This window comes from Rattus norvegicus, chromosome 4, assembly GCF_021556685.1.
Source record: "Rattus norvegicus strain SHRSP/BbbUtx chromosome 4, alternate assembly SHRSP_T2T, whole genome shotgun sequence".
Lineage (NCBI taxonomy): Eukaryota > Metazoa > Chordata > Mammalia > Rodentia > Muridae > Rattus > Rattus norvegicus.
Window position 1 is genome coordinate 106,032,439 of NC_141537.1, and position 144,179 is coordinate 106,176,617.

At 44.8% G+C, this 144,179-nt stretch overlaps 2 protein-coding genes, 1 long non-coding RNA gene and 2 pseudogenes across 5 annotated transcripts; 1 reads left to right on the forward strand and 4 right to left on the reverse strand.

Annotated features, from left to right (window-relative positions):
• Positions 1 to 13,802: 13,802 nt before the first annotated feature.
• On the reverse strand, positions 13,803 to 74,153 carry Kcmf1 (potassium channel modulatory factor 1). 2 transcript variants are annotated; one of them, XM_087659237.1, is made up of 7 exons: positions 73,409 to 73,725; positions 37,176 to 37,343; positions 34,057 to 34,196; positions 23,651 to 23,752; positions 21,289 to 21,463; positions 19,968 to 20,250; positions 13,803 to 14,423 (listed from the first exon to the last, which is right to left on the reverse strand). In XM_087659237.1, exons 2-7 carry the CDS (start codon positions 37,204 to 37,206, stop codon positions 14,162 to 14,164), a joined length of 993 nt encoding a protein of 330 aa, XP_087515363.1. In that variant the 5' UTR covers positions 37,207 to 37,343; positions 73,409 to 73,725; the 3' UTR covers positions 13,803 to 14,161. The 2 variants fall into 2 exon arrangements, with proteins under 2 accessions (XP_087515363.1, NP_001121664.1); NM_001128192.1 differs by lacking the exon at positions 73,409 to 73,725 and adding an exon at positions 74,042 to 74,153 and having other exon boundaries at positions 13,810 to 14,423.
• Positions 19,597 to 19,719, reverse strand: LOC120102632 (small nucleolar RNA SNORA36 family; annotated as a pseudogene).
• LOC120102170 (thymosin beta-10-like) lies at positions 86,549 to 87,016 on the forward strand (annotated as a pseudogene).
• Positions 125,480 to 131,433, reverse strand: LOC147994914 (uncharacterized). Its single transcript, XR_015686693.1, has 5 exons — positions 131,371 to 131,433; positions 130,608 to 130,754; positions 128,588 to 128,855; positions 128,075 to 128,146; positions 125,480 to 127,270 (listed from the first exon to the last, which is right to left on the reverse strand). It is a non-coding gene; the product is annotated as an uncharacterized LOC147994914 (long non-coding RNA).
• Positions 131,434 to 133,732: 2,299 nt separating this feature from the next.
• Tmsb10 (thymosin, beta 10) lies at positions 133,733 to 134,793 on the reverse strand. 2 transcript variants are annotated; one of them, NM_021261.3, is made up of 3 exons: positions 134,730 to 134,793; positions 134,306 to 134,417; positions 133,733 to 134,029 (listed from the first exon to the last, which is right to left on the reverse strand). In NM_021261.3, exons 2-3 carry the CDS (start codon positions 134,403 to 134,405, stop codon positions 133,995 to 133,997), a joined length of 135 nt encoding a protein of 44 aa, NP_067084.1. In that variant the 5' UTR covers positions 134,406 to 134,417; positions 134,730 to 134,793; the 3' UTR covers positions 133,733 to 133,994. The 2 variants fall into 2 exon arrangements, with proteins under 2 accessions (NP_067084.1, XP_087515199.1); XM_087659073.1 differs by having other exon boundaries at positions 133,738 to 134,029; positions 134,306 to 134,449; positions 134,730 to 134,792.
• Positions 134,794 to 144,179: the final 9,386 nt, after the last annotated feature.

Genomic DNA, 144,179 nt, shown 5'->3' on the forward strand with positions numbered 1-144,179 from the left:
TCCTTTTACCTTAGCTCTCCATCTTCAGTGCTGGCACGACAGGTGTGTCTCCATGACAAGTGTGCTAGGACAGGTGTGCTAGGAGGACAGTGTGCTGGGAGGACAGGTGTGCTGGGAGGACAGGTGTGCTGGGAGGACAGGTGTGCTGGGAGGACAGGTGTGCTGGGATAACAGGTGTGCCAGGATGACAGGTGTGCCAGGATGACAGGTGTTCTGGGATAGCAGGTATGTGCACTGTTCCCATTTTCTGAAAAGATTTTTGTTGTAGTTGAGTTTTTTCTCCAGTTTCTTGTTTGTTTACTTACTTATTTTGACAAGATCTCGATATATATAACCTGTTATAGAACTCACTACATAGACCAGGCTGGCCTTGACTTAGAGATCTGCCTGCCTGTCTCCCAAGTGCTGGAATTAAAGATGTGTGCCACCATGTTCTGCCTAAAAAGATTTTTTTAATTGGTCAGCACGTCTTGTTTTGAAAGATAAGTCCTTGGTTAAGAAATTGACCAGAAAGATTATGAAGCCACAGGAGGCTGGGGGCTCTGACAGGCCTGACAGTGGCAGCCAGTGTTTTCCTAAGTTGGAATCCCAGGCCTCCCTATTCCTCTTCATGGAGACCTGCGTGTGTGATGTATGTGGATATGTGTGCACAGGTATGTGGGGGCCAGAAGAGGACATCAGGTGTCCTGTTCTACTGCTCTGCCTTATTCCCCTGAGACAGGGTCTGTCACTGAACCTGGAGACAGACTGGCAGCCAGAAAGCCATAACAATCCCCTATCTTTGCCCCTCACAGCCCTGAGGCTACACACAACAGTGTGTAGCTTTTTACGTGGGTTCTAAGGATTTGAAGTCAGGTCCTCTGTGGGTCAGCCCTATTTTCCTCTCCAGGAAGAAGGACAGCTTGAACTACCACTAGAAAGCGACTTCAGGGCGGGGCAGACAGCTCACTGGTTAAAACTGAACACTGCTCTTGCTTAGGACCCCAGTGTGGTCCCCAGAACTAACTCAGTTTGCTCCCAGCCTCCTGTAACCACAGTCCCAGGTAACTGCTGCCCTCTTCTGGCAGCCACAGACACTACACTCATGTGCATCCACATTTGCACAGGAGTAAAAGATAAATAGAGGCTGAGGGGAAGGGAGGAGAAGGAGCATTTGTTTGCTTGCTCGTTTGTGGCACTGGAGTTTAAACCCAGGGCATCTCACACACTAGGCAAGCATGTTCCCTTTGAGCTAAGTCCCTACCTAGGAGGGTTTGTTGTTTCTTTTTTCTTCTTGGAGCTGAAGACCGAACCCAGGGCCTTGCGCTTCCTAGGCAAGCGCTCTACCACTGAGCTAAATCCCCAACCCCCGGTCTGTTGCTTCTTAAAACTCTCTCTTCCCATTGCCTGCAGTCTCAAGCCTAGGACAAATGGCTGAGGTGACTACTAAGCATAACAAAGTGGACCAGGCTGTCAGGTTCTCCCAGCATCCCTCAGTCCCTACCTGGTACAGGATGGAGCAGGCTTTGAGTTCATATATGCTCAAGCTACACCCAGTGTGTCACACAATTTCCTTCTGCTGCCTGTGGAAATGTAGGACTCTGGGCCCCTCCAGCACCATGTCTGCCTGCATGCTGTTAAGTTTCCTGCCACGATGATAATGGACAGAACCTCTGAACCGGTAAGCCAGCCCCAGTTAAATGTTTTGTTTTATAAGAGTTCCCTAAGTCATGGTGTCTCTTCATAGCAACGAAACTCTAACTAAGACATTATCCTTCCAGAATTTTCCTCAAGAGCTTCTTACATGCTAGAGGAAACATTTTACCAAGTGAGCGGCATCCCCACCACTGCCTCCAACTTTGCATTAAAAAAATGTACTGTTTATTTATACTTTTGTAATTTTAGTTTTATTTTGTGTGCATGGGTGTCTTGTCTATTTGCATGCCTGTCCACCATATGCATACTTGCTGCCTGATGAGGCCAGAAGAAGGCATCAGACCCTTAGAATGGAGTTACAAGCCTCGAATTGAACCTGGGCCCTTTTTGAGAGCAGCCAGTTGCTTGTAACCACTAAGCTATCTCTCCAGCCCTATTACTTGCTTATTTTGATATTTTTTGGAGACAGGTTCTCTCTACACAGCCCTAGCTATCCTGGAACTCACTGTGTAGACTGGACTGGCCTCCTGTCTTTAATTAGCAATGTCACCTAAGAGTTTATGTGCAGTCAATACTCTTCTGCATGCTTTGTAACCTTCGTATTCTCCCTGTCTAACACAAGTGCCCATGTAAACAGTCATGGGTCCTTTTGAGGGAACGGCTGGAAGGGATAAGTGCCATGTTCAGTTGTCGCTTGCTGCAGAGGTCCTTTCTCCTGGAGTTCCAGCGTCCACCCTGATTTCTCTGGATAGTTCCATTGGAGTAGAACTATTGTTTGCTGTTTTTTATCAAGTACCATAAACCACTCCAATCTCCTTCCGATGGTCCGGTAAGCTGTAACTTGCTCTGCATAGCCATCACTGCAGCGTCCCTAGAGGGTGAGAAAGCCAGGTCAGAGAGAAAGCAGGAGCGCACCACAAGCCAGTAAATGACAGTGGTGGCGTCGAAGCCAGGCAGTCTCCTGCAGAAACCCAATTGCCCCTTATCCAGGGAGCTCTGTTAAGGGGACCCACCTACTTCCAGGTTGCTTCCAAAGCCTGAGGGCAAAGATAAGGGCTTGCTTCTGTCTTACATTGATCCACTGCCCCCATGTGGCCACATCTTGAACTTCATCCCTGTTTGATCCCAAACTATGACACCTCCCTCCCCGCTTCCTCACCTTAGCAGGAAACAGCTCTGTGTGCCTCAGGCAGCAACCAGGGACAGACTCTTAATCTTCCTGGACCTTAGCTGCATTCATCTGAGGTTAATCCAAAGTATGAAGTAAAACAATATATCCAAATTCTGGTCAGAGTTGTAGTGCTTAATTTCTTCTTGTCTAAAATGCGGTGGCCTCCGTGGTTCTCATACCTCAGCGGCAGGAACACCAGGCCACTCCCTTTAGACAGCGGGAGAGTAGCTTGGTGTTCTCTGGGCTCCAGTCCTCTTTACCTCAGATGGTTGTGAGCCATCGTCTGGGTGTTGAGCATTGAACTTGAGACCTCTGTAAGAGCAGTCAGTTCTCTTAACCACTGAGCCATCTCTCCAGCCCCTTGGATCTGCTTTGAATGGAAGGGCTTAAGTTACTGAGAGAGACTGAGGAGGGCTTATTAGGTAAGGTATACATCGTAGAAGTAGGAGGACTTGTGTTCGATCCTACCAGTCACATAAAAAGCCTGGTACAGGACCAGGTACATGCTTTTAAGCCCAGCACTCAGGAGGTAGAAGCATCTGGATCTCTGAATGTCAGCTTGGTCTACATAGAGAGACCCTGTCTAGACAAATCAGGGAGCTGCAGGTTCAGTGAGAGATTCTGCTTCTATGGGTGATAGAGCAGGATAAACTGTGTGGACCTCTGTTCCCCATTTGCATGTGCATGTGAACACACACATGCACATACACAGATACATAAATGTGCACACACATTTTCGTGAACATGAATACATAAATATACAAACTTTCTGAGAGGTCAGAAGGTCTGGTTCATTTTTTTTCCTGTCCTCTGATTTAAAGATTCTTCAGGAAGAAACGTCTCCACTAAGCAAGGTGTTGTCCCTCTTAAAGCTAGAAGTACTTCACGGTAAAGGTTCTAAAATGGAGATTTTCTCTCAAGCCTCCCTCCTTGAGGATGGTTGGGGCCATCCACATGTGAGGCTGCCAGGTGCCTTTACTCCTTACTCCTCCTCAGTGATGCACCCAGCTGAGATTTGCAAGACACAGCTGAGGGGCCTCTTCAGTCCCAGAAGGCAGCCTGGGCCGGGACTTGTTCCTGGGGTCTGCTGCTTCTCCGATGCGGCCCAGCAGCCTTAGAATAGACCACTCATTGGTATGAAATCCCTTCCTAATGGCTGACCCCCAGCATCACAGAACAAGACTGGAAGCCTGGCCTTGACTGCACATCCGTGCCATTGCTGAAGCCAGGCCTGGCCATAAACACATCCAGAAACATCTCTGGAACTATTCGTCCTTGTCCCCAGAAATGAGCCAGCATGTGCATCCTGAGGGGAAAAGAGACACTTGGCAAGTTAAGGTGGTAGAAGGACTAGGTGAGGTGCCATAACTCACACCCATTCCAGGAGTGTAGCCCAGGCTAGCTTCAAACTCTTTATGTAGCTGGGGATTATCTTGAACATCTTATTCTCCTGTCTCTGTGCTGGGATTATAATCACCCCTCTTGTTTTGTGTGATCCCAGTGATAGAGTCCAGGGCTCTGTAAGCACCAAGCAGGCATCCTACTGAGAGAGCTGATTTGTGGCCCCATGCTGGCAAGTTTGAGGGCGACTCTCCAATAATAAAACATCACTAGTTTCCTCTCTAGCCCTGTGAAGACAGCTGGTGCTGGTCCTGCACCAACGTTTCTAGCTCCCCAGTGGCTGCTTTGCCTGCCCTTCCAGAAGTTTACCCAAGGATGCTGTCCATCTGCTCTGAAGGAGACTTCTGAGGCCTTTGACCCTGAGTCTATTGTAGTAAAGATAAGCTGGACATTTTGAAGAGGCCAGGAAGAACACCAGTTCGCTTTCTGGAACTGCCTCTGCTTCTCCAGTTTCCACGCAAGGCCTTACCTTTGACCTCCTGGGAACCTGGGGTCTGGGTTACTTGTTGTTATATGTGTTAGGCCTTCCTAAGTCAACAGTGTGGTGGCTATCAGAGCCATGGGGACACCAAATGGTATGCACAATGGAATTCCCTGTTGTGCCACCTCTCAACTGTTGCCGAGTGGTGTCACAGACCCGTGTGGCTTTGTAGGGCTGGGGAGGTGAAGGGGAGATGGCCTCACAGCAGGTTCCCACAGGATGGAGAGGCAGCTGAGAAGCATCTCAGGGCACAATGTTCCTGGGCTTGTTTTTCCGCAGGGAATGGGGTCAGTCTATCGAAACTCACCAGATCAAACCACGACCGCATTCTGCTCATGGAACATTTGGAGTTGCCCCACACAGGCCAGAGGTGGTTCCTAAATTTAAGGGTGTCGTGTGTAAAATACGGCTTTTCAGAACATATATGGGGGGCTGGGACTGGGTCTCAGTTGGTAGAGTGCTTGCCTGACTTACACAAAGCTCAGGGCTCCACCCTTAGCATTAGACATGGGGGTGCATGCTTGGATCCCATCTTGGAAGGTAGATATAGAAAATCAGGAACTATGCACCTCCTGGTAGAAAACTGAAACACCTTGAAACGTGAACTGAACTGCAGCCACTCATATTTGACTCCAGAATAAACGACCATTTATTCCTTTGAGGTAAGGGTGTGTGTGTGTGTGTGTGTGTGTGTGTGTGTGTGTGTGTGTGTGTTTACACCATTATTCCATGACACCTGTCCAGTGGAGTTCCACCCTGAGCACCGTCTGTTGCTCCTTGTCACAGGATTTATATCCATACTGTGAATTTCATAAGTACTTCACTGAGTACCTTGAATTCTACCTGAAATAGCTGTAATTATGCTGACAGCGCCCCCTTAGAACAGTACACCAGGCTGTGGAAAGCAATTGTTTGCTATACTCTTCTAGGAAATTTCGGATTAGTGGAGTTATCACTCAGCCTGGGCCAGCTCTGTCTGAGGCTGAGGGCAACAAGACAGCTGAAAAGAAAGCCTGAGCCAAGATTGCTGCGGGCAAGCGCTGTGCTGAGTCTGTGAGGTGGGATTTGGGCCAATCAAGTGGGCTTGGTTGGTCCTTACAGAATCACAAACGTGGAAAATGCTGCTTCCAGAACCCAGAGCAGACGCTGCTCAGGCCCTGCCTTCTGCAGCTGTGCCTCCCTCGTCCTAGGTTCTGTGCCCAGGCCCCAGACTCAGACAATAAGTTATCAGAAGGATACACCGTGCGATGGATACTCATGAGTGACACGGGCCCTTCTTCTCCACTTCCCCATATGTTCAAGGTCACACATTCCTTCCTCAAAATGCAAGACCCTCCTGTTTCCCTGCCACCTGAGAATCAGAGACAACTTGACTACAAGCTTGTGCTACGGACCACTCACCAAGCACATGGCATGGGACCTTCCCTCTTTCTGAAACCTATAAGGGACCCCCCCTTTACCACATGAGCTTCCACAATGCTGCTGTCTGCTACGGCATCAACAACTTGCCTAGTAAATCTCTCATCCAAAAGGACAATCACGGTGGACATTAAACCTGAGACCTTTCAAATATTTCACCAAAAATAAGTATAAATTGTTCTTAAAAAGTTACAACCCAGACTGGAGAGACGGCTCAGGGCTTAAGAGCACTGATTGCTCTTCCAGAGGTCCTGAGTTAAATTTCCAGCAATCACATGGTGGCTCACAATCATCTGTAATGGGATCCAATGCCCTTTTTGGTGTGTCTTAAGACAGTGACAGTGTACCCATATCTGTATAAAAATAAATCTTTAAAAAAAAAAGTTACAACCCAGATGGCAGACAGGGTAAAGGTGCTTGCCACCAACTCTAGTGACTGGGGTTAGCACAATAACAGACCACATAGGAATGGGCAGCCTCTGGGAGAGCCTCAGGGAACCCTTGGCCAGTTTGGTAGGCTATATGAGATGAAGGATGAGAAAAGGATCAAGGAACCCTGTGTGAATGAACCTGGTACAGTGTGCATAGGTTTGGAATTGCTATGGTATAGTCAGTTGCCAGGCTGGCTTTGAAGTTTGAGAGATCCTCCTGCCTCAGTCAACATCCTGAGCAGCTGTGGTTACAGGCATGTTCCACTATGTCTGACTATTCCAGGGTTCCCACTGTAACAGAAGTGAGTGGTGTCCTAGGAGCCTGGGCCCTGCCCGGGCAACTGCTGACAATTCATCATTCAATTAGTGTGTGTGTGTCTGTGTGTGTGTGTGCTCGCGGGTGCTTTAAAGATGAGTGTGGCAATATAGCCTATCATCCTGCATTCAGTAGACTGAGGCAGGATTGTTCAAGGCCAGCCTAGGTACTAAGATTTTGTTTTAAAAACAAAATCACAATAAAGACTGCAATGGGGCCGTTGTTAATGAGGTTCTCAAATTGCCATCCTGAGGGCTCTCAGAACAAAATCAAGTGCTTCCGGCACCAGCCAGAGGCTTACACCGCAGAGGTAAGAATCCACGCATTCTCCCTCACTTACCAGGGATAGGCACGCAGCTGCTTCCCGGTCCAGACCCTTCCCACTTTAGGAAGACTGCAGAAACTTACCTCCTTCCGGAAGAGTTCTGAACGGGCTTGAAGAAGCTTTCCCACACTACCAGTCATGTCAGCACATGTAACAGGCCGTGATGGATGGGCTTGGATAGAGTGCATGCCTCGCATGTTTTTAAAAAGTTTTGAGGGCTGGAGAGATGGCTCAGTGGTTAAGAGCACCGACTGCTCTTCCAGAGGTCCTCAGTTCAATTCCCAGCAACCACATGGTGGCTCACAACCATCTGTAAAGAGGTCTGATGCCCTCTTCTGGTGTATCTGAAGACAGCTACAGTGTACTTACATATAATAAATGAATAAATCTTTAAAAAAAAAAGTTTTGAGGGGCTGGGGATTTAGCTCAGTGGTAGAGCGCTTACCTAGGAAGCGCAAGGCCTTGGGTTCGGTCCCCAGCTCCGAAAAAAAGAACCAAAAAAAAAAAAAAAGTTTTGAGTTCTACCCCCAGCGCCATATAAACCTGTCACTTTGGTGCACTCCTGCTATCCAAGCACTTAGGAGGTAGGGGAAAGAGGATCAGGAACTCCAGGAAATCCTTGGGCCACACAGCAAGTTCAAGGCCAGCCTAGGAGACAAGATGGTCTCAAAAGAAAACCCCAAATGCACGATGAACACATCACTTGTGGCAGCTTCGTTTTACTGCAATATGGTTCCAGTTTTTCATTGAGGTCAGGTTGCAAACACTTGAATCTGGCAGATCTAAAGCTGCTCTTAGAAGGTTACATCAGTGGCGTGACCTGCCAGAGGCCACAGGCATGGGGACCTCTGAACATTCCCCAGTTGTAAAGGTGGCATCATTAGAAACTCCAGGTAGGCTGGAAGGACGGCATAGCTGGGAACACTAGCTGCTCGTCCAGTAGACATGGGTCTGGTTCCTAGCGTCCACATGGAGGTTTACTAGCATCTGTAATTCCAGTTCCAGGCAACCGGAAACCTCCTGCAGGCACCAGGAATACATGTGGTCCGGTCAAACATGCAGAAAAACCTACTCACATTCCTGAAAATAAACCGATAGACCAAACCACGTGCGGTGGTGCACACCTGTAATCCCAGCACTTGAGAAGGATGAGACAGTTCGAAGCTAGCCTGGGCTACACAGTCAGGCTGTTAAAAAAAATTCTTAAGAGGATGCCTTAATGTTCCAGGCTATAAACTAAAGCCCTGTACCTACAGGGAGCTCCAAACTATGTGAGGGATGGAGAGGTGGCTTAGTGATTAGGAGTGCTTGTTATTGTTGAGGACCTGGATTCAGTTCCCAGCACCCATGTGGTGGTTAAAAACCCTCCTTCACTAGTTCTCAGGGATCTAATGCCCTCTTCTAACCTACAAGTGTTCTTGGAAAGCATGTGGTGCATGCAAAAACATGTAAGTAAAACACACACACACACACACACACACACACACACACACACACACACACACACACACACACACACTGAAAGCAATTATATATGAATTTTAGTAGGGATAGGAAGGAAAAGGGCCCTACATCCTGCTTCACCCTGGAGCCTTGCTAGAGTCCCTCACCACCTGGGTAAAGAATTCCAGAACAATTAGCACTTACTGTGACGGGCGGCACACGGTGCTAACACTGTTTTCATGCGTGTTACCATGGCAGTGTAAAGCCCATATGAAGCCTATAGCCCTTTCCTTCCCTTCCCACTGTGAACCTGTGATTTCCTAGGAATGGCACAAGAAGTTAATTTGTAGTAAGACACGTCTTAAGTTTCTTGGGACTTTCATGACTCCTGGTGTTCTGTCTATAATCCTAGCAAAGGTGTCTCTAGAGCCACTGCAATATATAAAAATCAAAGTGGGGGTTGGGGATTTAGCTCAGTGGTAGAGCACTTGCCTAGCAAGTGCAAGGCCCTGGGTTCGGTCTCCAGCTCCAAAAAAAAGAAAAAGAAAAAAAAAAATCAAAGTGGATTCTTTAGTAACCCTGGAGATGTCACTTAAGGGCTACCAATGTCACATGGCTGTTTTGTAGACACTCGTGTGTGACAATGCTTGAAGCTGTTGGGCAGCTCACACCTACACCTGCACGTGCCTTGCTCTTTCCTTGCGACCTATGAAGTCTTGTGCTTAAATCTGTTAAACTCTAATAAACCCCAACTTTGCTTCACACTGGTTTGTCCTGACACTGTTTTCTGTGTTGTCAAGAATCTTGACTTCAACCAGGCTGAAGGCTTCACTGGAGTGGCTTCTGAAAGAACTCCGTAGGCTGCTGTAGACAGTACATAGAATTCTATCTCTAGCCCACACCCGCTGCCTAGGACATGAATGAGAGTGGGAATGGTTAAGGGTGGCTTTCATTCTCAGGGGAGTCATGTCATTGTCTGCTAAAGATTCTGGAGTTTAGGTTCCTGGTGACCAGGACTATCTCTTAGAAGTGAAAAACCACCACCCAGATGTGAGGCAAGCAACCCTGGATTGTGTATGACTAAGCATGAATTTCCACCACACAGAGCAACTGCCCACCATCTGCATAGCCAGGAACCACTGAGACACAAAATTAGAATCAAAGGATCCTTCCAACCAAATTGTGGTTGCTATAAAGTTTCTAAGTTAAGAAAGCAAACCAAGCCACTATCCATCCACTTGGATAGTTGAGGTTCAGAGGCTGTTCTGGGAGGCAGATCACTAAAATCCTCTCATCATTGAACACAGGTTCTGATTGGCCTGGACATACCAGGCTGGCTGCAAATGTTGCTGCGGTGAATCTAGGTTCTCCCACGTACTGGTTAGCCAGTGACCGACACCTCAGCTGGAGTATCACGAAGCTGTTTGCAGCAGGGTTCTTTAAAAGAGCAACTTCTGAGATGTGTGCTGACTAACAGGATGGGCCTGTTAGTTTCATGACAAAGAAAGGGACTTTGTCAGCATGTCTGCTGCCAATGAACACAGAAATTAGATGTTTACACTACTCTAAAAGCAATATACAAAAGAAAAGCCACCGAAGGAGGGTTCTGGACCACGGTGACTTAATGGGGTGATGTTAAATGCTAGTTTCCTACTGCGACATGTAACTCGAAAGCCCTCTGAGTAGAGGCTGTTTCCAAGATGGTTGACATATCTCCATTTCCCCCATCTCCAATCTTGAAGTTGAGCTCCGAAGAGCAGTTACAACCATTACTTTCTGTAAGCATTAATGATTTTGGCAAGTAAGGTACACTATATGCTGGGACCTCAGCAATTGTGTGGCTGAGGCAGGACATCAAGGTCAGCGGATGGACTTAGGGAGGGCTTGTCTCAGAACCTAAGACAAGGTGGATGGACTTGACGGCTCAAGGAGGACTGTTGAAGTTGAAACCAAACTGCATATGGAATAAGTGCATGTGACCCCGAAACTACTGTGCTTACAAGCTCAAACACCACACACACACACACACACACACACACACACACACACACACACACCCCTACCTAATAGGCTGCATTAGTTGACATTGCTATTGGGCCTTCCCTACTAAATGGGTTTGTTTTGGAACTGTTGTGGCTGATCATCTCCATCCTGCCAGGGATACCTTAACACACACCTGAGTTGCAGAGCTGGGACACCTGCATTAGAGGCCAGTCACAGGTGACATCTTGACAGTGAGCCCTTCAGTTGCAGGAATTCCAAGGTTTCGATCTCTAGCCACTCCTCTTTCTCCCATTTCATTCTCTTTATCCACTCATCCTCGTCTACTTCCTTATGGCCTTAAGCAGCATGGGAAAGACATGGGCTCTGCTGTCAGAGGCCCAGCCTTCTGGGAAATAAAGGTAGGCCGCATCCAGCGAACTCTTCAAAGTCTTGTTTGAAGATGAGGCCACAGATCAGCAGACACAAGCAGCTTGGTGGACATGTGAAAACCCGCTGGTTACTACTGGAAATACTGTACTACCAACAACTGTTGGGAGGGCTGAGAAGACACAAACTATCCCAAACTATATCTGGAGGGCAAAAGAATCCACTTCTTTAGCCAAGAGTGGTGGCTCACAATTCATAATTCAGTACTCAGCAGACAGAGACAGGCAGAACAAACAAGAACAAAGACCCCATCACTTTGTAGCCGTGTGGAACTGTAATCCTCGAACTCGGGAAGATGGGATTAGCTCAAAGTCCTTCACTGCTTAGTGAGCTGGCGGACAGTCTGGCTCCATTTTAACCTTCTCTCTAAACAAAATGGTACCCACCTGGCCCTAGAAAACCACAGCTAATTAAAAACCTACTAGCACCGGCCGACTGTTTTGTTTAGTAAGTCTAGGTTCTAATTTATCTTGCTATGATTGTCCTTTACTTTTAGAGTTGAATGGTAAGAAAGACAAAGACCTACAAGTACAAGAAGGGTCAACTATTTCCTTTATGCGCCAAGCGGTCATTCCCTGCTAAGGTCACAGTATCTCAGGGTGAATCTGGAGTCTTAGTGAAGTGCACACTACACCCTGGGAACCACCCAAAGGCACAAGGACACCACACACACACTCTTGATGCCTATGTATTTTTGGTTTCTTCAAATCATGAAATTAAGCTCCTACCAGAATACCTTGAGCAGACTTAATTCCTTCTGAACAGGAAGTAAGGACAAGAGCTGTAGAAGGATCATATTTATATCATGGACACTCCAAAGTCAGAATCCAGTTCTTTCCTGCAGACTCAGTGTAACTTATTTAAAGTACTTCTAATAATGTGATGTTGATTCAGAAACTAAAGAAAAAGGACACAAGAACTTGAAGGGCTTAATATATATTTTATATTGATAATCTGTGTCTTTCTACCCTAAAATAATACATTATTATAGGTTACATACAGGATGAGGTGAGGTATTTGTAAAATATCTGATAAAAATAATTAATATACAATTTTCTACATGAGATGGAATCTTACCAACACTAGGCCTTCTGAAATGTTAACTTCATTTTCTAAGTTAAACTGCCCTGAAGAGACTTACAGCTGTTCCCTAGAACCATGCTGAAAATGGAGGATCTTACGTTTCCCAGAAAAGGGAAAGTACATAATTGGCAGTTTTTCTTCCTCACATCCAAAGTTTTACATCCCCACAAAACCAGTATCTTTATGTTTAGCACAAAAAGCAAAAAATACTGTGTTAGAGAATGTAAAAAATTCTCTGAGTAATGGTCAGGTTAATTCAACACCAAAGAAATTCGAGTGGCCAACAATCTTGAAAATGCTTTATTGAAATGTGTGAGTTATGTGCAGATGTGTCTGAAATGATCACAGCTGGAAAATGGACTTCTGAAACTTCTCAACAACCAATTAAAAAAAGAAAACCCCACTGGCCTTGACCTCTGGAGCCCGGCGAGGGCCGTTCCTTTAGAAGATTTCCATCAAAGACTAAAGAAAACAGCTACTGTATATCTGGAAGCTGGTGGAGTCTCAAGTTTCCGAGGAGAAGCGACAGTTTTTTAGACATGGAGGGTGACTTCTCTTTTTGGTAGATTTAGATGACCATGGACTTCACAGTTCTTGAGGACACCTGGGGGTGTTCAAGTCTGTATGCTTGTCATGAAGAAACAGAGGGAAGGACAAGATGGCGGGAGAGAGGAGAGCCAACAGAGAATGGCTCACAGGGAAGAGGACTGGAGCCAGACACGATTAGATTAAGTCTCACAGAAATTTATCAGAAGCTGCGAATCTTTTTTTAAAAGTCCTAAATTACATTCCAAAACCTGCTCCATGCTCCAGTCCCACTGCCCCTTCCTGGAGCTCGTGTGAAACTGGAAGCAGATAGGAAGCACCCATCCTCCACACCACGACCCAAGGCGAGCTACTGTTTTTTTTAAACACACAGGATTAATAACATAGGCATATAGGTGGCATGATTCAATTAAAAGACTTTACTTTTTATGCCAGAAAAAAAACCAATAAATAAAAGGAGCTAAGATTAGCATTAAGATTTGGGTGATGAGATCTGGGAAGGCGAATGCAAACCCTCATGGCTCCCCTGACACTAATCTGTCTCAGCAAACCACAGATACATAAACAGCACAAAGTATGATTGAGAACGAGAGATCTTCAAAAGCAAGACAACGTAATTCAGGTTAACCTCGCTGAACAGTGAGTGAATGAAATCCATCTATACCTGAACGAACATGCTTAACAATCAAAAAGATTTAAACCACCACAAAAAGTAAACACTTCCAACCAACACAAACAGGATTTGTCTAGAGGGCACACAGTCGCCCTGCAGAGACCCTGTCTTCACTGGTGTGTTTTCTAGTGACGAGTCAGAGACAGGCTGGACTCTGGTTAACAGGCGACAGGACAGTCATACAGTGGAGAGCCATACCTGGCTAGGACCCCCAGGTTCCACTGCAGAGCTGGCTCTGTGCGGAGGCACAGCTATGAGGGTGAGTCAGGCAGACACTATTGGGAAGCCACTCGCCCAGTAACCGTTGAATAACGTTGGGAAAGCTTTGGGCTTTGTATTTTATTTTTATTTTTCAATTTTATTTTTGAAAGTTTTACTCCTTGTATTTAATTTTTAAATAACAAGGCCACTGAAACTCATGCACGCTGCAAAAAACCTCATGCAGTAGTTAGGTAAACCATCCAAGCAGTTTTTATTCATTAATATTCATAAATACACACAGCAGCTTCATTAGAGATTTCAATTTCCTCTTCAGTTTGAATGTGGAGTATTAGGAGAGCCTTTTGCATGTCAAGGTACAGGAAGCAGAGATCACCCTGCACTGCTACCTACATTTACCTGCTAGAAGTAAAAATTAGTTAAGTGGAAATGATTATCATATATATTTCTCTCTTCCTTTTGAATGTACACAATGTAACAAGAGTGACAGACCTGAAATTACAATCACCACACAAACCCAGGATAGCTGTTGTCCACTTTCATTGGCAAATACAGCACAGAGGACATTGTCTGCGAGTGGGGAGGTCATCAAAGAGGAGGTGGTGGAGGCTCATTTCCTTTATTACTCTCTTTTAAATTTAGGTTTTCTAAAGCGACATCTAAAGGCATAATATCTACACAGCCCATAGCACCAAAATCTGCCATCTCCCCCCGTTCATCCTCGTCTGAGGACGAGCTCTCTTCACGCACCAACGTAGACAGAAGGAGCTCCTGGACAAACAGGCTGCGGTCTGCACGCTCGCTTTCCATGGACTGGCGCTCTGCTTCAGACATTTTGGGATCATTCAACCTGCACAGGTAAGAAAGGAAAGACCTTCTTAGTAACAAGTCCATCAGGAACAAACAGTGAGGCGAGCTCTACAGCCTGTGTGGGATGCTTTGTTTGGCGACCGACACCTTAGTTCAGATAAATCCCCACACCGTGTGCAGACCAGAGTTCAGCAGATGCAGTGAGAAGAAAAAACCCAAACAGGCAAACACGGAAACTAAGCCATGTAGACCGTCTAGACTAGCTTTGGAGAAAACCCTGGTGGAAATTCCTCTGAAAAAACCAAAACACAAAACAAAGCAAGCAAGAGACTGCTGATGGATGGATGCTTGGGAAGAAGAATTCCCCAAGCAGGATTTCCGTGCCGGCGGTCAGTCACGGTGGTCCTGCTCGTGGCTCACTCCAGCGCTAAGAGTGCGGCTCCAGCACTGAGTCCTAAGCACTGAGGACTTTTCACTTTCCATTTTACTCTCTGAAATAAAGCTATGCACAAAAACTCAAGGAAGCACATGCCAGGCCATTTTCTTTTATTCTTCCCCACTTTTTTGGCCAGGGTCTTGTTGGGTGGCCTGCAATTTGATATGTAGATCAGGAAACCTGACCTAGAACTCTTAGCGATCCATCCGTCTACCTCTGACTTTCCAGCATCGCCATGCCTAGCTTGCTTTCTTGTTTTAAATGTGTGTGTGCCACAGTAATGTATACAGTCGGTCAAGTTTGTGGGGCTGTTTCTTTTCTTCCTCCTTCATGTGGGTCCTGGGGGTTGACATCAGACTGCTGGGTTGATTATGTCACCTCATCAGCTCACCAAGTTCCCAGAGGATGGCAATGAAGCCAAGGTTCGTCCCTAGGGAACATGGACGGATGTTAAAAGTTGAAAACTGAGCCAGGTGTGGTGGTGTGAGCATGCCTTTAAGCCCAGAACCCGGAAGCCAGGAGGTCGACTCACTGCTGGTCATTACTTACTATTATTCTATTGTTACCAACGTGCTAAAATGGCTCAGGTCTTTCCACTAAAGAACAAACCCCAAACTACGGGAGCTTGTGCTCAGCGTCAGCACTGATTTTATTTCTCTATTTGTAGTGGTGAGAAAAGCAAGCAGCTGCAGCACTGGGTCAGGAAAGTGCAGGGGCACTCTTCCCAAGAACACGGGCAAGCTTAACACAGACCTCCGGGCAGCTCACTCACTGCCCCCTGCGCCTGCTGTCTGGCTAGGGCACCCCAGAGCGCAGGCGAAACACGGGCTGTGACTAACAACAGGCTTGACTCTGTTCTGCGCGCATCATTCTGGCCCCAGCAGCTGGGGTTTGCCGTTTTAAAGGAAGAGGAAACTCAGGCAGAGCTCAGCTAACTTGCTCAAAGTCTCAGTTAAGAACCACCATAGTGATGAGCTCTGCGGCCTTGATAAGGTAAGAGCTAACTACAGAACTCAAAGGGGGCCAAAGCATGTGGGCAGTTAGTTCATCAAACGCCACTATGGCTGCACTGAGATGGCCTGTCCCACCCATGGTTAAGAGCATTTTAAGAACGTGTCATGAGAACACTAAGTGACTGGAGGCTGAGTCATAGGTACATATTCCCAACAATCACGAAGTTCTCAGCTCTGGAAAAGGCCTTTGGTCAATGCTGGGAGAGGGACCTAGAAGTCAACTCAGATACAGGGTGGATAGAAGACTAATCACCGTGTCAGATGAACGTGTCAGAGACACTCAAGAAGGGGTCTTCGCTCCTGGGAGGCACTAGAATTCAATACTGCTCTAACTTTAAGGGAACTAGCTAAGAGAGTGTCTAATGCTTGAGGGGAAGATGAATGTGGCGCTAGGGCTCAATATTTTGGCAAGTCAGTTTTGGTAGAGACCCAAAGAGAGCTGCTAAGCTAAAGATCTTCAAACTAGCTGTCTATTACCAAAAGACAGAACTCTGACTTAACACTTAACATGTCAACTATCTTTGACCTCCCTGGACATAACTATGTCCTTACAGTCAGCTCCGGGATAAGATGAACACGTCACAAAGAGTACTCCTGCACAGCAGAAAGTGCCCCCTCCCCTCCCCCGCTGACACGGCAGTTGCTTGTTCCAAGTTTATAATGTATGCTAGTATAGTTGAAGTTCCAAGGAGCCCCAAACAAGTAAGCTTGATACCGGTCTTTAACTACTCTGTGACCTAGGATTCTCATCTTCCCACCTCCACGTGGAGAATTACAAGGATTTCAGGCATATTTTACCATGCCCCATTGCTGAAAGCTGAGGCAGGAGGATGAGTTCGAGGCCAGCCTAGTTACATATGAGGCTTTGGAAGGGAAAGGTATGAGAAGAAGGAATGTGGACCACAGGCCATCACGCATCTACTCCACAGCTGCAGGAGACAGCCGTCCTTCCAGGACAGCGTGCGTGCGATCACGGACAGCACCAAGAGATAGCACATACTATGCGCTGGTAATTTTTAAAAAATCTTTTTTTACATACACAGGAAATGAAATATCATATTAACTTTACCAAGTAGTTTGGGATTTAAAAAGATATACAACACAAACAAAAATATACAGTAATGTCTTTTCGACTTTTTAAAAAATTACATGTACGTAGTTACATGCACACGAGTACAGGTGTCTATGGTGGCCATATGAGAAAACTGGGTACCACGGAACTGGATTCACGGGCACTTTTAAGTCTCCTGATAAAGTTGCTGGAAATCACACTCTGGTTCTCTGCAAGATCAGCAGATGTTCTTAACCACTGAACCATCTCTCCAGCTCCTTGACAACTCCCTTTGTAGACCAGGCTGGCCTTAAACTCAGAGATCTACTTGCTTTTGCCTCCTGAGTACTGGGATTAAAGGTGTGGGCCACCATGCCAGCTCTTTTTGACCTTTTCCTGATGCACAATCTTGCAGTACATGCCATAGGGTGGCCCTGAACTCTGGCTTCAGCTGTCCTTTGTTCCCAGAAATAATGACTGAGAATTATATATATATGCCTATAAAATAAACGCCTAGGCCATAGGCTTTGGCTCATTCTCCAACGAGCTCATACCTTATATAGCCCGTTTGTTCTAGTCTGTGTCACACAGTTGTTTACCTCTCCTCAGTTCCATGCATCTTCAGAATATGGGGTGACTCTCCTACTCTTAACTCTTCCCAGAATCCTCTCTCTCTGCCAGATGTCAGCTAATAAGCCATCAGTTTTATTGACTGCTGATTCTTCCACACGGTACTTAAGGGATTTTCTCTACATTCAGCCTCCTGAATGCTGGGATTAAAAACATGAAACTCCTTGCCTGGCTGGAAAGATGTCTTTTTCCTGGCAAGATATTCCACCCATAGTGCAGCCAACTTTCAGGAAGACATACACTGGCTCGTGGTTTCAGGTGAGTGCTCAGATTCCAAAAGGCACTGCTGCTGCTCAGTCTCGGTAGAAGGTGATGACCGCATCAGGCAGAGCCTTCTGCAGCTTACACTGAACCACTCTGCCTGGTGGCACTCACTCGCCTCATGAAGGCTACTGCAAAGATAAACCACTCTGTGCAAAATGCCTCCTTAAATTCACAATAAATGACAATGATCGGTATTTTTGATAATCTTCTTTCATACACTGGCAGGATTCCTGGGTAGGATACTGATGATAAAACTAAAGATAGGAAATGACTTTTCTAAGGGGAAAGGGGTTCTTGTTTGAGTGTTTTCATTCTATGCCTACCTAAGCACTCCACTATGCACTCTACTTCTGTCTATGCACCTGTACTACTGCACTGTGGGATTTAAGTGCAAGAAGAAAGGAGGAGGAATTACAGTTTCTTGTACAGTCCCAAAGAATCATCAGGGATGATTCTTTATGTAGGCAAGGATGATCCTGAACTCCTGATCTTCCTCCCTTCTTCAAGTGTTGGGATTACAGGGAAGCACCATGGCTGGCATTTAATGCTGGAGACTCATCCCAGGGCTCTGTGCATGCTAGGCAAGTACTATTCCAACTGAGCTACATTCCCGAGCCCAAGTTAACTATTTCACAGACCAATTTTCATGTTATTATTTTTAAAAAAAATTATTTATTTATTTCATGTATGTGACTACACTGTCGCTGTCTTCAGACACACCAGAAGAGGGCATCAGATTCCATTACAGATGGTTGTGAGCCACCATGTGGTTGCCGGGAATTGAACTCAGGACCTCTAGAAGAGCAGTCAGTGCTCTAAACTGCTAGCCAGCTCTCCCGCCCTCGTGTTACTCTTTTTAAAGACTTCTGTATGTGAATGAGTGTCTGCTGGCATGTGTGCATGTGCATCTGTGCACGCCTGGTACCTGAAGGGGCCAGCAGAGGCTGCCAGAACCTCTGAAGTCAGGTCACTGGACAGTCTGTGAGCTGCCATCTAGGTGCTGGGAACTGAAGCCAGGTCTCCTCAGGGAAAAACAGCAAGGCTCCAAGTTCTGAGCTACTTCTTCAGCCCCTTTGATAGGGTCTCATGTGTCTCAGGCTGGCCACAAACTCATAATGTGGGAGGATATCCTTGATTTTTCTCAGTGCTGACATTACAAGCCAAGTGCGAGGATTAGAGACTGCGCATCATTGTGTATGTAAGGTCAGCATTCTATAACAGAACTACATCCCTAGCCCTCAAGGTAGTTTTAGAAATACATGAAAACTTCCACCAGTGGAATAAATGGTCTGCTATATGTGATGAGTATTAATGATACCATGGTAAGCCATTTTCTAAAGTTACTTTTGGGTAACAATCCTAAGAATTTAAATCTAATTTTGGGAAATCACATATACTCCTCCCTCCCCCATATTATGAAAGCGTTTGTTCTTCTATATATCTATACTTGTGGTACATGCATGTGCACATGTGTAGACACAGGTATGTGTACCTGTTCGTATTTCTGAAGGCTAGAGGTGGGCACTCTTAGGGCTGGAACAACAGAATACTCTTTACTTAGGTGTGAGGATCTGAACTCAGGCCCTCATGCACTGAACACTACCCACTGCACCATCTCCATTAAGCCCTCTTCTGTTCTAATGTTTCAGCAGACTTTAATGGAAGATTAGAACAGACATTATTAAATAAATTAGCTAATAAAGGTGTATAAATATAAGTGAAATGATACAGCATTTTAAGTGTTATGTGTAGTATGGGAAAGAAAATATTTTTTAAAGTTTTTCTTTTTAATAACTTTTAAAAATTTTATTGTATTTGTTTATGTAGCCTAGAAGTATATGAATAGAGTAATATTCTCTATTCAGTTTATTTCCCTCAGCCAATTTCAATGTCCCAAAGTTTAATTAACAAAGAAAAATATTTTTAACGATGATATACACACACACACACACACACACTCACCCCGTAATACCTTGTAAACACAAACACCAACATTTACTTTATCTGAAACAGTAAGTTTTTGTGTTCCTAGGGGAATATTAAATATGTATTTTAATTGGAGAGCTGTAATGCTTTAATCCAAGACAGTTTTTCATGAAGTTATACACACAAAAGGAAAGAGCTCATTAGACTGGACAGTGTCAACAAAACATCCTCTCTCCAGCCCAGCCACACTAGTCAATGAAATACCTTGTTAACAGGAACTGGGAGTTGTGGAGGGCCTGCGGGCTGTTCTCTGTGTTGGCTGTGTTGGCTGTGGCCGTGGCCTGTGTGATCGTAGTGGTGACGCTGCTTGTGTTAGTGCGCCGACTTGCGTTGCGAGCAGTCTCCAGTTGTTGCCGGGCCGCCTGCGCATGCTGCCGCTCAAGCTGCAGCTGCATCTGCAGTTGTTGCAACTGAGAAGCGGAAGGGCCTGAAGAGTTAAGCTGTCCTCCTGCAGAACGTCTCACTCCTGATAACTGAGATAACAGCTCTGCCAATGGAAACGCATATAATCAATCAACTTGACACAGGGAAACTTAGTGCTTCGTTACCATTTTGTCAGTGGAGAAAATCGAAGTGTTGTGAAACAATGCAAGTTCACGCAACATATTCCAAGTTCTGCCAAGGACCCAACACCTATGTGAACCTACATAAAACTAAGCCTGCTTCAGACAGAACTTAAAAGGTGGCTTTAAAAACTATTTAGACTCAGGGTTGGGGATTTAGCTCAGTGGTAGAGCGCTTGCCTAGCAAGCGCAAGGCCCTGGGTTCAGTTCCCAGCTCCGGAAAAAAAAAAAAAACCCAACAACAACAACAACAACAACAACAACAACAACAACAAAAACAAAAAACAAAAAAAAAAAAAAAAAAAACCCAAAAACTATTTAGACTCAAGAGCAGGTCCAATCATAATCAAGAACTGTTAAGGGAAACACCATGAAAGCATGAAAGTCTACTCTTTACTCCCAGTTCTTGGATCAGGGCCTGGCATGATGGTATCAGCACTCATTAATCTCTGCTCATTTGATCAGAGGAGTTAGCAGGATGAAACCTCAGAGTCTGGAGCGTTTATAAATGTGGTTCTTGTATTCTGGCTTCTGCCTCCTCTCCACTGTAGCGCTTGACTCTGGCCTGGTAAAACCCATACTCTTGTTTTAGTGGAGTTGTTCAAGGTATTGTAACATCCTCCTTCAGTATGTTCAATAATCACTATGTTCTTAATCATGGTGAGGAGGGACACATTCCTACTTTCCTCCCAAGAACTTACTGAGTGCCTAAGTCCTTAAGGTGGAATCACAGGATTCTAAGGACTCTGAAATCTTTCCTAAAGCCCTTCCTCTGTGTTATCTTATCCCCTAATGCCTTTGAGAAATGCAGTAGTACATGGATTACTTTATGATGTCCACTTAAACTTGAAGGAATCCACGCACAGGACTAGAAGCAAAAGTAAAACATAAACTACACAAACCATCTTTAAAGGAGCTCCCCAACCTCTGCCCTTGCCTTTAAGAAGTGGAAACAAACTTACCAGCTATAGGATCCATGGCTTCCCTACTGCTTGGAGAGTATGAACTCTGAGAAGAAGAGAGTCCACCAGTAGAACTGCTAGTAAAGTGCATGTTTGATCTACGAGCACGAGGGCCTCCTAACCCCCGACCAGGGTGAAACATTCTACGTACATGTCGAACACCACTCGATTCATCATAACTCAAGGTTAAGGAAAGGATAAGTAGTTTACAAAAAGAAGAAAAAACAAAATGAAAGTTGTTGGGAAGTCCTAAATTGTGAGCAGCTTAAAATAGTACTTTTAGCTTAGAATATAAATGTCACAACTCTATGAGGCTCGTTTATCCTAAAAAAGATAACATGAAACAACAGACATAAGCTAGGCATGATGTAATCCTGAATCGATGCATGCCTGTAATCCTAACTCAGAGGCAAAGACAGGAAAACAATGGAGTTTGAGGCCAGACTCAAAAAAACCAGATAAATACAATCATACAATACATACATATAATACAAAAGCAATGTATAGATTCTATATGTTCTGAAGGCCAAGAACTTTCTTCCAGGTTCTAGACCTGAACACTGCCAGAGCGAGGTCAAAAGAGCTGCCTGGTCACAGATCTATGGTGCTCTTAACACTGGATTTTATGTATCAAGAAATAAGACACTCAGTCTCTACAATGAAAAGGAGCAAGCTGAATAATCTAAATTCTGTAAATGTGGCTTGTTTCAATGTCCGCTTTAATTTCTGTCTTCAACTTTTATTCCCAGCTCTGTTGCTAAACAGAATATACCTGAATTGCTGTATCACTGGATACACATTAATCTAACATGCTTCAAGCAGATTGCTAGAAGCCTTATTCTTCTCAGGATTGAATGTGAACCAAACTGAGCAAGGTCTTGTGCAGCAATTAGCCACCTAAATCATAAAGATAAGAAATAAGGACCAACTGACCAACCAACCAGCCGTTGAAGTTAACCTTGTATTTCCACAGAGGCAAGCAGCTGATAGCAGTCCCCTGTTGATTTTGGTTATGGCTGGTAGTTCTGGAATAACTAAAGACAGGGTGAGGAGCCCCGCATAAGTCACTTCTATATGCAGGGTCTCACTGTGGTGTTTAGGATGAGACTCTGGGCTCTGCAGGTTATTGGCACGTGTTGTTCTTAAGAAGTGGCTGGGTGAGAGGGCACTGTTAGGAGACATCCATCAACTGCTGCCACAGGCATACACTAGACACTGGTCCCAACACCATCAGTACATTATGATACCACAGGTATCTGAAAGCTCCACATCCTTTCATGTATCTGCTAATGTAGCATTCTGTGTTTTAAAGTTTGGTAGAAAATAAGTAAATAAAAATATGTAAAATACCTTTCATATTCCTGTACTTTTCAAAATTTAATCTTTTCCTTACTAACCAAAGACATTTGTAGAAGGCTTACAAAATGGGTTCAGATGAGGGGGTCAGTCTTTATTGAATGCACACACTGTTAGCATCACAAGTGTTGGAATTTGTGAAGAAAAAAGTTCAGGTCAGCATTTGTAGCTTCCCCCAGGAAGTGCATAGTTATTCAAAAGACCTAGGTGTTTATTCTTAGCCCACTTGATTTTTTCCATCTTAAATTTTTTAAATTTTATGTGTATGGGTATTTTGACTACATGGATCATGGGTATATGTGGTCTTAGCCACAGCTCAAGAAAGGCGTCAGATCCCCTAGAACTGGAGTGACAGATGGTTGTGAGCTCCCACGTGAGTGCTCGGAATGGAACCTGGGTCCTCTAGAGAGCAGCTGAGCTTTTTACCACTGAGTCACTTCTCCAGACCTAATTAAAAAGAAAAACAAAAAACAAAAAACAAACCAAAAACAACCCCCCCCAGCTGGGTGTAGGGGACACATACCTTTAATCCCAGCACAGAGGCGGTGGATCTGTGAGTCTGAGGCCTGTTAGTCCCCCGGGCATTAATTTCCCAGGTTTATTCCATTTTCTTCACTTTTCCAGTAATTTCCACCTTGCCTCAGTCTGTGTCTCCAGTGAGGAAAGCAGGGCTGTGATGAAAGACTAGAGCTACAGACCGACCACTACCACTTTGCTCCACAACAGGTCTAGTTTGGATTACAGAACATGAGTAAAGTCTGGCAGACAGAAAGGTTGAGTAACTTTGACTTGACCTAAACTTTCATATGAACAGAAACCTAAAGGATGAGAGACTGAGGAGGCAATTTATAACCTGAAGGCAGCACAATGAGTCTACAAACAACAGTCACTTTTATGAAAAGGTCAAACAAACAAAATAACTTAGAGATTAGTCTTTCCTGGAGACTACTATTCTCAACAACAATCAAAGCACCAATACCACCAGCAAACCCTCCTGGAAGGATATTAAATCTCTAGGGGCTCTGTGTTCAAGTGTCAGATGAGCTGCAAAGTCATCTGTGACATGATTAGGATCGCCTCCAGGTAACGCTGCACATATGGGACAAATCTGCAATGAAAATAAAGCACGAGGATCAGTACAGAGCTGCTGAGGCCCAGTCCCAACCCAGCAGAGCCACTGCAGGTCTGAGCAAGCACTGCTGTCACTCAACTGCAGTGCCATCTCGCAGGGTCGCACACAGTAGTTCTAAATCCGATTTCCAGCAGAGTCGTCTATCGGTGGGGCTGAGACACATTTGTCTGGTCTAGTCAGACAGTTCTGGGCAAAACTTTAAAAATAAACATTTTTACCTAAAATTCAGCCTTGAATGCTAATAACAGACATAAGATAAGGCATATTTCTCCAAAGGTAGTTGAGGGTCAATTCCCAAATAGAACAGCAATGTGGTTGGGGATTTAGCTCAGTGGTAGAGCGCTTACCTAGCAAGCGCAAGGCCCTGGGTTCAGTCCTCAGCTCCACAAAAAAAAAAAAAAAAAAAAAAAAAAAAAAAAAAAAAAAAAAAGCAGCAAATGCTTGGCTAAAATATAGCTGTGCTCTGGAGACAGAGATTGGAGGATACCTGGGTTTCCTGAACAGCCAATCTAGTCTACCTGGCAAGTAGACTACCAGGGAATGATCTTGTCTCAAAAAGAAAGAAAGAAAAGAGAAAAAATGAAAAAGGTAGCATGGTGGTTTGAATAGGTTTGGTCCTCATAGACTCATGTGTCTGAATGCTTGGCCCATAGAGAGTGGCATTATTAGGGGGTGTGGCCTTGTTGGGACAGGTGTGGCATTGCTGAAGGAAGGGTGACACTGTGAAGGCAGGCTTTGAGGTTATATATGGTCAAACTATGCTCAGTGAGACACAGTCCCCCAAGCCCCTGCTGCCTGCCAATCAACATGTAGAACTCTTAGCTCTTTCTCTAGCACCATGTCTACCTGCATGTTAAACATGCTTCCTGACATGATAATGAACGATACCTCTAAAACTAGAAGCCAGCCTTGATTAACTGTTTTCCTTTATGAGAGATGCCAAGGTCATGGTGTCCCTTCATAGCCATGGAAACCCCAACCAAGACAGGTATAGATGTGTATAGAGTAAGATGGACAGTGAGGTAATGAGCACTGGTCATTCTGAAGTAACAGGAGGAGGGGAGGGAAATACCAGTCTAGAACTCTATTTCCCAGGGGGATGGTCAGTATGGTGAGAGTGTATAACCTGATCAAGATCAAGGAATTAATTAACTTCCTTGGCCAGAGACAGAAGCAACAAAAGAAACAATAAAACAATGTACACAAAGGTAGAGGAGTTGATTGTTGGGAAGGAACTCCCTCCCTTCCCCAAAGCTTGAGGATCATTTTATATTGGTTTGTTTGAGAGAAAACCATAGGGCAGGTAAGCAGGCAATCTTGGCAGCTGCCAGGAGGGGGCGATGGAGAAGACAAAGAGGGTCCAAGAAAGCACGCGTGTGCACAGCAACAGGAGTGAGCCACTGAATGGGGTGTGGGGAGATTCAGAGATGGGTGGGAATGAGAGTGCCAGGCAAGGGTGCTCAGATTGTGCCAGTATCCAAAGAGCCAAAATGGAGAGAAAGGAGTGGTTATGCTTTGGGGTTAGAACTTACAGAGGTGGGCAGGATTGGTTGCTGAGAATCTCTAGCCAATTGCTGGAAAGGCTATTTTGAAATACTTTTTAATCACAATTAGTGAGTAGGAGGTGGAAGACAGAAAAAGTAAGTTATTCCATCCTTGACATAGAAAGTTTCCAAATCTTAACAAGAAAGAGGGTCTAATAGAGAAGACAGACCAGACCAAGAAATGCAGTTGAAACTTGAGGTGTGTGCTTCTTTCTCTCTCAGTATGTCAATCACCTCACTAGTACACGTAACAAATTTAAGACTCAGGCCATTAGTGACTCTTGAGGAGGAAACTGGCAAGATGGCATACAGAAGTCAATGCTGAAACAAGGAGCAGAAGACTGCCCAATCTGACTCCGGGCTCCCAAGCAAACACACCTCCTGTCTTTTCTGAGAGCAGAAGGCACTGAGTGTGACTAGTCTCTAATGCCCAACTGGCTGTCCTGATTACTTATGCCTTGAGCCTGAAAAATAACCAAGAAAATCTAAGGATGCTCACAAGAAAACAAGGAAGCAGCTGGCCTGAAAACAGAGTCAGAGAGGCCAGTGTGGGCTGTGCCCACGGGAAACGAGAGGAGCCAGCACACGCTCAGGTCTGCTTTACAATGGTCAGGTTTTTGCTCCTTCCCTTGAAGAGAAAAGCAGTGGTATCTGCTCAAGTTTACAAACTGTGAACTCTTCCCTAGACACCCGGGCCACCTGCTGCCACTGCTATGTTCTGAAAGGCCTTGCAGTGATCTGTTCACTCAACTTTCTAGGTGCTTCTGGGTGCCTAGTTAGATTATAAGCTTTTGTGTTTTGGAGCCAAGGTCTTCTATATAGCCCTAACTGGGGCTGGAGAGATGGCTCAGCCGTTAAAGGCGAGGCTCATAACCAAAAATATATAGCCCTAACTGGTCTTGACCTTGCGGAGGCGCTCTTGTTTTTGCCTTCTGAATTGCAAGTGTGTGCTATGATGCTTGGTTCTGAGATTATAAATATTTGAAGGATGATTTGTCTTTGTTTTCCAAATCACGGCCAAACATTAAAAGCAAAGCAAGTTTTAAAAAAAACAGGATCAGTCTAGTTTTTTTAGATTTTTTTTTTTCCGGAGCTGGGGACCGAACCCAGGGCCTTGCGCTTGTTAGGCAAGCGCTCTACCACTGAGCTAAAGCCCCAACCCGTTTTTTTAGATTTTATTTTTTACTTATATGTATATACGATGTCCTGCTTGTTTTCGTACTTGCAGAGGCCACAAGAGGGCGTCATCTTCGGAACTGGATTTAGAGATGGTTCTGATTGCCATGTGGGCAAGCACTCTTATCTACTGGGCCATTTTTCTAGCCCCAACAATTCTAGTGATTTAAAGATTAAACAAGTTTTGAGATTTCATTTTTCAGCAGTTAAGCACTAAACTGTGTACAGTCTTATTACAGGATCATTAAAACCATGTAAGGTTTTTTAATTTGTTTTTTCAAGACAGGATTTCTCTGTGTAGACCAGGCTGTCCTGAGTGCTGGGATTAAAGGTATGTCCAGCCTAAGACCATCTAACATTTTTATCTAGTGGGAAAATAACCACATGGAAAGCTCCTTTCCCCTGAGATAGTGTATGACTCTACTGCAATAAGACAGCTGGATGAGGTTCAGGACTTTTATACACTGTTAGATGTATAGTCAGATCAACATCTCCTTTGAAGATACATATTCCTAGAAGAAAGCTAGCAAGAATGCCCTAACTAAAGCTGGGTGGTGGCGGGGCATACACCTTTAATTCCAGTACTTGGGAGGCAGAGGCAGGCAGATTTCTGACCTTGAGGACAGCCTGCTTTACAGAATGAGTTCCAGGACAACTAGAGCTACGCAGAGAAACTGTCTTAAGGGGAGATGGGGATGAAAAACAAAGATAACCAAGTTCCTCATAATTAAGTATTTATACTCAAAATCTTTGGGTTCACTGCTAGGCTAAAGGTACTCATGCAGAAGTAACTAAAAACATCCCACTTAATTTTCATAAAGATTTGGGGTAAAGAATTACTGAGGATGAAGCCTTTACTAGAAAAGGTCATTTGGCTTAGAAACTGGCCCAGAAAATCAAAGAGACCAGATTTGGAATCCAAGAGAAAATGCTGCCATGTTTGCGCCACTGGAAACTAATACAAGAAAATCAAGCTTCAGAGCCCATGGGAACAGAGACCTGGTCATCTCTTACACTGTCAGTTTTACACTTAGCAATCTGAGCACGCCTGAGGTCCCAGTGTCCTGCAGGGCTGCACTTACTGAGGAGGTAAAAGGGAAAAATAGGGTGGGAAGACAAAAAGGAGTCGAAATGAAGTCAGGTGGGGTTGAAGGAGAGCCAGAGCTGCCTGTTAGGTGCACAGCTGCTGGTTTTGAATGGGCCTTCACCATCATGGACTCAAGTCCTTTACAACATGGGAAAATTCTACATATAGGATAGGCCATTCATTCTAAATGTGACAGTCTGTCAACGCAAATAATTATCATACTCCCACCGCCACAAAGCACAGTAATCTCTATTATTCTCACATGAGAATTCCATTAACACATTAGTTGAAAGTTAAAACAACCTGTCAACAATACGGCTTACTGAATTGGCCTACGTTGGTGTTTCCTAAATTTGGCTAAGAATATAAACCACCTGGAGAACTTGTGAAAAATGCTTTCTCCTAAGCCTTGGAGAAAGATTGGATAGGGGCAGACGTGTATTTCTGAACAAGAATCCCAGGTCTTATAGCTGGGGTAAATTTGACAAATAAACTTGGAAACAAAACAAAAACCTGCAGTTTTTAAATGTCTATCTCCCAATTAAATGAAAAGCCAAATGCTATTGTTACTTATCTAACCAAAAAGTCCTCTCATCACAAACATCCCTGTGTCTCAAATTTTTGTCTCTGCTATTGTTTAGGTCACTCTCTTCTGTTCATCGGTCCTGCCTTTTGCCTGCCGCCCTCTTGACAGCCTTTACCAAATGAGGCCGGCCGGACTCTGCAGTCTCTGTAGTTTCTCAAAGGATCACCAGCAAGCAACCAGTTGGTGCACATTTCTACACATGCTGTTACTAACAGACTTTCGATGTCATCATTCCACACAGATCTTATGTCACTACTGAACGTAGGAAACACCCTCCCTGACAACACAGGCTATCTGTTTACTGGAAAACACCTTAAGTAGGGACCTAGGAGGATAACTCAAGTCAGTAAGGTGCCTTCAATCACAAGGATCTGAGTTTGATCCTTTAGGAACCCATGCTAAGAAAAGTTGCTGGGTTTGATGCCACATGCTTCTAAGTCTAGTGGTGGGAGGGGAAACAGCGGATTCTGGGACTCACTGGCTGTCAAGCTTACTCATGAATTCCAGCTAGCAAAAAACTTATCCTCACAAAACAAAACAAACAAAAACCCCAACAACAAAACCCCCCACACTCCATAGATTCCCATGCAATTGTTTTTCAGTCTCAAGCAGGTTTGGATTTCCTCTGGTTTCTTTCTACCACCAAATACAATCATATCAGACTTTCTTCTCTGCGTATTATGTACAGCTTAAAAATAATGAGAGGAGTTTAAGTTCCTTCCACCATGCAATGTGTTTCTCTCAGCCTTCCTAAGAAATTTCTGGCAGGGAGTGGTGGCAAACACCTTGAGCACTCCAGAGGCAGAGGCAGAGGCGGAGGCGGAGGCGGAGGCGGAGGCGGAGGCGGAGGCGGAGGCGGAGGCAGAGGCAGAGGCAGAGGCAGAGGCAGAGGGAACTCAGACAAGTGTAGTGGCATAACAAAAGAGACGCCATTTTTCTGTAGAGGAGCTGAAACGTCTACATGTAAACCAGGGCACAGCTTTCTGGCTGTAGTGGTTCTCTGCTATCTGTTCTCACTGAAGATCCATTTCTATTTCCTAGTCCAATGCACCACTGTTGGTTATTTTCTTCCGTCTCCTCCTTCCCCTTCTTTTAAAGATTTATTTTAAATATGTAAACACTGTTGCTGGGAATTGATATGAGCCACCATGTAGTTGCTGGGAATTGAACTCAGGACCTCTGGAAGAGCAGTTAGTGTTCTTAACTGCTGAGCTGTCTCTCCAGCCCAGTTATTTTCTTCTTAACAATGCATCTTGGTTGTGTCTCTTCCTTATGAATTATGCTGTCTCCTTCCCATTCTTTTCAAAACCACAAACTTTCAAGGCCTCCGCTGACTACTTCTTACACTGCCCTCTCACTGAGTCAAATAAGCTACAGTTCTGTCTCCCCGACCCTGACATCTATGTGTACCGATTATGTGTTGCATTTGTTCCTATGAAGAACCATTATACTCAACTCGAGGAATTCTTTAACTTCAGCAAATGAACACTTACATACATACATGTAATATAATGCTTGTTCCGGGCATTGTGGTACAGATCTTTAATTCCAGCACACGAGAGGCAAAGGCAGGTGGATTTATTTCTTGAGTTCTTAGGCCAGCCTCAAAAAGGAAAAATAAAAAAACAAAAACAAAAAACCAACCAACCAACCAACCAACCAACCAACCAACAAAAAACCCAAAAAACCTCCACCATCTACAAAACCAAACACCTCCCCCCACTTCCCCCACACCCCTCCAGTAAGAATCCAATGCCCTCTTCTAGCCTCTGTAGTTGCTGCTCTCAAGCATTCGCATCTGATGACTCATGCCTCATAGTTCAGAGGCTACAAGAAAGGACTGTTTTCTCTTTGGGCACGGCAAATGCTCAAGGAGGTGGATGTGCTCGACCTCAGTTAAACGCCATGCACTGTCTATGGGTAGGGAAGACGTGGAGGCATCAGAGGGCACTCTTAGGTCCAAAGGAAACTCCCAATTCCCAAACCCCAGAGGCAGCCCAAACATCCAGGAATGGTGTGAGCTTCATGTGGACTACAGGAGGATTTCTGGTGGTTAGAGATAAGCCAGCATTCCTCAGAAACTTGTGAGGCCAGGTCCCCTCTAACGAAAGGAGTCATCTGTCTCTAGCAGAAGGGACTCATGGCTATCTGTAGCATCTATCAGTGTATCAAAATATATGCCAGCCTCCAAGCTCCTTCAATAAATATCATGAGTACCTGTTATGTTTTAAAGTACACAGAGCATCCCAGTTCTCGTTTTCTCCAGCTCATTGGTTTCCCTCGCATTCTACTCCTTCTCCTTAGCGCCCCTTCCACTCTCGTATGTTCCCTCTATGCCCTGCTCCTGCTTCCGTCTCTCCTACATGCTCTATTCTCTACCCTGCTATTCTCCCCTCTCACAGACAGCCCTAGACAAGTCTAGTTTGTGCTAAAGACTGGAGCTGTCAACACTCTGCCACTGAAGGAAGGAGGACTCAAACCCTGCCCTCCTTCAGAATTCATAGCAGTTAATGACTGATGGGTGTGGTGGTTTGAATATGGTCCATGGAAAGTGGCACTATCAGGCCTTGTTGGGGAAAAGTGTTCAATATCTGCCCAGGGAGGAAGAGAGACCCCTTCAGGCTGCCTAAGGAGGAAAGTCTTCTTCTGGCTGCCCTCGGATCAAGACGTAGAACTCTTAGTTCCTTCTCCAGCACCATGTCTTCTTGGATTCTGCCATGCTTCCCGCCATGATGATAATGGACTGAACCTCTGAAACTGTAAGCCTGCATCGATTAAATGTTGGTCTTTATAGGACTTGCCTTGGTCATGGTGTCTGTTCATAACAATAAGACCCTAACTAAAACAATGGGGGAAGGATAAACACTTTCTTCTGTGGTACAACCACTGGTAAGATGCCTATGCCCCTCTAAACAGTCCTCAGCCATATTCCTTTAAAGACCCCAATGAAACTTACTGGATTTAAAAATAATAATAACATTAAGTACAAGCTGGTTGAGATGGGGTATGAGATGAGAGAAAATATAAGGAAATATGATCAAAATGTATTATGTACACACGCTCTTTCTAGCCACTCCAACTCTCAGTGAGATGTAGCAACTGTTTAGGATGACAGAGTCTCTTACAGCCCTACAGCATTCCAAAGGAATGCTGATTATCAGAAGGCATGGGTCCTAAGTCCTATGGCAAAGTAGGAATTGGTCTGAGGACACTTACAGTCCTGCTGGAATAAAGGCACAATAATGAATTGGGCAGTTCAAAATAAAGGGATTTACTCTTGATTATGATTCAATTTTAGAATGTCTGGTTTGGGATAGGGCAAGTGCTGCCAATCCTGATGACCTGAGCTCAGTTCAATATCCAGGATACACACAATGATGGAGGGAACCACTCCCCCCACCTCCCAAAAAAAACCCCAAAACCCAATCAAACAAACCAAACAAACAGACACACAAAAATGGGCTGGGCAGTGGTTTATGCCTTTAATCCCAAACTCAGGACACAGAGGCAGGATGGTTTCTGAGTTTGAGGCCTCCTTTACAGAGTGAGTTCCAGGACAGCCAGCTACAGAGAAACCTTATCTTGATAAAAACAAAAACACGAAACAAACAACTGCATGGCTTAACCTACAACGAAACACTGTAGGTTAAGAGGTGATGTGCACATTTACAAGAGAGTAGACAGAAGCACGGTGTGGCACTGGCATTACTCCTTTGGAATCGACACTAGTATGTAGGCCACACATGCAGGTCCTGGCATGACCCAGACATTCATGACCCTGCACCTTCACAGCAAAAGTCCTTGTCTGCTTGCGATTTTTCTCTTTGAAATTTCTGGGGCTTGGTTACTGCAGTGTAATTTGATACTCATGTAAAAACTAAGGGCTAAGGAGGGAGAAATTATTAAAACATAGCCCACAGAACAAATATGAAAAACTAGAATGGTGCCCTGGACCAGGTACTGGATCCTTTGGGAAAGTAATGTGGCTAAGTGACTGAACAAACTTGTAAAACTGTAAATGGTGGGTACTTAGTTTCCACACTATCAGAATGGAGGATTGTAAACAACAATAGTTGCTTTACCAAAAGTTTAGCCTTGATTTTATTCATGAAGATGAGTGAACCACGGAAAGGTCTGGATTACCCAATCCTGAATGTGGTAAATGGTATAGTTAAATTGCCCACCCAAGGAATCAAAGTACACCAGAGCTTGCTGGCGTCAAGGACCTTAGGGATGTCCAGTTCTCCTTAAGGAACTCAGTGCATCTAGTTAAATAAAAAGATCCAGCAGAAATTAAAACAGAAAAATGACCAAAAGTTTCTCCAGCAGTTGGGATGGGGACAGACAGTGTCAGGACTCTTTGTGCTATGACCTTGGATGGCACAAAGGAAGCAAAGCTATCCAACAAGAACAAGAGCCAACGAATAGTGGGACAACGGTGCTCTGAGGTCCCCTTGGTTGGTGTACTCTAAAGGGAAATTTGGTTTGAGGATCAGATGAAGTTAATCAAACCTCCACCTTTAAATCTTATAGAACTTGGGAGCAAAACTGACACTGTCCCTGGGAGTGAAAATTAACCTGTTCAGCGGCCTCTGGCCAGGCGTTCATCTGTGCAGGCCCTCAGAGCACCGCTTTGTTTCTCTGAATGAACGGTACCCGTTTTAAGTGCATGTAGAGAATTACTGTTTGACATGTATGCAAATTCTCCAAAGTCAGGATCTACAGCTGCACACAGACACTTCACTTTACCTAATGTCACCAAGAAGTCAGCTCTAGCTCACATACCCCATAGCCACATCCCGTCCTCTTCCCTTTAGTCCCTTCTCTTCCTTTACTGTCCCCCTCGATAGTCTCCTTTGATCTGTTCTTTTTTTTTTTTTTTTTTTTTGTTCCTGGAGCTGGGGACCGAACCCAGGGCCTTGCGCTCGATAGGCAAGCGCTCTACCACTGAGCTAAATCCCCAACCCCAAATAAATAAATCTTTTTTTTTTTTGGGGTTCTTTTTTTCGGATCTGGGGACCGAACCCAGGGCCTTGCGCTTCCTAGGCAAGCGCTCTACCACTGAGCTAAATCCCCAACCCCTGATCTGTTCTTCCCTGCAATCCACTATCTTGATTGAATGAACTCATTTCTGAAACTCTTTTGGGTGTATTTATCACTGCTTAAAGTCAGAAGCATAGTGACTCAGATGTGAGATAAATAAGAAATGTTCAAAGTTTTCAAGTTTAGACTTCATATTTTTTTTTAACATTTATGTATAATCATACAGCTTTCTGCTTGCATGTATGCCTGCAGGCCAGACGAGGGCACCAGACCTGATTATAGATGTTTATGAGCCACCATGTGGTTGCTGGGAATTGAACTCAGGACCTCTGGAAGAGCAGACAGTGCTCTTAACCTCTGAGCCATCTCTCCAGCCCTAGACTTCATAGTTTATTCTAGGTATTTGTCTTTTAGTCATGGGGGAGTGTGGGATGGGGGATCAGGAAGGAAGAACTGAGAAGCATTGAGTTCTGACCTGGGAAGCTAAGAGGTGATGTGGTGAAATCTAAGGAAGACCAGTCCGGGACTACTTAGTCCACAAGTAAAGAGCTGCAGGTTCCCCCAGGAAAAGTTCCTCACAAAAGAACAAAAACGCACAGAGCAATACAAGAACCCTTTAAAAAGGCACAAGAAGGCTGGCTGGGTCCTTTCAACCTTCTCCATTGCCTCTGATGAGGCACCTGGAAGAAATGCAGCGTCTTAGGGATCTAAAATTTGCTGTTGGAAATAATTTTTTATTACTACACAGTCCATTATACCATGCAAGAGGACGACAGTGCCTAGTTTTAGCAACATCAGGAGTAACATATTTATTTCATCATATTTAGCAAAATGTTTCACCTACCACTTCTGTTGATGTTTCTGCATGTTCAGAAGTAACATGTTCTTGAAGAGATGTTTCCGTGTAGCCCATTTTTCCACAATAGGGACAAGTAAAAGACTGTGGCTGCTCTACAGAGAAAGCTTCCCCACCATAGTACAAATCTGAAAAACAAAGTGGAGTTGCACTGAGGAATGCCCATGCTCCTTCTCAAGTGTACAATACGGTCAGGTCCACGCAGTGTGAAGGGAACAGTGTGGCTCAAAGTGCCACTGCATCTGCTCTGCTTTCTAAAATGACCCTGGCTGGCCTGAAACTCACAACTTTGCCTGCCCCTGCTGGGATTAAGGGAGTATAGTTGTGTGATGGGGTGCATTTAAGAGTGTAAGATTACAGTTGGAAGCTTGATTTCAATGAGGTTTTAATAACTCTTAACATTTATAAAAACCTTCATTTCCATATGAAACTTAGGACACTCTTCCAATTTTTTTTCTCTACATAGCAAGAAAGGAAAAACAAAGCAAACACATTTCCCTAAGCCATAGTTTAGAGTGTTCCTCCAAAGCCCATGGATAAGTTAGTCTCTAGCCTGTGTATGGTACTGCTGGGAAGTGGCAAAACCTTAAAGAGACAAGGCCAGGTTAAAGAGATTAAGTCACTGGGAATGTGCCTGGAAAGATAATCCTAGAATCTGCTTGTTGTCCACCTCTCACGAGACCCTGCCTAAAACAAAATGAGGTGGGTAGGAGAGAGATAATAATTCTTAAGAGATATTTAAACTATCTTCAAAGTGTCATTGCTATATATGTATATATGTACATGGTGTGGATATATATATGTGTGTGTATGCATATGTATCTGTGTCATGTGCATGTGTGCATATATATGTGTGTTTGCATAAGACTTGCAAGGTAGACTTCTTGTAACCAAGGGGAGGAAGAAAAAAAAAAAAAAAAAAAAGGCAAGGATAGATGGTGGTAAGTGCTTGAAATGTTAGCACCTGGAAAACAGGGGCAGGAAAATCATGAATTCAAGGCCAAGCTAGGCCACAAAGCAAATCCAGGTGGCTTAAGTTGAATTGTAAGACCCTGTCTCAAAAACAAACGACATAGCAAAACAAAAATCCAAACAAACAACAGTAAGTGCCAAAAATAATTGATTTATCCATTAAATGGCAAACCTACAATCATGCTATCTCTGGTAAAAGAATAAATGTCCTTCTCCTGAGGTGAGGAACAAGACAAGGGTCTCTTCTCTTGCTGCTTCTATTCAGTATTTCTCTGGAGTAAATTAAAAGCATCCGCCGGGTTGGGGATTTAGCTCAGTGGTAGAGCGCTTGCCCAGCAAGCGCAAGGCCCTGGGTTCGGTCCCCAGCTCCGAAGGGAAGAAAAAAAAAAAAAGCATCCAATGAAAAGAAATAAAACAAAGTCTTAAGAATCCACTAGGTTATGCTAAGACTGAACCCCGAGTGAACTAGACTGTGGGGGGAGGGCGGCAATGGTGGGAGGGTTGGGAGGGGAACACCCATAAGGAAGGGGAGGGGGGAGGGGGATGTTTGCCCGGAAACCGGGAAAGGGAATAACACTCGAAATGTATATAAGAAATACTCAAGTTAATAAAAAAAAAAAAAAAAAAAAAGAATCCACTAGGTTAGAACTAATCATATATTAGAATTAATAAGCCAATTTAGCAACATAGTTATATGATTTATGTAGTTGTTTTTTAATAACATTTATAACAAATAACCCAAAGATAAAATCAATTTTATTTGCAACAGCCAAAGAATACTTACGAGTATGTTTAATGAAATATATTTTATTCTCTGGGAATTATAGAGAAAAATGAAAGCCCTAAAATAAATAGGTATTTTATGTTCGTGGATCAGATTTAATACCAAAATAGCAACACTCTTCAAACAAATCTGTAAGCTCTACACAATCACTATCAACATCTACTTGGCTTCTGTGGAAAAAAAAGGTCAGTGTTCCTAAAACTCAGAGGAACTCAAGGGACCCAGAGTGTGCACTTCTGATCTGAATGGGAACCGGATCAGGAGAGCAGACCTTTCAGCAGTGTCTACAGAGCGTTGCAAGTGCAGACAGCACGGCCTGTCATGAGCAGCCACACACATCAACCCAAGACTGTCCTATGTAAGCCTTTGTTTATGGGCAACTTATTTTAAGCCAGAAGAAAACTAAAAAGTGATAGATAGTTCAATGATCCCAGAACAGCTGGGTACCCTCTACCTCAACTTCACGTGAAAACCTAATCTTAATTCCTGCACTCAGGAGCTAGAGGCAGGAGGATTTCTGTGAGTTCGCCAATCTAGCTTCATAGTTGAGACCCTGTCTCAAAATGAAAACAAAACAAACAAACTGATCTTAAGTGCATGATTTAAATCAGACCAAGTGGAACCTTCAGAAGACAGCTTCCCAGTGACTTAGCCTGGGCTGTGTGCTTTGGGTGACTTCAGAGCACCAAGTAATTAAAAAGAACAAACTAGGCATTCAAAGCAAAACTTCTGTACTCCAAAGTACAGCACCTAGATGGTGAGAAGACAACAGATTGGGAGTAAATTTTTGCAAATCACCTATCTGTTAAGGAAATGTATCTAATATATAAAGATCGGCTATAATTAAGCAATAAAGGCATTATATGTATTTTTTTTAAAATGGGAAAAGAATCTGAACATTTTATTCAAAAATATACAAATAGCTAATAAGCATTAAGAAAAAATGCTTGGATCATTAACTATCAAATCAAAACCACTTGAGACAGTGCTTCATGCCCATCAGGAAGGCTATAATCAAAGACTGTTATAAGGGTATAGGCTAGTTAAGTAATTAGGTCCTGAAGCAGACAGCGTTCCTAACTGACTGCCAGTGCACTCGCATGCTATTAGCAACAGCCCAGCCTGACTTCACTGCTTGTTTCCACAGAAGCTCTACCTAATCCTTCACCACTGTGGATTTTTTTCAAAGGGCTTCTTAAGAAAACTATAACCAAGAGACAGAAGAAGGGACACAGGGAAGATGGTTTTAGTTTGAATGACTTTGGACCCTTGGATAGGCTTATGGGGATAGTTTCAGGATGTTTTGCTTTTTCATAACCATAGAAAGCCCTTGAATGATAAATGGACTTACCAAAATCTACCCTTGTCAATATGCACTGCATCGGGTGGTCAGTTGTATGCCTTGTTGTCGTTGCCCCGCTTTCATAACAAGATGCACAAAGATCGTAATCGTAGCAAATTAAACACTTATATCTGCGACCTCGAAAATTTCCTTTTAAACATGCATCACAGCTGACACCTATAAAACAAGAAGAAGCACCTTCAATTAGCAGCTAGAAAAGGTTACTTACTACATCAACTGTGTAAATGCTCAAAGGCTCATTTGGCCCAGATAGCCTTTCAAACATGACCAGCAAAAACATGTGAAACAAGCAATCCTCGAAGTACGGTAAACTCCTTATTTAGAAAGGTCAATCCTAATGAAGATGACCTCAAGTTGTGCGTGGTTGGAGCAAAATTAAGAGTTCATAGGTCACTAGACAGTGAGATGCTATGGGGATGAGGGGTGTCTCCAAATATTTCAAGAATGTAAAAGCCCTTGTTCAAAGTAGCTTGTGATCCCAGAAAAAGGTGTAATTACATGCTTTTTCTATAAGTTCACAGCCCATATGGCTCAAAATGCCACCAAGTATCTGGCAGGTATAAAATCCTAAGAACTAAGTACATTTAAACTATAACACACACAAAGACACACCACAACCATATTGTAAGTTCATATCAGAAACAGATAGCAAATACTTAAATACCAATTCTTCGGTTTTGTTTTACATAGTGTCTCACTAGGAAGCCCAAGCTGGTCTTGAATTCATGATCCTCCTGCCTCAGCCTCCAAGGTGCTGGGATTATATGTTTATAGATATGCACCAACTTTTTTGAACTCCTAAATAACAAAGAGTGAGGACAGGGTCTGACTGTGTAGCTGGACCTTGGCTGACTTTGAACTCACTGAGATCCACTTGCCTCTGCTTCTAGAGTGCAGGGATTAAAGGTGTACAAGGATTCTTAGTATGTTTAAACAAAGTGCACTGTGGGCACTCTGAGTGTGAAGTCAACCTGGTCTATACAGTGAATTCCAGGCCAGCCAAGGCCACAAGGGGAGACCCTACCTAAAGGGGGTGGGATATAGGGAAATAGGTGGTACTTCAAGAGGCAGATAGTAAAATGATTCTTAAAAATTTTAACTGAAAAGTCAAAGGGCAGGATTAACAATAGAAAATGCCTGTATTTGCATGTGATACATTTCTTTATGCAGAAAGCTCATATAGCTGAACTCAAAATGAAACCATGATATATTTGTTTATGTAAAAAGCTCATATATATAGCTGAACTCAAAATGAACTCCTGGGCCAGTGTGCTAGATAAGAAAGAAGACACTTTAGCTAGGAGGTGAGTGGTGCTGCATACTTTAGTCCCAGCACTTGGAAGGCAGAGGCAGGTGGATTTCTGTGAGGGCAGCCTGGTCTACAATTCCAGGGCACTGAGGGCTACATAGAGAAACTTTGCCTCAAAACAACAAACAAACAAACAAACAAACAAGACAATGGCAGCTTAACATTAATGGTATTTTTTTTCACTCCAAAATAGAAAGGCATTGAAAAAAAAAAAGCAATTTATGATTCTACCTACACTAGTCAAATTCACAGAGAAAGAAGACAGTTGTTTATCAAGGGCTGGATAAATGGAGGTGGGGAAGGGAAGATAGGGAGTGTCTGTCTACTGGGTGGAGTGCCAGTTTGGGATGATGGGAAAATTCTAAAGATGGCTAATGATCACGACAAGAGTGTGAATATACTTAGTGCCACAATAAAAGGCAGGCCATTAAAAAAAAGCTTATGAATAAATCTAATCAAAGACAGAAAGCCTTTATGAACCAAATTAGTAAAAATGTATTCAAAGACATTAAAAGATTTTAAACACAATTTTAAAAAATGTTAGGGGCTAGGGAGCTGGCACAAGAAGTACCTGAGTTCAGATCTCTGGCACCCAGATAGAGAGCAGTGAGTGCACTCACTCTCAGGAGGATCGTTTGCTAGAAGCCAGTAGCCAGCCAATCAGTGAGAAGGTGGGGAAGAGACTGAAGAAGATACCTGAGGTTGACCTCTGGCTTCTACATATGTTGTATTTGCACCAGCACACATGCAAACATGTATGTATACACAAACCACACAAATACACGGGGGTGGGGGGAGAAGAAGGGAGTATAGACAAACCAGGCCACTTAACATAACAGAGGCCCAATAATTACACATGCATTGAAGATGAGAAGGCAAGGTCAGAAACAGCAGGAGGAGGAGCAGACAGCCATGGCACTGCAAAGCTAAATACCAGTGCTAGAGAGATAGTGAATGAGCTGCAGAAGTAATGCAGACCTGTTCTATGCTGTGAAGATACAACGATCAAGGAAACGTTAGTATCTTTTCCTTTTTTTTTTTTTTAAAGACAGGGTTTCACAGTGTAGCTCTGGCCAACCTGGAACTCTTTCTCTCAAACTCAAGGTTTGCCTGCCTCTGCTTCCTGAATGCTAGGATTAAAGGCATATGATACCACCCCCAGATCCAATGCAATGCTCATAAATAAAAGCACTAACTGGGGGCTTGCTCACAGTCTCAGAGGCACCTATGTAGAGCACAGAGGTGGTGGTTCAGAGTAGCCGAGAGCTTAACATCCTGATCCTCAGAAAGACCTGCAGGCAGGTAGGAAGGGTGTCACTGGGCAAGGGCTTTTTTTTTTTTTTTTTTAACTTCAAAGGCCACCCTGCCACATTCAATGATACACCTTTTCCAAAAAGGCTACACACCTCCTAATCCAAGCACTTCACCAAACATGCAAACATGAGCCTACAGAGGCCATTTTCATCCAAACTGCTGCATTTTGTCACATATTATGTCATGTTGACTAATATATAGGCCACGTCTATTAGATTCATGGAACTGGGGTATGGTGGTTTGAATAGGTATGGTTCTATAAACTCACATTTGAATGCTTGGCCCATAGGGAATGGCATTAGGAGGTGCCTTTGTTGGAAGAAGTGTGTCACTGTGGGGGTGGGCTTTGAGATCTTCTATGCTCAAGCTATGCCCAGTGTGGCACAGTCTCCTTCTGTTGTCTGCAGATCAAGATGTAGAATTCTCCACTCCTTCTCCAGCACCATGTCTGCCTGCAAGCTGGGCTTCCGGCCATGATAATGGATGGACTAAACCTCTGAAACTGTACTCCAGACCCAACTAAAAGTTCTCCTTATAAGAATTACCATGGTCATAGTGTCTCTTTACAGCATCAAAACTCTTTAAGACCGGGGTGGGGGGTGGGGTTTGGGGATGACAAATAAGGCAGGGCAGGGCAGACCACCACCCACCTACTCCCACCCTCACTCTTGCTTTTTCTTCAGGAAACCCTAAGCTCATTTCCCACCACTCTCATCAGGTGGCTCACAACTGCCTTTAACCAACTCCAGGGATTTCTGCACCAAGACATCCAACATGCTGTTCTGGCCTCTGTGGGCAGCTGTACACATATCCACAAAAAGATGGTGCTGGAGAAATGGCTCGGTGGTTAAGAGCACTGTCTGCTCTTCCAGAGGTCCTGAGTTCAATTCCCAGCAACCACATGGTAGCTACAACCATCTGTAATGGGATCTGATTCCCTCTTCTGTTGTGTCAGCAACAGGGTGCTCATTACATGAAATAAATAAATCTTTAAAAAAAGGGGGGGGGTGTTTGTATTTTGTTTTCTTCTTTTTTTGCTTACAGTTATTGTGGCTTTCAAAATTTTTATCATTTTTAAATTATGGGCATCAAAATAACCACTGTCCCAAATATCAGATCCCCTTGAGTTAGAGTAAGAGTTACAAAAGACTGATTGTAAACCACCTACATGGGTACTGGGAATCAAACTTACATCCTCAGAAAGAGCAGTAGCAAGAATTCTTAACTGCTAAGCCCTCATCTCTCCAGCAGGTCCTTTGTTTTTTGAGACAGATTCTCATAATGTAACCCTGGCTGGCCTTTGCTGGAATCACAGAGATTTGTCCACAGCGTTTTAAAGTGAAAACTCCAGGTTGTTAATCAGTATTATCTCTATAAGGCCTATGTATCGTTCCAAGTGTGACTTTTCTTAAAAGGAAGCTTATTATGCCATACAATAAACTGAATATTGGGGTTGGGGATTTAGCTCAGTGGTAGAGCACTTGCCTAGCAAGCGCAAGGCCCTGGGTTCGGTCCCCAGCTCTGAAAAAAACAAAGAACAAAAAAACAAAAAACAAAAAACAAAACAAAACAAAACAAAAAAAAAAACCGGAATATTCAGAACCTCACTGCGAAAATGCTACTAAAAACACTATAATGGTAAAGGCCATCTTCCAAGAGGATCTTTGCATTTAGACAACTGAAAAAGAGTGCAACCCTGAACAAGGAGACGGCTGAGCAGGTCAGAGCACTTGCCTTGCCTTTCATGCCTGACAACCTGAGTTTAATCTCTGGAACCCATGGTAGAGAGAATTGATTTTTGAAAGTTATCCTCTGACCTCCAAAGTGTGCTGTGGCATAAGACCCAACAGGTGTGCAGGTGATTCTGCTTAAGGAATCTAAGACAAATTTTATACTGTTTCACATGCAGAGTCAGGAGCAGAAAGCTTTCCCCATTTCTAGCTAAGGAATTATGAAGGAAATAAAGTAAAATAAGATAAACAATAAAAACTGTCTTGCAAAAGGAGAAAATACTTCAGGGTCTCTCTTTTTTAAAATATTAATTTATGTGTATTCCTCAGGGAGCTGCAGGGATCAGGAAACTGCATGCAGTTGGCTTTTCAAGGGTGTTATTGTATGTGCATATGTGTCTGTCTGTGTGTCTGTGTTGGGTTTTGTGCCACAGCACATATTGGAGGTCAGAGGACAGCTTTCAAGTCAGTTCTCTCCACTTCCACTTCTTGAGAAACAACCTTATGGTAGCATTCTAGAAGAGGAAGAGATGGGGCGGGGAGGGCAGCAGGAGAGTGACCATGATTAAAGTACACTATGTATGAACATTTTGACCCAGGTAAGTCACGAACATAAGCCTCCTGCCTCAGGCTCTGAACAGCTGAGGTTAAAAGCCTGATCCATCAGCCTAGTTAAGAATTTCCCGAGGTTGGTGCTTATAGAAGATGCCTTTCACAGGATGATGATTGCAGACAGAGCCAGCTCTTCCTACAGCACCTTCTGATAGTGTTTTGCCTGTGTGCCTGTGTGAGGGTGTCAGATCTTGGAGGTAGTTGTGAGCCACTATGCTGTGCTGGAGCTTGAACTTGGGTCCTCTCGAAGAGAATTCAGTTCTGAACTGTTGAGCCATCTCTCCAGTCCCACTGTCTTCTTCATCTAAAGTTTTCTCATCTGGCCTCAACCCTGCAGACAGATCACTGCCTAATAACAATCAATACAGTTTTTGAATATATAGCCTTTTAGCTTTCGTCTTTTCAAACATATAAAGAAGTCTGTAAGGACCTGTTCAGCATGGGAACCAATAACTCATGGCCCTGACATTAGCATGTAGCTGAATTTTGAAACACTATACCCCAACACATGCAGAGTAAAGGACACATTTATAGTGATCTCTGCACTGTTCAAGGATAGCCTGGTCTATAAGTCAGGGCTGCATAAAGAAAGCTTGTCTTAAAAATAATAAAAACAAAGCCAACAAACCCAAAGAACTAAAAACAACACTTCAAACTAACCAGCTACCACCACGAAGATATATAAATTTGGTGGTGGTGGTGGGGCATGTGGAGGTCAGAGGCCTACCTCAATGACCAATCCACTTTTTTTAATAAAAGATTTATTTATTTTATTTATATGAGTACACTGCAGTTGTCTTCAGACACACAAAAGAAGGCATCTGGTCCTATTACAGATGGTTGTGAGCCACCATGTGCTTGCTAGAAATTGAACTCAGGACCTCTGGAAGAGCAGTCAATGCTCCTAACTATTGAGTCATCTCTCCAGCACCCCACCCACCCCTTAAAAAAAAAAAAAAAAAAAAGACAAGGTCCATGAATAAACGCACGGTGCATTAGAGATCTGTTGTTGTAAAAATATAAAAAATAAAAGTCTAGAACCCGCTCTAGGTCCGGCACTGCAGTGTCCCAAGATATCTGCTGGATATCTTAATTCTCAGTCAGCAAAGCCTCTCACCTGCTTTGCTCCATCCCATATCATACTGCTGAAGGCCTCTCTCTGAGCCTGGCAGCAATCTCTCTACCCATCCAGTTCCCAAGGCAGGTTTCCATGCCAGAAACACACATCCCAACTCTGTGGTGGCCCAGAGCAGCCGCCACACACTCTCCTACATTCAAACCGTCACATACAAGAACACACAACACAATAACTAACCTTTGGCCCAATTGATGATATATTTGCCCACCTAAACATATGAAGCCCAATACACATCCATCCCTTAAAAATATTCGTAACAACCTGTAAAGGTACAGCGTGGAATCTTAACATCACTTGCCATATTGTCCTGTCTGCCATGGCTTCTCTCCCTCTCCCTCCTGTCTCCTCCTCCTTTCTGTTCCAGTCTCCTCCTCTTCCTTCAAACTTCTCTCCCACCCATCCTTCCATCTCATCCAATGACAGGCCTCCTTCTATCCTGTACCTGCCCTCACCTGTACTTTACAAATTCAGCGGGGAGAAGGTTCTGGTGAAGTCACCTGAGTCCTGAGTATGTGACTAGGCAGCTGTCCTTGGGGCAGTGGAATTAGCATCAAAATACAGATAACTCCAGGGCAAACCACAAGGGAGACCCACCAGTCTCTCACCCTGACACCAACCCCAGCCAGGATCATCTTTTACAGGTGCCAGGGATTCAAACTCAGGCCCTTGTGCTTGCAAGGCAGACAGGCGTTTACCAAAACTGAGCCATCTCTCCAGCCTCCACTCCAAGTAAAATTTAAAACACACAACAATACTACGTCACTGTGTATGGTTATGTACAAATGTAGAAGACATACTAAATCATGTAGGCAAAAATCCAATACCAGCAGCAAAAAGGGATAAGCTGAGAAAGAACAGCCAACAGATCAAGACAGGGTGCAACCTGAGTGGAAGAGCACCTCACAGCACGCAGAAGGCCAGGTTCAATCCCCTGTATCACAAACCAACACAAGAGCACTGAGTACAGTCAGCTGTACGTGCAGGACAGTACTGGCCTGTGGTTAAACTGTCTCATCAATACTGGGGAGACACACTGCCTCATCTCAGCCTGGAGGAATTCTTAAGAAGCTTTTGTTTCTGTTTTTTGTTTGTTCAGTTGTTTTTTTCCTAGACAGGGTCTCACTGTGGAGCCCAGGCTGGCCTCAGGCTAAGAGAGCCTTCTGCCCCGCCTCCCCTGTGCAGGGATTAACGTGCATCTCCACCCCTGCTCTGAAGCTTTGTTTCTATGGTGGTGGGGATGGAGCCAGGCAACCAAGCCTGTATTAGAGCAAGAGACGACTTTTGGTGACAGGAGAACTGATTTACAATGAGGCATAAATGGGCAACACAGTTGACCTGGCAAACTTATTCATTAAAACTATGGTTGTTTTTTGTTTTGGGTCCCCAGAATTGGACTCTGAACCTCATACTTGTTTGATTCTTGTAGAAACGAGTCAAGTTTGCTGGTCACTGAGTAGCTCTTCCAAGCACACGTGAGCTAGGAATGCTAGGAAGACTAGACAGTGTGAGGACTGCCTGCGCACAGCGGTTAAGACTGCTCTTCTAGAGGACCCAAGTTCAGTTTCCTGTACCCACTGTAGGCACCTCACAGCTTCCTTTAACTTCAGCTCCAGGGGATTGAGGTGAGTAATAGAGCAGGAGGTAGAGACCACTAGATCCCATCCAAAAGATCAGCAATGAAAATACCAGAAGACAGGGAAGTAGCAGGTGACAGCCACATGTCAGGTTACAGTTCCACGTGGGAGCAGAGGCAGACTCAGGGCCGGAGGATGGAGCTCAGTGGCAGAGCACTTTGTCTACAACATATGAGGCCATACCCTCATTCCCCACCACCAGAAACCAAGCAAGAAGACAAAAACCAAAGTCTGACCCAGAGTGATGATATTCTTTACCCAGATCCCACGGCCATGGCAGAATTATAGCGTTTACTACGGCGTAACCAACAGGAACAGACACAAATCAAAAGTGCAGCTTCGTCTTCACAAGGTAAACAGACCCAGTGTAAGGAATGGTCTAGATGCAGTAACAAACATTATCGGAACCCTCAATGTCCTCTATACCCCATCCTATTAACTGCCTCAGTTTACTTCAGTAAGCATTCTAGATAGACTGGCTTTCTTTACATGTATGCACAAGCACACGTCAATTATGGTAACACATAGTCAATGGCAGACACCTGGAGTAGCTTAAAAGTTTGCGATGAGAGAGCTCAGGTCTCTGGCTCAATTCAAACAAGGTGATGTTCTGCCTTTTTGTTTCGCCATTCACACTGCAAACCAGGGTACTTTTTCTTCTAGGATATGCCATGATTCCCTTTAAAAAAAATCATTTGCACTCTGTATTGGTGATTCTGCTAAAGTGGCCCTATGAGCAAAGTTGAAGTGTTGCTCGGTGCTCCTAACATATGAAAAAGGCACAGCTCAGTCATGAGTTACAGTGCTGCTGACTCATGCTGGCCAATCTGACGACAGTCTACTCACTGTGATCTATATGTTTATAATATTTTCTTAGGATGTAACTTTAATTACTTATATTTCAACAGATAAGGACATAAAAAAGCTATAGAGCAATCCTTGATGAAAAGGTTTTAGCCAGAGGCTCCTAGGAAACCTGGTGTATTTCCTCTAAACACAGGGGCATGTGAACTTGTTAATTTAATGTTCATGTCAATTTCATATGTACAAGACAATCACATAAAAGGAAGTGACCGGGGGAACAGTGAGAGAGGAAGGCCATTGGGTGTTTATTCAAGAGCAACACACTCCTCACAGCCTTGGAAATGTTCTGCACTCTCACTGCACCAATGTATTAGCATAGTTCTTGTTTTGCTCTTCGGGGACAGGGTGTCTCTGTGTAGTCCTGGAACTCTGTAGACCTGGCTGGCCTCAAACTCTGCCTCCTGGGATTGAAGGTGTGAGACACCACAGTATTTTTAATACTGTACCACTGCTCAGTTACTGAGATCCTTGTGCATTTTCATAACTACATGTGATTACAATTAACTCAGATTTTTAAAAGTGATTATACACAGTATTTGTGTGCACATATAATGTATATATTCTCTTTAACCTGAATATAGATAGAATAGAGTCCAGAGAATGTGACACAGGTCTAATTAATCTGGACTTGGTTGGTTTCCCCTGTTCACTGATGAAGTCCCCACACTGCCTCTAGGAGAGAGAGGACTCTGCTCCAAGGAAGTGTCCTGCTTTGACCTGGGAGGTGGAAGTGGGCCACAGTGAACAGTCACCTCCTGACTACAGCCTACAAATCCAGCCAATGAAAGCCCAGCCAAACTCCAGTCCAACCAAATCCTTCTCCCTCAGTGGTGGGGCCTGAGCTTCCAAGGTCTTGTGCAAGGACTTCAAAGAATAAGACGCTCCCAAGGAGACTGAGGGTAAACTGCTGTGGTTCCTTCTCCCAGCAGCATCTAAGAGTATAACTGTCCTTTTTCTCCCTGGAAGTGGGGTGGGCTTAACTGTGATATCTTAGCAGAGAGCTAGTATTTAAGCTCATGGCTAGGAAGTGGACCACGAGAGGCTCTTTGATGGAAATACTTAGATCCGAGGATATTTGTTTTATCCCTCTGCCCCTTGGCATTAATTTGGTTTTGGAGACAAAGTCTGGCCTGGAACTCACTATGTAGATCAGGCTATCCTTGAACTCAGGTGTCCACTAGCACATCCAGTTTATTCTTTTTAAAATATATACCCTTCTAGACATTCCTTCCAATGCAAGACATATTTCTCATATATAAGTATAAATGCTACACTCAAAAGGCGTATATTTTTTCACAATTAAAAGTGCTTTTTTAATAAAAAATTTCAAATATATGAGAGTATTTTTATTACATCTTGGTAGGCAAGGCCTTTCTACACAATACAGGCAAACTGAAACCATCCATAAGAGCAAAGTACAAATCGGAACCAAGCATTAATGAAGAGAAAGAATGTCATTCAAATACTTTCTTGATAAGAGAAATATCAAGTGCTACAGTTTTCTGATTTGTTTTCATTCATAAAAAGATCAAGTTCAAGCAAAGCTCATGAGAACCCCAATAACAAACAGTCCAGGAAAGAACAGAGAAGTGAAACAGAGTGAAGGGCCTGTGCCTTGCAACCCATCCGGTTTTGGACATCTCTGAACAGCCTTGCCCACTGCCCGCACTCTGGTCAATGTACACCTTCACCACCTCCCACAAGCTAACTCCACATAGCAGCATGCCCTGTTAGCAGACTTCTTTTTAGCCTTCTTATGGTTACAAATTTGCCATACTGTTTCACCTGCCCAGTCACCTCCATGGCACAGTGCTGTATCAGACCCCTCCTCTCTGGTCTCTAGCAGAGATCTCTGTCAGGTACCTCTCATTTATAAGGTACAAGAAGACTAAAGACGGAAAAGTTCAGGGGAACCCTACTTGTTACTGACCGTGTTTTAGAGTTCTCTTTAGGTATATAAATCTGTAAGGTGGGTCAGTTGTCTGTTTAAAGCAAGGGAGCATTAGTTTTTGTTTTTTGAGACAGGGCTTCTCTCTGTAGCCCTGGCTGTCCTGGAACTCAAGAAAGCCCCTGCTTCTGCCTCCCTAGTCCTGGATTAAAAGCATGCACCACCACAACCGGGCAAGTACTGGCTTTCTACTATTCTTACTGCCCTGTACATTTCTTTTGCTGCTGAGGAAAGGACACTAGCAGGAAGATGAACATTAGATGGGAAGACCAGCCTCAATGCAGATACAACCACAACCGCTGTGATTCTCCTGCAACTGTCTACTCAGTTCTGGGAATGAGTCTGTGGGAGCAACTCCTGAATTCTTCATTTTTCTCTTGCTGCATTTTTCATTAATTATTTGGTCTATTCCACTTCTGTTTTTAAGAAACAAGTGTGTGTGTGTGTGTGTGTGTGTGTGTGTGTGGTGTAGAGCAAGCCTGTAACCTAAAACAGAGACCTCATTGCCTGTGTCTTAAGCATAAGAGCTTAGGGTTAGGCATAAGAGCTAGGAGCAGTACTAGGGGGATACGAGAACTGCATCAAGTTCAAAACCAAGCAACATTAACATCCTGGATCTTTTGTGTGTGTGTGTGTGTGTGTGTGTGTGTGTGTGTGTGTGTGTGTGTGTGAGAGAGAGAGAGAGAGAGAGAGAGAGAGAGAGAGAGAGAGATCTGGATAGGTAGAATCCTAAATCCTAGCCTGGAGTTTGTCAGCAACAATGTTGGTTTATCAGTTGTGGTTTATAGGGCATTTACCTTCTATTTCTGTGCTGGGGATTGACCCCAGGGTCCTGCACACACTAAGCAGGTGCTCTATCACTGAGCCCCACACCCAGCCTCATCTCTTCATCTTGACAACTGTGCCAAGTTAATGTTAAAATGTTGACAACAAGTGAAGCTGAGTGAGAGCTATATATTAACTGAAGAATGTACTTTAAGAAAATAAGCAAAGAGGACGACACTTAGTTTAAAAGATAATTCTTTTACAATTGAGTCAGTATCTGTTTGTTACCAAAAAATGAGGAAGGCTGAAGCAGGAAATCAGGACTTCAAGACTAGTTCAACCACAGAGTCCAATCTAACCTACATGAAGCCAATAGCCCACTTCCACTCATGATGCTTTTGTGTCTTAACAAGCAGTCTCTATTGCATCTCGCACCTACCTTAAAAGGCATGACTTTCCCCCCACCTCTTCTCTTAGCAGCTGCAAGAATTTTTACCTAACCTGTACGGTCCTGTTTTAAGTTGGAACAGAATTGCCCTTCCTCAAGCTTTAAAAGACAGGGTTGGAGAGGTGACTCAACAGTTAACAGCAGAGTACCTGTCTGATTCCCAAAACCACCATGGTGGCTTACAACCATGAGTGCTTAACTCCAGTCCCAGAGGATCCAAATCAATGCCTTCTTCTGTTATCTGTGGGTACTGCAGGCATATGGTGTACAAAGAATATTCACAGGCATACAACACCCATATTACAACTACTGCTACTGCTGCCACAATGATGATGATGATGATGTAAAAAATAGAAATAGGCATAATGTACACCAGCTGTGTGCAAATGCCCAAGGATGCCAGAGGGTATTAGCTCTCTCCCCACAATCATCACAATCATCACCACCATCATCATCGGAAGACAAACTTAGGCCAGTGTGGTTGTCCACACTTTTAATCCCAGCACTCAGGAGGCAGAGAGAGATGAACCTCTGAGTTCCAGGACAAGCAGAGCTATATAGAGAAACCCTATCTTCAAAATAGAAAAAGAACAAACTTAAAACTTAAACTTGCTTTGAAAGAATTTCTACATATTTAGGGGAAACAGGTTCCATCTAAACCAGAGGCCAAATGAATTAATCAGTTCGGAATTATGAATCCTGTGAAAACGGGACAAAGCTAACTGAAGCAGATCCATCAGCACTAGGAAAATGGCAATTTGTACATGCAATGATGTAATCAATTCTCTCAGCTGGGGGAGAACACAAGGCCTCCAAAAGTAGCAGCGCCAATCATTGTAGTTCCCACAGGTGAAACCGCGGGAGGTTCTCAGTGGCTGAGGGTATACCAGCACATGCTGAGCCAAGTGCCCAAGTGGCCAAGAGTCTTGGAATGCATAGGAAATGCAACAAAGAACCGTGCATTTGTACATTCAGGCAAAACACATGCAAAACAAAATAAATCTGCAGGAGGAAACAATCACTAAAAGCATAAATAAAATTAGAACTTTAAAATCACTTAAACATAGGGGCTGGGGAGAAGACTCTGTGGTCATGAATGCTTATTGCTCTTGCAGGAGCAGAGTTTAGTTCCCAGAGCTCACACCGGGGGCTCACCCCAGGCAGCTCACAAACAGGGTTGGAACCACTTATCTAACTCCAGTTTGATTGTGGGGAGGGAGTGAATACCCTCTGGCATCCTTGGGCATTTGCACACAGCTGGTGTACGTTACTTCTATCTTTTATAAAAACACAAACATTACTTCCAGTTCCCGTGAGCATTTGTTTTTAGATATTCCACTGCGATGGCCAACTTCAGGTGTCAACTTGAACAGAGTAGGACACACAGGAAACTGGTGAAGCTTTTGTTTCATGTGACAATGAAGATGTTTCTCTGAAAACGTGCAATGTGCTGCCTGTATACACATATGGAGGCTCACCACCCCACCCATCCAGCCACCCATGTATTTTGGGGGCAGGGTTTCTCTATGTAGCCCTAGCTATCACAGAACTTACTATGTAGACCAGGCTGGCCTCAAAACCACAGAGATCTGCCTATCTCTGCCCTCCTAGATGATGAAATTAAAGATCTATCACCTTATTTTTTGAGATAGTCTCTTGTTGTGGTTTGCCCTGAAGTTACTGTATTTTGATGATAATTCCACTGCCCCAAGGACAGCTGCCTAGTCACGTACTCAGGACTCAGGTGACTTCACCAGAACCACCTCTCCATTGAATTTGTAAAGTACAGGTGAGGGGCAGGTACAGGATAGAAGGAGGCCTGTCATTGGATGAGAAGGAAGGATGGGCTGGAGAGAAGTTTGAAGGAAGAGGAGGAGACTAGGAGAGAGGAAGAGACAGGAGGGAGAGAGAGAGAGAAGCCTTGGCAGGACAAGATGGCAGGTGATGTTAAGATTCTGCTCTGTGTATTTACAGGTTGTTATTAATGTTCTCAAGGGATGGATGGTACCGGGCTTTGTATGTTTAAGTGGGCAATTATATCTTACCAATTGGGTCAAATATTATTGTGTTGTATGTTCTTTTATGTGGGGGTTTGAGTGTAGGAAAGTGAGGCTGGGATGTGTTTCCGCCAAGATATCTAGCAGATATCTTGGGACACCGCGGCGCAGACCAAGTAGGGAAAAAGACACACCGTTACTCCTTTCTATTTTATATATTTTTACAACAACAGTCTCTCACTATTTAGAGTTTGAACCATTGTGGCTAAGCTAGCAAGGCCGCAGAGTTTGTCTGGCTACTGACCCCAATAACCCTTAAACTGAAGTTACAGATATGCATGAGCAGAGGCAGGAGGATCTCTATGAGTTCAAGTCCAGTCTGGTCCACCTAGTAAGTTCCATCATAGCCAGAGCCATGCAGTGAGACCCCATCTCACTACATGAAGTGCAATGTGTGAAGATACTAACCAACACCAAGCCCCCCTCAAATCATTTTTTATTAAAGATTTCTTTTATAGTTCTGCTTGAGATCTACAAGTGAGAAGTCTTTAACTTGTTTAGAAGACAGTGCCTCACTTATTTTAACAACATTTGAAATAGTTAACTCACCTCATTAACTCAATCTTTTTACTACATTAGTAGTTATGCAGTAAACTATGGTAAACATCTCCATCTACTGAAATAAATGTGTTTTGACCTGGGTTGGGGATTTAGCTCAGTGGTAGAGCGCTTGCCTAGGAAGTGCAAGGCCCTGGTGGGTTCGGTCCCCATCTCTGAAAAAAAAAAACAAAAACAAAAACAAAAGAACCAAAAAAAAAAAAAAAGTGTTTTGGCTGAAAAAATTTTAAAAAGTCATTCTGCTTCACAAAGCACAAAAAAAAAATGGGCTATTGAGGCAGAAGGAACTTGAATTAGGGATAGGCTAGCTGGGTTACATAGTCAGACCCTGTCTCTTAAAAACAAAAATAAAATAAGAAGAAACACCAAAGAGCTAGAGAGTCACAGAGCTACAGATTCTAGAAGGGAAAGTGCTTTGTAAATGGTAACTCTTTTACTGTCTAGAAGTAACTGGATACAGTGATGCCATGGGCAAAGTCCCTCTGTGTGTCAGCAGTGCACATCTGCAAGCTAGACCACAACTTCTTTAAACTGGAAGGGATATTCAAACTATATGTAAATACGGTGATTATCCTACAACTTTATTTCTATTATGTGCTTATTTTATAAGCACCATAAAATTTCTTACACTGTATTTTATGCTACAGATCAAGGCCAGATACTTCTGTTAACTAACATAGAAGCAACATTCAATTCTAAGTACTCACAGGAAACAGACCACAAAGTTTGATGCTTCTCTGAAAAGGTCCCTCGAAGTTCTGCTTGCAGCATAAGGGTCTCATGCCTTCTGATTCATTCTCCAGACCCCTCTTGTATCTTCTACCTTCCCACCTCCTTGCCTTCTGCAAGTCATTCCCTCAAAATTGCTTTGCTTTTTCTGTCTTAATTAAAAACAAACCAAAACCCCTCTCAAACATAGCACTCACTGGCTTTTTGAGGCTTGAAGAAATCCTAAGTGCAGGCTGAGCACAGTAGTCCACGTATGTATGTAATCTCAGTGATTAAAAGTTCTTGGCTACATGCCTTGGCTAAAGCCCATCTGAAAAAACCTGACCGAACAACAACAAACCCCAGAACTGGCAAGGTGGCCAGCAGGTAGAGAGACTTGTCCGTCCTGAAGACCTGGGTTTGACCTTCCAGATTCAGGTGATACAATGAGAGAACGGACTCCCAGAAAGCTGTTTTCTGGTGTGGCACATGTGCATGTGTGTGTACACGTACACGTATACACACACACACACACACACACACACACACACACACACAAAATTACAAATTAAGTTAGTTGGGGTCTGATGAGACAGCTCAGTAAGTAAAGGAGCTTCAGCCAAGCCTGACAGACTCAGCTAATATCTGGGAAGCATGTGGTGGAAGAAGAGGAGAATCAATGCATGCAAGTTGTGCGCTGATCTTCATTGTGTGTGCTACTGTCACACACACACACACACACACACACACGCACGCACGCACGCACGCACGCACGCACGCAGGCACACGTGCGCAATACCTCTTAAATGTAAGCTGCTGAGGTGGCTCAGTAATGATTTGAGTTTGAGTCAGGGAACCCACATAGGAGAGAACCGCATATTGTCCTCTGACCTCCATGTACACCACTACATATTAAAAAAAGTAACAAAAATATAACTAAAAAATTAAGGAGTCTCTTGGGATTTTAAGGTATAAAATAGTAGCAAAACATGGTTTTTAAAGTTCCTATAAAATGTTTATTTATAAAAGTCACCGTGCTTCCTATCTTACTACCCTCACTTGACCAGTGGTTAGTGCTGTGGGTGATATTTGTTCCTAAGAGGTGCTATGAAAGCATGGCTGTCACAGTGCTTCTTGCCTAGAATTCGGGAAGTGGCTGCCAGTTAGTCAATGCCTGCAGTGTGATGACAACTGGAACTCCCTACCTTTCACATGACTTCCAAATGTATCAACAGAAAAAAACCAACTTTGTACTTCTTTTGAACATAGGTACTAACTCCATTTTACATATAGATACTGAGTATTTCTTTAGGCTTTAATACACACATCACCAGCAATGCAACAGTTTGGAATGTGATGGCCTTGAGTTGGTCCTTGGAGATAATGCTGGCAGCAACTCGGACTACTACTGACTGCGCCCCAGGCTGAGCATTAATATTATGAAAGACACTGTTTTTGTTTTTCTGTGTCTTTGTGTCTGGGTGCCTGCAGAAGCAAGAGGGCTCTCTCTGGATCCCTGGAGCTGTAGTTATAGACACAAGCAGCCTGACATGCATGCTGGGAATTGACCTCAGGTCCTCTAGAAGGGCAGGTAACAAGTACTCTTAACAGCTGAGCCATCTCTTTAGCCCAGAAAGACATTAAACAATATTTCGTTTTTCTTTAGTAGGGTTTCTGGTTATTTCTTTTTTTAAAAATGAGAATAAGATTTATTTATAGAAAACTTCCAGAAAATTTATTACAGAAAAGTAATAAGAAACCCAACATCTCTAAGCACTGTGAAAGAATGGCTCCAAGAGATTCACATCAGTGACCACGAGGGGAGACAGTGTGTCACCAGGGCTCACTTAGGCAACCAAACATTATTGGTGTGATAGAAGTGTTGTAAAATATTTAGCACCTATATAAAATATCCTTTCTAAAAATAAATCTGTGGACCTAGGTATCATTTAAAGGGAACATGGAGGACGAAACGATATATAAACTAAGTATGTACATAAACCAAGTGTGTACAACCAGCCAGAAAAAACTGCTAAGAAGCTGTACCTCTCTCCTGTGAGCCCAGCACTTGGGAAGCAGTGGCAGGAGTGCAGCAATGGAGGACACCCTGATCTACAGGCACAAAAAAAATCCCCAAACAAGTAACAGCAGCACACACCACCACAAACAAGAATTGCTAGCCAAATCGCTAGTGAGGTCCAGGTTATGTCTCCAAAATTAAGGTAACTGAGGAATGATACCCACACCTTGCACACCATACATACATAGGCTTGTCCTAGCCAAAGATCTGGGCTTGTAAGGTCAAGTTCATGACTCACACATCCATGAGCTTCTACTCTATCCTAGAACTGCAGAGCACTCACCACCAAACAGGGTAAAATGCTGTGTTCAAGGTGTGTAATACAGCAAAGAATACCACATGTGTGTTAATCTGTCAATGTAAAAATTCCACATCAAGGGGCTGGGGATTTAGCTCAGTGGTAGAGCGCTTACCTAGGAAGCGCAAGGCCCTGGGTTCGGTCCCCAGCTCCGAAAAAAAAGAACCAAAAAAAAAAAAAAAAAAAAATTCCACATCAAGGTACAGCAGCACACATCTGAAACCTAGGAAACCAAGAGTGCCCATATTGAGTTCCAAGCCAGCCAGGGCTCTATAGTAAGACCTTTTCTCAAAAACAGAAACAACAAAACCCACAACAGAGAAAAGTGACAGCTGCTTCAAGTAACCCCCTCTCAACTGCAGGTTGACCATCTACAGAGTTAACACTGAACCATTCAACCAGTAAACATTTCTTCTCCATCAATGTCCAAACATATCTATCATGTCCACATAACGAAGGAAAGACAAGAGTCTACAAGGATGGTCATTCAAAGCTATGTATAAACCCAGTGTGAAAAGCCATCGATTTGGTGAGCTGGACTGGTGCAGACTAGAGGCACCTCACCACTGTGCTCCCTCAGCACAACTGTTCACAACTGTTATTCTCCTACATTTTCTACCCTTGGTCTTACACTCACTGGCCTGGATGGAATTCTGCTTCTATTCTATTCGGGCAAGTCACTTTACACTTTTCAACTCCCAGCCTTCACCCACAACAATCCTGAACTCACATAGAGAAGGTATGTTAATCCACAGGAATACCCAGGAGTGTGTCTTCTTGTACTCCTTGACCATTGGAATGCAAACCCCTCACAGACAGGGGCAATATCTTATGAAAAGAAGTGTATCCAGGGTGTGGTGGGACACACAGAAGCTCACCACTTAGAAGTACAGTCCAAGGTCAGACTGTTCTAGTTTAGCTCTAGATCAGCCATACTTAGCCAAACTGTCTGAAAGGGCCAGCAAGATGGGTCAGGGCAAAGCACTTATTGTGAGCCTGCTGACCTAAGTCTGACCTCCAGATTCCACAGTCAGAGGAGAGAAGTCATGCCCAAAAGTTGTCCTCTGGCACAGGAAGATACTACTAATAAATAAAATATAAAAGCAAAGCTTACCACAAAAAATATGTAAGGTAGTACTGTATATATATAATAATACTATTAATAGTACTAATACTATTAATAGTAAGTAATAATATATATTAATTACTCTATGAACATCCCATAAATGAATGCACATTTAAAGTGTGTTGTACACGGAAACATTTTATCAATTTAAAAGCAAGGTATTTAAAACAATTGTTTAAAAGGGTATTTGCTTACGTGCTAAAAACAGTAAGAATCTACTATGTGCCAGGTACTAGTCTAAATACTTTATCTACAATAACCAGCACACAAAACCATGCTCCAAGACTGCTAAAAATTTATATCTTTTATACTAAATGATACACAGAGACCTAAGTAACTTAGCCTAGGTCAGTCAGTGGCCAAACGGGATGTAAAGCCAGGCAGTCATCCAAGTCTCACCTAGAATTCCACTGTTCAGAGCTGAGGAAAAACTTCAGCATAAGTAGGAAAGCTCTACCCACTGTGGCAACCTGACCTCAGTGTATCTCGGAACTGGTAAATTATCTTCTATTCTCTCATGCCAGAGCATGGAAGGAGAGAGAATATGGTCTGGAGTTGAGTCATAGATCTGAACTGTAGGCCTCCCTCGGTAACTACCGTGTGGTGATTCAGCTCTTCTGGACCATAGCAGGAAGGAGGGTGGCAAACAGGAAACACATGGAGGCTGCAGTGCTTGTTTTCCTTCAGAACCCAAACGTCCATTACTACCTTTCTTATTAGAGAAAAGGATTAAAATAAACTAACTCCCCATAGCTAGATCTCCAAGCTGGACCGGTACAGTTCTGCAGAGCCTTCTGTAGAGTCCTCTCATCAATGAACCAAAGGAGGGCCACAGTAACAGACCAATCTTGGACCATCCAAACCTGTCAGGTCTTCCCTCATCAATCAGCAAAATAAGTCCACAGATGTGCCTACAGGAGACACAGATAGGACAGTTTCTCAACTGAGACTCTCTCTTCCCAAATGACTTATGTGGACAAAACCACCTTCCTTCCTCAGCACCACGCTCTCTCTAGCCACCCCCACCCCCACCCCGTCTTTTGAGACAAGAACTCTGTTTAACAGTTCTGGCCATCCTAGAACTTACTATGGATACCAGGCTGGCCTCTCCACTCTCTTCTATCCGGTGTTCTCCCATTCCAGTGTTGAGAATTCCCCAGAGCTTAGCGATACAGTCTCACTGTCCCCGTGGTCCACAAGCTCTGCCGCCCCACACCCCAGCAGGTGCTCCTCCGCTCCGAGCTGTCCCTCCTTTTATCAGTTCACTGCTCCACCCTCACGCCATGCTTTTGTGCATCTTAACACACCAAGCTAGAAACTAACTTTCAACTCCTTCCATAATCCTTATGCCTAATCAATTACCAAACCTATCTATTTTCCTTCCCCAGCTCTATGACCTGTCAATCTGACAGCTACCATTGATTCTGAAGATGCCTTCAGAAACTTACCCTAAAGCTTACCCTCGTTTCTTTTCTCCTTCTCTATGTTGAGCTTGTGATTCTGCCACCTAGTACTACCTACCTAATCTTAGAAGGCCAGAGTTCCACACAGCTTAGTACATTTTCACAGTGAGACCCCAACCAGGCATGGTAGTTTGTATCATAATCCCAGCCCTTAGGAGGCAGGAGGATCTCAAGTTTGAGGCTAGTCTGGTTTATCCAACAAGACTCTACCTCAGAAAGGGGGTGCTGGGAGCTAGAGAGTTGGTACACTAGTTAAGAGCACTTGCTGCTCTCACAGAAGACCCAGGTTCAGATCCAAGAACCCACACAGTAGCTCACAACCAACCATAGCTCCAATTCCGAGGATTCTAATACCTTTGTCTGAGCTCCATGGACACCAGAGACATATGTGGTACAGATAAATATAATCTTGCCAACTATTCATGAATGGAAGAAAAAAAAAAAGGCCAACATGACTGCTCCTACTTATAGTAGAGGTTTATTTAAGGTATAAGAGAGATATGAAGGAGACTAATGCCAGATGCAGAGGCATCTGAAAGAGTCCAGAGTAAACAGGACCTCCCTCTGCCTGAGCCAGGCCTTGTGAGAGAGGAACCAGGAGCAGTGGCCAAGAGGAGTAAAAAGGCCAGGACAGTCAAGATGGCTAGGATATATAGAGAAGGGAGGCTGGGGGAAGAGCAGCTCAGCTCAGCCTGTGGGCTAGAGAAAAGTAGGGCAAGGGACAGGGCGTGCCAGCTAGGAGGACTTGAGGGATGCTAGGAGATCCTGGTGGCCACTATCAGTTTTGTTATGTCAATAAGCACCTCTTGGCTGACTGTATGGATTTGGGACCTAATGACTCATACACATAAAAAAAGCAAGGGTCATCAAACTTCAGCTTGTGGCTTACCATCTGTTTCATATTTTTATAGGGCTGGGAAGCTTTTGAAAGAGTACTGTTTATGGCTGAGGATGTGACAGAGGGCTTGTCTAGAATTTCCAACATCTGGGTTCAATCCACAAGACAAGCTAAATTAAATAGATGTATTTAATGTGCTTAGAAGTTATATGAAATTCATCTTTCAGTGCCCTAAGACCTACTTGTTCACACAGCCATGATTGCCTGTTTCTATACCATCAATGGTTGCTTTCATTACACAGCCAACAGAGTGGGGCAGTCCATAAGTCACACACCACGGCCCACAAAGCCAAACACAGAAGCTCACTGTGTTTAAATAGAAGTGGACACTGATTCTGGCTTCTGATAGAATTTGGTGCAAAATTCTAGCTAATTTTTTAGTATTTCTTCTATGAGTAATCTAGGACAAATAGACCTTCAACTTTCTCATCTATGACACACTGTTGAATTATTTTGGCTTTATTGATTTACTTTTGAATAAGTGCAGGTAAGCACTCCATACATGTACTGTGCCACATGCAGACACACAACCACAAATAGAATTGCAATTAAAAGGTTAGGCCTATCCTAAGACTAATGAAATAGGTCAGTAAATGTGAACGTGGAATCTAAAAGCCACTTGGTGAATGCTGTAGTTCCCTGTGCTTCCTTACTGAGAGCAGCCCGACCCCAGGCTTCTGTGCAGACGGCTATAAAATGCTTATCACCAGCCCCTATTCCTCTCCCCTCAGTAATCTGCCATCTCTGATTTCTATCTGACGGACTACCATCACCTTTAATTCGAAATGTCAAAAGCTGAACATGTTTTCCCCTCATCCTTATGCTCCCAATTTGCTAGAAGAATCTGCTATTCTTCCAGTACCCTGTCTATTCCTTGCTCTCTTACAGTAAGACTCTGGCCTGTCATCTTTTCCTTTTCTGTCCCCACTGCCATTGATAAATCGGATCCTTTTTTGATTTCGAGCTCATTTTAGCAAAAAGCCTTTAACCAGTTTCCTTGTCAAAGGCACCTATTCATCTCATGCTACCACACACATCTTTTAAAAACCTGCCCGTTTCTTTGTACCCTTTCCCTGTTTAGTTTTTTAAGAGAGGGTTTCAAGTAGCCCATGTTGTCTTGGAAGTCTCAATCCTCCTGCCTCAACTTCCCTCAGCTGCAGGGATTACAGATCTGTGTCACCGAGTCATTCTTACTTAAAACTTTTAAGGCATAATCTATCCTCCTCTATCCCACATCTGTACTGAGAATGACGAGACTGCCCTTACACGGGACTGAAGTCCGCACTTCTACCTATCGTGCTCCAACTTCCATTTCTACCCTGGTCTTCCATGATTAAAAACACTGCCACCTTTCATTCCTGCAGTCAGTGCTCTCTAACTTACGAAACTGTACACACATCAGCATTTTATCCCACAACCATCCTCAGAGAGGCTGGCATTACTATCCCATCCCTCTTTACAGAAAAGGAAACAGACTCTGAGCACTGGACCGGAAGTCAGAACAAGTGAGTCCTTGTTCTACTTCCCCTTTGGAACTTTAGGCAAGTCAATCAATGTCTCTAATACACTCCCCCTACTTACACACAGAGGTATTCAGTTTGAGAAGCTGGTCCCACTGACTTATCTCCCGTTTTTTTGTAGTTCTGTATTTTACCTCCTACAATTCTCTAAGTTGGTTACCTCTACCCAAGTCTTTATATTCAGGGTGGGCAGTGGTGGTACACGTTAATTCCAGTAGTCAGGAGGCAGAGGCAGGTTGATCTTTGTGAGTTCAAGGCCAGCCTGGTGTAGAGTGCATTTCAGGACAGCAGGGTTACAAAGAGAAACGGTCTCTAAAAACCAAAGCCCAAATAAAACAAAATAACAAAATGAACAACCACCACAGAATTTCTTTGTGTCTTGAATTGAAATGATACCCTTTGGGAAATAGTCTCTGATGAAGAACACCTCAGGCTACCTGCCAACATGTAGTCATTTAGAGCTAACACTTCATTATCCCAGTTAGACTATTTTATACTCATGGCCCTTTCTGCTTCTGTCCCCTGCCTGGCCACGAACAAGAAAAGCTAGTTCTCTGTAACTTAGTACCCATTGCCAGAGCTTCAACCTAAGGACTTAAGATTTGGGATTGGGCAGAAGAGAATGGTTTCCAACTAGCAGGACACATACTAGAAGGTCACGATAAAGGCTGGAGAGATGGCTCAGTGGTTAAGAGCACTGATTGCTCTTTCTAGAGGTCCTGAGTTCAATTCCTATCAACCACACAGTGGCTCATAACCATCTGTAACGGGATCTGATGCCCTCTTCTGGTGTGTCTGAAGACAGTAACAGTGTACTCGTACTTAAAATGAATAATTCTTTTTTCTTTAAAGGTCATTATAAGTTATTTCCTTTTAATGAAACAGAAGAGGAAAAAGAATACAAATTTTTCAAAGTGTAGGTAAATTCTACTTTGCAAAACTCTTGTTTGGTACAACAGATGTATATGATTCCACAATTCCTGGCTCGTAATAAAAAAAAAAAAAGCCTTAGATTGTGTTTGTTTCCCCCTTTGAAAGCTAGTGAAGACCACCTAATTCTAGTCTCATAGGTTTCCCATTCAACTAAGAGAGATTTCTTTTCCAGACCCCTCCCCCGCACCTTCTAGAAGAAAATAGCTAAGTCTACAAAGAAAGCTTCCTGAGGTACCTCCATAGAGGACAGAGGCGGACCACCCCAGCCCCTGTCATTCATTCACTCAAAGGCCTTCCACATGCACAGTTAGAGAAACGTGTTTCTACTCCCCGTTAAATAGTCCTAAGGCAGGACGTGGCCAACTCTGTCAGACTCATTTCCTCTTTTCCTACCCCAACCACTGTCCTCTAGCCATGAGGCCTCACCAAAAGCACTCCCAGTTTCAGGACCTGTACACCTGCTATACTCCCTTCTTTAACTATAATTTTCGTTTAAATGCCCCCTTTCATTTACATGTCTTCAGACCTCTCTTTAAAAGCCCCATCTTCATTCAGACAGGCCCTCTCTGATAACCTTATTTACAAGGAGCTCTATTCTTTTAACCTGTGTCCTGGGTTTCCCTAACACCTGCCACCTCCAAATGTTCTACTGCATACTTATGCTTTTATGGTTTATTGCAGAAACCTACAATTTTTTTCTGTAAAGAGCCAGATAGTAAATATTTCCAGTGGTTTTGTCAGAACTGCTCAACTCTGCTATTACAGTACAAATATAGCTTAGATATCTGACGCATAAATGACTAGATGTGGCTGTTTCCCCATAAAACTTTACAACAGCAGCCTACTGGGCCCACCCTCCCAAATCTCCAGTAGATAGATCTAGGCAGAACCAAAGCATCTATCTACCTTTACCAAGTTCTACAACCAAGAGTTCACCTCACATTTCAGTACTGTAACTGCCCCAGGATAGTTGTGAGTCCAATCCAACAGAAAAACTGAACTTACTTGGCCACTGAGGATAGGTGTTTGTTTTTAACTTAATGGGTAAGATTATCTGGAGTGAGGTATCACACTACATAGCCCTGGCTGTAAACTGACTAAGTAGACCAGGCTGGCCTCAAACTATGGAGATCAGTTTGCCTCTGCTTCCCAAGTGCTGGGACTAGAGGCGTGTACTACTTACTACTCCTAGTTTAATCACAGTCTTGAGGTGTACTTTTAGATGACATACCCACTTAGTGACACCCATACTAGTAGTTCTTGGACCACACTTAATAGACCACTGGGTAAGAATATCCAACCAGCCACGTGGTGGTGGTGTATGTCCTTAATCCCAGCACTTAGGAGGCAGAGGCAGTTCAAGGTCGTTTGGTCTACTACAAAGTGAGTTCTAGAACAGTCAGGGCTACACAGAGAAATCTGTCTGGCAGGGGGAAAAAAGAAGAAAAGAATACCTGGCTAATGGGTGGTGCAGAAAAAGAAAAGAATAACAAGGGGCTGGGGATTTAGCTCAGTGGTAGAGCCCTTACCTAGGAAGCGCAAGGCCCTGGGTTCGGTCCCCAGCTCCGAAAAAAAGAACCACAAAAAAAAAAAAAAAAAAAAAAAAGAAACAATAACAAAAAGCACCGAATGGTACTTGTAGTGTCTTAGACTGTTGAAAACAAATGTGATAACTGCATGTTGCTCCAGTGATCTGATGGGGCAGAACTGAATCTTCAGCAAAATAAAGGCAGAAAACATCAAGTCTTGACTTTCTAACAGATACAGGCCAGTGTTAAGGCACTTGACACCAAGCCAGATGCCTCGAGTTCAATTCCCAGTATCCACATGGTGAAAGGGGACAACTGTCTTCTGAACTCCATGGCATACATTCTATCACTGAACTCTACCCTCAAGGCCTGCATTTTAAGATGGGGATCTATAATTGATAGCAAGTATTAGACAGACAGACAGGGCAGCTACTTGGGAGCCAGAGATGGGCATCTCTGTAAGTTTGGGACTAACCTGGTCTACACAGAGTACCAGGACAGCTAGGTTTACATAAAGAGACTCGGTCTCAAAAAACTTAATAATAATAATAATAATAATAATAATAATAATAATAAGAAGAAGAAGAAGAAGAAGAAGAAGAAGCAGCAGCAGCAGATTAAGATTTTTCATCTTAATCTAAGATGGAAAAAACTCTGTCTCCATCAGAAACAACTCATCTTCCTTTGAATTTACTACTTTAGAACTTGCCCTGGGGGACCCATGAGCTGCTTTCATAAACTGCTCCTTGGAGCAGAAGCATTAAAACACCATCACCAACATCACTTTTAATGAAAAAGGTAATCCAGAATGTTACTAACTGCCCAGTAAGCAGAAGTACACCTAAGGACGTGATGAAAAGATAAACCGGCAGATCTAAGACGAAGCACAGGTGAGATCAGGTACAGCTGAGAAAAAGGTACAGTAAAGGGGCTGGAGAGATGGCTCAGCGGTTAGGAGTGCTGACTGCTCCTCCAGAGGTCCTGAGTTCAAGTCCCAGCAACCACATGGTGGCTCACAACCATCTGTAATGGGATCCGATGCCCCCTTCTGATGTGTCTGAAGACAGCTACAGTGTACTAATATACATAAAATAAATAATTCTTAAAAAAAAAAAAAAAAGATGCTCAACAGACTGAAGACTTCATTAAGGGTGGTAGAATACTTGCCCAGCCTGGACAAAGACTGGAGTTCAGTTCGCCAGCAGTACCAACAAACCAAACCAAACCAAAAGAAGCATTAACAAGTTTTTAAAGCAAGGTGTAGTGAAACATGCTCTCATGCACTTGGGATATGTGGGCAGGAGGATCGCAAGTTCAAAGTCATCTGTGACTACCCAGTGAAGTTGAGACCACCCTGGAAGATATGAACCCGGGGTCTTTTAAGATTTATTTTTATTTTATGTGTATGAGTGTTTTGCCTGCATGGTACCCTCTTGGAGTCTATCGTAACTCTCTAGCCCCTGAAACTAGGTCCTAAAACAAAAACAAGAAATACTGAATAATTCTAGCATTAGTTGCTGCATGTTAAAATGCTTTGGGTATTATTAACTTACTAAAATGAATTGCACCTGTGAAGCACAACGGCAATCCCAGCTTCTAGCTTTGCAGTGATGGCCGCAGGCCCTTCTCTCAGCACTTGGGAGGCAAAGACAAATCTCTGAGTTTGAGGCTATGCTGGTCTGCAGAGTGAGTTCCAGGACAGCCAGGGCTACACAGAGAAACTCTGTCTTGAAAATCAAAAATAAGCAAGCAATAATCCCAGCACCCAAGTTCATGGCCAGCTTAGGGTAACTGAGTCGCTCTTACTTTACCTTCTTCTCTACTTTTCCCAGGCCAGAGTAAGTGAATCTGACCTGTGCCACCACTGTCTATCCACATCTATATCCACAAGACACCACACAAATACCTATCAGATTCTGCAATGGTCAGCTGATCAGCGGATCTGAATACGTACACTTTTTATCCACCATCACACCAGAAAAAGGACAGTTTACAGCAACTCTTTTACTACAGTGTGTCTGCTTCCCTTGAACGGCCTTAGCTCCTCAGAGAGGACCCCATTTGCTTACACCGACAAGCGTGGACAAACATGGAGGGGATACTTGGACCAGAGTCTAGCTACTCAGCCCAGCAGTTGATAGTTATATAAGCAACAGGACTGTGTAAAGCTTGTAATGCAAAAACTAAGTGCTTTGAAAACAAAATTAAACATTTAATCCCTTGAGCTCTTTTCTTGATAAGTATCAAATATAATTACAAACCTATGAGGAATAATCTATTTTAACATACTTTTACATATGCAGATGTGTACTCAGACTTCAGAATACCTATGGTTTAATGCTGCAAAGGAAAGAAGTGAACTGCTGGGCAGACTAAGACTGAAATGTAAATGAAAATAAACTTAAGGGAGGAAGGCTCGTGCAAGTGTTGACAAAATATTAAAATACTTACACAGTTTAACTACCTTGTCGTAAAATATAAACTTCAAGATTAATTCCAGCACACTGGAAGAGAGCCCAACAGGAAAGCATTTAATTTCCAAACACATGCTTCAGACCTACTGAATATTAGCATCCTCTAGCAAGAGATCTACAAGTTTTAGCAAGCACTAGATGCCGCCAGGGTGGGTTGTCCATAAATATTCACTGAAGGAACAACTATAAGGACCAGCAAATTCAAACATAAAGTACAATTAGTACACAATTAACTTGAACCAGAAGCAGGGGTGAAACAAAACATCGTCCAGTGTTAGGCCAGGCCTTGCTCCTGGAACTCAGCTCCCCTAGATTGACTTTTCTCTACGTAGCTCATCGCTCTTCTAAAGTTCCTGTTCCTTTCCCACAGTCTCCCTTTCCTGTTAGTTAATCAGCATCCCAAATGAAAACAGGAGAGGATTTCCAGTCTTGGTTATTTTAGACAAATACTAACGAATCTCACAGATACTCATGGGGCAAGGAGCCAGACACTGGAGTGGTAAGCAGTAAGAAGCAGTAGGGTTCAAAGATAAGCCTACTCCTACCTAGCAAATAGATGGTGGGGAGGCCAAAAATAAACGATGTATACTGTAGAGTATAGGTAGAAATGCTACCCGAGGGCCCTCAACTCCACAGCACAGATGGCATTATATGGGCCTTTAAGGAACAGTAAGTAGTCAAATCATAGCCGAAAGGTAAATTATAGACCTTTAGTGGGTAGTGGGGATCCAAACTCAGGTGTTTATGTTATGTTTATGCAGAGTACTTTACCCAGTGAGCCATCTCCCCATCCTGAACTTAGTATTTAAAAGTGGCACATGCCCTTAATCCCAGCACTCTGGGAGTCAGAAGCAGGCGGTTCGAAGCCAAAGATACAGAGAAACCCTGTCTCAAAACACCAAAACAAACAAACAAACAAACAAACAAATAAAAATTCTTGGTCAAGGCCAGTGACTCCTCATAACTGTCAAGCCTGCCAGAGCCATCTTTCTTAGTTCTAGATCAGTCTGGGCTACTAACAAACAAACAAAAAACCCATAAAAAGTGGTCTCCTTAATGAAAACCCTTCAGCTATAGAAAGAGGGTACAAACCATGCCACTGGTGCTCAGTGTAAGACACAGAGAAACACACATACATGCACACATACAATTCAACAGAAGATAACCCACTGAGTTCAAGTTTTCCCCTCCCTAGCGGCAGTGATAAATTACAACGATCCAGCTACAGTTTCTCCCCACATTACTGTAACCACTGGCGAAGTCTGTTGAGACTATTGGTTGGCACCGTAGCCATGGATGAGACAATTTTGCATTACTGATAGGCTCATGAAGCTTCCCTTTGCTAAAATTAAAAACAGCTCTCTAGGCTGTGACCACCACTAAAGCACTAGGTGAGCCACGTGGTAGGGATGGCACCACACAGGAAGGTCACTCAGCAAAGCAGTTCATCTCTTGCTAAATGTACTGGACAGTGAGCTGCTGCCTCCTGGTGCCTGCTTCACAGGACGCTGTACCAGGCAGGCCTGAGTGGTGGTTTTCTGTTTCTGCACCAAGGCTATATATTCACTGCAAGGCTTCATGCCCACGGCTTTGCCTATGCCACATGTGCCTAGCCCTACAATCCCAAGCGTGCTTTGTGTGCTCTGGGCTTTCTTGACCGTTCACATCCTTCCCAAACCATTTCCCTAGGTAATCCAAGCCTCTGACTATCTGCTTTATTCTCTCTGACACATATCCTACATAACACACTGCAAAGAACACATGTAAACCTGTTGTGTTCTGTATACTTAGGGATTCTTTCTTCAACTTCAATGAATAACTTCAGTGACCCCCCCCCCCAAAAGCTATTTAAGGAATAAAAAGATTACAGCCCTTAGAACACTAAAATTAATACAAAATTACTATTTTGCAAATTTCTTTTTATTACAAAGAGCACTCTTTAACGAAGTAGAGAATGCTTCCTTTGAACACACATTCAAGAAAGTTACCCCACAGCATTTCTTATAATAAGGATAATTCAAAAACCTTCACTAAAAACAACTTTAGAGCCAGGCATGGTAACACACACCTGAAATCCCTGCACTCAGGAGGTAGGGGTAGAAGGTCAGGAGTCAAGGCTAGCCTTGGCAACATAGCTTATTTGAGGCCACTCTGGAATACCTGAGCCTCTGCTTAGAAACAGCAAAAGATAGTTGGAGCCCTGGCTGGGCGGTCAGGAGCACTGGCTGCTCTTCAGCAGACTGGGTTTGATTCTGAGCATCCAAATGACAGCACAAGCACCTGCAACTCCAGCTCCAGGAGATCCACTGCGTCTGCTGGCTCAATGCACAGTACACATTCATGCACACAGCAAAGGAACACATACACTAACTTTTAAAAAAGAAACAAAGCAGCCATGTGCACCAACAGGTGTCAGGGAGATACTCTGAAATTTAAGTCATGTCTGATTCATAAATGCATAGGCTTTTTGTCTACAAGGTTGCAAGCCAAACAAATGAATGTTTGGTCAGAAACTTCCTAAGTTTGTACTACAACAAAGTTTCCTTTCTTTAAACAAAATTATTGGTAACAGTCTGGGTCTGGTTCTTTCCTTTTATGTTTATTTTAGAGACAGGGTTTCAAGTAGCTATGCTGGCCATGAACTGACTGGTCTGCCTGCCTCAGCCGTCTGAGTGCACACATCCTAAAGCTGAGCAACAGAAAATCCCGAGATTAAAAGAAATTTATTTCTATTTAAGTCCCAAGTTAAAACAAGAAATTAATACTCTGAACTTAAACACAAAATGCCAATACATGGAAAAAGTGTATTTCAAACCGAACTTTATATGAAAAAAATCTAGAAATTAAAATACAGTGTGTTTTCTCATTAATTTATTATCTATTGTTTACGGAAAAGTCAAAGTAGTTGAGTATGATGGCTTATGCCCACAATTCCAACACTCAGAAGAAAAAAGGCTAACCTTGGCTATAAAATGAGTTTCAGGCCAGTTACGGACACACAGCAAACAAAACAAAAGAGAAAGTCAAAATAAATGTAATCTATGAAGTTAACACTATCTTACTACTGACAAGATCTTTGAACAGAGTCAAGATGATGGCACACAGTCTTTCAGGGAGTAGTAAAATTGTATGCTATCAAGCCTAGCTTTGAAGTCAAAAATCTGAGGGGAAAAAATTATTTCAATTCTCTTTTCATGTCTTAATGTGTGTTTACTGCTAAAGAGTATTTTTTGAAAAGAGAAAAATATACAAAAGGGCACGACTTTCAAAAAGTTGTAATTGATACTCTAACATATACACATACATTTGAACATGCTGTACACATTAAAAATAAATACATAATATTTTCTATAAAAAAATTGCTAGGTTTAATAGCACAAACCTGTAACTCCACCACTTGGGAGGCAGAGGCAGGAGTTCAAGGTCATCCTCAGTTATAGATCAAGTTTGGGTCACATGAAACCCTGTCTCAGAAAACCAAAGTTGAGGACCAGGGATGTGGCCCCATGGTAGATCTCTTAAATGTATACATAGTCCTGGGTTCAATTCCCAGTGCTGCAAAAGATATATAAACTGATACTAATTAGACTGATGGCTAGCAAAGTCCTGTGATCACATTTGTTAATAAATAGCATTAAATGTTTCTGAGAAACAAATAACAAATTGTCATCTATTCCATCTATCCACTTTCAGTACACAACTAAAAATCTTCAAAAAGTTAGTGGCAGAAGTCAGTAAATACAGCCTGGTGGCACAGACCTGTACCACAATGGAGGATGAAGCAAGAGGATCGCATGTTCAAGGCCTGCCTAAGACAGAGTAAGTTCATGAAGTAAAGAAAACGGTACCAAGACCGTTCCCATATCTACTATGCCATCCTCAGCACTGTAAATATAAGGAATATATTTCTACTTAAAACCTCGATCTCTTACTAATCACAGTGTAGAAAAGGGCTGGGGCTGAAGATGTTGGCAGACTGTAGCCTAGCATTGCATAAACACAACATGGTGATGTGTGCCTGTAATTCCAGCCTTAGGAGGTGGAAGCAGGATAAGAAGTTCAGAATCATCCTCAGTTACATAGGGAGTTAAAGGCCAATGCAGACTACATGAGACCCTGTCTCAGCTAAGTAAAGTGCTCTCACCAAACTGGTCGACCTGTCTGATGCCCAGGACTCCAGGAAGGGTGAGAGGAGAGAACCCACTTCTGAAGGCTGCCCTGGGCCTGCCACATGCAACTGCCATGCACACCACCATGTCTCTTGAACAAAGAAACACACTCACTATCTTTTTACCAGAGTGGCAGAGAACAACCTTAACTACTTGAAAGTGGGTACATCTAGTGATACACTTATAACCCCAAAACTTAGTCACCTAGGTAGAAAAACAGAAGTTCGAGGTCAGCCTGGACTATAAGAAACCCTGTTTTTATAAACAAACAAAAAACAAACAAACAAAAAAAAAAAAAAAAAAACAAACCAGGGGCTGGAGAGATGGCTCAGTGGTTAAGAGCACTGGCTGCTCTTTCAGAGGTCCTGAGTTCAATTCCCAGCAACCACATGGTGGCTCACAACCATCTGTAATGAGATCTGATGCCCTCTTCTGGTGTGTCTGAAGACAGCAACGGTGTACTCACATACATAAACTAAATAAATAAGGGGTTGGGGATTTAGCTCAGTGGTAGAGCACTTGCCTAGCAAGCGCAAGGCCCTGGGTTCGGTCCCCAACTCCGAAAAAAAAAAAGAAAAAAAATCTTTAAAAAAAAAAAAAAACAACAACAACAACAAAAACAAACCCAAACTAAAAAAAAAAAAAGCCCAAACTATTGGAATCAAAATATATTCATTCCCTCTCTAAACCTGTGGAAAATAAGGTAAGAAGTCTCATCAAGTAAAGGCATTTGCCACACAAGCCTGGTGAACATAGTTCAATCCTAGGAAGTCATAGGATATGGCTCTATAGTTAGAATATAGAACTGAGCTCAAAAGTTATCCCGACCCTCATGCACTGCTCCACACACCCTCTCTCACACATGTACACTAAATACGCCAAAACAGCTGTATGGACAGTCGGTGAGCACTTTGACAACCACTTGCTTATTATCGTTTTCTGTCAGCCTGCCTCAGGCTGCACTGCCTCCAGAGACTGTCTGCAAACACATCTTTCCTATCAGCTTGGAGTGAAAGTCCGTGTCTCCTCACATTCCTTGGTACCTAGCAGTACCTTTCACACAGTAAGGAAAACAGTCCAAGGATTTAAAGCTGCTATCTGTGTTAACTCAGGTAATCAACTACAACCCCCATAACTGAGCTCATGAGCTAAGTGATCTCACAGGTTTTTATTTACAAAGCTATTTCCTGGTCTTCAAACTCAGAATCACACACATTTCAAATATGTTGTTTTCCAAAACATGATGTTAAGAATTTTTGTATGTGTGATACAGGATTTTGCCTCAACCTCCTGACAGGGGTCTGGCAATACAGACAGGGACCTGAAGTGCTGTTTCTTTTGACTGAGTAGTACAACCAGGTTGGCAGTAAATTTCTAGGTTCAAGGGATCCTCCAGTCTTACTCTCTAAGAGTGGCTACGGCTAATACTAGGTGACATCATACATGCCTCCTTTTATTTTCCTTTGGTGCTGAAAAATAAACCCAAAGCTTTCGACGTAGGTTAAGCATGTCCTGCAAGGCCAGGGATGCAGCTTAGTTGGTAAGATGCTTACCCAGCATGTATGAAGCTCTGGGTTCAAGTCCCAACACTACATAAATCAGACATGGTGCTGAATGCCTGTGAGCTCAAGGTCACTCTTGGTCACAATAACTTCAAGGCCAGCCAGATACCTATTATACTGTCTCAAAAATAACAAGAAGCAGAACAACACGTGTGCTCTACAACTAAGCTATAGTCCTTGCCAGAGACAGTTTAAAAAAGAAACATGGAAAACAGAAAATGAGTGGGTTTGGTGTAAGACCCAAAACTAGATACTGTTGATATAGACAACATAGAGTGGCCTGGTGCTAGTTAGACCTGGGAAACGTTTGCTAACATGGTAAGCACATTTCAAAACGAGCTGAAAGGGAGGCCCTGGAATTCTCCCCAGTCAAATCATGTAGCAAATAGGAACTTCACTGTGGTGGAGAACCGCCCTCCACTAACACCTACCTGAAAAGGCAGGAGCTTATTCCCCAGCCCTCTTCCCAATCTATGCTGTGCTCCCTCATAAGGTGCAGGAGTTGGTCAGTTCCTGCACCTGCTCATGACCCAGTAGAAATGCAGACATACCAAGGGTATGTCTGGGCCCTTCCTGGTCTCCCACCAGTTCCAGGACCCTCAGCTGTATAGCTCCACTAGGTCAGACAAACTACAGTGCTTGGATCAATTTTGGCCACCACCAATTCTCGATGGGCCCCACCAGCTAAAAATGGCTTTTACATCTTTAAATGGTGGTGATGGCAACGTTTCAAGGAACCATATTTCATGACACATGAAAGTTTTATGAAATTCAAATGTCAGTGTCCATAAATAAGGTTTTAAGTGGAACACAGCCATAACTTGATTAGGTGGCTTCCATATGACAACTGTGACAGTGACAGACTATAGTTGGTTAAGCCTATAACGTTTTCTACCTGGCCCTTTACTTTAGAGAAAGTGGGTTAACTCTGGCCTAGAGCATTCTCTGTGTCCTTGGCTGCATCCATTTTTCTCAGAGTAGTCCAGTGCTTGATCTTGATGGGTGTTCATCTTGGGGCTGTGTGGTCCAATGTTATATCATCTGTATACTACAGAGCAATTGGTTAGAGTTGGGAGAAGACAAAGTAACAAGTTATTTGTACACTTAAGGCTGTAAAGCAAGACCTAGGCAAGTACATTACAGGCTGTTCAGCTCTGTCCTGAACTAGACTACAACATCCAGTTCTGGGTCATACTCCCAAGGAAAACAACTGCAGAGAATGTAAGGACAGATGATTAAAAGAGCAAAATCTAGACCACTAATAAGTGCTGTGCTAAGTGAGATGGCTCAGAAGGGAGGCAGATATAGGAAGGCTGAATACAAGAAGGTGCCTGAAAAGTATGAAGCCAGTCTAGTGTGCATAGTAAGTTCAGACCAGCCAAGAATAGGTACCGTGATCCCTGTCTCACAATGAAATAAACAGGTTTAGCTGGTCCAAAGAGAAAAGTAAACAAAAATCTGAGCTTGTACCCTATATATTGTACCCTATATTTGAGATTGTCAAATCCTTCCTGATGAAAATAATTACTGCCTGAAATAATATACTACAAAATATAGACAAATCTCATGAACAGATGTGATACTAAAACTATCATTCCTGCTTTAGGCCAAAAACTAGACCCTTAAACTAACCCTGTTAAAGGTCTGCGAGCACACACCTTTAATCACAGTTCTGGGGAGGCAAAAGCAGGCAGAACTCTTGAGTTCCAGGCCAGTCAGTGCTACTTAGTGAGACACTGTCTAAAATAAATAAAGAAATAACTTTAATTAATGTATGTATGTAAATATAAAAATCACTTGTCAAACATTGTGCATTAAGTTGCCAAGACAGGTGTTGAAAGTTTCAAGATGTCAAGTAATTAAAAAGTATCCTTACCAGGACCAAAGAGGGAAAGATGGGCTCAGATCACACAATGTGTATTTTATTAAAGGATGCTGTATCTACCTAAACCATGTCAATGGCTCAAACACATCATCTGAGGGTACTTTTCCAGGATACTGCATCAGGGTATTCAGTCCAGATGCTGCTTCCTTAAGGCAAGGAGCAGACCTCAGACACCCATCTCATCAGACTGTTTTTCTGATATTTTAATCTGGTTCCTCAGTTAGAGCCTACACCCCGTGCTCACTTTCACTTTGTCTTGAAGGTGATCAATACACCAACTGATGCCAACCTTACCATCTCCAAATGGAATGATTATAACCTTAATTAAAACTTTTTTCAAATTGCACTGATAAGGAACACATTCCCATTAAGCATATAAAATGGTTTAACAGGTGAGTTCCCAAAAATTTCTTTTCATCCATCTGATTGAGGCTAAATTAAGTACCCTGCTATTTCAAAATGTCCAACATAAGAACAGTAATCAAAAATGCTCCAAGAAGTTTCTTTCCTGTTAGTTTTTTTTTTAGAGAATCACCAAACACAAAATGTTCGATCTCAATCTTGCCTTTAGAAATGCAAATTCTGAAACTTTCACTAAATGTATGTTAACTGAACTGAGTTTTTCACCATAGAAAATCCAAGGTCTGTACTTCCCTAAGAATGTCCTGCCTGCGAGAGAATCTTCCTCCTCAAACTTTTTCTACTTCCAAAACACCTTTACTGGACTTGAAAATCTAAGGGATACAATACTTTCAGGTCACGTATACAATCTTCCATTACCCGTACTGAAATAAACTTTTCACTGAGTCGGTGAGACTACTTTTTAAGGTAAAATCTGCTGTAGTGAAACAAAGAGAACCTAACCCCCTCCCCCTTCCTAAACCATATGGTAGTAAATTCGAGTTAACTTATTTTTCACCAGTTCATCGCCCATCCATCGGCCTTAAAACACTTGTGCCTTTGTGCCGTGGGGCTGGGACGTGAGTGGTCTGATTCTTAACCACAGAACCCTAGCGTGTTTCCTTCCACAGGGCACCGCGGAAGTCCAAACGCCCCCGACTGTAAGCCTGCTTCGGTGGGCAGCGCACGCGGGTGAGGGCCCGGGGCCGGCCGGGAGCAAGTTCCGCTCTGGCGAGGTGACCGAGCAGAGAGTTTGCTCGCCGCGGCTGGGCTGGATCCGCCCCGGGAACTTGGCTTACCCGAGCCCAGGGACGCGCCGAGGCCTACCGCGAGGCCGGGCGAGCTCCAGTCACCGAGGGCTGCCCGAGCCCGGGCCGCGGCGCCTTCCCACCCGCACGGCCGCGGCCCTCAGGTGGGGCCGCGGCTCGCCCGCGGTCTCCCAGAGACCGGACGCGCCCGCGGGGCCCGGACCCCATTCCCCGGTCGCGGCCGCACGCCCGCGACCCGGCTCGGCCACCGCGCCGGGCTCTTCCGGGAGCCGCCGCAGCTAGGCCGCGCCGGGGCCCCGCGGTTCCCCCGGGCGGGCCGGCCGGGCCTTGGGCGTCCGGTATGTGTCCCGAGGGCCAGGCTCCCGCCGGTAACGGGCCTCGCCGCCTCCCCTCCCCCTCTCCCGCCCCATGACAGTGCAAAGCCTCCGGCCGCCCGGCCGCCCCGCCTCCGGCTCCAGGCCCAGCTCAGGGCCGCGGCCGCAAGCCACGGTTGCGGCCGCCGCTCCCGCTCGCTCTTCGGGCCGCGGTCGCCTCGGGTTCCTTAGCCCCGCGACTCGGACCCGGCCTGCGTCCCCGCTGGTGCCCCGCTGCCCTCAGCGGCGCCGGGACCTCGGGCGGGGTAGGCCGAGGCCCAAGCGGTGGGGGCGGGGGCTCGGCTCTCACCTTCATGTCGGGACATCCTAGTTCAGACGCTGGCGGCGCGGCCCCTCCCGGGCTCCCGGCTGCAGTGTGCCCCCACCGCGGGCTCCCGGCGCTGCCCGCGCCCGGCCGGCCGACTCCCACTCGACTCCCGGGCTCGGCCGCGGGGGCGGGGTGGGCAGGGGAGCGCTCCCGCGGCGGCGGCGGCGGCGGCGGCGGGGAGGCGGCGCGGGGCGGGAATGGGGCCGGGCCTGAGCTCCTCCAGGAGGCGGGTCCGACGCGGCCGCGGCTCCGCCGGCGCCCGCCGTGACTCGGTCACTCTCGGGCCCCCGCCGGCTCCCGGCAGCGGCGCGGCGTCCGCAAATCCCGCTCGTCCCCTCCCCCGGCCCGCCCCCCGCCCGTCTCCCGGCTCGGGCCGCCGCCTCCTCCTCCTCCTCCTCCTCCTCCTCCTCCTCTTCCTCCTCTTCCGCCTCCTTCCGCCCGCACGCCCGCCCCGCCTCTCGCCGCCCTGAGGCCCCGCGGCCGGCGGGCGACCGTGCTTGGCGGCGGCCCGGCCGCTGTCTCGCAGCACCCGAGCCCAGCCGCGGCCCGCCACGCTGCGCGTGGGGAGGACGAGGACACGAAACGCCCCTGAGGTGGCTCCCTAGCGCCTGGGCGCGTGGCTGCCAGGCCATCGCAGACCTCCCGGGGACGTGTGTTTGTGTGCTGCTTTGAAAGCCGGGGATCCAGAAGGGAAAGGCAGTCGGGACTCCTCCGGGGCTCTCGTGTCCCCAGATCTACGGGAGATCGAGGCCTAGCGAGCCGGCTCGGTTGCCGGGCCGCCACCCGCTCCAATGCGCTGCCGGGAAAACTTGGTGGGCTTCGGGGCTAGTTTGCTTCTGGCACGTGGACTGCTTCTCTGTATGTGCATGTCTTTCCCTCCAACCTTACCCAGGCTCCTTACAGTCTACTTTCTCTTTAGGGCATTACTAACTCAGCAAACACTTCAGACTACCCCTGACCACGTGTCAGTGATGGCGTGGCGCAGGTAGAACAGATCGCGCCCTGGAGTTAAGACACGTTCAGTCCTGGCATTCTGGTTCTGATATGCTTGGTGTAACCTTGGACAAGTGACTTAACCTTGCTGAGCCTTCGCTCTTATTGGTTCGCTTTTGGTAGTTAATTTTGTCTGGGTACACTCGAAATTGAACACAGTTCCCTGCTAAGTTTACTGAAACTAGGGTCCAGGGTACTGCTTGCTTTGTCGATTTTCCTAATTTGCCCACCCTCCACTGGCTGTGGCACCTGGACAAAGCGTTGGTTGCCTTAGCTTCTGTGGCTTTCAAAAAGGACAAGCATATCAACAGATGCAGAGGAGAGATACAGTACCAAAACTCGGCATGTAGAATAGCTAGCAGAGGAAGGACCCTGTTTGTTACACTATTAAAAATGATTTAAGATATGCCTGTTTTGGGCTGGAGAGATGGCTCAGCGGTTAATAGCACTGACTGCTCTTCCTGAGGTCCTGAGTTCAAATCCCAGCAACCACATGGTGGCTTAGAACCATCTGTAATGAGATCTGATGCCCTCTTCTGGTATGTCTGAAGCAGCTACAGTATACTTATATATAATAAATAAATCTAAAAAAAAAGATATGCCTGTTTTTAAAAAATATTAGGTTTAATCCAAGAGAACACGTAGTAGGTCATTCCTGTCTATTAAAGGAACCGTTTATAGCTGTAATTGATGATATTTTTAATAAGGATCATATTTTTAATTTGGGTATGGTCTTGAGACAGGCCCGAGCCTGTCCTTGAATTGCTTATGTAGTTGAGTATGCCCTTCCCCACCTCCCCCAGTGCTGGAATTAAAAGCACCTTCCATCATACCCCCACCTAATTTGGGTTTAAATGAAGACTAGATAACCAGACATAATCTTGTTTTGTGTGTGAGTCTGTGTGTGTGTGTGTGTGCGTGTGTAATTCCCTATACTAAGGGGTTACAAAGGGACAACAGGGTTTGTAGTTAGCCTGATCAACAGCCTGTTTAGTGGATCCTTTCTGAGGACCCTAAGCATTTATCATCATCATCATCATTATTGGCAAGGGATCCCAAGTTTCAGTAAAGTTCCCTGAACTTTTTGAGCTATGAAAGTCAGGCTAGCAGCTCTTTTTTTTTTTTTCTTTTTCTTTTTCAATGCTTAGTGTTTTATTTAATAAAACCAGCCATTCGCACACTTGGAAACCGCACACTTCATTCACCCTTCCCTTCCAGTTTCCAACTGCAGCACCTTTCACCGCCAATGCTAACCAACCACTTAGGCTAGCAGCTCTTAACAACCCCCACCCGCACCCCAAGTGCACTTACAGGTCTGTTGAGTGAATGATGGTTTTATATAAATTTTATATAAATTATATCAAAGTTTTTAAGCAATCCTGTAAAAATGCTGGAGAAATTAAAGTAGCTAACAAAAGCAACACCTCCAGAATGGAATATCAGTAAGTATAAAAAAGGAGACTATTCAGGAAGAAGGGGACTGGAGCTGGGAGGTGGAGTGTGTATGGAAAAGTTCTAAGGAAACTCAGTGTTATGTACATGAATGTTGCTAGGGAAAGGAAACCTTAGGAAACAAGTCTTACTGTACTGAGGGGTTAGCTAGTCTTGTTGGTGAGAGGAAACAGCTTTGTCTGACCCCCCGAGGGACTACCATCAGCTCTTTGACTGATTTCATTGTTTTCAATTGGGCAAAAGTAAGAAAATGAGCATAAAAATCTCTTCCTATTCCAGTAAGATTAGGCTGGATCATTAGGTTTTATGAACTCGAGCTAGTTAAAGGTTGAGCTTTAAGTTCCAAACAAACCAAAACCCAGTCTTCTGGTGGTAAGTTTCCATTGGTTTAGCATTTGGAAAGTGGGGGCAGGAGTTCAAGGCCTGGGCTTGCTGGGTAGCTCTTGAACCACAAGCTTCCTTGGGACTCATACTGTGAAGGAGAGATTCAACTACTCAGCCACTTGCACACAGCAGTCAAGGTCTCAGAAACGAATGAAATCATTTATGTCCCTCGCTGCTAAATGGGAAATGCTTTATTTAAAAAAAAAAAAAAATACCTGGCGTGGTACACTTCTAAAGCAGAGACAAGCAGATGGCTGTGAGTACAAGGCCAGCCTGTGTTGCAGAATGTTAACGTACCTCCAAAAAGGGTAACTTAAAATCCTTAGACCAAATTGTTCAGCCAGTGAATTCTTGGTTCTTTTTTTTTCTTTTTTCTTTTTTTTTTTTTTTCCCGGAGCTGGGGACCGAACCCAGGGCCTTGTGCTTCCTAGGTAAGCGCTCTACCACTGAGCTAAATCCCCAGCCCCCAGTGAATTCTTTTCTTCATCAAACTGGCTTTAAATTTAGTGTTCTGCCTCAGCCTACCAAATCCCGGGATTACAGGCACAAATCACCATGTATAATCACTTGCAAGACCTTATTTTATTTCTTGGTATCCCAGCCTGTCCTTGAGTCTCCAGACCTCCCGGCGCCCCATGCCTTCTTCTTCTCCCCATGCCGCCTTGGTTTCTCCTGTGTCCAGTTGAAAGTGACAAGTGTCTTTACCAAACTAACCGGTGTTCTGTAGATGGCCAGTTAACAGCAGTTTTAAAGGATAAATCCTACTGAGATTTAAATACCATCTGTGGAGCAGCAGACAACAGCTTCCCATTGTCAACCTTTTTGTCTCTGTTTTTCTGTACTTTAAGGCATTAAAATTAGGGGAAGTGAGCCAGGCGTGGCTTGGGACGAAGAGGCAGGCATATCTCAGGCCAGCCTGGTCTCCATGGAGAGCTCCAGGACCGCCAGCAGAGCTACACTGGGAGACCCTGCCTCAGGAAAAAGGGGGAGGGAGTGTCCACGAGTCCTGTTAAAGTACACAAATGACATGAGGAATCCCATACAGCCGAGGATTGTAAGCTAGATAGTCGTCTACTGAGGACTTTTGAGATCACAGGGATATTCTGTACAATAATTGTAATCTTGACATTGCTGGGTATGCTTGTCAGAAGTATGAACCACAATAAAACTGTCCTTAAGCAAGAAAATCAATAGTGTATGGGCACAGTGGCTCAAGCTTTTAATCCCAGCACTCAAGAGACAGAGTCAATGTGATTGCTGTGGGTTCAAGGCCAGCCTGATTTACATATGAGATTTTACCTCAAAAGTGTGAGTAGAGGTAACTCTGCAGTTGAGAACACTAAAATCAGATGACCTACAAACACCTGTAACTTCAGTTCCAGGGGATACCATGCTCTCTTCTGGCCTCTGCAGTCACCCACACATGTGAGGTGCACATACATAAATAAAACTAAGCTGTGTGGGCTTGGTTTGTTAAAGAAGAAAAGATCTACTTAGCAAGTTCCAGGCCAGCCCTCTCCTAAGGAAAAGATGCAGTAGTGACACACGGGCATCAGGAGTTCAAGGCCCTGGTCTATAGATAGAGTTCCAGGATAGCCAGGTCTACACAGAGAAACCCTGTCTCCAAAAACAAACAAGAGCAAGAGCTGGGTGTGTGGTGCATTCCTGTTCTGGCACTCAGGAGTCAGGACAAAGCCAGCTAAGCTCTACTGACCCCTGTCTCAAAAATACAAACAAACAAAGAAACACCAAAAGGTCTGGGAAGATGGCTCCATGATAAGATCACTTGTTCACCCAGAAAATCAATTCACAGCACCCAGGTCTGGCTCTCCACAAATGCCTACAATTCCAGTTCCAGGGCACCTGTCACCAAAGCATCTGCGGCATATGCACATAAATTGAGACTTGAAAAACCAACAGTGAGTTCCTGTGATCTGAAGGTAGGGCTGTAGTTAACTGAAGGCTGGATGTGCTTCCCAGCATCCTGACTTTCTGCTGATCCTTTGTCTCCTTGTCTCATGTTGATTTCTGCCCCTGGGCCCCTGCACTTGCTCTCTGTTCTGTTTATCGGGAGATCAGATAATTTAAGCCCCAGTTTAAGTCCATATTCCTTGTAAGCTTTTTCTGTTTGCTCAGTCTGTTCTTGTTCAAGTGTGCGTGCTCTCTCTCTCTCTCTCTGAGATGTTTTTCATCTTTTTGGTAGACTGAGGGGGCAGGAACCACAGGCCCTCCTTCCTTCACCAGGATACACTAGTGATGAGTGAATGGATTAATCACCTGGAGCCCAGATGAAGTGGGATCATAATCAGAGGCAAGGCATTCTGGACTGTGGTGAGGATGAGGTGACTTGACAGCATTGTTGGGGAGCTTCTTGAGAAAATGGTTTGGAGATAATTGGTAAAGGTTTATAATATTTTCCTGCTTTTCATGTATGTATCTGGCACATGTGTGCATGCATGATTATGATTTGGATGCACATACATGTGTGGAGGCCAAAGGTTAATATCATGAATCATCTTTACTTGGCACGTCCACCTTATTCATTGACACAAGGTCTCTCAATCAAACCCAGAGCTCACCGATACAGCTGGTCTTTGGATTTCTGGAGTTTGGAGTGCTGACTTCGCCCCCTCCCCCAACTTTCATGGAAAGTGGTTTACCCACCGTAGAGATAATCTTTTGTGCATTGTGCAGAGGCATCCATCTGTCAGTAAAAATGCTGATTAGCCAATGAGCAGGGACAAGGTTAGAAGGTGGGACATCCAGCAGAGAGAGAGGAATTCTGGATTTGAATCAGACTTGGGAGATTCTCCCACAACACTGGAGGAGACAGACACATGAAACTGAGGACCAGGTAGCTAGCCATGTGGCATGACTTAGAGTAAATGAGTAGTTAAATTATGAACCAGTTGGGGAACAAGCAAAACTTTATTCATGGCCTAGAAACTTTATTCATGAAATATTAAGTCTCAGAGTTGTTATTTCTTGGAACAAAGAGGATGAGTAGAAACACAATTTACAGATGGCTTTAGCTACAACCCACTGAGGACTAGGAATGGGTTCCTAACTCTCTTATATAACAGTCTAAGCGGGCCTGAAGAGATGGCTCAGAGACTAAAAGTGCTCTTGCAGAGGAACCAGGCTTGGTTCATCTACACGTGTGGCTCATAACCACTCATTACTCCAGTTTCAGGAGGTTCATGAGTATAAACATAAGGGACTGAAGAAATGGCTCAGTGGCTACTGCTAAGTGCTGTGCTTTCAAAGGACCTGAACTTGTGTTAAGTCCAGTTCCAGGGCCTTTTTGGGCACCCCAAAACTCAAGTGTACACACACACACATTTTTTTAAAGAATTTATGTATATAAGGATGCTGTTGCTGTCTTCAGACACACCAGAAGAAGGCGCCAGATCCCATTACAGATGGCTGTGAACCACCATGTGGGAATTGCTGGGAATTGAACTCAGGACCTCTGGAAGAGCAATCAGTGCTCTTAACTGCTGAGCCATCTCTTCAGCCCCAGACACACATTTAATCTTAATAAGTATATCTGGGTGCTAGTGGTGCATGCCTTTAATTCTAGGACTTAGAAGGCAGAACCAGGCAGATCTCTGAGTTCAAGAACAGCCTGGTCTTCAGAATAATTTCCAGGATAGCCAGGGATATACAGAGAAACCCTCAAAAAACCAACAATAGCAAAATAAGTTTTAATCTGAGAACAGAACTGCGTTGGAGCTCTGTTAATAAAATGCTTGCCTAACATGCAGGAAGTCCTGGGTTTGCTCTTCTGCACTACTTGCCATGTATACTAGGTGTAGTGAGAACAACAGTCCATAGGTGGAGGCAGGAGTATCGATTTCAAGGTCATCTTTAGCTTTGTAGTTCAAGGACAGCTGAGTTACTGGAGACTCAAAATAAAAAACCCAGGAAGTGAGGATAATAGGTGTCAGTGGAGAAGGACATCTATAGCACACTCTCACCAAGGCTAGGGGACCATTGTGGGAGAGAGAAGAGATGATGAGAGACAGAGGTCAGGGTGGACAGGAGTGCAGTGTCAGTGTGACAGTTCCAGTGCATGCAGGGCCTCAAAGCAGGGGTGGATGCCTGGAAAGACCAAGCCAGGCATCAGTCAACATAAGTTCCACCCGACCGTGGAACTAAGAACAGTGGATGGCTTCTCGGGGAGGGAGAGTCAGTTTTATATAAGGGTGTGGCTCTTAGTAGGTCGGCCATGTTACAGTGGAGAGCCCCACTCCCAGACACAACAGGAACTGATGGGTTATTAAACATAAAAGAAGACACACACTTGGGATAGGCAGGTGGAGTGGGTCTGGGAGGGGCTGGGGGAAGAGTGAAGATGAATGTGATCAACATACCCTGTGAATTCCCAAAGAATAAAGCATTTCACTTTTTAATAAAATGGGGGGCCGGAAAGTTAGTTAAAAGCCTTTACTTCGGGCTGGAGAGATGGCTCAGTGGTTAGAGCACCGACTGCTCTTCCTCAGGTCCTGAGTTCAAATCCCAACAACCACATGGTGGCTCACAACCATCTATAATGGGATCTGATGCCCTCTTCTGGTGTGTCTGAAGACAGCTACAGTGTACTTAGATATAATAAATAAAAAAAAAAATTAAAAAAAAAAAAAACGCCTTTACTTCTCTTGCAGAGTACTCCATTCTTATTGAAAGTCCAGTTCAAAGAATCTGATATCCTCTTCTGGCCTCTTTCTGGATACCAAGCACACATGCTACACACACACACACACACACACACACACACACACACACACACATTCAGGCAAAACATTCATCCATATAAAACTTTAAAAATCTTAAAGAAGGGTTGGTAAGATGGCCAAGTGCATTTACTGCTCTTGCAGAGGACCAGAGTTTGGTTCCTAGCACCCACATGGCAGCTCACAACCACCTGTAGCTCCCAATGGCTTCTGCCAGCACTGCACACATGGTGCGCTTAAATACAAGGAGGCAACCCTCACACATGTAAAATATTTTTTTAAAATCTTAAATAAAACAAAAATTTAAGAACAGTAGGACCAACCAAAGACAAAGGCCATTCAGTGGTTCTGGGTAGGTTTCTAACAATCCCAAACACCCACCATTTTAAACTTCTGTGCCCCATGCCCCAAGCACACTATGCGTCAGCGAAGCAGTGTTTAAACGAGCTCTGTAAGCTGAGTGTGGTGGACTCCATAATCACAGTGCTTTGGGGATAGAAGCAAGAGAATTAGTTCAAGATCACCTTTGCTGCATAGTGTTTGAAGTCAGCCTAGGCTACATGAAACACTGTTCAAAACACTAAAGTGGGGGTGTGCTTCAGGTGATGAATTTATGTGGCATCCTTTTGTCGGTGGTCATGCTGATCTATTTTCTGTCCTTCCTATTATCAGAGTATTTACTGTCAGGTGATGCTGGGAAGTAATCGAAGTGGAAACTTAACGGTTCTTTAGGAAGTCTGTTGGATAGTGTTTTGCTGGGGCAAACATTTGAAGGAGTGTTTTCCTAAAGTGGACACAGGTGAAAGACTAAGGCAGACTCATGAGGGAATGTTTTGCTGAAGCAGACACAGGAGAGAGGATGTTTTGCTAAAACAAACACGTAAAAGGACATGTGATGAAGGATTCTTGACTAACAACGCACATGTATTGGTCCAGCTTTCGTTGCATAGTTGAGCTGCATTTGTTGGGACTCCACACACACACAGACACACACACACACACACACACACACACACACACACACACACACCACAATTTCTGGTGGCATGCTGCAGTTTCTTATGGCTTCCAAGCACTTGGGCTGATTGGCAGAGTGATGTCAGCTGAGACAGATGCATGTGCTGAGGTAAGACCCATGGAGGACACGTGATATTTGGAGGATACAGAAAGAACTCTATGGACAGTGATGAAGGCTGAGCTAGCCTTGCTTATAGCGCTAGCTGTGTAAAGCTTGTGGGTCCTGTATCTTTGCTTGTCTGAGAGAGGCACAGCTGAGAGCTCTGGCATTCTTCCTGGGCCCTTGTGCTGACTCGAGCCGAGACTGAGGCCTGGTTGTTTCTGCTAGGTAGTGCCAATGTTGCTGATTCGTGTTTGCTATTCTGACTCTACTGAACTGGACTTCTGGCGTATCCATGAAGTGGTTGGGAATGAAGTTCAAGCTGCTGTTACTAACCTATGAACTGAACTGCCGATTTCCAGACAACAGAGATAGGAGTTGCTCCAAAGAACTTTTCTAAACAGGTCCACTTTCCCCTTATCCTTTCTTTCCCACTACCTCTGGTAGGTGGTGGACTAAAACAGAGTTTAAAGCATTTAAAGAATCACCATTAAGGGCTGGAAAGATGGCTCAGCATTTAAGAGCACTAACTGCTCTTCCAACGGTCCTGAGTTCAATTCCCAGCAACCACATGGTGGCTCACAACCATCAGATGCCCTCTTCTGGTGTGTCTCAAGACAGTGACAGTACTCACATACGTGAAATAAATCTTTAAAAAGGGAAATTAAAGTTGCAATTGTTATTGAGGACAGGAAATGTTTAAAGTCGGGACAATGAGGATGAGGAGTGTGAGGAGCTGAGCCAACCATACAGCGCGTGTTACCAGGAGTTAAAAGGAGAACTAAACAGATAAAGCTAGAAGGGGACATCAAGGAGCTCTGCAGGAAGCAAGGAGTGGCTTTAGGGCTGGGAACAAGCTCAGTAGAGAGGCACTTACCCGGTATATAGAAAACTCTGGTTCCATCCCCAGCATGGTGGAAAGTTCAGTTATAGAGAATGAGAAATAACCATAAGATAGGATTTAAAGTGTCAGGTACAGGCACAGGAAGGACATGATGTGGAAGTAGCTGAACCTGGAGTTAAGACTGCTGGGTACCGTGAGATTGGAAGTGAAGGTTTGAATGAGAATGTTCTTCATAGGCTCAAGGTATGTGAATATTTGGGTCCCCGAAGGAGGTGCTGATGGGTTCTTATCCCCCTGGAACATAAGCTCAAACAAATTCTATAAGGTGCCTTGGTCATGTTGTTTTATCATTGCAATGGAGAAATAACCAATAAGGGGAGAGAACCCAGAGGTGATCAAGGGACCAGATGTCACATACTTGTCTTACGCTTTCCAGGCTCTAGAAAGTGGAAGGAATCTGTGGTTAGCTTCTGTGGGGGCTCTGAGGTTCAGGAGGGCTCAGATGCTAGCTTTACTCCTGACCAGCTATGTGGCTTTGGAAGGTGAGTCTTAATGTCTCACTTGCCTTGTCAATAAAGAGAAGATACCATACCTAAGCCGCTCTTGATTTGTTTTGTTTTACATTGATTTACCCTGTATGGAGGAAGACATGTGTGCCACAGTGCATGTATGCATGTCAGAGGACAACCTGTGGGAATCAATTCTCTCCTTTTTCAACGTGGGTTCTGGTGATCAAATTCAGGCCATTAGACTCAGAGGCAAGCACCACTTGATAGTCAGGTGGTGTACCCACAATCCTAGCACTTGAAAGGTAGATGGGGAAGGAATTCAAGATCATCCTTGGCTACATATGGAGTTCAGGCTGGGACAGATGAAACTCTGTTTCAAACAGATACACACACACACACACACACACACACACACACACACACACACAAATGGTGCTACACATGTAATTCCAACACCAGGCAAGCTGATGCAGGAGGATCTCAAAACTGAAGAACCTGGACAATGGGATGATGCATACATATATATGTTTGTACACAGAAGTACAGATGTGTAATAATACATAAATAGAATGTAATATATATTTAAAAACAGAAACCAGAAAAGGGGTATAGCTCAGACATAGAGCACTTGTCCAACATGTATAAAGTTCTTCAAAATGGCCTAAAAAGAGAGACCGGTGGGCCTACAGGATGCTTGATGCCCCGCCCGGAATTGTAGCAGTAATTTGGCTAATCCCTCTGTGCTCCTGATGGGCCACACACATGTACCTACTCAAGAGCTATCTGGATTCATGAATGAAATAACACACACACACACACACACACACACACACACACACACACACACACACACACCAGTTAAATTTGAATGCTTTGACTAGCTCAAAGGCTGGGCAGTTCTAATCCTTTCTACTGCTAGCAAACATTTCCCTCCAGTACTCCTGAGTTAACATCTTTAAAATCTATATTTCATCTCTGCTACCCCAAATGTAATTGGGGAAGTGGCCCATGTGGCCACTTTCCCTAATTCTCACATGTTGGTGGGCCTTTAGGTCTGGTCTTTCTTCTTCCCTGTAATGGTGATTGATCTCTGCCTTCCTCTCTCCCAGTTCCTAGCCCATGCAAATCTAAAAGTTCCACCTCTCTTTGCCCGGCTATTGGCTCTTTAGCAATGATCAAAAACCTATTGGGGACAAAGACCTTCAGCATTTAGACACGCAGACTCCTGATTTGAGAGGCCAGATTAATTCAAAGCTTTAGAACTAATCCCCAACATCCCATATCACTGAGGGAAGTCAGGGCAGGAACTGAAGCTGAAACACGCAGGAATTCTGCTTGCTTGCTTTCTCTCTCTCTCTCTCTCTCTCTCTCTCTCTCTCTCTCTCTCTCTCCCTTTCTTCCTTTCTTTCTTTCTTGACAATCTTGTTATGTAATCCTGGCTGTCCTGGAACTCACTGTGTCGACCAGGCTGGCCTCAATCTCATAGAGATCTCCCTGTAGCTGCCTCCCGAGTACTGAGACATGTACCACCACATCTGACTATGGTGGAGTAGAAGGATTTTTTTTAAAGGGTTTATGGAGAAACTGAGGCATGGGATGGGGAATAAGCTAGTCAATCCAATTGGCCCAGCCAGGAGGTGGCCAGAGTGCTGTCTCAGCGTCACAGTCCTGAGTGCAGCCCCTAAGCATGCTGCTCAGAGATGAGTTAACAAAGAAACTGGAACTAGAACTCTTCTGGTGTTGCTGGCTTCTAGCTTGTAGCTGCTTCTTTAGGGTCCTTGCTCTACCTGACCAGTTTCTATTGCCTTTGTTCATCAATTCTTCTTCCAGGAAGGGTAAAGAGCAGGGAGGAAGTCAGGAGATAAATATTAAATGTCCCTGAACTAGATCAACTCCATCAGAATATCTGAGGGTGAGGCCCAAGGATCCACCATTGAAAAGACATCCCCACCTGAATCCTGATAATGCAATACATTGGAAAAAAATCCCCACTAACCACTCAGGACTTCTTTCACAATACTTCCCCCATTAGACCATCCCGTGCCATTCATATGTTTGCCATTTACAGACTTAGAGTTCCACTTACACTTGACTTTCACAATGCCCCTTGGATTCTGACTTGTAAAATGAGTAAATGATGGTGTCCTTATCCTCATACCAATACTTTGCTCTGTCTCACTAAGCTGCCAAATTCTTCATGAAGCTGATTCCTATTTCAACTGAGACTTCAAAACACAATTCAAAAACATTTACATACCTACATAGAATGATCCTCAGGGGACAGGACAGTGTATGGGTACCCTACACAACATTAGAATTAGAGGTTCTATTAAAACATAAGGGACTGGAGCCAGGTGCGGTGTTGTAATCTAAGCATTTAGGAAATGGTGGTGCTACCTGGGACATTGGGATTCCCTTCGGGTTCCTTAGTACTGTTAATAAAAGAATGTAAGGGTCCCTTGCTGCAGCAACGCGAGTGGGAATACCTGGAGCGCAAGCTCGGAACGAGAATCCTCGAGTTGTAAGAAAATGGCAGACAAGCCGGACATGGGGGAAATCGCCAGCTTCGGTAAGGCCAAGCTGAAGAAAACCGAGACGCAGGAGAAGAACACCCTGCCGACCAAAGAGACCATTGAACCGGAAAAGACGAGTGAAATCTCCTAAAAGCCTAGGAAGATTTCCCCACCCTACCTCTTCATCTCCAAGACCCCCTCGTGATGTGGAGAAAGAGCCACCTGCAAGATGGACGCCAGTCACGAGCTGCACTGTGAACCCTGGCACTCCGCGCCGATGCCACCGGCCCGTGACTCTCTGAAGGGGACCTCCCCCAACTAATTGGACTGCCAAATTTCACCGGTTTGTCCTGGGATATTATAGAAAATTATTTGTATGATTGATGAAAATAAAACATACCTCGTGGCAAAATAAATAAATGAATGAATGAAAGAAAGAATGTAAGGGCCGATGAGATGGCTCAGCGGGTAAAGCCTCCTGCAGCCAAGCCTGAAGAGCTGAGTTCAACCACAGAACCCATGTATAGGAAGGGGATACTCAACATCTGTGCCGTGGAGTCCCTGGAAGCTCTGTGGCAGAACCCCAGGGATGGTCTGACTGAAGGGAGGAGTGCATTTTCTCAGTAGAGGGACACTTATTTCTCCCATCTCTTTAGCTCGGCTTCAGGTGGATCAGCCTTCCTGAGACAAGCCTCTACCAGGTGATTGGTAGGTGTCTCAGTTTACTTTCTATTGCTGTGATAAACACCTTAACCAACAGTAAGTTCGGGGAGGTGAGGATTTATTTCATTTTATAGTCCATCACTGAGGAAAGTCATAGCAGGAGCTCAAGGCAGGAACTGAGGCAGAGGCCATGGAAGAATGCTGCTTACTCGTTTGTTCCCCATGGCTTGCTCAATTGCTTTCTTGTACAACTCAGTACCCACTACTGAGGCATGGCACTACCTCTGGTTGGCTAGAACCTACCCCATCAGCCATCGAAAAAGAAACAATAGGCTCAGTTGGCTGAACCTGGATTAACTCTTATGTTTTGAAGCATGGAATGTTAGTTTTTCTACTCAGGCCAAACATAAATTTTTATTATTTTGACCAGAAAGAAAGAGCTTTCCCTTATGTACTCCAACCGAGTTTTGGTATAAGATATTGTAACAGAGGCAGGGGAATCAATGGTTGAAAGTCAGCCTTGACTACATAATGAGTTTGAGGCAACTATTGGGGATTAGTTCTAATGCTTTGATTTACTCTAGCCTCCAAAACAGAGAATCTGCGTGACCAAACATTAAAGGTCTTTGTTCCAGTTGGTTTTTGATCAATCGATAAAGAGCCAATGGTCAATGGCCAATGGCCAATGGCTGGGCAGGTAGACTGAGGCAGGACCTTTAGATTTGCATGGGTTAGGAATTGGGAGAAAGGAAGAGGGAGGATCGCCATGATTCAGAGGGAGACAACCAGATTTAGAGCTACAGAAGGAAAATCATCTGAAATGTAGGCCAAAGGAATGCAGCCCCAGGAAGGGCAACTCAGAAGCATCTTGGGTAGTAAAGACTTGAGAGCTGCCCAGAAGGAGCCAGGGCAACAAAGATAAAATATAGGATTAGAGGGTATTAGGCCAGGATTACAGAAGGGAAATGTGTGCTAGCATGGGGAGGATTAGAACCGCCCAGGCTTTGGGCTAGTCAAGGCATTTTTTAAAAAAAATTTATTTATTTATTCATCATTCATTCACTCACTATATGTAAGTATATTGTAGCTGTCTTCAAACACACCAGAAGAGGGCATCAGATCTCATTACAGATGGTTGTGAGCCACCATGTGGTTGCTTGGGATTTGAACTCAGGACCTCTAGAAGAGCAGTCAGTGCTCTTAACCATCGAGGTATCTTTCCAGCCCTAGTCAAGGCATTTAAAATTAACTGGCATGTGCGTCTTTCATTCTGGAATGCAGAGGGCTCTGGCCAGTGGCTGGGAGCACATCCCAGTGAGAGCCAAACTACTGTGGCAACTCTGTGATCTAGGGGACTGTCTTAAACCACCAAGCAATTGAAAGGACAGAAGTCCCACAAAAACAGCGGGGCCAGCAGGGCAGTGGCATGCACCTATGATCCCAGCTACTAGGGATGCTGAAGCAAGGGGACTTTCAAGCTTAAAACAAAATGATGAACTAAACCTTTTATGCAGTGGTTGTCTATTCAAAGTGCGGTAGCCAAGAATCAGGAAGAGGTTAAACAGAGTGGATGAGGGCTCCAGGAAGGAGCAGTGAGTAAGGTGGCAGTGAATTACACCAGAAGGTTGTGTGTGTGTGGCCACATGAAGCCAGCAAACTCCACATCCATATCCCTAGTCAGTATCATAGAGTCTAATGATAAGATGCACGGAAACTATTGGCCATGATACGAACTCAGAGACAACATCCAAAAGAATGCAGGCTCATTTTTGAAAAAACAGACTAACCTCTTTAATTATTCAATCTTATAGCTGTTTGTGTATATCTATCTATCATCTATCTGTCTGTCTGTCTGTCTGTCTATCATCTGTGTGTAGTGTATGATTATGCGAGTGTGTTTATGCATACATCTGTAGTATGCAGATGCTAGGAGAGTAGGTTAAGTGTCCTTCTCTATCACTTCTCAGGGTCTTTCCTTGAACCCAGAGACTTGCAATCTCTCAGCTAGGCTGGAAGCCAGCAAGCCCTGTCTCTGCTCCATTTGAAAGTAGGGTTACGGGGGCTGGAGAGATGGCTCAGTGGTTAAGAGCACTGTCTGCTCTTCCAGAGGTCCTGAGTTCAATTCCCAGCAACCACATGGTGGCTTACAACCATCTATAATCAGGTCTGGTGCCCTCTTCTGGCCAGCAGGCGCATACATGCAGGCAGAAAGCTGTATGATTTATATATACATAATAAATAATTAAAAAAAAAAAAGAAAAAAGAAAGTAGGGTTACAGGGATGCTTGAGATACCCATAGATGCGGGATCTGACCTCTGCTTCTCACGCCTGCATGTGGAGCAAGTGCTACTAACCTCTTAGCCATCTCCCACGCCCTGTTTGATTTTTGTTCTTGTTTTGTTTTTCTTGATATTTCGAGCAGGGTTTCTCTGCATAGCCTTGGCTGTCCTGGAACTAGCTCTGTAGATAGGCTGGCCTCAAACTCACAGAGATTAGCTTGCCTCCGTCTCCTGAGTGCTGGAATTAAAGGTATGTAGCACTACCAATGGGAGCCCCTGTTCGGGGTTTTCTTTTCTTTTCTTTTTTTGAGAAAAGGTCTCCATATGTCTCTTTGACAAGCCTAGAACTTGCTATATAGCCCAGGTTGGTCCCAATTTTATGGTATTCCTCCCAGCCTCTACCTTCCAGGTGTTGGGATTATTAGCATACACACCCTTTGGCATACCTTACTCTATGTCCCATATGTTTGTTGAACTAGGTAGCATTTTTGAGATATAAGAAAGACCAAGACAGACACAAACCCTGTTCTTGAGGAGCCGCAAGTTCTTCCGGAGCTGGGGACTGAACCCAGGGCCTTGCCGCAAGGCTATTCTTGCTCACTTCCAGCCTTTAGTTCTGTGTGGGTTTGCCTGACAAAGGCAATTATTTTTCAGTCAGACCTCCAGATCTCCCATTAAAAATATTCTAGTTTGAGTCATTTACAGCTTGTTTTTTCAGAGATGGACTCCTTGGACACAGGGTAACCTGGGCTAGGTGCTATGCCCCCTTTCTGCCAAAGTCAACAGGCTGCCTTCAGCAGGCTCCCAGTTAGAGCGTGGCCTCCATCACACCCTGACTCCATTAGGATTGTATGTCTCTCCATAATTTCCCGATTCCATTAGGATTGTATGGGTCCTTTGCTGTTTGAATGGCTCCCCTCCTACAGAATGGCAGAGAGGATTCTTAGAGTCCTGATGTCTGAGCATCCTCACTGCAGAGAGCTCATTTTAGCAAAGATACAGAGCCGGGGGCTGTGTTTTAAAGGAGGAAGTGAGGACAGGGCTAAGTAGAGGAGAGTAGATAGACGAACATAGGCTTGGGATTGGCTGAACCTGTAATGGTGAGGTCAGTCCTAACTTCTTAGTTCCCCTGAGAAAATGTCTACGGGTCAGGAATCTTATCCTGAAGATCTGCTATAAAAATGTTTTGAGGTTTGAGAGCCCAAAGCTTACCTTTCGTTTTTCCAAAAATTTAAAATTACATTTATTTACTGAGTGTACAAGTGGTAGGGAATGTGTGCCATCTTGTGCCCATGGAGATCAGAGGACAACTTTCTGGCCTTGGTTCTTTCCTTCCATCCTGGCTTTTAGAACCTGAACTCAGGTCATCATGGCCTGAGACTGGTGACCCTGAGGGGAAAAATGCAGACAGATGGAGAACACCTGAGAAGCTGCTGGGGGAAGTGGAGAATCCTGAAGCTAGCGTTGCAGTAGACCTGCCTGTAACACGAAGCCCCAGGAGTGCTGTCTGCATGCTTAAGGGAAGCAAGCAGGGCAGAGAGGCTTCAATCTTATGCATGTGAGTGCTTTACCTGCATGTATGTATGTGCATCCAAGTGCATGCCTGGCACTCTTGAAGGTCAGATCAGTTGAGACATGTGGGTGCTGGAAATGAAAATGGGGTCCTTTGCAAGAGCAACAGCTGTCCGCAGCAGTATGCCTTTAAGCCCAGCAGAGGCAGAGCCAATGGGATCTCTGTGAGTTCCGGGTTAACCTGCACTGCAGAAAATTTCAGGCTAGTACCTGGAGATTTGTATGCTAGATTTCTGAGCTGCTTAAGGATTCGAACCCTTAGTACATATGGAAATACTGGGGAGTCTTTGAGAAAGTGAGAACCCTTCTCTTGATGAACTATATTTGGAGGGGAAAACGGCTAGGGTCCCTGAAACTTTCAAAGCCACCAAAGTGCCCTGAAACAGTGTGCTTTGAGTTCTTGTCTCAAGAATTCGAAGAATGGGGGCTGGGGATTTAGCTCAGTGGTAGAGCGCTTACCTAGGAAGCGCAAGGCCCTGGGTTCGGTCCCCAGCTCCGGGGGGGGGGGGGGGGGGGATTAAAAAAAGAATTCGAAGAATGAAATTCATAGGCCACAAGGGGTGATTTGAAAGAGAAATGTATTAAATCTAGTATAGATTCATAAGTGGGGGCTTAAGAGAGAATGGGAAAGAGAGAAGAGTTTCTGCGCCATGGCAGGGTGGAGGTGGGGATTCTCCCCAGGAAATAGGGTAGCTCTGAGCTACCTTTCCAGGAGCCTTTTAAAGGGCTTATGGCAGAGACTGGAGTGAAGCTCAGAGAGAAGGGGGTGGGCTGGTCAGGCAGGTCTGTCCGGCTGTGAGAGGACCCGATCAGTTTCAGGCATTTATTCCCATACAGCCTCTAGGCAGAAAATGCTTTTCAAGGAAATAACAAAAAACAAGAACCAGAACTTTCCTCAGGTGCCCGGCCTCCAGCAAGTACTGGGGCTCTGGGGGCCCCGCGTTTTTGGACTGGGTTCAGTGTTTATCAGTACTTCTGTGTATGACGTAAGTAAGCTAATCCAGAAAGGAGTGTGAGGGAAATGAAGGAAAGGAAAGGAGGAAGGGGTAGATCACTCTGTCAAGTTCTAGAAATGCAGCAGGACCTTTATTAAACAGAAGTTTACTAGGTGGTAGCGGGAGTTATGGACTATTGATCGTGGGGAACTAGATTTTCTCCCAATGACCAATAACTATCTTTGACTTCATTCTAATGGCAGCCCCTAATCCTCTGCCTTGCAAAAGGGGCCCCTTCCCATAATGCATCAGGATATCACACCACATCGGAGGGTGGGATTGGGGGATGGGGGTTGCCATATAAGAACAGAAAAGTGGGGCTGGAGAGATGGCTCAGTGGTTAAGAGCACCAACTGCTCTTCCAGAGGTCCTGAGTTCAAATCCCAGCAACCACATGGTGGCTCACAACCATCTGTAATAAGATCTGATGCCCTCTTCCGGTATGTCTGAAGACAACTACAGTGTACTCATATATAATAAATAAATCTTTTTAAAAATAAAAAGGACAGAAAAGTGATGTAAGCCCCATTCTGGGAAAATCAAGGCTGCTCCTAGAGTCCTTCACCTTTCTCCCAGCTGAGTTTGGGAATACTCCTCCTCCTTCACCTACAGTGAAGACTGTAGTAGGAGCTTGGCAGAACACACCTGCGGTTCCAACCCCAGGAGGCAAAAGCTGGGGGCTCAGCACAAGGTTTCCTTCAGGCTGTATAGTGAGTTTGTAGCCAGCTTGGGCTTCAGGAGATACTATCTGAGTAAAGGCTCGGAGAGGCTAGGGAAGATGAACTGGTTGGAGCAGTAGAGGTCAAAGAAGAGGGCATTTCAAAGAGTCAGGGACTCCAGAGCCTCACAGGCCCCCATCCAGCCCCATGGGCTGTTATGGACAGTGTATTGAACATGGGGAGAGTAGGAATACCACCAGTGTGTGAGGGCTGAGATAAAGGCAGAGCAGACTGAGCATCCTTCCCCATGGGCCCTTATCTCCACCAAAGCAAGAATTCATAGATGAGAAAAAGAAAGGCAGCTGGAGGAAGTTTATTACAAGACAAAGGCTGAAGAGGTGACTACAGCTTCAGAATTTTGGGTTGCATGGTTTTTCTTTTCTTTTTTTCTCCTCTTCCTCCTCCTCTTTTTTCTTCTGGTTCTGTTTTTTAGATCGATTTATTTATTTATTTATTTATTTATTTATTTATTTATTTATTGATTGCACTTGAATGTTTTGTTGAGTGTATGTATGTGCACCATGTGTAGGTCCGGTGCCAGTGGAAGTCAGAAGGATTCAGAGCCCCTGAAACCGGTGTTACAAGTAAATGGTTGTGAGACAATGTGTGGGTGCCAGGAATGAATCTGGGGTCCCCAACAACAGCAACAAGAGCTCTTAACCACTAAGCTATCTCTCCAGTTTCAGATAGCTTGTTTTATAGGGATTTTTTTTTTTAATTGAGAGAGGATTGCACATTCTTACACTGGATAAGTAACCAAGAATGATCATAGACTCCTGATCCTTCTGCCTGTGCTTTCTGAGTGCTATAATTACAGGTGTGCAGTATTACACTATTACTGGAATTTTATCATTGATAAAAACAGTTAAGAACTGACTTAAGTTGAAGCCCAAGGGCAGTTTTATTTGGGTTTAAAAAAAGCAAAACAAAACAAAAACCCAGGGGGAGGGGAGTGGGATAGAGGGTTTTTGGAGGGGAAACTGAAAGGGGATAACATTTGAAATGTAAATAAAATAACTGATAAAAATAATTTTAAAAAACAACATACACATACACAAAGCCTGAAAAAACCAAAACAACAACTATGACAACGACAAAACAAAACCCAGAGCAGGCAGTGGAGAAGAGGAGAAAGAACTCTCCTATTGAAGCTGGCAGTCACCTGCTGGGAAGGGAGGCTTCAGAGAAAGAGTAAGGGGTGAAGGGTGCAGGGGTGAGAGACATGGGCAGGGACCCGAAGCGTTAAGGGAAGTGTCTTTAGAAAAGAGATAAAAAGAAGAAAGGAGGAAACATGCCCTTCTTTAAGTTCAGTAAAGTGGGTGGACTTCCTAAGCCTCGAGGTGTAGCCCAGTGAAGTGCTGCAGAGGGCCAGGATTCTGGACGGGAAAAGCACAATTCCTATTAAAGGACTAACTATTCTGCCATCTCTTCAACATGGCTTTCAATGACCCAACCTTCCTAGGGGTGTCCCTTTGGCCAAGGGATCGACTGGGCTTAAGGCCCAACTGGGTTAGGCCAGAGATTTTGTTCTCTTGATCAGAGGAATAAATGGTACGTGGTGCTGGGAGTCGGCCCAGGTCTCCGTGCACTGTAGAGAAATACTCTACCAGCTGGGCTCCGTCCTTCACCTCTTGTATGTGGTATTTTTGACACAGGATCTCAATAAATATCTCAGCCTGGCCTCACAGTTATGTCACTCTTCCTGCCTCGGTCTCCAAAGCACAGGCCTTACTGGGTAAGCTAACACGGCTGGCTTTCTAGTTTTTAGTTTTTTTTTTTTTTTTCCAGGTAAAACCTGTTCTGGATTTTGTCCGGAGCCATATAGTTGTCTCAGTAGTTGGAAATACAAATAAACGTAGCGGTAAATCATTGAAAATGATGCCAAACACCAGGCACCATGCCACACTACCTCCTGCTACTCACTGACTCCAGCAGTCTCTCCGTCTCCATGGCTACTCTCTGGCCTGCCCCTGCTGCAAACTCTGCTCCCATTCCCAGCATCCGCCCTCTGTTGTTATAGTCACAACTCCCAGTAACCCATTAACATCAAAACTCAATAAACTTGTTAGTTAGCAATCAGATTTATATCAGTAAACTCCACGAAAACATCCACACAATACTCACAACCAATTGACATTGATATAAACTCCACACCTAGATAAGACAAATTGTCCTGTAAAAATCCATCCCTTATGAAATATTCATAGCTACCTGTGGCCATTTAAAGCCACACGGATCTGGGTCCTCCTGCTCTGCCTCCATCTTGGTTCTTCTCTTTCTCTCTCCCTCTCTCCTGCCTTTCAAAAATGCTGCCCCCACCTTTCTTTTTCACTGCCAGATCATGGACCTTGCCTTACCTTGTGCCTGCCCTCACCTGTAATATAGACATGGATCCGCAGTAGAGGGCGGGGGATGTGGCTCAATGGTAGAGAGCCCACCTAGCATGTACAGGGCTGTAGGTTCAAAACTCAGCACAAGGGGAACCCTTTCAGCCAAGGGGCTACTTATAAGCAAACAGCTGTGCTTTGTGTCCTGGAGAGTGCGTATGTTTTCCTTTCTCTCAAGAACAGAGAAAAGCCCAACCTGTACTTTTCCTTGTAATATTCTAATTACCTTATTAGCCGAAACTTGTATTTTGCTTCAAACAACAGTTCCTGCAGAGGACGTGACTGATACTTCATTGTAGAAGGTGAACTTTAGTGAAAGGAAGTCGTTGGAGACTGACTATAATCAGTCATTCTTTGAGCTGCTCCTGGCCAGGGTGGAAGGGCCCCACACAAGAGCATAGCCTGTGTCCACACAAAACAGTTCTTCAAAAGCAGTAAGAGAACTTACTCCGGGGGCTGGAGAGACGCTCACCAGTTACGGACACTGGCAGCCCTTGCAGAGGATCTGGGTTTGCTTCTCAGCGCTCACATGGCAGCTCAGGACTGCCTGTAATTTCAGCTCCACGGGATCTAACCAACACCCTCTTCTGACTTCTGAAGACTCCTGCACTCATGTGGTATGCAGACATATGCTCAGGCTCATGGGCAGACAGACAGACAGACAGATATTTTTTAAAAGAGAATGTATTCTGGACACAAATATAAATTATCTTGGCTCAAGAAATCGAATCTAAGTCACCTCAAATACCATGTTACAACATGGTGATGGTTTCACTCATTCTTTCGTTCATTCATTCATTCATTCATTCACTGAGACAGGGTCCCACATGCCCCTGACTGACCTCAAACTCCCTATGTTGCTGATGATGGCCTTGAACTTTCGGTCCTCTGTCTTCTCAGGGCCAGAGTCAAAGACACGTACGGCCATGCTGAGCTTTGTGGTGCTGGGGATGGAACCCAGTGCTCACTGCATGCTAGGCAAGCACTCCACCGACTGAGCTACAGCCCAGCTCTCTCAAGCTTTCATAGTAACAGAACAAAGGAAGTCATCACTCGAGGTGTTTTTAATATACATGTGTGGACATATCAAGGCAGGTAGCTGTGGCAAAGCTTTGAAACCTCAGAGTCTGATGATATTCTTAGCCTTTGAGTTGGTGGAAGCTAGTGGCTGGTTAGTATATCTCAAAAGATTTCACCAGATAACGCAGATGTTAGTTCAGACCCATAGGTGTGAAAGGGACTACCAAGGGGGCTGAAAATAGCCTAAGAGAATTTGACTGTGGACCTGCAACATTCCAACTCCCACAATCACAGTTCTCTTGAGTCTACCTGTAGACTCTTAAACACATGAGAGGCTTTTTCTTTTTCTTTTTTTTTTTAAATAAGATGTATTTATTTACTATATATATAAGCACACTGTAGCTGTCTCCAGACACACCAGAAAAGGGCATCAGATCCCATTACAGATGGTTTTGAGCCACCATGTGGTTGCTGGGATTTGAACTCAGGACCTCTGGAAGAGCAGTCAGTGCTCTTAACCACTGAGTCATCTCTCCAGTCCAAGAGGCTTTTTCTTGAGAACTCTTTCATACCTGTAAGCTGCCTCAGTCTTGGTGGAGATGTTTCTGTTAGTACCTTTCTGGGGCAGGGGCATCAAAGCCATGGTATGTATGTATGTATGTATGTATGTATGTATGTATGTATGTATGTAGTATGTATGTATATATTTAGTGTTTATGTAGTATGTATGTATGTATGTATTTCTTCAGTTTGGTTTTATCTTTAATGCTGGGGACTGAACCCAGGGCCTCATCACAGAGAACCTGCAAGTGTTCTAGCACTGAACTTCACCAGAGCCCAGAAAGCAATGTCTGACCACACATCAGCGTTTCTGAGAGGCTTCTCCGGGGTTCTTTCCTCTCCTTTTGAACACATTTGATCTTCCTTGACACCCATCATTCTGGTCCTGCCTCTGGTTTCTGCCACTTCAGCCTGACACTTTGGAGCATACCTGCTGGGCTCATCAAAAACCTCACCACCCTCCCCCTCCCCCATGCACCTCTGCATCATCCTGCCCTGCAGCTCCCGCCAGCAAGCACTGAGCACCTGGGGAACAGAGTTCCGGGACTGCTTCTGCATCCTCTGACTTACGATCAAGTCCCAAAGCCAGCTACACAGGTACAGTCAGTGAGCTGACATGTTAGCTCCGAAGCACAGGTATGGGCCTGTAGGACACTAACCTAGAGTGCTGGTATAAGCAAGAATACTTCCCACAGGCTCAGATGTTTGAATGCTTGGCCCCGGTTGGTGAACTGTTTGAGAAGAATTAGGAGGTGTGGCCTTGTTGGAGGAGGTGTGTCAAGGGGGTTATCCTTTGAGGTTTCAAAAGCCCTCGCCAGACCTGGTACTTTCTCTGTTTGCTCCCTGTGAGTCAAGATACAAAGCTCTCAGTTACTGCTTTAGCACCACACCTGCCTGTCTGTTGCCAAGCTCCCAGCATGATGATAACGAATTAACCCTCTGAGACTAACCCCCGATTAACTGCTTTTTTTTATAATCTGCCTCGTTCACTGAGTCTCCTCAGAGCAATAGAACGGTAACTAGGACCTTAGCATGCAGGGGGGTGTGGTACCTGCTGAGCATGTGCAAAGAAGCTCTGCCTTTGATCCCCAGCACTGAGGAAAAAGATGCAGCTGGATCAGAAGCTCAAGGTCACCCTGGGCCAAGATGAGATGGAGGCGCCCACTTTCCTAATTGAAACGGTATGTATTGTACTTGTGTACTGAAACTAAAACATCGCAGTGGGACATATAAACATACAGTTATTTAACTGGGCACTGTGGTGGTGCATGCCTTTAACCCTAGCACTGTAGAGACAGAAGCTGGTGGATCTCTGAATTTAAGGCCAGTCTGGTGTTTACAGAACACCCAGGACAGCCTGGGCTACACAGAGAAAGCCTGTCTTGAAATACAAAACAAACGAGTATATACACATATGTTGGGATAATCTTGTGTGCTGGGTAAAGGTTCTCTTTGCTTTGTTCGAATGTTGCTTTCTGTACTAGCAGAGTCCTGAGTACTGTCTGGACTTTGGTATTGTTATTTTTATGAAGCGTTTTGTAAAATCTTCTCCATCTTTGGATTGGTTTAATAAAGAGTTGATGGCCTGTAGCAGGGTAGGAGAGAAAAGGTGGGACATCCAGGAAGAGGGGACTCTGGGAAAGAATCAGGTGGTTGGGGACTTGGGGGAAATTTGAAAGGTGGAAGGAACAGGTGTCAGGGCTGAAGGGGAGGTAATGGGTCACATGGCAGGATGAAGATTACAATAAATGGGTTAATTAAGATATATGAGCTATTTGGGAACAAGCCTAGCTATAAGGCCTAGGCATTCATAAATAAAAATAAGTTGGGGTTGGGGATTTAGCTCAGTGGTAGAGCGCTTGCCTAGCAAGTGCAAGGCCCTGGATTCAGTCCCCAGCTCCGAAAAAAAAAAAAAAAAGAAAAGAAAAAAAAAATAAGTCTCTGTGTCATTATTGGAAGCTGGTAGGTTTAAATAGTTCAACAATATACATAAAGTACATATCATATATTGTATTACTTATTAATAAATAATAACCATCTATGCTTTTATATGTAACATATAGTTATTATGTTATATATAGTTTTATTTATGGTTATATATAACATATAACAACTATATAGAGTATGTACTTTGCTACTTATTAACAAGTAATAACTACATATAAGTATATATTTTAACTATATATAATATAACAATTATATAATGTTATAATTTTTCTTTTTTTTTTAAAGATTTATTTACTTGTTTTATGTATATAAGTACACTTTAGCTGTCTTCAGACACACCAGAAAAGGGCATCAGATCTCCTTACAGATGATTGTGAGTCACTATATGGTTCCTGAGAATTGAACTCAGGACCTCTGGAAGAGCAGTGCTCTTAACCACTGAGCCATCTCCCCAAGCCCTAATTTTAATTTTTTTCAAACCTTATTTTTAGTGATGGTCCTTAAATGCTTTAACCTTCCCTGTAACCCACCACTCACCAGAGGTAGTGGGGGGAAAAGGATATGGGGAAGTGGACATGTTTAGGAAGGTTCTTTGGAGCAAGTCCCCTCTGTGTTGTCTGGAAATCGGCAGTTCAGTTCACAGGTTAGGGGAGGCAGCTCCAGACACTTGGGAACATTTCATGGATACATCCACAGCCCAGTTTGGTAGAGTCAGGTTAGCAAACACTAATCAGCACCTATGGCAACGCCTAACAGAGACAGTGAGGTGAGCAGGAGGAAGGACCAGGAGGAACGCCATTCCAGGCTGTGTCACAAGTTGCACAGCTAGCTCCATCAGCCAAGCTCTGCCTCTGTCACTGTCAGTTGGATCCTATTGACACCCTCTAAGCATCATGTGTCCTCCACATGCCTTTCCTCAGCACGTGCATCCAATCAGCCCGAGTCCACTGAAGCAGCAGCAAACTGCAGCACACCACCAGCATTTCTCTATGGTAACCGACAAATGCAGCTCAACTATGCAGTGTAAGGCAGACCAATACATGCATGTCCTTGGCAAAGAATCCTTCATCACGTGTCCTTTCACGTGCTTGCTTTAGCTGAATATCCTCTCTGCTGTGTCTGCTTCAGTGAAACGTTCCTTCCTGAGTCTGCCTTAGCCTTTCACCTGTGTCCATTGTTAAACATTCCTTCACGTGTTTGCCCCGGCAAAACACCATCCAACCGACGGTCCCAAGAACTCTTAAGTTTCCACTTCATAATATAGTTAATACCCATTAATAAGAACTTAAGGAAGACTGGAGAGATTGCTTAGTGGTTAGGAGTACTGACTGCTCTTCCAGAGGTCCTGAGTTCAATTCCCAGCAACCGCACAGTGCTTACAACCATCTGTAATGGGATCTGATGTCCTCTTCTGGTGTGTCTGAAGACAGCGACAGTGTACTCACATACATGAAATAAATAAATAAATCTTTTAAAAAACTAAAAAAAAAAATTTAAGGGTCAGATGTGGCACACAGATGATCATTTGCTTAGCACAAATTAGTCCCTGGATCCTAACCAGCACTACAGAAAACCAAAACAGTGTGCTCTGCCCCCATGTGTAATGTGTATGTTTGTATGTGGAGTTGTGATCCTCCATGTGCCAATGCAGAGGCCAGAGATGTCGTTGTCGTCTTCTTCTTCTTCTTCTTCTCCTCCTCCTCCTCCTCCTCTCCCTCTTCCTCTTCCTCCTCCCCCTCCTCCTTCTCCTCTCTGTCTCTTTCTCTCTTTCCACCTTAGTTTGAGAGAGTCTCTCTTAGTGAGCATGGTGTTGTCCACCTTGCCTAGATATTAGCTGTCCATAGAGCTCCTGGGACTTGTGTGGTCACTGAGGATCCAAATTCAGGTCCACACAGTTGCAGAACAAGCACTTGACTCCCTCAGCCCCAAGAAGCTGTTTAAGGATCTGAAAATGTTATCTATGTTGGTTTGATCATTACATATTATATGTGTATACTGAATTACCATATTGAATGTATATGAATATATGTGAATCAGAATATTAGGTTAGATACCATAGTGCACACGAGTAACTCCAACACCTGAGAAGCTGAAGCAAGAGAACTTCAAGTTCTAGGTGGACCTGAGCTATGTAGAGAGACTATCTCAAAAAAAAAAAAAAAAAAAAGGTAAATTAAAAGAAAGAAATCATTAGCTGAGCATAGTTTCACAGTCTTGTCTTCAAGAGAGACCTTGACCATACTGGTTTCCAGGCCTGGTGGTTGCCTGGGTTCTGATGGAGCAGGGCCTCGGGGAGCTGGCGTGGGGATCTAGTTCACGGGGGCGAGATGAAGTCAGTAAGAGGCAGCAGCAGGGCCAGGGTGGAGTACGTTTTTATTTCTTTTAAAAATGTAGTTATTTTTTAAATGATGCATATATGAGGTCTGCCACATGCATACATGTGCCCACTGAAGTAAATGTGAATCCTCTGATAGGGGTTATGCTCCTTTAAAAAATTATTTATTCTTATTTTATTTTGTTTTGCCTGTGTGTATGTCTATATGAGGGTGTCAGATCCACTGGAACTGGAGTTACAGACAGTTGTGAGCTGCCATGTGGGTGGCGGGAATTGAACTCAGGTCCTCTGGAAGAGCAGCCAGCGCTATCAATCACTAAGCCATCTCTCCAGTCCTCATGCATGTTCTTAACCATTGAGTATGTGGTGGTTTGAATATGCTTGACCTTGGGTGTGGCACTCTTAGGAGGTGTGGCCTTATTGGAGGAAGTGTGTCACTGTGGGAGTGGGCTTTGAGGCTCTCCTCCTAGCTGCAGAGTCTTCTCCTGATTCCCTTCAGAACAAGATGTAGAACTTTGAATTCCTTCTTGAGTGCCACGCCTGCCTGGATGCTACCATGCTTCCTGCCTTGAACGCCTGCCTGGATGCTACCATGCTTCCTGCCTTGAACGCCTGCCTGGATGCTACCATGCTTCCTGCCTTGAACGCCTGCCTGGATGCTACCATGCTTCCTGCCTTGAACGCCTGCCTGGATGCTACCATGCTTCCTGCCTTGAACGCCTGCCTGGATGCTACCATGCTTCCTGCCTTGAACGCTTGCCTGGATGCTACCATGCTTCCTGCCTTGAACGCCTGCCTGGATGCTACCATGCTTCCTGCCTTGAACGCCTGCCTGGATGCTACCATGCTTCCTGCCTTGAACGCCTGCCTGGATGCTACCATGCTTCCTGCCTTGAACGCCTGCCTGGATGCTACCATGCTTCCTGCCTTGATGGCAATGAACTGAACCTCTGAATTTATAAGCTAGCCCCAATTAAATGTTGTCCTTTACAAGAGCTGCCTTGGTCATAGTGTATCTTCATAGCAATGAAACCCTAAGACAGAAGAAGTTGGTACCAAGGACTAGGGTATTGGGGTATTGCTGTGCTAGGCCTGACCATGCTTTTGTTCGGAAGAATATGGATTTTGGGACTTTGGATTTGGAAAGTGGCTTTAAGTGGGGGCTTAATCAGCCATCCTAGTAGGAATATGGATGGAATCATTGGTGCTGAGTGTGTGACTTGAACTGTGGGGGTTTCAGAGGAGAAGAATGTTAGTATATGGTGTAGAGACTGGTTTTGGTGAAGAACATGGCTGTTCTTTGTCCTTATCTGGAGTCTTCCTGGGACTAAGGCTAAGGTGAAGAGAATCAGATCAACTGCATTGACAAAGGAAGTCTCAAAAGCCCATCCTCACAGTGACACACTTCCTTCAACAAGGCCACACCTACTCCAACAAGGCCACACCTCCTAATAGTGCCACTCTCTGGGCTGAGTATCTCTCCAACCCACTTCCCCATCCTTTTTGTTTTTGTTTTGTATTTGTTTTTGAGACTTGGTCATGTACTCCATGCTGTCTCTAAGCCCCCTAACTTATCATTGATAACCTTGATCTCCTGATTCTCTTGCCTCTACTTTCCAAGAGCTGGGATTACAGGTGTGCACAAGCCGGGCTTCAGATTGGCCTATGGGAATGTCTGTGGGAGACTGTCTTGATTAATGATGGACGTGGGAGGGCCAACCCGCTCTTGGCAGGATCATTCCTCAAGTAGGTGTTTCTGGGCTGTGTAGGAGGCTGGTCAAGTTAGAACCACGACAGAGAGTAAGCCAGCAAACGAACCAGCAAGCATCATTCTACGGCAGCCAGGGCCACACAGAAAAACCCCTTCTTGAAAAACCAAAACAACAACAAAACTTCATTAGACTCTTACCACACTGGGACATGGGATTTGTGGTAACTTAAATTTGTGTTCCCAGGGCACTCAATCTGACTCCATAATAAAGAATATGTCTCTTATTTCCTTTGAAATAAGGTTTTTGTTTGTTTTTTTGTCTGCCTAGTACGTAAGTTTGTATCCTACTTAACATTGAATACTTTCCTTACTATGATTACTGTTAGCTCAGTCTGTGACCCATAGTTGCTCCCGGCTGTAAATGGGTATTTGGAGTGGTCCATGGGGACAGAAAGGCCGGTTTCTGAAAAGTCAGATGAGCCTTGATTGCAGCAGGGTCTGAGAAGGGTGGGGACTGAGAAACCAGCTCAGCTACTTTTCCAGCATTGGAATGCTCGAGCTTCTATGGTCTAGCTGCCTCTGCACTGGCCAGATTTCTCCTTTGTTGAAGGTCCCTTTCGTGCCAGGTCCCTGGGATGTGGGAGGAGTCTCACGTCGGTTGTTGCAGAAAGAAAGCCGGGCCAGTGAATGGGCAGGAGCCACACCCAGCCGAGGTGAGTAGAAGTGGGAGGGGCCACGGTGGAGTGAGTCACGCTTGAGTCACCCCAGAGTGACTCAGAAACAGGAATGGAGTCTCCTGCTGGGAGAGCATGTGGGACGGGAAATTCCAGCTGGCTGAAGGGAGGGAGAAGGTCTGGGGATGGTGAACACTAAGAAGTTTAGGAACAAAGAGGAGTTTGAGGAGCAGGGAAAGGAACCCTCAGAATTTACCGAACAGGAAGTCCTATCTGGATGACAGGTGGGAGCAAGGCAACAACGGCTAATGATCCGGAGTCCAGGTGAGAAGTCAGGAGGCTGAGTGCTGACCACAGTGCATAGATGAGGCACACCTCAGGTTCCTTACTGGCCCACGCCCCAGGGAGCCTCCCATGCCAGCTTCAGTCCTCTCTTGATCTACTATGGCCAGTTGCTCTCTTGAAGGCTTCCCACCCCCAACCTGGAACTCAACAAACCCTAGGGATTATTATTATTATGACTGGCATTATGCCACTATGTTACTATGGTAGCTTTGGCTTTTTTTTTTTTCTTTTTAAAAGATAGGGTGTTACTATATAGCCCAGGCTGGCCTGGGCTTTACAGGAATTCACTTATCCTCTGCCTGTGCCTCCATACCGAGTACCGGGATGAAAGGGGTGTGCTACTTGGCTTAAATTTTTTTTTTTGTTTTGTTTTTGTAATGTAGGTTTTAGGAATGAAAACCTTCCCATTTTCATAGTTAACACTTCTCGGGCTGGAGAGATGGCTCAGTGGTTAAGAGCACTGACTGCTCTTCCAGAGGTCCTGAGTTCAATTCCCAGCAACCACATGGTGGCTCACAACCATCTGTAATGAGATCCAATGCCCTCTTCTGGTGTGTCTGAAGACAGCTACAGTGTACTCATATATAATAAATAAATCTTAAATAAATAAATAAATAAAAGAGTACTGACTACTCTTCCAGACCTCCTGAGTTCAAATCCCAACAACCACATGGTGGGTGGCTCAGGACAATCTGTAATGGGATCTGATGCTCTCTTCTGGTGTCTGAAGTCACTGACAGTGTACCCACATACATGAAATAAATAAATCTTAAAAACAAAACAAACAAACAAGAAAACACTTCTCCTTTGGTCTTTAACTAAAAAGAAGAAGGAGGAAGAGGAGAAGGAGGAGGAGAAGAAGCAGAAGCAGCAGCAGCAGCAGCAGCAGCAGCAGCAGCAGCAGCAGCAGCAGCAGCAGCAGCAACTCTGGTGCTGGAGAGATGGTTATAGTAGAGGCCACACTGTTGTTACAGAAGATCTGAGTTCGGTGCTCAGAGTCCACATGGGATTACTTACGACTGCCTGTAATGCCAGCTCCAGGAGGATCTGATAGCTCTGGTCTCAGTATGCATATACACTCATGCGCACACACCTACACTCAGATACATACATACACATCTTTTTTTTTTTTTTTTTTTTTTTTGAGACAGGGTTCCTGTGTAGCCTTGGCTCTCCTGGAACTTGCTTTGTAGTCCAGGCATTAATCCTACTTGTCAAAAATAAGACCACTACCACACTTTTAAGCCAAATTTGAAACAACCTTTAATTAAATACTGGCCAGGTTAATGGACTCTACCCAGGCCCATACCTGTGTTTGTTTCTACTAGGTCTAATCAGGGGCAAGTGTACATTCCCACGTGATTCCTGCCCACATACCTCCTGCCTGCACGTGATCAAGTCCATCCGGTGCAAATGGATCAAACACATGCAAGACAAACAGGAACGAACTCTTTTTTTTTTTTTTTTCTTTTTTTCGGAGCTGGGGACCGAACTCAGGGCCTTGCGCTTGCTAGGCAAGCGCTCTACCACTGAGCTAAATCCCCAACCCCAGGAACGTACTCTTAACTGCAAACAGAGCTCTTAGCCTGAAAGGTCTACTTTTCCTGTTTTGGTCTCACACACACCAGCCTCGAACTCAATGAGATTTGTCAGTCTCTGCCTCCGAGTGCTGAGAGTAAAAGCCTGCACCACCACTGCCTGGTCAATTAAAAAAGAAAATTAAAATTTTAACTACATTTAAAATTTTACTTTTATTTCATTTATTTATTTGTTTTGAGACAGGATCTCACTATGTAGCCTTGGCTGGACTAGAATTTCTATATAGATCAGGCTGAACTCACAAAGACCTATTTGCCTCTGCTTCTCTGAGTTCTGGAATTAAAAGTGGCTACCACAGGCTGGAGAGATGGCTCAGCGGTTAAGAGCACTGTTTGCTCTTCCAGGGGTCCTGAGTTCAATTCCCAGCAACAATGTGGTGTCTCACAACCATCTGTCATGGGATCTGATGCCCTCTTCTGGTGTGTCTGAAGACAGCTACAGTGTACTCATATATATAAAATAAATCTTAAAAGAAAAAAAAAAAAGCAGGTACCACTACATCCAGCCTAGCTTTGGTGTGGTGTGTGTGTGTGTGTGTGTGTGTGTGTGTGTGTGTGTGTGTGATGTCAGAAGACAATTTGAAGGAGTCAGTCCTTCCGTTTTTACTTTCCAGCAGGTGGTTTCTGGGAATTGGCTTGTATCATCAGGCTGGGCTGCAGGAACCTTAACCCAAGGAGCCGCCTTGCTGGCCCTGGTCTTTGAGGGGTTTTTAGTTTTCTTTTCAGACAGGGTCTTCTGTGGACCAGGCTGACCTCAAACTTGCTCTAGGCTCTTAAATGCTGACCCAATCTCCAACCCTGATCTTGAACTCTGATTCTCCAGCCTCCTCCTCCAATGTCCTGGCATTATAGGGGGTGCCCTGCTTTTATCCTTGGCTTTTACAATTTAGGAGTGGGCACCACCAAGAAAATAGCTACTGCCATCACAGCCCAGCCTCATCCCAAGCTGGTTTGGGGAATAGATGAAAATGTGTGCTGTAAAGAAACCAAAGCAGACACTCCATGCTTGAAAAGGGAAACATTTATTCCAAACGGCCAAGGCTGTCTCCTGGGAAAGCAAAGAGAAGGGACAAGAAAGATTTTTCAGGGTTAATGGGGGTGGAAGAAAGGGGGCTTGTGAGCTGATGTGGGGCTTCTGAGTAGGGGCTGAGGGAGCTTAGAGGCTGCAGACCTAGGCAAGTTAATAGTCACCAGTCATGTGTTAATAAAGGGCCACAAGTTTCTCATGCCAGAGATAAGTAGAATGATTCCCTTTTTAGCAAACAGGAACTTTCTTCAAGTCCCCGAGGAAATGGCTTTTGTCAAAATGCTAGATCTTGGAAAAAGGATTTTGTTGGGGAACCAGACAGGGAGGCATTCCAGAGTCCTTTTCTGTGAATCTCTGGTTTTGTGACTGTGATTTGGGTTCTGTTTCCTCCAACAAAGTCACATCTCCTAAGCCTTTCCAAAGAGCACCATCAAATGAGGACCAAGCATTTAAATGTCTAAGACTATGGAGAACATTCTCATTCAGATCATTGTAGCTACACAATAAATTCTAGACTACCTTGTCTCAAAACCACAAAACACTCAAAATCGTAATTCAACTGGCTGAGTGCTTGCCTAGTGTCTTACTTAGAATTTCATTGCTGTGAAGAGACACTGTGACCATGGTAACTTTAAAAAAAAAAAAGATTTATTATATATACGTACACAGTAGCTGTCTCCAGACACACCAGAAGAGGGCACCAGATCTCATTACAGGTGGTTGTGAGCCACCATGTGGTTGTTGGGATTTGAACTCAGGGCCTCTGGAAAAGCAGTCAGTGCTTTTAACCACTGAGCCATCTCTCCAGCCCCATGGTAACTCTTATAAAGGAAAACATTTAATTGGGGCTGGCTTACAGTTTCAGAGGTTGAGTCCATTGTCATCATGGTGGGAAGCATGGAAGTGTGCGGCAGACATGGTGGAGCTGAGCGTTCTAGATCCGGATCCAAAGGCAGTTAGCAGGACATTGAGCTTGGTTTGAGATTTTGAAACCCCAAAGCCTACCTCAAAGGACAAATTTCCTCCATCAAGGCCACACCCACTCCAACAAGGCCACACCTCCTAATAGCTCTCCAGTAAATCCTCTTCCTGATGACTAAACATTCAAATAGGAGAGCCTATAGAGGGCCATTCTCATTTAAATCACCACGCCTAGCATACACAAAGGCCTGGATTCCGTGTTACCTTGTGGTAAGTCTGTAATCTTATCACCCAGGAGGCGGGCACTTTGACTTGTGCTGGGAAAGGCCAGATTTCACTGGTCTCTGTGCCTTCCAGACTGTTTTTGTTACTTCTTGTTGCCCTGTCCAAACACCCAACAGAAACAACTTAATGAGGACACATGACTTTTGGCTCACAGTTTTGGGGTGCTTCAGGCAGTCATGGCCAGAAAGGCAGGGTGGAGCATGAGTGAAGGTGGTGGGAGCTGGCGAAGGTGTTATTCATAGCCAGGAGGAAACAGCCCAGGTTGAAACCAGAAGCTGGTTATAACCTCAAAAGCTTACCCCTACTAAACTGCTAGGCCCCATCTGCTAAAGTCTCCACAGCCTTCAAAATAGCACCAAAAGCTATTTTAAAATTTATTTATTTATTATTTATTTATTTATTTTAAAATTTTAAAGCAGTACATCAGGGGACACATTCCAAATGTAAATAGTCACAAATGCCTGGCACAAAGCCTGCCAGGGAGAGGGTAGTTAGCAAATCACTGTTATAGAATGGGTGATAAAAAAACTGAGGGGCTGGAGAGATAACTCAGAGGTAAAGAGCACTGACTGCTCTTCCAGAGGTCCTGAGTTCAAGTCCCAGCAACCACATGGTGGCTCACAACCATCTGTAATGGGATCTGATGCCCTCTTCTGGTGTGTCTGAAGACAGCTACAGTGTGTATAATAAATAAATAAATAAATAAATCTTAAAAAAAAAGAAAGAAGAAGAACAGGGAGGGGAGAGATATTTGGGGTTAGAAGAGCTTGGTGGCAAGAGCTGTGCTCATCTGTGAGGAATTTTTTTCTTCTCTTTTCTTTCCTTTCCTTTTCTTTTCTCTTCTCTTCTTTCTTCCTTCCTTTCTTTCTTTCTCTCTTTCTTTCTTTCTTTCTTTCTTTTTGTTTTATTGATACAGGGTTTCTCTGTATAACAGAACCTTGGATTTTCTATACTCATATTATAGACCAGGTTGGCCTTAAACTCAGAGAGATCTGCCTACTTTTTTTCTCCTGAATGCTGAGATAAAAGATGTGCACCACCACACCAGTGAGGACTTTTTCCTTAATCAAATAATTTGATATGGGAAGGCCTACTTTTAATCTGGATCTTTGAGATGAGAAAATACAATTTTAATCCACATTTTTTGAGGTGGGAAGGTCCACCTTTAACCTGAACCACACCTTATAGCTGTTGCCTCTGTACGAGACATGGAAGAAGGAAACTTGCTTTCTCTTTGCCTGCTTGCTCTCACCTTGCTATCAAGTCCATTCCTTCACTGGCATTGGAGTCTACTTCTTCAGGATTCCAGTGTACACTGAAGACCAGCTGAGACATTGAGCCTTATGGATTGAACAACTACTAGATTCTTGGACCTTCCCTTGGTAGACAGTCATTGTTGGACTAGTTGGATCACAGCATGTAAGCCATTCTAATAAAATCAGACATATATAAAATTCATTTTATATGACTATACTTCATATGTATATACATTTGTATATGCACATTTATATATTATTTATATATACATTTATTGAATGTATACCTATACTATATATAATGGATGTGTGTGTGTTTATATAATATATATATGTATATATGTGTATATAATATATATGTATATAATATTCATTTTATAAGTTCTGTTCCTCTAGAGACAATATCTAATAACTATTTCAGTTAGCTAGTATGTGTGACCAAGAGGCCAGCAGCTACTCATTACTACTCATGGAGACAAGGCCAGTGGGACTCCCAGATCCACACCAAACTAGGCTGATAATTCCCAGACACTCCCAGGGCCTGGCTTTTCCTGCCCATTGCCTCTGTGAGAATAGTCTGTATATTCTCAACCCAGGGAGTGGCCCTGTTGGAGTAGGTGTGGCTTTGTTGGAGTACGTCTGTCACTGTGGGTGTGGGTTTTAATATCCTAGCACTAGCTGCTTGGAAGCCAGTGTTCTGCTAGCAGCCGTCAGATGAAGATGTAGAACTCTCAGCTCTTCCTGCGCCATACCTGCCTGGATGCTGCCATACTTCTGCCTTGATGATAATGGACTGAACCTCTGGAACTGTAAGCCAGCACCGATTAAATGCTGTCCTTTATAAGACTTGCCTTGGTCATGGTGTCTGTTCATAGCAGTAAATCCCTAACTAAGACAGCCTGTCTCTTCCACACATTGATGTATTTGCTTCATCTGTGCAGTGTACAAGGCTTCTTGCTGCACCTGACTCTCAGAGTGCCTGAAGTTTACCCATGTGTCTAGGGCTTTCTTTCCTACCTATGTCCAGACAGCTCAGTGAGTGAAGGCGCATCCTGCGTAGCTTGAGGACTTGAGCTCAAACTCTGGCTCCTACATGGTGAAAGGGAGGAACTGACTCTTGAAAGCTGGCCTCTGGCTGCCACATTTGTGCTGTGGCAAGCTTGTGCACACATACACACAGCAAACAGCCCGATACATGTATTTTTTATTAATTAATTAATTTTGAAACTGTGTAGCCGTGGTTGGCCTTGAATTCACAAATCTGCCTCTTGGGTTCTGGGATTAAAGGAACGCACCACTATGCATACATAAATGTAACTTTAAAACAACAGTACACACCAGTCCCTATGAACTGCCTTAAGGTTGGAGCTGGGTCTCTCTTTCTTCCTGAGCCCTAACTCAGAAAGGTATAACTTTTCCTTTCCCCCACTTTCTCTCTCTTTTAAGTCTTTCTTTCAGGAGCTGCTCAGGCCTAAGTATATTTTTTCTGGTGCTTTGGGCTTCTTTACACTTCCTCTAAAACTCCCCTCCCTACCTTGTAACAGCCTGTCTACCCTGTGCTGACCTCGTGTCACTCTCTGGTGACCCACTCTTACTTCCTGTTCTCTGGGATTTATTCTATTTGGCAATAAAGCTCTTCCTGGTTCTTTCATGGGTAAATCAAGCCCCAAAAGAGAAAGTCTGTTACCTGCAATGCCTTCCTCACAGTCACTCCAATGGATCAAGACCAAATTGGTTGTTTTCCCAAATGATCTCTGAGCTCAGAGACCTGCAGAAGGTCCAGGAGGAAGAAGGATGGCTTCAAGGTAGAGCTGAGAGACAAGTCACAGGCATAGGACAGTGAGTAGGGGTGTGTGAGTATGTCAGGTCTCTGGAATCAGCCATTACAGGCATAGTGCCTGGCACACTGAAGCCCCAGGGGAAACACTTTTATGCTACCTGACAATATAGCCCTACTGAGCCTTCTTTCAGGATTGAGACAGGAGCTGTATCTTGGGGTTAAGGTCAGCATGGGCACAAGGAGCCATTGATGCCTGTGACTGAGTCAAGATGCTTTGAAAGCCTTCAAAGTACAGGCCTGTTTTGTTTTAGATAGTTAATAAGTGCTCTTTCTTGGGAAACTTGGGGTAGAAGAAAAAAAAAAAGGCCAAAGTGATGCAGTTGCCATGTCTAGGGGTAGTGGCAGATTATTCTAGTCTGAGGTCTTCTACGGTGGAACCAAGACACCTAGCTGCTTCCCTTCCCCTTCCCTCCCTCCTTCCTTCCTTCCTTTTTTTTTTTTAAGGTTTATTTATTTATTATATATAAGTACACTGTAGCTGTCTTCAGACACATCAGAAGGGGGCATCTGATCCCATTACAGATGGCTGTGAGCCACCATGTGGTTGCTGGGAATTGAACTCAGGACCTCTGGGAGAGCAGTCAGTGCTCTTAACCTCTTAGCCATCTCTCCAGCACCCCCCCTTCTTTTGTAAAGTTCAAGCTTTATTTTAAAATTTTATGTAGAGAGAATCTTTTATAAGCATCACCTATGAATAAAAAAGCTGGTGGCCAATGAACTGAGGCAGGAAATAGGAGGTGGGACAGTGATAGGAGAAGAGGATTCTGGGAGAAAGTAAGAGAATAAAAGGAGATGCAGGGAGAGACTTGGAGAGAGATTCGAGTGAGATTTGGGAAAGATGCTGAGGGAGGCACTGAGGAGATGTGAAAGAAGAAGCAGGCTGGGGCTGAGGAAGAGGTAACTACCGAGTGGTAGACATAGAGTAGTTTGAATGGGTTAGATAAGTTACAAGCTAGTTAGTCAGCCAAAGCTAATTATGGCTTAGGCATTTAGTAATAGTCTCAGAATCGTCATTCTGGCAGAAAAAACCCAATTTTTTAATAATTTTAATGTATTATTTATTACTATTACTGTTATTGTGTGTGTGCACATGTGTGTGTGTGTGTGGGGTGGTCTATGTATATATGTGTGGAGGCCAGAAGTCAATCTTAGGTATCTTCCTCAATGGCTCTCCACATTACTTTTTGAGACGGGTTCTCTCATTAGAGATAGAGCTCACCATTTCGGTTGGACTGGCCAGCCAGTGAGCAACATGGAGCCTCCTATCTCTGCCTCCTCCCAGCTGCTAGGTCCATAAAAGCATACTTTGAATTTTTTCTCTCATCTAATATAACTTTTATTTGGGAAAGTATGATTATTTACTGTGACATCCTACCGGCCTCAAACTTTTATTTATATTCTTTGTTTGCTTGTTTATTTATTTTTGAGATGGGGTCTCATATGTAGTTCTGGCTGGCCTGCAATTCTCTATACAGATCAGGCTGACCTCAAACTTTGCCTGCCTCTGTTTCCTGAGTACTAGGGTTAAAGTTGTGCCACCATGAGAAGACCTTGAGTAATCTATTTTTATTTGTGTGTATTCATACATTCATCTATGTAGAATGTATGTGCACATATGTGTATTTATACATATGTATATGGAACACAGAAATCAACTTCCTCAGGAGCAATCTAAAGTTTTTGAGACAGGGATACTCTCTGGTACCTGGAACCCAACCACTGAGCTAGGCTGGCCTAAGAAACTAATCAGAACTCCCCACAATAAGCCTTTATTGAGTACGTGGTGTGTCTGATGCTAGACGTGCAAAGGTGAGTGGGATCCAGGAGTAGCTTTTGTATGGGCAGAATCCCTAGACAAATGGTCGTGGGAATTGGACAGCATCCAATAGCAAGGGAGCTTTGGCTGGAGGGAGCTCCTCTTGCACCAGAACTGTGCCCGCTTACATAGCCAACTCATCTGCTGGCATTATGGGAACAGCTTACTGAATGGAGTCTCTGAAACACAGTTTTCCAGGTCAGGATGGGTCCATTTGCAGCTGGGGCGCTACAAGTGGGGCAGCAGAGTCAGCACGGACCATCGGGAGGACGATTTGTCAGCAACCGACAAAGATATGTCACCATTTCCTTTTATTTCTTTTTCATTCTTCTCCCTAGGGACTACACTTCTCTTGTGAAAAGTCAAATTTTCCAGAGTTTATTACTGCGGCAATGTTGGTAACTTCTGAGATCAGAAGGAAGCCCAGTGCTCTACACAGTGACGAAGGTGTGGCCATTCGATGGAATGCTGGGTAGAAATGGGGAGGAAACTCTTGAACTAATCTGGAACACCCTGTAAGGCAGTGCTGGTAGAGGAAAAGCATGAGGCAGCTGTGTCATATTATACTATAGGAAAAAGAGGAAATTTTTTCTCATGCACATACAGTGTATGTATAGAGAACATAGTGGATTGGTATGGGGCCGTGGGTTCAATCCCTATCACATTCTCTGGTACCAGATTCATTCTCTACTCTCTCTAGATTTTGGTTATTTGTGGGGAAGGTATGCCAGACCCCAAAACTCCCTCCTCTTCCTCCTTCCCCCTCTCCCTCTCTCCCTCCCCCTCCCCCTCCCCCTCCTCCTCTCCCTCCCCTCCCTCTCTCCCTCCTTCCCTCCCTCCCCACTCCCTCTCTCCCTCCCTCTCTCAGGTTAGCCTGTAATTTACTGTATAGCCAAGGACGACCTTGAATTCCTGATCCTGCTGTCTCTTCCTTCAAAGTGCTGACATTATGGGAGCAGCTTACTTTTTCACCACTGAGAAAATAGCTGAACACCACACTGGTTTGGGATCTCCGCTCTGGTCTGGTCTCTAGGGCAGCGCCATGTGAACCTCATGGCTTCATCCTTGTGGTTTGGTGTCTGTTCATTGGTGGCTTACCTCGGCTTCTTACCTCTGGGATCACAGGACACAGCTCTGTACTGTGTTGGGCTCTGCCTTTTAATCCCCTTTGAGAAAGACTATTTCTCTGTAGCCCAGGCTGATCCTGCCTCAGCCTCTTGAGGGCTGGGGTCACAGGTATGTTCCACCACACCCTGCCTCAATTATCCTTTGCCCAAAGGCAATCTTGGCATTTAGTTCCTCAGGTTAGTATAGTGTGAGTCTTCTGTTCATGACAGCTGCTTACCATAGTGTTAGCTTTCGTTTCTCTTCACCTTCTCCTCACAAAAGAAGAGTGGCTTTGAGGTTTCGCAGCTTCAGGGCTTGCCTCTGAAAAGGTCCTGGATCTCAGACTTCTGGGTCACCTGCTTAGGGCTGGCTGGCTAGCTACTGGCAGCTCTGTGGCTACTCCATCCACTTGGCCACTATAGCTTACCAGATGTAGGTGTTTTCTGACAAATTTGGTCCCCGGTCAAGGCTCTGCCTGTCATCATCATTTCCTGTTCCAGGGGGAAAGTCCCCTCTAAAGCCACGTGTTTAAAGTGTTTAAAACTGAAACCAGAGTCTAACGGCTGGCTGCCACAAAGGCAGGACACTACCAATTTTGGGATTCTGGTTCCTTCTAAAACCTGTCCTTGAAGCTCAAGGTCACAGAAGTTCAAGGAGCCCAGTTTCTGGCAGTATCAAAATCTGGATTAATTCTGTCTCCATAAAATATTTGTCTTCTGCCTCTTATCACGTCCAAGCTCTTTTCTTTTTATCATTCATATTATAGATTTAGCCAACTGTTGTAGAGTACCCAAGATGAAAGGGACACAGCAGGTGATCCCGTCTTCCTACAAGGAAGTGAGTCAGAGGCATCTCCCTCATTTCCTTTGGAAACCTCAAGAGAGGGTAGGAATGTATCTCCTGGGCCAGGCAGGGAAGGAAATGAGAAGAGCTTTCTTGGGTTGGGCCCTGAAGAGCTGTGAGATCCTGGCTTTCATTCACCAGGTATCTGCCCTCCTCAGCCTATATTTATTTCATTTCTTTGTGTTTTGTTTTGGGGTCGGGAAGGATATGTAATATCTTGTATTTGTGTGTGTGTGTGTGTGTGTGTGTGTGTGTGTGTGTGTGTGTGTGTGTGAGGTTGACTTCCCTGATGACTTGAGACTGTCAAGTTGACAAAAATCTAGCTAGCAGAGGGACAGAACAGAGAATAATAGAGCAGGACACCTGTATACGTATGTAAGCATACACTATACAGTATAACACACATATACACATAAACACATATACAGGTTTTCATATATGTAATGCTATTTAATTCTGCAGTTATATGAGTAGAAACATTTTTGTAGTCAGCAAATATCTATTAAGCACCTACCATGCGCTGGCTACTGTTCTCAGTGTTGGTAACTGAGCGATGAGAAAAAGTCAAACCTTTCTCTTCCTAGCTAAGTTGGTAGAGTGCTTGTCTAACACACACAAGGTCCTGAGTTCAGTCCCCAGCACTGGGTAAACCAGACCACAGTACTTGGGAAATGGAGACGGGAAGGCCAGAAGTTCTAGGTCATCTCAGCTACATAGCAAGTTAGAGTCAAGACTATGATATGTGAGACCCTGACAAAAACAAAAAACAACAAAACAAAACAAAACAACCCAAAAAAGAATCTGGTCACGAGAAGCCCCCAATAAAAGTAATTTTTTCTCAGTTACCCTGGTGTGTTTATTTGTTATTTCTCTTTGCTTTTCCTTCCTGTAAAAATCTAAGGAATATATAATCACTCAATCGGGCCTCTATACAGAATAAGAAAAGTGTGATAATTTAGGTGCCTCTCTAGTATGAGCCAGTAATGATGGACTTGGAATAGCATGAATGGTAGAAGCAACCTCACTGCCACACTGTTAAGATTTCCATCTGGTGGTGTCTGATTGGATCAATCTTGTCATCAAAGATGATGCTTCAAGAGACCAAGTATAGTGGTGCACATCTTCAATCCCAGCACTTAGTAGGCAGAGGCAGACAGATCTCTGTGAGTTCAAGATCAGCCTGGTCTCCAGCTCCTAACTGAACATGTTGTCATGGTTCCCCCTGGCCTGACTAACCTGTAGCTCCTTCCCTACAGGACCAAGCTGGGTGGACCTTGGCCCATACTGGCCCTAGCTGACTGAGAATGTAGGGGGCGGTGCTGATGTTAAGATCCTGTTTCCCAGGTGGTTCTTGGTCTGTCAGTAAAGGCCATGGGCCAATTGTTGGGTGGAAGGTACAGGTAGGACTTCTGGGTCCCTGGAGGCAAGAGGGAGAGGCAAGGAAGGAGAGTTTTCCATGCTTTGGAGAGACAAGATCGTGGCCACACAGGCTGCTCCTATAGACAGGTGGTCAGGGGAGTTTAGCAACTGAAGTTTAGGGCAGGTGGGAGAGACAGAGATAAGAAATTGGTAAGGGCACAATTTTCCAGACAGGTGATAGTAGCACTTAGCAATTGGGCCAAGAAGGCAAGTTGAAAGGAACAACTGTCTGTTTTTTATCTGAAGATTCAAGGGAATCCAGTAGGGGGTTGGTAGCGTGGTCACTTCCTGGAGCAAAGGGGGGAAGAGTGAAAACTACAGGGTACTGGGGTGCCCCCTGGATCCTCTGACTATTCCAGCTGCATTAGGAAGAATCTCTCCTTTGAGAACCTTATGTGAATCTCTAGGTTGCCCCTTCTGTTCTCAACATTTCTGTAGCCTAGGACACTTCTCCATTTTTCTAGCCACATAGTTCCTCCTCAGATCTCTGTTCCCCTAACTCTCAGACATTTCCCTCTGTTTCCAAAGGAGAAAATCTTACCTACTGTGGTAGTTTGAATGTAACTGCCCCCCCATAGGCCATAGGGCGTGGCATTATTAGGAGATGTGGCCTTGCTGGAGGAAGTGTGTCATGGTGGGGTGAGCTTTGAGGTCTCCTTGCTCAAGCTACACCCATTGTGGTATACAGTCTCCTCCTGTCTTTGAATCAAGATGTAGAACTCCCAGCTCCTTCTCTAGCACCATGTCTGCCTACAGGCTGCTGCACTTCTTGCCATGATGATAATGGACGGAACCTCTGAAAGTGTAAGCCAGCCCCAATGAAATGCTTTCCTTTGTAAGAGTTGCCTTGGTCATGGTGCCTCTTCACAGCAGTGGAACCCTAAGACACCTATATAAATCCAACATCTTTAAATTTGGAAGCCAAGACTCAGGCATTTCGGTCTTTGACTGCTGTAATCACCTGCCCATGAATCAATGGGGACTTGTACATTTCTATAAATGTTGGTATTCTTTATTTCACTTATTCATTGTAATTGAATACAATTACAATGTATTACAAAATCCAATGTTAATTGACAGATACGTCGTCATACTATTGATCTTGTTGCTAGTATACCTTTGGACAATTAGATATTAGATTAATGGAGACAGGAAATGGGACAGTGAGATGGTTCAGGGGGGTAAAGGCACTTGCTGCCAAGTCTGATGACCTAAGTTCAGTCTTTAGGATTCACATAGTAGCAGGAGAATGAACTCCTGCAAGTTGGTCTCTGACTTCTATATGCATTGTGTAATGGACTCAAGACACTCCCTCCCACAGATAAATATATCATATCTGTTTTTAAAGAATAGGAAAATAAAATAGGAAGAGTTTTTTTGTGTTTGATTGTTTGTTTGTTTGAGACAGGGCCTTTCCATGTAGTCTTGGCTGTCTTGAAACTGCCTCCCCAGTGCTGAGATCACAAGCTTGTGCCACCGACCTTGGTTCTATTCCTTTTATTGCTGTTTCTGGTATGGCGTGGTCTCTAGGATATACTATTCTCTGGATTTTAATTTTTGTTCATGATCACGGAAAAGCCAGTATAAAATGTGTCCACTTACCTGCTGCCACTCCAGCAAGGGCCACTAGATGGTGCACCTTCACCCTTTCTGAGGTCTGGTCTTTGCTTGCCATCGTAGCCAGATCCTGCAACCTAGGTGGGTTGAGATCCTTGTAACCTTGTATAAGAGATATGTTTCCCCTAAAAACCACACAGAGTTCATTGCACATTCCCAGGCAGAACTGAATTCCAGTTGAGGGAGGGTGGTGGTATCTTGGAAATGGGGAACCACAGTGATGACAAAGGTAACAGGAGAATTGCCCTTCAGTTTCACGTCTGAAAGCCAGGTAGGGTTTAACCAAGCAATCTATGATTGGGAGCATGGGCAATGATGGGGGAGGCACCCCCAAACATCACTTAGAGGAACTGGATGCTGGCACCATACTGCAGCCACGCTACAAAACTCATCAACCTTCCCAGTCTCAGAGGCAGATGCCTCAGGGGCAATTGACAGCATACGGGTGCAGCTAGGGGGCAGTGGTGGGGTCTGGGGAGATAGAAAGTGCCAATTAAAGGTATTCAACTTCAAAATTGCTTGAAAGAAGCCTTTCATAGTGGCTCACACCTGTAATCCTATCTCTGAGGAGATAGAGACAGGAGATTCAAGGAGCCCAGGGTCATTCTTGGCCATATTATAAGTCTGAGGCCATCCTGGGCTACATCATATCTTGTCTAGGGTTTTCTGTTGTTATTGTTGTTTGTTTGTTTTTTTAGCTTAACAGAAGTAGCTGTGGTTGCTCATGCCTGGAATCTAGTCCTTAAATTTGAGGCCAGCCTTGGCTACTCTGGTTAGGGAATTCAAGGCCTCACTAGTTAGTCTAAATTAAGCACACACACACACACACACACACACACACACACACACACACGCACACAAACACACACACACAAACACACACACAAACACACATACACACAAACACACACACACTCACACGCACACACACGCACATAAACACACACACACAAACACACACACGCACACACACACACACACTCACACTGAGAATATAGCTCAGTTAGTAGAGCACTTGCCTACCATGTATAAAGCCTTAGCTTGATCCCAGTCACTGCTACCACATAAGGTCACCTCAGGAGGTAGAGGCAGGATCAGAAATTTAAGGTCATTCTTAACTACTGTCTTAGTTAGGGTTTCACTGCTGTGAAGAAATACCATGACCAAAGCAACTCTTTTTTTTTTTTTTTTTTTTTTTGGTTTTTTTTTTTGGAGCTGGGGACCGAACCCAGGGCCTTGCGCTTCCTAGGCAAGCGCTCTACCACTGAGCTAAATCCCCAACCCCCAAAGCAACTCTTATAAAGGAAAACATTTAATTTTACAGCTTCAGAGGTTCATCCATTATTGTGGCGTGGAGCAAGGCAGTATGTAGGCAGACATAGTGCTGGAGGAGCTGAGAGTTCTACATCTTGATATGCAGGCAGCAGAAGGGGTCTGTCTTCCACAGGCAGCCAGGAGAAGGCTCCAATTCCACACTGGGTGTAGCTTGAGCATGAGATCTCAAAGCCCACCTCCACAGTTACACACTTCCTCTAACAAGGCCATATCTACCCCAACAAGGCTATACCTTCTCATAATGCCACTTCCTATGGGCCAAGCATTCAAACCCATGAATCTATGGGGGCCAAACCTATTCAAACCACCACACTCCACTCCATGGCCCCCATAGGTTTGTAGCCATAACATAATGCAAAATGAATTTAGTCCAACTTCAAAAGTCCCCATAGTCTATCACTGTTTCACCAATGTGTAAAAGTCCAAAGTCTTTACTGAGACTTATGCAATCTCTTAACTGAAATTCCATATAAAATAAAAATAAAAAACAGACCACACACTTCCAACATCACAGGGTATACATTACCATTCCAAAATGTCATAGTGAGGAAATACTGGACTGAAGAGAGACCAGAAAACAGCTGGGCAAACTCCGAACTCTGCATCTCCATGTCAGATCTCCAACTACTTCTAGCATTGTTGACTACCACACAATTCTTCCTCTCAGGCTGGTCCCACTTCCTGTTAGCCGCTTTCCTCAGCAGGTATCACATAGTTCTGACATCTCTTACATCTTGGGGTCTCCAAGGTAACGTCAACATTACAAATTCTTGTCCCAGTGCTTGGGATCCAAACATGATCTCCTGGACTTCCCCAAAGGGCTTGGGTCACTCTTCTGCAGCACTCTAGGCTCTGGCTGACTTCACTCCACTACTGCTGCTGTTCTTAGTGATCATCCCATGGTACTGGCATCTTTAGCATGCTGAGGTCCTTTGCTACAACTAGGCTACACTTTCACCAATAGCCTCTCACAGGCTCTATTCATGGTGCCAAGCCTCAACTTCTTTGCATGACCCCTTCAGTCCTGGGCCTTTAACTGCCACTGGGGCTGTACCTTCACCAAAGGTCTTTTCTGACCTCTACAGTGCCAAGCCTCAACTGCTCTCCGTGAACCCTTCATGCCTTCAAAACCAGTTCACCTGGGTGACTCTTACACATTGCCAAGTTTGGTTGCTAGCATAATGTCTATCTCTGGAACACAGCTTCTTTGTGCCCTCAGAAAATACTTACCAGAAGATTTCACCTCAGTTATGCTTGTCTCTTCTTAATCACTACTAATTTCATAGTTTCAGCATCAATTGTCCAGTGACCCCTTCTATTCTTGACTCTAAAACCAGAGCCATGTGTCTGAAGCCAAGTTCTGCTATTGCTGGGGCTGGAACATGGCTCCCTTGTTCTAATACATTATCACCAGCTTTCTGTTTTCCAACTCCTTCATTGCCTAAGCTTGGCTGTCCTTGAACTTGCTCTGTACCAGGCTGGCCTTGAACTCAGAGATCTGCTTGCCTCTGTCTTCTGGGATTAAAAGTGTATCATCCTGCTTGGACCTGAGCTTTTCTCTAATTCCTTTTCACAAGTTTTTTATAAACATGGTCACTATGCCTCAAGATCTGGATCACAGGTCTATACTCCATGACTGGATTGTCGTTCATTCCAGATATTGTCACATTGTCAACCGAAGAGAATAAACATCCCAATCCATCCCTTGTCAATTTAAGTCACAATCATATCTCCTTATGACCAAGTGAAAACAACAATCATGTCACAACACCACCTAACATGATATGACTATCCCTTGTTCAACCTCTAACACATAAACAATAAATTTAGCTGAGTGGGGTCTTGCCCCAAGGTCACCATTCCCTTAATTCTATTTAATATCTTTGAACACAGGATTTAGCTCCGTTCCGCTTCCTCGTGCTCCTTTAACCTTTGAACCACACATTTTGTATTTTAGCCCAGTTGTTACTATTGTTCTAAAATCTCTCAGGCTGGTTCTCCCCAGGCAATGTGTTTCCTCTCATCACTACTGTCTTCCAAGCTTAGAATGGTTCATTATGCCCTGCTTATAACATTTAACCACTTTTCAAGCACAAAATTCCAAATTTCTCCCCAAACCCCAAAACTATCAGTTTCTTCACAGCAATAGCCTATTCCCTGGTGCCAACTTCTGTACTTTTCTTTTTTTTTTTTTTTTGGTTCTTTTTTTCGGAGCTGGGGACCGAACCCAGGGCCTTGCGCTTCCTAAGCAATCGCTCTACCACTGAGCTAAATCCCCAACCCCTGTACTTTTCTATTACTATAATAAAACACCATGACCAAGGCAACTTGTAGAGGAAAGAACTAATTTGGGTTTACAGTTCCAGAGGCTTGGTGCCTGTAATGGCAGGGACAGCACAGCAGCAGGTAGCAGAAATGGTGGCTGGGCTGTGAGCAAAGAGCTGTGATCTTAGATCCTGACCCACAAGCAGAGATGCTTTGTCTTCAAGCCATTCCCAGAGACATACTTCCTCCAAGATGGCTACGTACAGGCTTTCCCAAATAGAACCATCACCTGGTGACTCAAATGCTAGAGTCTACGTGTCAGGAACACAGAACAAACATTCTAGATAAAGCAGTACCCATGGCTTGGCTGTGGTGGCACACACTTCTAGTCCTAGTACCTGGAGGCAGAGTCAGGCAGATCTCTGTGAGTTCAAGGCCAGCGTGGTCTATCGAGCTAGTTCCAGGACAGCCAGGGCTACATAGAGAAACTGTCCCAAGAAAAAGAAGAAAAAAGCCGTGGTCATTTATATGACTTTATAACAAAGCAGAGATCCAAATGGCTACAAGCATATGGGAAGATTTCAGTCTCATCAGGAGTCATAGGGATTGGAACTCAGATGACATGCTACTCTTTGTCTGTCAGGGCGATGACAGTTAAATTAGCATAATGTTAATAATGAGTATCCTTTATTCATTATTATTTTGCAGTGCTGGGCTCAAACATGTTAGGCAAGTTCTACCTTTGAACTTCAACTCCAACCTCAGTTCTTTATCTTGATAGAGGTGTGCGATACTTAAATCTATTCACTTGATAAAATTACAGAAAACCAAACACTTCTGTATGGTTACAGCAGTATTTATCGACCCACCACCTACCCACCTCATTTGCTCCTCTCTTTTTACTTTATTACTTATTATTTATTTTTTCCTCCATCTTTATTAAATTGGGTATTTCTTATTTACATTTCAATTGTTATTCTGTTTCCCAGTTTCCAGGCCAACATCCCCCTAACCCCTCCCACTGCCCTTCTCTATGGGCTTCCCCTCCCCATCCTCCCCCCATTACCTCCCTCCCCCCAACAATTATGTTCACTGGGGGTTCAGTCTTGTCAGGACCCAGGGCTTCCCCTTCCACTGGTGCTCTTACTAGGCTATTCATTGCTACCTATGAGGTTGGACCCCAGGGTAAGTCCATGTATAGTCTTTGGGTAGTGGCCTAGTCCCTGGAAGCTCTGGTTGCTTGGCATTGTTGTTCATATGGGGTCTCAAGCCCCTTCAAGCTCTTCCAGTCCTTTCTAAGATTCCTTCAACGGGGTTCCCGTTCTCAGTTCAGTGGTTTGCTGCTGGCATTCGCCTATGTATTTGCCATATTCTGGCTGTGTCTCTCAGGAGAGTTCCTGTCGGCCTGCACTTCTTTGCTTCATCCATTTTATCTAGTTTGGTGGTTGTATATGTATGGGCCACATGTTATTTATTTATTTTTAAATTTGGAGACACTAAGTTTTTTATTTGGTCTCACTAAGAAGTTCCGGCTGGCCTGGAACTCATAGATATTGTCTTCTGCTGCTTCTTGCTAGCATTGACTGTTAGGTAGTAACACTGTATTAGGCTTTTTTAAAAAAAATATTTATTTATTTATTTATTTTCTTTTCAGAGCTGGGGACCGAACCCAGGGCCTTCGCTTGCTAGGCAAGCACTCTACCACTGAGCTAAATCCCCAACCCCGAAAATATTTATTTTATTTTTATGCATATGAGTATTTTTTCCCCTTCATATGTGAGTGCCAAAGCTCATGTGTGGAAGTTAGAGGACAACTTTTGGGAGTTAATACTCTCTTTCCATGCAGGGATTGAACTCGGATCATCAAGTTTGGCAGCAAGCACCTTCCCCCAGTGAGGCATCTCACAAGCTTCCAATGTCCTAACTTAGATATAGCTGCCATCCCATCTAATGGCTGAAGGCCCACATAGCCCAGATTAAAATCATTCCTTTCTTCTCTCTCTCTCTTTTTCGTGTGTCTGTGTGTGTGTGTGTGTGTGTGTGTGTGTGTGTGTGTGTGTGTGTGTGAGGGCAGGCCCAAGCCAAGGTATCCCCCTGAGAAATCATGTCTTGCGACAGAGCTGGTATAAGGGAGGTTTATTTGGGGGAAGAGAGGGGAACCAGGGCCTGAAGAAGGGGTATAGGCAGACAGATGAGAACAAAGCCATGAGGGCAGAGAAGGGTGACAGAGGACAGAAAGGGGGGAGAGAGACACCAGAGGGGAACACATGAGAACTAAGAGAGGAAAAGAAAGAGCTAGGGTGCAGTCCTTTTATGCCACCCATACTTTGCTGTGGCAGGTAAGGGCAGCGAATGATGACATAAGCTGACACAGGTCCCCTGGGAGGAGCTAGTGGAATTGCCTGTAAGTTAACAGTGTGTGTGTGTGTGTGTGTGTGTGTGTGTGTGTGTGTGTGTGTGTTTGTCCGTCCTTCCTTCCTCCCTCCAGTAGTTGGGATATTAGATTCTTGGCCTTTGCACTCTAGGCCATCAAAGCACCCTCAGCATTGTCAGACTTTTGGCCTCAGACTTAGAGTTACTCTTGGCTCTGCTGCTTTCAAAAACCTTCAGGACTGGGCTGAGGCCTACTAACAGCATCCCAAGATCTCCAGCTTGAAAACAGCATATTATGAGACTACTGTCTTCTGTGATTGTGTGAACTTGTTCTCATAATAGCTCCTCTCTCAGCTGTCTGTCTGTAGATCATTGGTTTCTCTGGAGAACGGGGACATACATTTTCTTCCTAATTAAAATAAATTATTTTATGTGTATGTGCATGTGTATACCTGAGTGTATGTATATGTACTGCAGGCACATGATAAACGTGTGTGTGTGTGTGAGAGTGTGTGTGAGTGTGTGTGTGAGTGTGTGTATGTGTGTGTGAGTGTGTGTGTGTGTGTGCCTGAGTGTATGTATATGTACTTACTGCAGGCACATAATACACGTGTGTGTGTGAGTGTGTGTGAGTGTGAGAGAGAGTGTGTGTGAGTGTGAGAGTGTGTGTGTGTGTGTGTGTGTGCCTGAGTGTATGTATATGTACCACAGACATGCAGTACACATGGTGACATCCATATGATAAAATCTAGGGATCCTGATTAGGTTCGTCTTTTCCTGCCAGTTAGGGAATTAAAGGCAGGAGAAATCTCAAGTGCAGCTGGTAGCAGTGGGGAACCAAGCACCGCAGACTGCAGCAGACAGACTCCATAGATGAAGAAAACCATTTCTGGGGGTAAGGAAGGACATGCATGTAGCAAAAAGGAAGACCCTTTGTAAAGCAGGGAGGTGGGGGAGGGGGCCCAGATAGCTGAAAACGCTATTCTTTTCTCAAGGTCTGGGTTTTTTTAAAGTCTTCGAAGAGTTTTCCTTCCCTAATTTAGGGTTGGTCAGTTTGAAGAAAGATAGAGGGTAAATTGGCCCGCAACTGTTGTGTAACAGGTCTTGATCCAGCTTCAAATCTGTTGAGGAAGTTCTGTCAGCAGGGGGCCTGCTGACCGGGGGAAACGGAACCCTACAAGGCCTTTTGAAGCTGTCAGGCTATTGTCTCAGGAAGGTGAGGAAGAAGCTGGCTGTCTTGCCACCCTTAGTTCCTACCCATGGCCCCTATCCTAGCAGAGACCCTGTCTCACTCCTGGTCTCTCCCACACATACATTCAGGCAAACACTTATAAAAATAAAATGAAAATAGATAAATCTTTTTTTTTTTTTTGGTTCTTTTTTTTTCGGAGCTGGGGACCGAACCCAGGGCCTTGCGCTTCCTAGGTAAGCGCTCTACCACTGAGCTAAATCCCCAGCCCTGTTAGATAAATCTTTTTTTTTTTTTAAGATTTATTTATTTATTATATATAAGTACACTGTAGCTGTCTTCAGATACACCAGAAGAGGGCATCAGATCTCTTTACAGATGGTTGTGAGCCACCATGTGGTTGCTGGGAATTGAACTCATGACCTCTGGAAGAGCAGTCGGGTGCTCTTAACCGCTGAGCCATCTCTCCAGCCCTAGATAAATCTTTTAAGGAGAAAAAAAACCCCCTAACATCAAAGTTGTCATTTGTGCCATCCAGGATTCTCCAGAGAAACAGAAGCAAGAGACTCGGCATGGTTAGAGACATCCGGCCACAGGCTCTGTGCAGGCTGGAGACAGGCTCAGGCCAAGGCCGAGAGCTTCAGAACCAGGGAGGTGAGGTGATTTTCAGGGGCAAGTCTCTGAAGGCCACAGAAGGAGGGTGTCTTAGAGTTTTACTGCCATGAACAGACACCATGACCAAGGCAACTCTCTTTTTTTTTTTTTTTTTTTTCGGAGCTGGGGACCGAACCCAGGGCCTTGCGCTTGCTAGGCAAGTGCTCTATCACTGAGCTAAATCCCCAACCCCAGGCAACTCTTATAAGAACATTTAATTGGGGCTGACTTACAGGTTCAGAGATTCAGTCCATCATCATCAAGACGGGAACATGGCAGCATCCAGGCAGGCATGGTACAGGAAGAACTGAGAGTTCTACATGTTCATCTGAAGGCTGCTAGCAGAACACTGGCTTCCAGGATGAAGGTCTTAAAGCCCACACCCACAGTGACACACCTACTCCAACAAGAATACACCTACTGCAACAGGGCTATACCTTCTAATAATGCCACTCTCTGGGCTAAGCATATAGAAACCATCACAGAGGGCTGGAAAGCCCTAGGGAAGAGAGAAGAGAGGAGAGCAAGAGAGGGTGTGGGGGCAGAAAGAGAGACAGAGAGACAGAGAGACAGAGACAGATCCATAGGTTTTTCTTCTGGTTTGCTCTCTTTGGCCTCTCAGCTGTTTGGATGGTGCCCACCACCATAGAGAGAAGCTATTTCCAGCTCAACCCCCCCATGCCCATGTTCATGTCCTCTGGAAGAACACTTAAGGACACACCCAGAACTAATGCTTTGAGGTTCCAGCCAGGCTGACACCCAAGATTAATCATCATGAGAGACATATGTCCTTTTCTAGCTACTGAAACAAATCTTGAGGTACTGAAGTTATTGTTTTCTTGCAGCTTTGAAAGGAATCATCTGTGGAACCATCTGGGCCTGGCGCTCTTCTATGTGCTTACACAGTGTGCGAGCCTGCTTGTGTGTAGGTGGAGAGAGTCATGCAGATTTATGGATTTTCTTTTCTGTTTTTCCTCTGTATCCTAGGCTGGGTTTACGCTGAGGATGACCTCAAACTTCTGATTGTCTTGCACATGTGCCGACATGTCTGGCTTATGCCGCTCTGGGGAGAGGATTTAGGGCTTCCTGTGGGCTAAGCAAGCACCCTACAAACTGAGGTGCATTTCCAGCTGTCACCCACAATCCCCAAATTCTCTTTTGTCTTATTTCTGTCGTCGTGAACTGTGCTCTTTACAAATGTCTCCGGGACCGTGAAGATGGCTCAGGAGGGCAAGGCATTTGCTGTGGCTGAGCCTGGTGGTCTGAACTGGATCCCCTGGAACCGCATGGGAAGGCCGGAACCAGCTGCACAAAGTTGTTCTCTAACTTCCACACAAGTGTTTTACATACACACACACACACACACACACACACACACGAAATAAATAAATAAATATATGAATAAATAAATAAATAAAGGTATATTAAGGTTTAGAATGTTTCTTGTTTAGTCCTATTTTAAAATAGCTTTCCTTAAATTATATTTTCTCGGATTTTTTTTTGTACTACTTAGAATTGGGCCGAGCTACACATATCAGAAAACTCAAGGGGTGAAATCCTAAGAGCTTGTTTCTATCCTACTGGAAGAAGTCTGAGAGCAGCACCTGAGGTCTGGCTGAGTGGCTCTGAGGCAGCTTCCTGCTTTTGGGCTCAGTAGACACTCTGCCCTTGGGAGCAGTCCTTTCCTGGCCCCAGTGTTGGTAGGAGTTGATTTCTGCATTCCTGTGCTCTCTGTGTAGACTAGGCCTGATGCAGACGAATCTCGAGTCTATAAGGTGAAAAAAGGGAAGTACCCCTTCAACACTGTGGTACTTTGTGTCTACTCGGGTACAGTCTGCCCAGTTATGTGGTCCCACACAGTCTAGAGCTGCTGCAGAAGTGTTTTGGTGATATGAGTCACAAAATTAGCCTGTGGGAAGATAGCATCCTGTTAGCTGAAGGCCTTAAAAGCAAAAAGTAATTTCCCCAAGAAAGAATTCTATCTGAAGACTATAATAAGGGGCTAATATGTGCATTGTTAGACTGCCTGCCTAGCATGCACACATATCCCCAGCACCATATAAATTTGGTACAGATGATAGGTGTACACATCTGTAATCTCAGAACTTGTGGAGGCAGGAGGATCAGTTCAGTGTCATCCTCAGCTAAATAGCAAGTTTGAGGCCAGCCTTGGCTACTTTAAAATATATACACATACTCTCTCTGTCTCTCTCTCTGACTGTCTCTCTCTGTCTCTCTACCTCTCTGTCTTTCTCTCTGTCTCTCTCTTTCTATCTCTCTGTCTCTCTGTCTCTTTCTGTCTCTCTGTCTCTTTCTATCTCTCTGTCTCTCTGTCTCTCTGATTCTCTGTCTCTCTGTCTCTCTCTCTCTCTGTGTGTAGGTGAAGGTGCTCACGGAAGTCAGAAGAGATTATTGGAACCCTTGGACTTGTGGTTATAGGTGGATGAGCCACCCTCTGTGAGTACTAGAGACTGAACTTGGGTTCCCTGGATAAGCTGAGCCATCTCTCTAGCTCTGAATTTTAAAGAAAATCCCCTTGTTTACATGTGTATGTGCACACGCTGTGTGGAGGCCAGAGAACAACTTGATGGAGTCAGTTCTCTCCTTCCACTCTGTGGGTTCCCGGGATTCTCTCCAGTTGCCAGGTGTGTCAAGCTTGGGAGCAGTGCCTTTACCAGCAGAACCTCTTTCTGATCAATAGACACGTACTTACCAGTGAGCCTCCACTGCAGGCCTTTCTCTTGTTCAGGTCTGCATTGCTTCTGATGTTAGACTTCTCTGATTCCTGATAACGAGTATTAGAATCATTTTGACTATAACAGAAACCCAACTACAGATTTTTTAAATATGAGAAAATTTATTTGTTTTTCTTATGTTTTCGTTTATATGGTTGCAAATGTGTGTGAGTGCATGTGGAGGCCTGAGATTGAATTGGGGAGTCTTCCTCAGTCCCTCTCTACCTTATCCACTGAGGAAAGCTGTCTTGCTGAACCCAGAGCTCACACTGCCCACAAGGCTAGTCTGGGTGGCCAGTTTGTGCAAGGGATTCTGTGTCTCACCTTCTGGGTACAGCATTGGAACCCTGTTCCTCAAGCTCATAGGGCAGAACTCTAACTGCCAAGCCATCTTAATAGATACAGGGAAATTTATATTTCACACAACAGGAAGTTCAAAGACGAAGCCCTTTGAGGATGCTCTATGGCTCCAGGGCTCAGCCAGTCCTTACCTTTCTCTGTTTTCATGGTCCATCTTTGTTCAGCTCAATTTCCTTTAATGGCTTCAAGATGACCGTCTTGGTCAAACATCACATCCTTCAGCAGTGGTGTTTGTATGTTTTCATTTCGTACAGTTTCCCTTCCAGAAGCTTTCAAGCAGGTTCCTCCGTGGCTCCTGGGCCAGAGCCACAGTCCAAACTTACTCTGGGCAGCTGCAGTCGCTAGCCCTCAGGGACCAAAACGCCTTAATCTTTAAATATTTGATGACACTTCTTGTTTCTGAAATAAACATTAAGAATAACTATAATTTAGTTCCTCCTCCATATACTGTAAAAACACAAATCAACATGATCCCAACTGGCATATAAAGGTGAAATAAAGAAAGATAATCTTTAGAAAACATTTTTTTTAAAGACAAGGTCTCATTTACTCAGGATGCTCTCCCACTCACGATGTAGCCAAGGATGGTCTTAAACTCTGATTTCCCTGCCTCCGCCTCTCCAATGTTGGAATTACAGGTATAAGTCAACGTTTTTGATTTAAGGAAGATACTTTTTAAGACACTGAATTCTATTATAGGTCTGCATTAGTTACTCTTTTGTTACTATGATAAAATACCCTGATACAAAGGAAGTTAGGAAAGAAAGGGTTATTTTGGTTTCCATCTCTAGAGGGATAGAGTCTGTCATGATGGGGAAGGCACGGTAGGAGAAGCCTCAGGTTGGCCTGGTAGTTAGGAAGCTTGAGAGAAGAGGAAATGTAGCCATAAATGTTGAAAGCATGGCCTCCAGTGCATACTTCCTCCAAATGGTTCCATAACCCTCTCAAACCACCACCAGCTGGGAAATCAAGTGTCCAAGCATATGAGTCTAAGGGGTGCATCTCACATCCAAACCACCCCAGGGTACCAATTACTTCTTGCTTTCCCTATGATGCCGCCTTGCTTCATGTTTTGCTTTGCTTAGTGTGACTGGATGGAAGTTAAGTCCGAGAATCGAGGGGAACAACGCTGAGTGAGTGCAGAAACCACTGAGTAGCAGCGAATAGTAACACGAACAAAGTACGTATGTATTTCTGTTGTCGTGAGTCACTGAGATTTTGGGGGATGAAAGAAAAAGTACTGGCTCAGGGTCCCCAAGACCATGTTCTTAGCACTCAGGAGATTTATTTACCCAGAACAACAGAGGACAGGCATAAGGGGCAAGACAGAAGATGGAGGAAGAGGGAGACAGGGAAGGGAACAAGGGAGAAGGGAGAAAAGGGAGAGGAAAAAGGGGTTAGGGGTGTTTGTCTGGGAGAGAGTGGAGGATGGACACAGGACTGCCTCTGGGTAGAGAGTAGAAAGCACGACACAGGAAAATGGCAGTTTATAAAGGTACAAGGAGAAACCCTGTGGTAGGGTGAGGTGTTTAATTTTTTTTAAAGAGATTTATGTATTTATTATATGTAAGTACACTGTAGCTGCCTTCAGACACACCAGAAGAGGGCGTCGGATCTCACTACAGATGGTTGTGAGCCACCATGTGGTTGCTGGGATTTGAACTCAGGACCTCTGGAAGAGCAATCGGTGCTCTTAACCACTGAGCCATCTCTCCAGCCCCCCAAGGTGTTTAATTTTTAACTGGGCATGTTGATTAGGTGAGCCAAAGGGGCTTTTGATTGCTTTGATAACTGGACCTTGATAGTCAGCCTCAGGAGGAGGGAGTAGTCAAATAAAGGAATAGACCTTGGGGTCTAGCTTCAGGAATGTAATCTTAAGTGGCTTTTTTAGCAAAGCAGAGGCGGGGAAGGGGAAGGCCTGCCAGAGCCCTGTTCACCATGTTCCAGATGCCCAGAGTCCCTTCAGGGACTATCTTTAGTTTCTATTGCTGTGATAAAACACTATGACCAAGGGCAAGGTAGAGAGGAAGGGTATATTTCCTCTCTACCTTACAACTCTTGGTTCACATTCCATCCCTGAGAGGATTCGGGGTAGAAACTCAAGGCAAGAACCTGGAGGCAGCAGCACGAGCTGGAGATGAATGTTCTTACTGGTTTGTTCCTCGTGGTTTGCTCAGGCTGCTTTCTTATGTGACTCAGGACCGCCCACAGTGGTCCAGAGGTGGCACTGCCGTGGAACTCCAGCTTCGGGGGATGATCTGATACCTCTGTTTGGCTCCAAAGACTGCAAGCATATACCTGGTATATACACATAAATGCAGGCAAAACACTCATACTCATAAAATTATATAATATATATGTATATATACATATATATATATACACACACATACACACACACACACACACACACACACACAAACATGCTTGTTGCACAGGCATAAATGTTTGAGTTCAGATTCCCAAGCAGTCATGTAAAAAGCTAGGTGTGGCAGCATGTGTCTATAACTCCAGTGACTGGGGGCCAGGGGCAGGCAGAGCCCATGGGCCAGCAAGCTTAGCTAAAGCAGTGAGTTCCAGGTTTAGTGAGAGATCCTGCCTCAAAAATATAAGGTGGAGATGGGCTGGGGAGATGAATCAGTGGGTAAGAGAGTTTTCTTCACAACCCTGATCACTTGAGTTAGGATCTCTAGAATCCAGGAAGGCTGGATGCCATACTACAAGCTGTGTGCAGGCACGGTAGTGGTGCTGGTGAGGATGGCTTGGTGATAGGGTAGGTACCGCTGCTGGTGATGGTGGTTACTATTTGTGTCTTCCACATCTCCCCCACTCTCTCACAGACATCTCAGATCACTTTGTTTTGACCCCAGATCTATTGTGGCTCCCAAATGACTACAGGATACAGCACACCCACCTTCCTTCCTGGGCTCCTTTTGAGGTTGCTTCTGTTTTCATTCAGTGACTGCTCTCCTACCTCACTGAATACCCACTGGTGTCAACAGGAGGAGGAGCCTGCCTCCACTCATGGTCTCACTTCTTGTCTCAATCAAATGCTTCCTCTTTCACTAAGGCAGCCACTCTCACAGCTAACTTCTTTGTCTGCTTTCCCAAAGGGCTGTGGGGGGACTGCTTGTGTCTCTAGTGTTTCTTTCATTGAGCATTTTGCAGTCGGTGGCACAAAACTCTGTAGACTCAGTAGAGTGATGGGGTCTTGCTGGGCACTCAAAAGGGCTGTGTTGAGCTAAGCTCACCAAATACATGGCCTCTAAATTTTGCAGAAACAAGCATCCCACTGCGTGTGTGTGCGTGTGTGTGCGTGTGTGTGTGTGTGTGTGTGTGTGTGTGTTTTGAGACAGGGTCTCAAGTAGCCCATGCAGATCTTGAATCCACTGGATAGCTGAAGATGACCTCGAACTCCAAACCCTCCGGAACGTCACTTCTCAAGTGCTGAGATTATAGGCATGCACCACCACACCTGGCTCCCAAAATCTCCTAATTTACACATGGTTCTTCCTATAATTTGGATCTTGAAATGATCCTCAAAGTCCCATGTGTTATAGGCTTGTTTCTCAGGTGGCGGGACCTTTAAGAGCTGGGGCCAAGCGGAAGGTGTACTGTGGGACCCCTACCCCTTCCTCTTTCTCTTTTGCTTCCTGGCCACGTCTTCCGGTGGTGAGTGGTTTTGCTTTGCTTTGCATCTCCACTCTGTACTGCCTGACCCCAGATCCAAAGCAGGGTCAGTAGACTACAGACTGGAACTTTTTAGACAAAAGAAATGGTTTCTATTTCCATCTCACAGGTGTTTCTTCTAGAGACAAAGCTGACTACCATAGCTGCCACTTCGGGAATAGGCAGTCTTCCCTTCCGTCATCACCTCAATTGTAAATCAACAGTATTTCCTTCCTACCCTGAACTGGGCCTGGGGAAGGGAAATGAGGATGTGTGGCTTCTTCAAACCATGATAAGGTTCATCATGTTCAGGCCCTGTCAATCAAGGTACAAGAGTCAAGCCTGTAGGGGAAGGGAAGCATGGTTGCTGCTTGGTTTTAACGAGACCAGAGGTGAGGCCAGTAAAGATTCAGGAGGTTTTTTCCTCTCTTCTTTCTTTTGAGATAATGAGCTTATTAGGCCCACTTACTAGAGGAATTTTCTTACTCAAGGAATTTTCAACAAGTATGGGACTTAATTCAGCTCCATCCTATCCTGGGTCACTACAAAAGCTGCATCTGTGGGAATCACTAACACCAGAGAAAAAGAACCATTCCCTATTCAGAGGTGATGGCCTCCAGGTACCAGCTGGAGTTGATCCTTTATGTAAACCAGGCAGAGGCTCCCCAACCTGTCTGTCCTCTGACCTGTCCTGCCTGCCTGTCTCACTACTAGGTTTTAAATTTCTTGTGGCCAGGAGGATACAGCTCATTTGAACTAACTGCCCCTATCCTTTTATCCAGTCCCTTGGGGGTAAGACAAAAATGTGGGGCAAACCCTATCCAATTGTTTCCCTCCCTCCCCTCCTCCAGGAAAAGGCTACCCCTGTAATCATAAGCCTGCCCAATACCCCTGGGCTCCTCCTCCATTAAGCCCCACGGTGCTGGTCCCACCCCTCCCCTGTGGGTCATGAAAGGGTGTGACCTCCTTCAGTTCAGCCGCCACAACGCAGTCATTGATCTCACTTCCACCCTCAGCGGATCTCTGTCCCGGAGGCGGCTCAGTCTATACTCCCCCTCTAATGGCTAACGCATTCGAAGGTTCAGACAAAAAAAAAAAAAATTGGCTGATGCCGGTGGCTGCAGTTCCGATGTCTGTTCCGCAAGTTGTGGCCTTTGTTTTTATTTCACCTCATTCTGTAACACCCAGAAGAAAACCTTGTGTTTGTGTCTGAGGGATGGACCCCGACCTCGCCCAATTCCCAACATTCCAGAACGATTCTTTGCCCCCCCCTTCCTCTAGACTTTAATAAATCACTGCTTCTGGTGTGCATTGAGAGGTACAAGGGCAGAAGAAAAGGTAGGGTTTGCAGAACCGATCAAAAGCAAATCTTAAATCTTTTGGACAGCATTTTTCAAAATGGGATTAAAATTTATGTGAATTGTATTAAGAGCGGAGCAACTGAGAACCCAGGAAACCCTGTGGTGAGAAACCCGTAAAACCAAAATAAAACGGTATGTCCTCCTCAGCTAGTCCACTCTACCACGTCCCCCACTCCCCCTGCGCCACAACTCACTCCCAATTCCGCTCTGTCCACGCATACTTCACTAAAAAATCCAGACCACGCAAACCATGCCACGAGGTGTGTTTTATTTTCATCAATCATACAAATAATTTTCTATAATATCCCTGGGCAAACCGGTGAAATTTGGCAGTCCGATTAGTGGGGGGGTCCCCTTCAGAGACCCACGGGCCGGTGGCATCGGCGCGGAGTGCCCGGGTTCACAGTGCAGCTTGTGGCTCGCGTCCATCTTGCAGGTGGCTCTTCCTCCACATCACGAGGGGGTTCTTGGAGATGAAGGGGTGGGGTGGGGAAATCTTCCTAGGCTTTTAGGAGATTTCACTCCTCTTTTCCTGTTCAATGGCTGCGAAGGGCGGGATGTGGTCATTGGAGAATGGACCTACCGTACGGCCCCCCACACCCAACCCACAAACCTGGGGTGGGTGAGGAACCCAGGAGGCCTGCGGACAGAGATGGGGTTTGGAAGAGACAAAGTGCTTTGTGTGACTGGAAGGGTGGCTGTGGCCTTAGATTAGGGGTGGGAAGATAGTGGCCGGATGGGGGTTGGGGGTGCCGGGCTGGCACAGCAGGGAAGGGAGGAGCGCTGGGGTGGGAACCCGGAGGCGGGGGGCACACTTACTCTCTTTGGTCGGCAGGGTGTTCTTCTCCTGCGTCTCGGTTTTCTTCAGCTTGGCCTTATCGAAGCTGGCGATTTCCCCCATGTCCGGCTTGTCTGCCATTTTCTTACAACTCTGATGGGCGAACCAAGGCGATAATGGGTGGCCTGGGGTTTGGGGGTGACCAGCACGTCCTGGATCCCGCGCCTTCCGCGAACGCCTCTCGACGTGGCGTTCCCAGTCCGGGGCGTTCCCGCAGCCCGGAGGCCGAGGATCCGGGACTCGTCTACCACACCCTCCCTCCGAAGCCCCAGGGCGTGGCCTGCTAGCCCCAGAATGTTCCAAACCGTCGGGTCGCCTGTTGCAACCCAGGGGGAACGCGCCCGCCAGCCACAAGCTGCCCCGACCCCACCCAGGGTAGGCCCCAAGGCCAGCGCTGTGCCTCACCGTGGATTCTCGTTCCGAGCTCGCGCTCCAGGTACTCCCACTCGCGTTGCTGCAGCAAGAGACAAAAGAGCGGCGCCCGCCCCTCGTCTTATATACACCGCGCCCGGCCCCGCCTCTCGCCCGCCGCAACGAGGGCGTGGCCAGCCCGTGAGGGGCGTGGCCAGCGCGCGCGGGGGCTGGGGGCGCTCAGCATCTCCAGGCTGCCTGGGGCTCCGCCCTTCTCGGCCCGCGTTCCTATCCCGCTACGATCCCGCGTTGGGGGTGGCAGGCACCAGCTACCCGTGGTCTCTTTTCCTGATGCATCTCCTTCTCCTAGTACCCGAGAGCCTGCTGCTCACCTCGCGGGAAAGGCGTGGGGGGCAGCGGGAAAGGACTTAGGGTTTTGTTGAGTGGATATGTGGTGTAGAGTAATGGGTGTGTGGGCGAGCACGCGCGCTCTGCTGCAACCCTGCTCGCGGGAGACACCCCACCCGCATCGCCTCAAGACTCTTGCATTTGCCTCTCCAGAGTCTCCTTTCTATTTTCTTGTGGCTAGTGCTTCTTAAAACAAGCTGTTTCAAGCTTTGTCTAAGGGCGGAGGTGGGAGCTAGGAATCCCGGGAGGGCTCCACTGTGCCTTTTCTTAGTGGTCGTTTAGAAACACTGTATTGGAGGGTGCGGTTTTTCTCCTTCAGCTAACCTTCAGTGTCGTTTTTAAAAGGAAAAAGAGGAAAAAAGCTCCTTTGCCTGCAAACGTTTCTTTTCTTATTAACCCTTACAGGAGTGAAATAAAGCATTCCTGAAAAACTTACCTCTTCAGCTCGTACAATAAGTTCTAGTATAGTCACTCGGGTGAAACACCATCTATTCCCCCTTCCCGTTTCTTTCTCTGTGTTGAATAAGGAGCATATTCTACTGATAGGAGAAAAAAGAGGAGAAACATTTCCTGAAGGCAAACTTCATGGTCCACATAGACAGAAACAGAAATTGGTGTGTGTGTGTGTGTGTGTGTGTGTGTGTGTGTGTGTAGTTGTCTCCTCCACACATCGAGGCTTACCCTCATGGTGGCTCACAAGCTTCGGTAGCTCCAGTTTTATGACACTCAGCATCTTTGTCTGGCCTGCTTGGGCACCAGGTACCAGTGTGGTGTGCTTAAAACATGTACATACAATAAAAATAAATCTTTTAAAGAAAGTTGTTTCTTACTTATGTAATACAATCCTATGATTCCTGTGCTAATTCCCTTTTCTAAGAAAATTATTTTCTTTAGACAGGGCCTCACCTGTCTATGTAGCCCTGGCTAGCCCTATCTCTCTATGTAAATCAGCCTGACTTTTAACTCACAGAGATTGGCCTGTTTCTTGAACGTTAGGCCTAAAAGCCTACGGTACCACGCCTGGCCCTGTGCTCTGTGTTCCCTACCACGCAACGACTGGTATCCAGGCCTCCTCTCTTGTTGTGCTGGACCCCTGCATCTTCTGTGTCAGGGCAGTAGACCAGAAAAGGAAGGAGGATAAGGGGCCCACACCAGAATTTTATGAACCAGGCTGGGAAGTAGCTTCCATTACTTCTATCTTCACTTCCTCGGCTAGGACTTAGTCACGTGGTTTCACTCTAACTCCAGGAAATCTAGTCTCTCTGGGGAAAGGCGAGCAGGGCTGGGTGGGGTGAAATGTCTCTGCTTGTTGAAGGATCTGCTGAGTTTGAGCACGAGACTGTCCAGACCTGTGGAGACAGTATCTCTGCAGAGGGTTTTACTGCCACCCAAGCCCATTCCCGATGCAATACTAACTGTAAGTCAGGTCTGGGCTTTCTGGGCTTCACCTTGAAGCCAGAGCATAAATGCCCAGTTGTACAAGGCTGTGCCCAAGGGGAGCTCCATTTCCTTTTCTCTTTATTTAGGAAAGAAATCTGATTCTCCTAGGTATAGAGAAGAGATGCAGGATTCCCAAACAAAGGAGCCTGAAGCTGACTTGCAGGCATTCCCTACACTCGCTAAGTTCAGCTCAGTGGTTCCTTTCCAGAAAGAAAACACCCAAGAGTGTTTAGATGCTAACATACTTGAGTCCCTGGGCTACATCCCCAGCATCACCATAAACTCAGTCAGAAATCTTAGCTTGTGGGAGGGAAACGCAGAAGAGGCAGGAGTTTAAGGCCAGCCTTAGCTACATAGTGAGTTAGAGGCAAGCGTGGGCTACCTGAGACCCTGTCACAAACACAAACCAAAAATAAATGAAAAAAAAAAAGGGTCAAATCTAGCAGCCTCATTTAACCTAATAGGCAAGGACTTTGAAATCCCCACATGTACCTCAACAGTTCTCCCACCATTTTTTACCTGTAGGTTGGCCTGAGTGACCTTCTTCTAGTAAAATGTGGCAGAGACGGGCTTTTATGACTTAAGAGGCCAGGCCATAAAAGACCACATGGCTGTGAGCCACTGTCATCAAGCATGGTGCCTTGGGGCTCTGAGAGAATCCAGCATCTGGAAGGAAATGCTGCAAGTCTGCATTCCATAGAGTGGAGACAAGCTGTCCCTGACCAAACTGAATTTAGGAGCAAGACAGGCGTTGCAGCTGCTTGAAGTTATTAAGTTTCCAAATGCTTTGTTACAGAGCGACAAAGAACTGGGACACCAGGAGGAAGGAAAAAGTCAGAACCTAGGGGTGCCAGGGTCCCCCGGTCCCATTTGGAGAGTTTTTCTGTGTGTCTTCCGTGACATTCACACGCACATTTAAATCAGTATTTGCTGGGTGTATGTGGAGTGTGGAGGGCAATGGTGAGACACTCAGAGTAGAGAAATGATTGAGCCAATGGGGCTTCCTTCTGCCTTGTGTCCACTAACCGCTGTCGTTATCAGTGACACCATTTCTGCCTGCTGCTTGGAGCAGACCATCCTGCTCACTGACGGCTTAGGGTAGGCCGCCCAACTCATAAACAATCACATTTCCACTTTGATTGAGCAGGATGATGGGAAGCTGGAGGATGAATAAGTAGGGACTTCACAGGGCCTTCTGAAGGCCTGCGGGGGATGGGGGATGGACAAGGGGACAGGGTGGTGGGCGAGGCCTTTTCAGACTTGTCCGGTCTGACATTTTTGTTTTATTAATTTTTATTACTTTTGAGACAAGATCTCATAATCTCTGACTGGCCCAGATATGTAGCTGAGGATGGCCTGAAACTTTTGTTTTCTTTTTTTTCTTTTTTTTTTTTTTAAAGGTTTATTTATTTTATGTATATGAGTACACTGTAGCTGTCTTCAGATACACCAGAAGAGGGCATCAGATCTTACTATAGATGGTTGTGAACCACCATGTGGTTGCTGGGGATTGAACTCAGGACCTCTGGAAGAACTGTGAGTGCTCTTAACCCCTGAGCCATCTCTCCAGCCCGAAACTTTTGTTTTCTTACTTTCCCCTCAATAGTGCCTGGATCACAGCATGAGGCACTACACCTCTTTTTTTGGTTTTGAACCCCAGGGCTTTGTGCATGGCAGGCAAGTGTCCTACTGAGCTCCAGGTCATAGCCTCAGTATGACTTTTTTTTTTTTTTTTTTAAATCAGAAACTGGAATAAAGGTATGGAGAGAATGGTAACTTCATAAAACTGCTGAGCTGAGGGACACCTGTTGAGGCTTCTTGGCTCATCATGGACCCTACCAAGGGAAGGGTTCAGTCATGGATGTGGTGGCCATGATTCATGGAGAGAGTCCAGATCTCGACCCTGTCCCTTGCCTTTTTCACCCAGAGTCTCTTGTAATCCAGGCTGGTATCGAATTTGCTGTGTAGCCAAGAAAGACTGAACTTCTAATCCTTTTGTCACTACCTCCCAAGCACTGGATAGCAGATATATGCTAGCATGCCTGGTTTATGTGGTGCTAGGAATTGAACCTTCTGCAGGTCAGACAAGAACTTAAACAACGGACTTACATCCCCGGCCACTGGCTGACTTCTGACTCTGAGGAAATCATTCACTCCTGCTTCGGGGCTTTTGACTGTGCTCTGCTGTCATTTAGGAAACTGCTCGCATGTCCCTCTCCTTAGAGGACCTCAGCTACCCTTAAAATAGTAACAGCGACCTTGCCATTCTCCATCCCTTAATTGCGTTTCATTTTTGTCTTCGTAGACCCTACCTCTAGCCAGAGCATAACCAAACATTTCATTTTCTTAAAAAAAAAAAAAAAATCCCTCAACAGGAAACGAGAGACCTCATCGCTCTTCTTTGCTGCCACTTCCGCTGCAGGCTGCATTCTTTTGAACAAATGCTCAAATTTCCCAGTCAGAATGGAACGAGTGGTCGTGGGGAGTGGCAGAGGGAAGTGAGCAGCTGTGTGGACTGTTGCAGAAGGGTTTATACTCCTGTATAGCATGTTTATGCGGTGTGCCAGAGCATGCGCACAAGGAGTCAGCACGTCTATCTGCTACCTCTAGAGCTGTTGATACATTTGTGAAAGTCTCCTTTGTGGGATTAGTTTTGCCATTCTGTGTGAAAGAGACAAAAGAAGCATGGAAAGCAAACCAGAATGCAACTCTGTGTGTGTGTGTGTGTGTGTGTGTGTGTGTGTGTGTGTGTGTGTATGTGTGTGTGTTTAGTGTTAATTGTCAATTTGACAGAATCTAGAATCACCTAGAGTTGGGCCTTCGGGCATGCTCATGAAAGAATTAGTCTGTTAATATTAACGAAGCTGGGGAGACCCGCACACTGTGCAAAGCTCTGTTCCCTGACTGGGATCCTGGTCTGGAGAAGGGGGCAGGGCTGAAGAGCAGCACACATTTCTGCCCTCAGCTGCTGCTTCTAAAGGGCTATTTCTGTGCCCCTATGTGAGTTCATGCACTCCACATTCGTGCATGTGCCCTCAGAGGTTAGGAGAGAGTGTTAGAGCTCCTGGTGCAAGTTATGAGTGCTCCCACGCTGCTTTATGTCTGTGCTGGGAGCCCAACTTAGTTCTTTTTACCCACAACCACTGAACCATCTCGGCAGCCCCTTCGTATGTTTCTTTTTTTGAACGATTAGATTTTATGTGTATGTGCTTGAGCACACGTACGCAGGCCTATGGAGGTCAGAAGATAACCTGTGGACCTGTGGGAGTTGGTTCTCTCCTTTTACTACAGGAGTCTCAGAAATTACTACAGGAGTCTCAGCTTTCCCTGAGATCCCATTGAGCCATCTCCCTGACCAAATATGAATGTGTGTTATATGTTCTTTGGTGTTTGAAACCAAAGGCTAGCTTTGAGCTTGCTCTGTGGTCCAGCAGGCACGAATGGCCTCTGTTTACCCAGTGCTGGTTTTTTCACTCGAATGCTGCCACAAAGGACTTTCCTTTCAGAATCTTCGGAATATCCTCTAGTTACAATCCCGTGCCTATGCAAATTGGGTGTGTATATAAATAAATCAGGTCCGTTATGAGAATGGACATGCGCAGTTTAAAAATGATTATAGGGGGGCTGGGGATTTAGCTCAGTGGTAGAGCGCTTACCTAGGAAGCACAAGGCCCTGGGTTCGGTCCCCAGCTCCGAAAAAAAGAACCAAAAAAAAAAATGATTATAGGACATAAACCCTCAAAAGGGAGAAACATTCTCATCATGCCTAGTAGGAATCAAGTTCTTCCTTCTCTTCAATCTTTACAAGATTTCCCTAAGTAATATTTCAGCCCTAGAGCACTTTCTTGTTCATGTGGCCCACTGCTCTTTTGTAGTGTATTGGGGCCTGCACTGTAACTTTGCTTTGAATAAAGCCTTCTCAATAATTTGCAATCAGTGTGAATTTTATTTCAATTCTTAAAAAAATGGGGGAGGGGCAGAAACATGGGAGCCCCAGACCCAGACCCTGAGTACCGGCAGTAGTGGCGCTGTGAGGAGAGAGCTGTCTTTCTTTAGATGAGGTCACATGCTTGCCAATGGTTATCTGATGTGCTCCCCGCCCCCGCCCCTCATGAAGAAAGGCAATTGCTGTGATGTAAGCAGCCCTTGGGAGAGGTCTGTGTGTCAAAGAATGGACGTGTTTGTCCGGTAGCCACCTAGAAGCTGAGGTTTGCCAATGCAGACTTGGCGGTGTGGCTTCTGGACTCAAGTGAGTCCTCCCTCAGGTGCTAGAAAATTCTAGGGCAAATCATGAATAGCTTTAGGAGCCTGGGCCAGAACCATTTAGCTAATCTGCTCCCCCAAACTGGGAAGACAAACTAACTTTGGTGTGGGGGAAGAGGGGTTGGAGGGCGTTTGTTTATGCTGCGGACCTAACCTAGGGATTTCTGCTCAGACCACTGAGCCACCCTCAGCCCAAAAGAATGCGATGGTCTTCCTTCCCTGTTAACTTGACTGCATGTAGAATCACCTAGGAGACTGAGCATGCCCACCATGAGGTTGTTTCCTGAGAGGTTTAGCTGAAGGGGAAAGACTCTATGTGGATCTCACCACACCATGCTATGGGCTGGGGTCCTGGCCTGAAAAAGATGGAAATGGAGCTGAGCAGTTGTGGCACAGCCTTTAATCCCAGCACGTGGGAGGCAGAGGCGAGGAGATTTGTGAGTTCAAGGCCAGCCTGGCCTACAGAGTGAGTTCCAGAACAGCCAGTGAAACCCTGTTTTGAAAGAAACAAAGCAACCTCCCCCTCCCCCACTGTAAAAAAAAAAAAACCCAACCAACCAACCAAACAAACAAAAACTTGGGAAAGTGCAGCTGAGCGCCTGCATTCTCCTCTCTGCTTCTGGACTATGGATACAACGTGACGGACCACTTCATGTTCTTGCAGTCATTCCTTCCCTACCACAGTGGACTGCATGCTCAGAATGTGAGCCAAGGAAATCCCAACAATTTATAAGGTGTGTGTGTGTGTGTGTGTGTGTGTGTGTGTGTGTGTGTGTGTGTGTGTGAGAGAGAGAGAGAGAGAGAGAGAGAGAGAGAGAGAGAGAGAGAGAGAGAGAGATATTTCGTCATAGCAAAGAGAAAAGTAGTTAATGTAGGGAACGTCTTACTTCATGGTACAGACTTGAGACAAAGGAAAACTTGAGCGGTGGAAACGTGCTGGTTGCCCATCAGTGTGCATACACTTAGTGCCACTCAACTCTGCACTTAACAATAGTTAAAATGATAAAATTCGTATTATGTTTATTTTGCCACAATGAAGAAAGAGTAGGGGGTTGGGGCTATAGCTCAGTGCTAGAGTGCTTGCCTAACTTGTGTGCAATTCTAGGGTCAGTCCCAGTGCTGAAAGCAAAACAAACAAACAAACAAACAAAAAAAATTGAAAATGGGAGAGAGGGTGGCTTCTTGCTCTTCCAGAGGCCCTGAGTTCAGTTCCCAAACCTGCATTGGGCAGTTCAAAACCTCCGTATCTCCAGCTCCAGGGCATTTGACACCTTCTGGGATCTGAGGGAAGCTGCACATAGGTGTCCATGGCTGGACACAGACATAGGCACAGACACAGACACAGACACAGACATAGGCACAGACACAGACACAGACACAGACACAGACACAGACACAGACACAGACACAGACACAGGCACAGACACAGACACAGACACAGACACAGACACAGACACAGGCACAGGCACAGGCACAGGCACAGACACAGACACAGACATAGGCACAGGCACAGACACAGACACAGACATAGGCACAGACACAGACAAAGGCACAGGCACAGGCACAGGCCCAGGCACATAATCTCAAACAGACAAAGAAAAAAAAGTGGAAAAATTGTGAGGAAGAAAAGGCAGTCAAAGTAAATGTTGTAGGAAATAAAGTCCAATAGCCGATTTACAGAAGCCAGGCGAGGTCCAGATACAGAGAAACAGAAAGCACTACAGCCTGCTACAGCCTGCTAGCTTAGTTATTCCTCCATAACCAAACTCTGTTTAGTCTAGCTAACTAATTCACCAACCCATGAGTTTGGATCAGAAAATTACCAGCAGCTTGGCTTGCCTAATTCCATGCAGACCTGATAAAACTGTGTTCCTGATAAACTTTAAAATAAACCTGATGTGGGGCCAGAGAGATGGCTCAGAGGTTAAGAGCACTGACTGCTTTCCCAGAGGTCCTGAGTTCAATTCCCAGCAACCACATGATGGCTCACAACCATCTGTAATGGGGTCTGATGCCCTCTTCTGGTGTGTTTGAAGACAGCTATAGTGTTCTCATATGTATAAAATAAATAAATCTTTAAAAAAATAAACTTGATGTAACATACAGAGGTGAACCCATGCATATTTTAGAAAAAGACAGGCATATGAAGCAACGACAATGCTAGATGGAGTAAGCTTGAGCCCTCCTGACTACTCATCTGAAGAGGACGAGGTATAATGTCCTCCACACTCAGCCAGGGAGCCTGCCATTCCAGCTGACACTGAAACACAGGGGTTTTGCCTGCTGGTCTGTCTGTCGTGGGCCTGGTGTGTGCAATGAAGAGAAGGAACTGTAGTCGGAGACTGTTGTAAACCATCATGTGGGTGCTTGGCTGCCTCTCCAGCCCCAAGAACATGCTTATTAATGGAAGGAAAGACACAGTATTAGCTTTAACTAGTACATGGGTGAGGAAACAACTTTTTATGAGTCAGGCCACGGGTCTTCACATATCTCCATTCCGTACGACCTTGGGGCCGGCTAGATTTGCTGTAAGAGTCATTTTCTAGTTTGTTTGTTTTTTTTAACTGTCCAAGAAGATTAAGGACATTTCCCATGGTGATACCAAGGTCACATGAGCACGAAATGAAATGAAGTTGCTACCAGAAAAATACTCACCCTTGCTGTGAGCCAGTCAGTACTCTTGTAAGTCATAAGCCTTTTATTTTGAAGTAACCATAGATTTATGGGAGATGGTAGAGAATCTACTGAGGACCCTTCTACCTTTCTGCTAGTTTCCCCTAATTACACAACTCTAAGAACACAGTATCAAAACCAGCAAGCAACATTGGTGCAAACCATAACAGACCTTATCAGTTTTACATGCACTCATTTATGTCCACATGAGAGCAGTTTTATGCAGCTTCATTACAGGCAAAGAGGTGACTGACCACCACCACAGAGACAGACCTACCCCACCACTTCGAGTGGAGTCTTTCATGTTATCCCTTTAAGCTTAAAGCATACCCAGTAACCCCAGCAGCCAAGTTCTTCTCCTCTAAAACGCTGTCATTTCAAGACTGTTATACACCCACGAGACCAGGAGTAGAGATCCCTCTGAGATCTTGGCTTCTTCTGCTCCATTGGATCCTTCTGATCTGTCTTAGATTCCTGTCCTATTCCTGGATAAAATAGGAAAGCAGCTCAAGGGAGAAAGGATGTATTTCAGGTCACAGCTCGGGGATGCAGTTCTTCATGGCACGGAAGTTGAGGCTGAAGGGCCTTGAAGCAGCTTGTCTCATCGCACCCGCAATCAGGAAGCAGAGGGTGGTGTCACTAGTGCTCGCCCCACTTTCTCTATTTTTTTTTCTTCTTTTCAGAGCTGGGGATCGAACCCAGGGCCTTGCGCTTGCTAGG

What these genes read in the sequence shown, in the direction of transcription:
- Kcmf1 (NM_001128192.1), bottom strand. An exon ending in ATTGACAAGGGTAGATTTTG is followed by an intron (nt 34,197 to 37,175) that starts GTAAGTCCATTT and finishes TTTGTTTTTCAG; the next exon opens with ATTTGTACTATGGTGGGGAA. An exon ending in ACAGAGCCCCTAGAGATTTA is followed by an intron (nt 21,464 to 23,650) that starts ATATCCTTCCAG and finishes ACCTTGAGTTAT; the next exon opens with GATGAATCGAGTGGTGTTCG.
- Tmsb10 (NM_021261.3), bottom strand. Translation starts at nt 134,405, where the DNA reads ATGGCAGACAAGCCGGACATGGGGGAAATCGCCAGCTTCGATAAGGCC. An exon ending in CACCCTGCCGACCAAAGAGA is followed by an intron (nt 134,030 to 134,305) that starts GTAAGTGTGCCC and finishes CGCCCTTCGCAG; the next exon opens with CCATTGAACAGGAAAAGAGG.